General features: G+C 43.1%; 5 protein-coding genes across 6 annotated transcripts; all 5 read left to right on the top strand.

Moving 5' to 3' along the window:
* The first annotated feature begins 8,119 nt into the window (after positions 1–8,119).
* Positions 8,120–24,548, top strand: parp4 (poly (ADP-ribose) polymerase family, member 4). The gene is given in 37 exon segments (XM_030787590.1): positions 8,120–8,183; positions 8,499–8,626; positions 8,852–9,044; positions 9,898–10,027; positions 10,284–10,362; positions 10,490–10,591; positions 10,947–11,102; positions 11,480–11,617; positions 12,079–12,237; positions 12,952–13,103; positions 13,229–13,360; positions 13,460–13,558; positions 13,877–14,060; positions 14,491–14,638; positions 14,920–15,062; positions 15,277–15,408; positions 15,640–15,726; positions 15,993–16,157; positions 16,396–16,439; positions 16,581–16,662; positions 17,170–17,307; positions 17,545–17,752; positions 18,064–18,134; positions 18,304–18,491; positions 18,831–18,930; positions 19,300–19,470; positions 19,587–19,667; positions 19,888–19,968; positions 21,419–21,514; positions 21,740–21,856; positions 21,935–21,997; positions 22,090–22,173; positions 22,263–23,410; positions 23,499–23,583; positions 23,685–23,787; positions 24,097–24,241; positions 24,311–24,548. Coding segments are annotated over 36 exon segments (5,535 nt in total). The 5' UTR covers positions 8,120–8,183; positions 8,499–8,500; the 3' UTR covers positions 24,516–24,548.
* A 2,720-nt stretch (positions 24,549–27,268) lies between these two features.
* vtcn1 (V-set domain containing T cell activation inhibitor 1) lies at positions 27,269–29,374 on the top strand. Its single transcript, XM_030787591.1, has 5 exons — positions 27,269–27,300; positions 27,528–27,592; positions 27,758–28,120; positions 28,663–28,917; positions 29,316–29,374. Exons 1-5 carry the CDS (start codon positions 27,269–27,271, stop codon positions 29,372–29,374), a joined length of 774 nt encoding a protein of 257 aa, XP_030643451.1.
* Positions 29,375–30,252: 878 nt separating this feature from the next.
* On the top strand, positions 30,253–35,334 carry trim45 (tripartite motif containing 45). The gene is made up of 6 exons (XM_030787592.1): positions 30,253–30,752; positions 30,948–31,699; positions 32,909–33,038; positions 33,789–33,903; positions 34,605–34,731; positions 35,183–35,334. Exons 1-6 carry the CDS (start codon positions 30,253–30,255, stop codon positions 35,332–35,334), a joined length of 1,776 nt encoding a protein of 591 aa, XP_030643452.1.
* A 6,210-nt stretch (positions 35,335–41,544) lies between these two features.
* On the top strand, positions 41,545–94,100 carry man1a2 (mannosidase, alpha, class 1A, member 2). Its single transcript, XM_030786237.1, has 14 exons — positions 41,545–42,324; positions 42,980–43,449; positions 53,356–53,614; positions 63,206–63,302; positions 73,338–73,456; positions 77,098–77,178; positions 82,295–82,389; positions 83,652–83,775; positions 83,879–83,972; positions 88,288–88,403; positions 88,530–88,749; positions 90,077–90,249; positions 93,316–93,431; positions 93,968–94,100. Exons 2-14 carry the CDS (start codon positions 43,136–43,138, stop codon positions 94,098–94,100), a joined length of 1,941 nt encoding a protein of 646 aa, XP_030642097.1. The 5' UTR covers positions 41,545–42,324; positions 42,980–43,135.
* A 2,565-nt stretch (positions 94,101–96,665) lies between these two features.
* On the top strand, positions 96,666–106,073 carry tent5c (terminal nucleotidyltransferase 5C). 2 transcript variants are annotated; one of them, XM_030786753.1, is made up of 2 exons: positions 96,666–97,068; positions 104,844–106,073. In XM_030786753.1, the coding sequence occupies exons 1-2, from the start codon at positions 97,013–97,015 to the stop codon at positions 105,961–105,963; spliced, it is 1,176 nt and encodes a 391-aa protein (XP_030642613.1). In that variant the 5' UTR covers positions 96,666–97,012; the 3' UTR covers positions 105,964–106,073. The 2 variants fall into 2 exon arrangements, with proteins under 2 accessions (XP_030642613.1, XP_030642612.1); XM_030786752.1 differs by lacking the exon at positions 96,666–97,068 and adding an exon at positions 103,589–103,670 and having other exon boundaries at positions 104,766–106,073.
* The last annotated feature ends 8,645 nt before the right edge of the window (positions 106,074–114,718 follow it).

Raw genomic sequence — 114,718 nt, forward strand, 5'->3', positions numbered from 1 at the left:
CCACATCATCATGGTGAAGCTCAAAATCATAAACTAGGGCTATTCAATTACAAATTCAGTTTGGCGGGATTTCAAAACTTGGCTTTGTTCATGCGCCAGACATGTTTGGTTTTCCTCATCAAAAAGGACACAAGCTATTGCGTTGCTTATTCTTGGTATCCTACCTCTCAGTCTCTCTCTTCTTCTGTCACATTATACCTTGACTATCCTACCAGCTCAGACTGTTTCATCCAGTTTATTTTCTTTTTAGTTACTCTTGTGGGTAACCTCAAGCAAATGAATGGAAAGTGCAAACTGGAGCCAAAAGAGGATGAATGTGATGTGAAACAGACAGGTGAAGAAAACATATAAAGAGACATATGTTGGAAGTACATGAATAATATGAGAAATGAACAGCTAAGCACAATGTGTAGGGAGAAGTAACTCAATGAACTCTCCTACAAAAGGTATTTGATTACCAAAATACAAAAAAAGAAAACCTCATATCCTTTTTGGAACAAGTATTTATCAGTTCAAACTCACCCTATGGTACAATAATTGAACAGAGTGCATTTATAACTGTCAGGAAATCACCAGGGGAACAGGACACAAGTGCATGGACACCAGATTTATTACCAGACTGTAGGCACGTAAACTGAACAGGAGCAGGTTTGTTACAGGCAGGTTTGTTTACTTGTCGGACAGGATCAGCGTGAAACAGGAACAGGCAGATGCAACACAGGACTGAGGACGGCAAACGAACAGGATACCTGGGACTATCAGAAAGCGAACAGGTTCAATCAGAAGCATCAAACAAACCGCTTAGCGTACACCATGGCAAGTGTAGACTTCGCACTGAGGGAGTGAAACAGAGGTGAATATATAGAGCAGTAAATGAGACAGAGTGAAAACAGGTGAAGAGTGAACAGACCGGTGATTAGTTAGCTGGAGACTCCGACTGCCGAATGGTTGGAGTCAGCATGGGAGGGGATGAGGTTGTTTCAGTAATACAGGAAATTCACAACTCTGTACACATTTTTAATACATAAAATGCATGCTATGTTAGTATTATTTTGTCAGCAATAAGACACACAATTTTTTTTGAAGCATTAATCATTCATTATTGAATGAATGAAGACTGATTTGTTTACTCGCAAGGAGACAGTGATATCTCATTTAAAAGCAAAAAAATGTATTGAACAAACATAGAGCATCAAAGCATAGTCTTTATCAGAGGTGCCCAAATCTAGCCCTCTAGAAAATCTAGAAAAGTGATCTCTGCACACCAGCATATCACAGCATGCAATATAGAGCAGATCACAGCAGCCCATTCAAATAACTAATTAGAAAATCCATGAAACTACATACGAAATGACAAAGGAACAAAAAATAAGCACAAATTTTTACTTTCTCAAAGCGTGACAACTGTGCTGCAGATGACTGTCTTACTGAGCCCTTTGTCACATGATGCTTCAGAACTGGTTCCAGGTATCAACTGGTTCCAGGTCCCAAACTTCACTGTTAGTGAAAAAATGTAGCTATGGTGCCCCTCTGGGTAATTAAGGCTCAGTGAGGATAATGAGGTTGAACACAGAGTCCCTTAGAGAGATTGTGGGAGACAATTCTCAGCCTGGGCCAGATATGGCAGAGAATCCAGCCACACTGTTCACCTTCTTAAAAAAGAGACAATCAAAGTTTTCAGAGTCTGATGCAAGGTAGGTTTATTGTAAGAGCTCAAAGTGGCATACAGCAAACCAAGCCGGTCCCGGGAGTGGCAGAAGCAACATTCACAAAGCACCAATCCTTATAGTAATTTCTTATCAATGTCAGACACTGACTTCAGTTGGGATGCACTTGCTGGTTACGTCTAGCAAATTCCCAGACAATTCTGTTGTGCACCAAGGTTTCTGTTGAATCCATATTTTTAATTGTAACAATCAGAATCTGTCACTAATATAGATTGCCCTCTTCCTTACACAAAGATGGCTCACACCATGGTACCTTGAATGACTGACCATCTGCACTCACTGCACAAAGACGAATTCAGAGTACCTTTTCTATTCCTCCATTCACAGATCACTTTTTTTTTTTTTATAAAAGAAGACCTTCATGCAGTTACTTTAATACAAATGAGGATATGGTTATGAAATCTTAATACAAAATGATTATCAATACAAAATGATTGTTGATTAACACACAAAAAATGGCTACATAACTGTTACAGTGTTTTCATAAACCAAAGAAACATTTTATTTCTCCGACAAAATACTTGGAAAAGGCCATAAGATCTATTAAATCATTTTTATATGTTCTCCAGCACAGGAACTCCTTATACCCCCACTAGAACACTCTGCTCTACGACCTCTGGTCAACTGACAGTCCCCTCACTTCGGGGACCCGGCAGCCGCTCCTCTCGACCACGCCTCTCCTCCGCCATTGCCCCGGTGGTGGAACGACTTCCCTCATACAGTTAGGACTGCGGAATCTCTTGCCATCTTCCACAAGGGACTGAAAACCCACCTCTTCGGAACCCACCTGTCCCCCACTGCCTAACCTCCCTTTCTTTACAAAAAAAAAAAAAAACACCTTGTCTTGTATCTGTGTTTGTCATTCAGTGTCAATGTCTTCCAGGGGCGCAATATGAAGGGTAAATTAATGCTTAGTCTTATTGTGATCTCTGCTTATGAGGTAATAGGATCTTATTGATGCACTTATTGTAAGTCACTTTGGCTAAAAGCGTCTGCCAAATACCAAATTGTAAATTGTAATTGTGAATACCAAACCACACCCAAGAAAGAGAGGCTCTGCAAATCCATGAAAATCTGTGGAATTTAAGCGTCCAATAAAAGAATTACACAAAGTATGACCATTCACTCAAATGTTTATGCTTTAAAAAGTAAAGAAAAGAAGATTTCCAACTAATTCCTGTGGCAATCCATAGATCAGACTGGATGGAGGCTCCTACTTTCATTTTTAGAGTCATTTTGCATCAACTCTCAATGCTATCTGCAGCGACCTCTGTAGGCAAAAAAGCAGAACTGCAAAACAGTGTGTCAAAGTAAAAGTCTCTCCTCCTGAATTTTACCAATATGTCCAAAATCAATTAAAGTAATAGCTTCAGAATGATACATCTGAAACACAAGTGAGCATCAAGAATTTTAATGTGTCTTTAAAATTATGAGTTGTACAGCTGTACAGTTGTACAGTTATACAAGTACATGTCATAATTACGTATTTTGATTTTCATTACTTAAAACTCATCTTTCCACAAAAATCGTTTATATTCCCTTCGTGAATTTGAATAGTTTTTGGTTTTGTGTAAGTATGTCAGCATTTACGGTTAGTCATTTCTTCTCTAGAAATTGCTTGAGCAGAGAGCAAATTGGTCTTTTGAGCCTTATGTCACTTCACATTGAGGTACATTTTCCATTTCATGTTTTCTGTATATCTGTACATACAGAACCAGACCTGCTGTTTTATTTCCACCTGCACACGCAGTGGTGATTTGCAGGCAGCTCCTCAGGTGTTCCTTTACCCATGCACTGAACTGATGTATGATTTATCCTCATATTGTCATAGTAATACATAGGCGCTTTTATCCATTTTATCCATATACTTGTGTGATTACACATTAAACATCCTCTTATAGGAGAAATGAAAAGTCCAACTAATGACATGTAGGTTAACACAAATGGTCTGTTAGTACGTATGCTTTTTAAAGGAGTACCTCCCTTTGTAATTGTGTGGCAGTCCAAACACCTTGCCCTATCAAATTAGCATCATCTGTTAATAGACAGCACCACAAGACTGTTAGAAGGCAGTTGAAATCAGAAGAGAAACATGCAATGCTACCACTTGTTTCTTGCTGTGGTTTAAAGAGTCAGACTGTTCGGGTAGAGGCCTTTTCTGTGAGACCGTTACAGGTATACTGGGCCTCTCAGACTGGGACCGTCAGATGGAACGTCGGGTCCGATATTTTACGCCATACGTCCTCCACGGAAGCTCCCAGCTGTCGGTATATCTGCTGTTGATTGTGTCCCTGTGTGTTGTCTTGCTGCTGATTTTGAAGTTCCTTCAGTGAGTTTTCACTGGCCCTTTGAACTGTTTCTGTCGCTTGTTCTTGCAGTCTTGCCTCCAGAATGGCACAAGTCTCCTCCTCCAAGTACATCTCATAAAGAGACTTGTAGTACAACTTGCAGCGAACAAGCAAAGAACTCATCACGGTTCCCAGAACTGAAATCCCCAAAATCAGCCCCAGGCCAATTAGCTGGTTAAACAGAAAAAGGGGGGCGGGGGTGCAAAAAAAATCCGTTAGCTTTGTGAATATGTTGTTTTTCAAATATGATCAATTTACTGAACAGAACAGCATAGTGAAAGTGTTTTATATTGTAGTATTTGCTATAACATTTATATTAGGTTTACATTTACCTTAGAATCTGCCAGTTCCACTACAATTTTTCTTTTCTCTTAGTATCGGTGTACTTACGCGTGACTCACTTCTGTATTTTCTGATGGTCTCGCTCTCTTGCGGGGAAGGTATATCCTTACAAAGAATTTGTTCATTCAGGTCTGTATTATTGCTTTTAATGGTTTGCATGCATACATACCAGTCTCCATCAATGAATGCAATTATAACCCAAAGTGATCCAACAAAAAAGACTTTAAGTACGTGTTTACATATCATGCCCAGATAGTACCACCCTTCTTCGCCAAAACCAGTTGGGCAGAAGCAGTATCCATGGGCACAACAGCAGCACTCAAAACTGTGACAAAATTCACTGGTGCAGCATCTTCTGTCTGAGCGAATGCAGCACCTGCAGACGAAACACTGGCACACCTTCAGGAGAAGTGGGTCCATTAGAATGAGAAAGAAAAAGAGTGCGCCAACAGGTAAGACCATATAAAGCCAGCAATGCCATTTGGTTTCCTCTGGTGACAAGCAGGGACAGCTGAAAACGAACTCGAAAAAAATAAGCGTAACCACAATCAGCAAAACAGTTTTCACCGTCATCTTCTTCAGCCGTTCAGAGATAAGAGGTTTAGTAGGTGGCATGTTGGGTAATAATGCTGAAAAAATAAAAAGCTTGGAATAGCTCGTTGGTCGTTCCCCACAATATGGAAAGTCCTCTGTTTTTAGCTATCAGAAGACTTCTCTGGAAATATTGAAGGAGGAGGGTTATGGAGGGTGTTACTTTAGGAGGCGTGTCCACGTGATCAAAATCAGTATCCAGCTTCACGGATAATTCAAAAAATCATGTTATCACACTCAACCGCAAATTCCTCTTTTAATGCTTAAGTTGTCTCTGTCTCTGTGGTCTTGGGATGACATCATAGCTCCTCAACTGCTTCTGTGATTTCTCGGTGCATTAAAAAAGATTCATTGTTTCCACTTCCCTAGAGAAAGGATTTTTCTTTTTTTTGGCCATTTTGACATGGTTTCTATGTGGATTACCTGACTAACAAGTCACAAGACTCAAAGGATGTCATAGGTTCCTTGTCTGTGTTCACTTCAGTGAGAGAAATGAAACTTGCGGTTTTGCATGCCCCTGTTCCACTCATTCTTTATGAAACGTTTTGAATCAGTAAAGCCAAAAGACAAAGAAAACAGATACAATGCACATTGAAGAGTGATCAGTATAGAGTGCATGTACATTTGCATTAATTCGTTTAGCTGACACTTTTATCCAAAGCGATTTTCAAAGACAGACAGAAAAGACGCCATGCATGTATCCACTAAGTTCTGCACTAAAGTAGATACAAATGCAATAAAACAGTTTGTTAGGGGTTGGGTTCTGTATTTCAACATTTCAGTGCAATTACCACAAAACCTCAAGCAAAATTATTAGTGGTGTAGAGATGATGTGAAAAGTCCTCTATTTAATACCATAAAGCAACAGAAAGTCCATTAAAGGTGGTTTGTTTCTGGGTCAACAGGATATGCATGAGAGCAGGTTTTAATGGAGTTGGGTGTTAAACCAGTATAACACTAATTATTTACATTTGGTGCAAACTTTCCATTTCATCTTTTTGTGTATATCATACCTCAAACTAAAAAAGGGGGGGGGGGGGACAGGGAAAAAATCAGTGCCTTGGTTTTCTGCAGTGCCTTCGGTTACCTAAGTTCCTGCTTTATATCCTGCAGCTCAACACACAGTCTTTGTTGTGCAGCATCAGTATTTCTCATAGAACCTAAAGCCTCAGGCCCATAGCTTTAAGTAAAAAAACCTTTGACCTTCACTACTCTCCAGAGATAGTTATTATCTGTTTGTGGAGCTGACAGATCTCTGTGAATGAAGCCAAATAATTTTGCAGTCTATCTTTTTCTTTTATTTAAATATGAATATTTGCAGCTGATAAAACATAAAAAAAACATCTCTCTTCAGAAGATCTATGGTAAAGTGGATCCTGGTCTTTTCTCCTCCTCATTTTGGATGATCAGAAATTTGTGAGGTGACATCAGCATAGATTTGTTTGATATTGCTAACCGCATTTACTGAAAATGCATGAAATAATTTCTTGTTTTACACGTTTATTTTTCTTACATTATTATTTATATATTACTACTTTATATTTTAAAAACATGTTTTGATTTCTAATCAAAAAGGCTATAAAAAGTTTTCAGGACAGAAGATCTGTAACACTGTACCACTGAACCCAATCTAAATCCACAAGGTTTCTTTGTCTTTCTCTTACACTGTGCTCCTTTTGTGGCAGAAACAATACCTGATACAAACAACGTATTGGTATCTCAGTTCCACTGTGCACATACTGACACTCAGATTACTTGATGGATTGAATGATTATTTATTAGGATTATGACTGAATGATTATTATAAACGATTATTTGGTTTGAATCATTTACCTCCTTTTTGCTGAAAACTACAGATGGACCTAAAGTGACATTTTGCAAAACTGTTACTTAGTTGTGCATTATGTCAGGATTTCTAAAAGCACGACAAGTCAAACCCTTGTGCGAAACACAAATTTGAGCAAACTGCCCCAGATTGACTGGAGTAGAGAAATAGCAGCCCTCTTTAGACAAACCGTCCTCATCAACCCCGGCATTATTTTTCTTTTCAATCAGCCAATAGGCGTCATTTCAATCAGCCAACGGGCATCATTTCCCTGTAAACCAAATTTACAGGAAAAGAAATGTTTGACTAATCAAGTTTAATAGATTTTACGGTCAGCATGGATAACTGGCGGAGAAAATATCTGTCTTCGCTTGTGAAATATCCTCAACACAGTCTCAGCTCCTTTAAAAATCCTATCTGCTGTTTCAGGTCAGGCTAACGCTAACGTTGATTACTACCCCTTAAAGCCATGTTCATTTGCTGTCTGAACTCAGTGAGCCAACCATTAGGAAAAATTTTATTTGTGTAGAATCACATCTACACAGACAATTGTTTGTAAGTATCACAGAGGTGTGAATTAAAATGACTTGCAACCTGTAGACAAGGGCTGGAGTTTGAGGGTTGTGTTTATACCATTAATGTCTGAAGTTAGCCTTGTGCAAACAGATTCTCTGTGTTATTATTCACAGGCTTTTGTTTTTGTGTGTGAGCATGGGCTTGTGCACGTGTGCGCGTGCGCGTGCGTGTGTGTGTGAAGGAGAGAGAGAGAGAGAGAGAGAGAGAGAGAGAGACTGGTCAGCCTGTTAATGATGACAATGACACACTATGTCATCCTAAAAAAAAATGCTGTGATTTGAAGATAATTACACTGCAGAAGAGTAATAAATAAAATATGACTATAGACAAATGTCGTGGCAGATTGTAAAATTGTATTACTTGACATTTAATAACTTGTGATTATGTTGTTGATGTGATCACAATGTGGCATTTCCTGCTGTTGTTTGGTGAAAACTGATCATGAGATGGTATGGCAAAATTTTGTAAATGCATCAAAATCCACAGAGAGAATATCGTGGTATTAGCTATACGGCCGTCAGAGCCATGCATTTTCAAATTGTGGCCACAAGGTGGAGCACTTCACTTCAAGTCCCAGCCGGTGAAGGGTAGACGTGATGAATCAGTCGAACGAGTGCTGTATCAGGAAGTCACGTGGTACAAGCATATGATTATTTTCATACATGTATAACCAAACGAGGTCACTAGTTGTTTTCTTTTGGGAGACAAGTGCAACTTTTCTGAATGTTGTACGGTGCAGCAAACTATACTGCCGTTTATAATTCTACGTGGTGGGTACGTACACAGACACTCTTGGTAGATTTTAACTCCAAAATTATTAACCACTGAGAGGATTAGTGTAACACTTTAATCATAAATCGTCATTAATGTCTGATACACCAGCAGATGCTGACTTATGGGGGAAAAATTCATGCATGGCCAGTTCTTTTTCACGTATAGATCTGCCTCCTTCACGCTGATTGGTTCTTAGAGACCTTCCTTAGTTATGTCTTGTTATTACCGTAAAGGGGTTTGCGTTTATCACATATCAGTGTCTGTCTTAGTGACTCTCTCTTCTTCTAAGCAAGTTGTCTCTCTCCTGCACTGTAGCAATGGCAGTGTTCGAGAGCTGTGCTGTGGTTTTAGAACTCAAGCATTTGCCTTACAAAGAGAAGAAGAGGTTCACTTTGGCCATAACAGATAATGGAGGAAGTGTGTGCTACGTTGTCAACAAACAGGTAAAGTTGATATTTGTTTCCCTTTTTTAATCTTTATTTCTTTCTACACTCTAAAATTACTTCTAGTCAGTATAGATGTCTAATTATTGTCGTTGTCTTTTGAGCGCCATACCAGGTCCAGCGGTTAGTTAGACGAAGCAGCAGATGCGAATCTAAAATGAACTAATGTGCTGAAAGTGTTTTGAATACGTAATGATTGGTTTTGCGTCTTCTCGTCTCATCTAGTGCACTTTTGTAGTCGCAAGCAGCTGGGACGATTTGAGCAGCAGCCGTCAGCGTAGCGTAAAGAAGCACCAAATCCCGGTCGTAGGGCTGCAGTATGTGTGGGACTGTCTAGAGAAAAGAGTCCGCCTGCCTGTGGAGGGGCACGCTCTGGTTCCCGTAACGCCTCCACCCAGCTCTACTCTTCTGTGGTCAGGTACAGACCACGTATCACTGTTTTGTTTTTTGTTTTGTTTTGTTTTGTTTTGTAGGAAACTCCTATTCATAGGCCCAGTAACCATATCTGTCTGTCTGTGTTTGTGTATGTGTGTCACCCAACTTTACTCAATAATCTGCACAGTTTGCTTCTGAAAATCCTAGAACCTGCCCGCATTTGTGTGTGTGTGTGTGTGTGTGTGCGCTCTCCAATAAAACCCCACCTCAGCCATGTTATCTACACAGTTCATGTCTGTGTACCAGAATAATGATGTCTACATTGTTATCTAGTAAATGACAATAAAATTTGAAACTTGAAAATTGAAACCAGTAACCTTAATGTTTGTGGAAATGTTTGCATATGTTGGTTTGGAGCTATTCATTCAGGGTGTCTTTGTCCAAAACCCTTATGTATTCATACCCACACACTTCACAAATGTTACGTAGCGCAACACATTTTGAATAAACGCATCATTGTTACTCACAAAAAAATTCTTCTTTCTTACCCCAGTTGTAAATGTTTTTATAACTTTTCACACATTCCGTTGTCACTGGAATTTCTGTTTCTTTGTCTCTACATTGTGAGGGCAAGGGAGGGGTACTTGAGATTACGACAGCCTGTGGTCTTGATTAGTCAGTGTGTTCTATGCTGTCAGTGCACTTGTGTATTTGTTGTATCTACCTTAAGATTATTTTCCTACGAGAGTGACTGGAAAGATCTTTGAGAATAGCAGGACCAGACAGACGAACGCAAGGTGACAAGATGTGATAAAGACAGATATAGGTGCTTCATGTCAGATATCGCTCTGTTCACTTAAAAGACCAGCTTTCCTTCTGCTTGGCTGTTTGTACAGATTTCACTGTGCCTAAGCCATCTGAAGAAGCATGGAAGTCCAGAGGTCAGCCTCTACCCCCGAGCTCTGCTGCTCAGAGACGCAAAGCGGAGGATCCAGCCAAGGATGACAACTCCCTGGCTAAAATCAGGTCTGTCCTGGTCACCCGTGCAATCAGAAGTCTTAAACTCTCCTCCATGTCATGTCAGTCTAATTTAGACATCTTTAAACTCCATATATACTGCATCCTTAAATGTCATAATGTCATATTGCATTATTTCTCATTGTTCATTCATAAACATAACTAAGCATTTGTATTTTTGGCTAAGGTGTCTTACTATGATTATTGGTTATTTGTGTTGTGCTGTATATGCTTAGCATTGGTTTTTTATTATTATTATTGATAGAGTCTACACTGAAAATGACCTTTGCGTGCCAGAATTTCCCAGAAATTTTCAAGTGGCCAGGTACTCAGTATTGGAAAAGGTCAGTCTGTAATCCGTTTGAAAACCACAGTGGTTATTTGACAGTTACAGAATGTGGTTCTGACAGTCATGTCCACAAGACCTACTCTGCGTGGCTGCGTGAACATGGACTTGTTTGTGTGCTCTAGGTTAATCCCAGGACAGGGTCAGTTTTGGAACTGCAGAGTGCCAAAGGAGAAACAGGACAGATGTATCGTGTAGTGTGTGTTATTGTGCCTGACTGGAAAGAGGTAAGGGATAGTTCAAAGCCGCAGAGCATCAGGGTTAGGTATTTATCAATCCAAGCCTTAAAAACTATATCTCCTGTCCATATATGAAATTCTTTCTACTCCTTTTGTGTAATAGCTGCTTATTTAGTAAATAGTGGATTCAGCTTAAGACTGCAAGACACAGAATGACTCGAGATGCTCCTTCGTAAAACTGTAGTTACTCAGTAATTACAAATAATCAAACCTGTTACAGAATTCCTTTTTTTTTAAGTTTTCTAAGAACTAAGCTGTGATAGTTTTCAGAGTGATGGTAATAACAGTGAGAGTGATTAAGCTGCTGATGATAAATGGCATGCTGTGTTCTCCCGTGCAGGAGGCCGTGGTGCGGGATAAGTTAGTGCACTGCAGTAAGTCTGAGGAGGCTCTGGACGTGTATCTGATGATACAGAAAGAGCTGCAGAGTAAGAACTTCGTGGAGAGGGACACTCTTCCTCCAGAGGCCAAGAACCTGGGCTCCCAGAGCCTACAACAGGTCTGTCACCATAAGCAGCACTATCACCAGCATACGGGTGCTTCTGAACATACTCAGTGTTGCCTCTGTTTAGACATCCATCCAAGAGGCTTTCCGTCTTCTAATGTGTCATCAGCATACATTACAAATAAATGCGGGCAAAACAAATGAATAAAGCGAAATAATTATTTGTCATGTGCTTAGCTTGATTACAGCTCAGTGTTCTCTCGTTATCTAAAGATGAATAATTTACTGAGTTAATTTAAGTGGATCATTTTTTAAAATGTGACAGATATGCCGCAAGGCATTTGTCATTTTTTGGCCACAGTGAGGTGTAAGATTTCGCTTTGTTTGGCTCTTAGGGATTGTAAATCCTTATTTACTCTTTTTATCAACAGCTTCTGCTGGAGGAGAAGCTCAGCTGTAGCACGCTGTCACAGGAAGTGGGCGCTTTCGTGGAGCTCGTCTGGACAGAGGCCATCGGTTGCCTCGGAAACATTCTCACAGTTCCCTTCAGCAGCATCAGTCTTAATGACGTAATGACTGAATTTTTTTATACGGGACCATATTCTGTAAATGTATTTGTAGTCATTTGTTGTTTGTGTTGAAAACAAGCGTGAAGATGCACTGTTTGTGTGTTTGCATCAGTTTCTGTGCACATCCTCTGCATGTGTGTTTGTGAGCCTGTGTAATGAACTGTGCCCAGGCTTGTGAATGTGCACATGTGTGTGTCCACATATGTGTGTGTGTAGCTGTGTGCATGCATACGTGTGTGTGTGTGTGTGTGTGTGTGTGTATGTGTGTAGGCTGGTTTTTGTGTACAGGTGTCTGTATGTGTGTATGCAGGTGTGCGTATGTTTATGTGTGTGCGTATGTTTATGTGTGTGTGTGTGTGTGTGTGTGTGTGTGTGTGTGTGTGTGTGTCAGCGTGTGCAGTTCTTTGTGTGCACGGGTGTGTGCGTGTTTGACCGTTTTGAACAGCTGTGTGTTAATGCAGGTGAGCAGAGCAGAAGGACTGCTGCTCCAGGCTCAGAGGAGTAAAGACGAAGCGGAGATTCAGACCCTGTTCGAGGAGGTCAACAGTCTGCTGCCTCACAGAATGCCCGAACACCCTGTCAAAGCCAAGCTTGTTTCACAGAAACTAGACCTCTGTCAGGTAACATCACAATGTCAACACAAAACACACACACACACACAAACATGCATTCAACCACCGCCATTCACCAGTCCTATTTTTCACACTCGTCCAGCAGCTGCAAAAATGCCAGCAAAAAGAAACAAGAGAAACACAAGAACTCTCTGTTTGCCCTCATGAGGTGTAACCAGTTTTTTTTTTTGTTCAGTACACTCAAAGGGACAGGTAAAAGACCATTTACGAAGTGAGAATTTATCCGTTCACAGAACCAGTGAACAGACATGTCTGTTTCCCATTTAACCCGTTTAGCTGGTATTTTGACAGAGACAGATTATAACATGAGCTCCTCACACCACAAAGAGTGAAACCACATCCTCCCAAAGAAACAAGTCACGTAACCTTTTATCACATTACGAACCCTTACTATCACATTTACAAACCCTTACCATCACATTTACAAACCCTTACCATCACATTTACAAACCCTTACCATCACATTTACAAACCCTTACCATCACATTTACAAACCCTTACCATCACATTTACAAACCATTACTATCACATTTACAAACCTTACCATCACATTTACAAACCCTTACCATCACATTTACAAACCCTTACCATCACATTTACAAACCATTACTATCACATTTACAAACCCTTACCATCACATTTACAAAGCCTTAGTTTGACTAGGCAGTGAAAAGCTAACCAAGACCTACTGTCTTCTTCTAGTTAATCAGAGATATGTTGAACGTGAGTGAGACGACCATGAGAAGCGTATTTCCTTCTTGTTTGGGAAAATACCGTGCTCTTAGATGCAGCATCGACAGCGTTCCTGCAGGCAGTCCGGAATTTCACTCTGTCCAGCTGTTACTACAGGACAGGTACTGTCAAAGGATGAATGCTGTGTGTTTGAGTGTGGCTGTGTTTGTGCTCTTGTTTCTGCTCAGAAGTTTGTGTTTTTGTTCACTTAAGCTTGTCTATCTAATACACTGCATCACTCCCTCAGGCCCATCCAGATTATGCAGGTTTTTTCTGTGAGAAGAGGGGTGGAGCTACAGATGTTTAGGGAGGAGCTTGGGAATATCAGGCCCCTCCTTCATTCAACCAGTTCTAGCAGCTTTGTGGGAATACTTTCTCGGTGAGAAAATCATGACCGTGCTGTTGTCAGTGAAATACAATGAAAACCAGCCGTCGGATAACTTACTGAGCACCGTTTATAATGTTCTCCTCTCTCCAGGGGACTGTTGCTTCCTAGAGTTGGAGTTGAGCAACATGGGATTGAAAGGACAGACATAGGCTTCCTGGGATCTGGCATCTACTTTAGTGACTCTCTCAGGTCAGTAAACTAAAATGTGTGAGAGTTTTTTGTTTGTTTGTTTCCTCATTTGTGTGTCTGTTTGTTGAGAATGCAAGAGAGTAATATCTGATGGTCCGCCATTCCAGACAAGAGTACTGTGATGCTGTCCTTTCCATAGAGACATTGTGTAGTTACCATAGAGACATTGTGTAGTTACCATAGAGACATTCTGCAGAACCGAGGCAGAAAATGGGTCTTACGGGGCCTTTCACCAGCAGCAGCATGAAATCTTGTGAAGGTCCACTTTGTGTACGCGGCATCACTAGTGCTAACTCTGAGACATATTCTGTATTGTAGCACCAGTGTGAAGTACTCTAAACCCAGTGTCACCGATGGCTCGCGTCTTCTGCTGGTATGCGAGGTGGCTCTGGGTCGCTGCAGGGACCTTCAGAAGAAAGATACCACGCTGACCTCTGCCCCCAAAGGCTACCACAGTGTGCACGGAGTTCGCCGCTCCCCAAAAGTTCACTCTGAATTTGAGGTGCTTTTTTTACCTCCTTTTTTTTTAATGTTTTCTCCTTTTTCTCCCAGTTTGGGATGCTCAGATATCAGCAGTCTTGTAAGTAACCTCCTTCTTCTGTAATCACAGTTGAGGTGAATGAGGTTGCACCTGCCTCTTCCAAGGCGCATTGAGTTGCATAGTACGGCCAGCTGACAAAGAACTAATTGACTATCAGTCACTGTGAATTACCACAGCTACACAGGGCCAGGACTCTGGCCAGTTAATCCGTCCATGGAACACAACTCGACAAGTGTCACCCAGTTAGGATTTGAGCCAGTCCCTCTAGATGTAGGGCAAATCTCTGTTAGACAATGCCTCAGTTGAGTACCACATCACTTAAGAGCCAGGCTCTTTAACACAAACAGTCCTTTACTTTTTTTCCTACTACGGGTGCAATCCCGTGTTTCAGGACGATGAGTACGTGGTGTATAGCCCGGACCAGGTCAAGATTAAGTATGTGGTCCAATACACGCTGGAGGGAGATCAGATGAAGACGTTTCAGCCACACATTGACATGTCTTTGGAGCTGACGGAGCCTGCTGTGACCTCTGATACTTGTGAGTCCTTAACGTTTTGGTGTGCTTCGTTCAGAATGACTGTCGCTATGGATACCATCACAGAACTATAAACGTTACCGACGGACACAGTGCAAAGTCTTTGAGTTTGACTCTCTAATTAAGTGTGTGTCCTGATCATCACTGATAAAGACAACCTGACATACTACCAGGGTTTAATCTCGGTTTCAATCTAGGGCCCATTAATCATAAGAAAATCACTGTTGCATCATGTACAGCACTCCATTTGGTGTTGACTGTTGTGTATATGTTTGTTCTTGTAGTGTCCAGCGAAGACAGTGATGGGTTAGGGCTCACTAAGAACCCACTGGAGACCGTGACTGCTGGTCTACTCAACAGCAGCGGTGAGACCCTCCCCTTGCAGGCTGTCCATGTGAGGAGCAAGCTGATGGACCTGCTCTGTCAGGTACGCCATCATATTGTACTCCTATAAGTCACACTACACGCCACTGTGCAGAACCAAGCAATATTAGTGTTGAGCTTTATTACAGTAAAATGTGTTCACATGTCGTGTCATGTCATTCACTGAACTGTGTCGTGTTAATGGTTCGTCACTTTTGATTCTTGTTCTTAACTAAACCGTCTCCAACATGAACTCGCTCATTCACCTCTGTTTTCAGGTCATCATTTTCCAGACATACACCAATAACAGTGCCTCACCCATTGAGGCCAAATACGTGTTCCCATTGGAGGAGACAGCAGCGGTGTGTGGTTTTGAAGCCTTTATTAATGGAAAGCATGTTGTTGGAAAGGTAAGGGAGCTCAGCAATAACAGCTAATCCCTGTGATAAGACGCCCTCTAATGTCTAATGGGATGACCAAAGTTTTTCTCGGTTACCGATTTACAGATAGCTTTACTTTTGTTGCTGCTGTGAGACTCAGAAGGCTCTCTCTTTCTCTCTCTCTCTCTCTCTCTCTGTCTTTCTTTCTTTCTTTCTGTCTGTCTCTCTGTCTGTTTGTTTCGCTCACTCTCTCTCTCTTAGGTGAAAGAGAAGGAGCAGGCCCGTAAGGAGTATAAACAGGCCATACAACAAGGCCACGGAGCCTATCTGATGGACCAAGATGCCCCTGTATGTCTCATCTCCATCACTTCTCATATACATTTAATATAACAGTCTGCGTAAATCTGAGCAGTTATAGCATGACATTGATGAAAATTCTGCTCTGTCCTGAGTGAGTCACTCTAAGATCTGGAGTAAAAGTTTGATTATTACGTTCTACTTTCTCTTCTTTTTTGTCTAACTGATTGTGAATGTGGCTTATGTCGAAATTGAATGGTTGACACGATGTGCCCTGTTAAATATTTTCAGTAATGTTATTACCATGAAACTTTCAGGATGTCTTCACCATCAGTGTAGGAAACCTGCCTCCTGGTGCCACCGTCTTGATCAAAGTGACCTTTATCACAGAGTTGGTTGTGAAGTCCGGCTCGATTCTCTTCTCCCTGCCTGGCAGTGTGGCACCGTGGGAAAAGAGTTCAGCCCTGAATCAGAGAACTCAGGTCAGAGTCATACCATTCTCCTCACGCTGTCAGCCCCCCCCCCCCAAAAGGGGGGGGGGGGTTGCCACCATTGTCATTCTGCAGTTAACATTTACCAAAAATATCTCAGAGAACACAGTTATTGTTTTAGTTGCTGTTTCCGTGTTAACGTGATGTTGTTAGGAAACGTTGCTTTTCGTAAAGCGCAAATTCGATTTAACGTCTCTGTTCTCCATGCCGACGCATTTGTGTGTATCAGACGACAGTGGAGAAGGTGTGTGTGGATGAGCTGACACCCGAGGGGTAAGAATCTCTGTAGTCTTTTTTTTTTTTTTCTTCAAAGATTCCCTTGATGTGACAACCGCTCTTAAAAGCATTGGGTTGTTGTGTTAATGATCACGGGTGATAGCGTAATCCTGTTTCTGTCTCTCTGAAAAACCTTAGGGAATTCTCTCTGTGCATGTCCGTTGAGATGCCATACGAGATCACCGACCTGACCTGTGTCACACACCGTGTCAAAATAAAGGTCTGTTTGTGTGTGTGTGTGTGTGTGTGTGTATGTGTGTGTGTATATCCACTTTTGTCTAAATAAGGATGTATATTTGAGGTGTTTTGAAGTTTTCACTGTTCATGATGTTAAGGATTTTGATGATAACAATTTATCAATTCAAGACAATGTGTCTTCTTTCAAGTTGGAGCTTGTTTGAGAACAGACTAATTAAACAGACTTCAAATGAGTGTATATGTTGTGAATTATATAAATGATTCCCCTCTTAATGTGAAAATATGTACTCATTCATTCATTCATGCATTTAATTATTCACTTCTTAATGCATTTCCTTATTTATTTATCCATGGATACATGGACACCCTGCAGCAAACAAGTTCTGGCCCAGCGTACATGTTTGTCAAAGGAGAGAATGAAAACATTGCATTTTTATTTGGTGCAAATGAGTGTGTATTTATTTTGTTGGTGTATATAGTGTTGTGTGTCTTCTGGAGTGTGACGGTCATTTGTGTGTGTCATGGTCAGAGGACAGACTGTAAAGCAGTGGTCAGCACTCTGCCAGGGGAGACTCTAGGCTCAGACGGCTTCCAGCTCTCCTTTGGTCTGTCCCAGATCCACATGCCCAGGATGTGGGTTGAGAATCATCCAGAGAAAGATAGTCAGGTGCAGTTGTCTTGACTCACGTGCACACACACACACACACATACACACACACACTCATTACTTAAGTGTTACTCCTCTGCTCTGTAATTGTCTTCAAAATGCAGCTTTTTTTAGGATGATTAAGTGTGACATGATGGGGAGTTCACATGTACACACACACACACACACACACACAAACATGCACTTTTTCACCAAGAGCAAGTAAATTGTATTAACTTACCCATGTTTTCTCTCCAGGCATGCATGTTGGTATTCTACCCAGACTTTGAGACTAGCAGTGTGACTGGCTCTGATTCTCTGTCTGCTGTTAGCAATGTGATCATTCTGCTGGACACCTCTGAGTCAATGCGGGGAGAAGCCATGCTGAATAGCCGAAGAATTGCCCTGCAAGTTCTGAAAAGCCTGGACCGCTCTGTAAAGATCAACGTAGTGTCCTTTGGCACAGGTTAGACCTCTTTAAACGCATCATAGAATACTTAAATGTAACTCTAACGCTGGCTGTTTCTCTTGGCCTGTGTATGATTTCAACCAGTTTTAACTTCAGATTAATTTTAAAAAGTGAATTGAAGGTCGCTGGGGAGCACCACATAGAGACTCTTTCTATAGAGACCTTCATTTGAAAATGTGTCACGCTGATGCATCTTTGGAAGAACATATATCCCCAAGGCTGTCCCTTAAACACTTCCATACCTGTATGGATAAGAGTCTTTGTGAAGGCTTGAGCTTTGTACCATAAACTCTCTTAAACTTGTTTAGATTACAAGGAGGCCTTCCCCTCCCAATGTGTGCTTGAGGATGTCCAGGAACAAGCCAAGAAATTCATCATGGTGAGTACCCACAATGCTCTCAAATCGTCTGCTGTCGGTGTTGATAGTGAGAGCATCTCATAAATGAGTTAGGTCTGACATTTAGACATTTCTCACTAAACGCCCCACAGTCACCCGTGTGGTTAGCCTCTAACCCCTTACCACTATCTGTCATTTCACCTCCGTTTAGACTTCTCCTCCTGTTGGCGGCAGCACTGAGTTATGGAGAACCTTGCGTAGCTTGAGTCTCCTGCCTCCGTCGCGAGGAGTTAGGAACCTGCTGTTGCTTTCTGACGGTCACGTTCAGAACCAGGCTGTGACCCTGCAGCTCGTACGGGACAACGTACCCCACACACGTCTTTTTACCTGCGGACTCAGGTCAGCAGCCAAGTGTCATGAATTTGATCGTGAAGTGGCTCGGTCTGGTCTTCCATAAACAGCTGCCTGTTAATGCCCTTTTGTTTTCAACGGAAGACAATGCACTGAGAAATCACACTGCACACAAATACAAACGGACTGAAAGACAGTATAGGAAAAAAATTGATATGCACTGTTGTCAGTCATAGACTCATAGTAGAAGTAATGCCATGCTAGCTCCAGACACATCTCCTTTATATATGTCTCTATTTTTGTGAGCTTAATTATGATGATGCTGATGATGATGCTAATGTGTGATTTTGTGTGTTTGTGTGTGTGTGCATGGCTATCCATAATCAGTTCAACGGCCAATCGGCATATGCTGCGAACCCTGGCTCAGGTTGGGGGCGGAGCTTACGAATTTTTCGATACGAAGACGAAGCACACTTGGACAGGGAAGGTTAGCTGTTATCTGGTTCATATTCATTAAAGCTATTAAATACGAGTGTTGTAAATTTGGTTCTTGTAGCCATTGTGACTGTTTTAGACTCTTAGCGCTGTAAAGCCAGTATATCCTGACTTGACAGGCTTTTAACAGATTTTGTGACAATAGTATGTAATGTGTTAATCATGATAAACAGATTTGTCACATATGCACAAAAGATGGCTGACCCTTTTACAAAGAGCGTCAAACATATCATAACTCAACAGGCATTCAGAAAGCACACGCTGGGTGTGACAGCATTGTAGCATATCTATGATGGTTGTAAAGAATATTGGTAATGGTGGTAACAGCGGTACGTTAAACAAGTCTTCCTGTCTCTTACAGGTGTCCTCCCAAGTCCAGCGTATGGTATCTCCAGGCTGTAGCTCGGTTTGTGTGAAGTGGCAGCAGTTTAACCCCACAGCTCCGTCTCCTCTCCAGGCTCCTGCTCAGCTCCAGGCCCTCTTCAGTAACTGCCACGCCTTAATTTACGGCTTTGTGCCCCACTGCACGCAGGTACACAGCATCGCTGGGTCGACAGAAATGCTTTATGAAGTCGCCGAGAGTTTGGGGGGGGTGGATAGAGGGCGAAGTTTCAGGGCTTGTCTGATGGTGGTGTTTCTGTCATTCAGGCGACGCTGCTTGGTAATCTCAGTGGACAGGAGATTAAGACTATGGTTTCAACCACGGAGCTGCAGAAGACCAGAGGCACGGTGAGAAATGTCAAACAACAACTTTTCATCTCAAATAGATCATTGTACCTGCATTCTCAGCACTGCTAACCAAATGTCTACTATATGTATCTATCTCTACCTATGTATCTCTAGATAGATAGATAGATATGTTCTACATATCCTGTAGTTCATGTTTCGTGTATGTTTGTGTAGTTTTGTATATATGCATAATTATATGTGTCTAATTTCTTATGTTTAGTTCCTTCACAAGCTCACCGCAAGAGCCATCATCAGAGACTATGAGGATGGCAACCTGGATATCAGTGAGGCAGAGCATGAGGTAGAGTTTGTGTGACCTGACTGTGGTAAATTACTGTGTGTATTCTGTGAGAGAAGAAAAGAAGATTTTTATGTCCTCAATGGTTATGCAGAACACAACAGAAAACTACAAATCAACTTTCAGGCTGGATCATTTAGTTAAGAGCGTCAGTATGTGACAGTTTGGGTAAAAAGAAACCATGGAATGAATTTCATCAGTGGTGAGATGTGTATATACTGTATGTGTATATATATATAGACAAACTATATTTAACAACAGTGTAATAAACAGTGTGGTTAAGCATATGTTTGAATGACAAGGAATTCAAACATATATCACTTTCACACCTCTCTAGTGACAAATAGGTACGATAGTTTTTAAATGTAATAATGGTTTGTGGTGGCTGTGAGACAGACATGAAGCATGCGCTTGTGTGTCCAGGGACTGGTTTGAAACCGCAGCTGGTGATATGGGTACAGAAATACTGGAGTGTACCCAGGAGCTATGGCATTTGTCATTTGTCATGTCATCCTCCCTCAGCACTGGAGATAGATTTCTTCGTTTTTAACGCGTGCCCTGTTACTGATATTTTAATAGCCGGCTGAACTTATTTATCAAATATCAACGTCCACTCTAATGTAACCCAGAGATCACTGGTGTGTTCATCTTAATGCAAATTAATCAGTATGTTTGTTGTAATCACATGTACATCAATTAGGCTACTTCACTTGCAAATGAGTAAATTAGAATATAGTGACTAAAGCTTTGATCACTGATATCTTACTCCAGTCAGGATTTTCTCCCACATCAAAGTACCTGCCGTTCAAGCAGCACACATCCAAAAAATCTAAATGTTATCAGTGAACATATGAACGTGGATTGTATTGAATTAATTTTGTTTGCATGAATTTGAAGTCATTCCTAGCCACTGCTACAACTAACCCCACCTGTGAGGTGTGCTGGAATGTCTGGTCTTCTGCTACTTTTGGTTTAATTGTGAATAAGTGATTCAGTGACTGAATAGTATTGTTGTCAGAGAGTGTTCTTTTACACACTCTAACAACAACTCTATTCAGTTATTGAATCAGTTATTCGCAGTTAAACCAAAAGTAGCAGAAGTAAGGATGTTGGTTTAAGTGAGTGATAAATTTTTCCCTACTTTCACACACATAAACAAATCAAAAGGGATGAAAGGGGGAATGAGTGATAGTGCGTTGAGCATTGAGTATGTCCCGTTTTCCTCCAGTTTGCTCTGCGATCATTTTCACAAGGATCAGATGGGTGGGGCTGCAGCATAGACCACAAAGTCATTTGGTCAGAGCCGGCATACAGCTCACTGTTAACACAAGAGAGGCCCAGTATAAAATGATATGTCCAGCAAAATTTCAGTGAAACTGAAAAAAAAGATGGTGCCTTACTGATGTCCTTCCATACTGTTTTTTTTGTTTGTTTGTTTGTTTTTCTTTGACAGGAGAAGAAAGCAGAGCTGAAGTCTTACATCATTCAACTCAGTAAAGAGTTCTCGGTCCTCTCCCAGTTCACCAGCTTTGTAGCCATCGAAGAGAGGGTATAGTCACTTAATTAAAAAAATAAAAAAAAGAAAATCTCAAACACAGTACAGCTGTGACTCAAAAGACAATGAGTACGTCCACTAATGTAAAGCATGATAAACACTGCCTTGAGTTTATTTACTGTTCTGTTCTATTTAAATGGTATGAAGTGAGTGGTAATAAATAAACCAATGACCAGATGGCAAGAAATATTTATCTTGTCCTGTGTGGCTTTCTCCCAGGACCAAAAGCAACAAGATTCTGGATTCACAGACATTCCGAAACTGATTGCCAAGGAGGATGTTGATTTTCTGCCTTACATGGACTGGCAGGAAGAGAGCTTTGAGGAATTGTTTGAAGTAAGAACATGCCCAAGCATCTCAGATACCACATTAGACTACACTTTACTGATTTTTCTGTTTGTTTGTTTTTTTAAGTTCGGCCTTGGTGATACGATTTCATTGTCCTGGTCTGATCATCTAGCTATTGATGGCTTAGAGGTAGGTGATGAATTTGAAAAAGGGCAAATAGCCAAACAACTCGTGTGACATCATAACTTCCCATTTTCTGTTTTTTTTTTTTTTCTTTGAAGTTGGAAGAAGATGAAGACTTTTCAATGCCTCTTTCCTTTCTTGAAATGCATGAGTCATCTGATGGGGATTTTGGTGAGCCTATGGTGAGTGAGAAACCTTCAGTAGGGAGACGTCAGAACATCTTCAATACCATCAGTCCTTCACATCTTCTTGTTGGGTTCTTTCTCCCCAGGCTGTCCAGGATATTATTCAGGGGGGTCCTCTCAGTGAAGATGAAATTATAGGAGCTTGTGCCTTATCAATGCCCCTTTCCCGTACTGTTCCTGGTCCTCCTCCACGTCCGCCCGCTTCTTCCATGCCCTCTCCTCGTACTGGTAGTGGTTTTGTGCCTCTTCCTCCTCCTCCTCCTCCACCTCCTCTTCATCCTACTTTGATATGTGATTCTCTTTCTTCACCTCCTCCTTTCATGTTTGGTTCTCTTCCTCCTCCTCATCTGACATCTTATGCTTCTTCCCTTGGTTCTCAGTCTTCCTGCTCTTTAGATTATGAGCCTCCTGCTTTTTTGCCCATAAAAGGTCTCCCTCCTGTCAGAGGTTCTGCTTCTCCTCCTCTGCCTTCCAGGCGCTTGTCTGCTCTTTCTTCCGATTTGGGTTACGCTTCTCCTTCTCTGCCTTCCAGGCGCTTGTCTGCTCTTTCTTCTGGTTTTGCTTCTGCTCCTCCTCCTCTGCCTCTCATGGGCTTGTGTGCTCCTCCTCCTACTCCTCCTCCCATGTGCTTGTCTGCTCCTTCTTCCGGTTTTGCTTCTGCTCCTCCTCCTCTGCCTCCCATGCGCTTGTCTGCTCCTCCTCCTCCTCCCGTGCGCTTGTCTGCTCCTTCTTTTGCTTTTGGTTCTGCTCCTCCTCCTCTGCCTCCCATGCACTTGTCTGCTCCTCCTCCTCCTCCTCCTCCTCCCATGCGCTTGTCTGCTCCTTCTTCCGGTTTTGCTTCTGCTCTTCCTCCTCTGCCTCCCATGCATTTGTCTGCTCCTTCTCCTCCTCCTCCTCCCATGCACTTGTCTGCTCCTTCTTACAGTTTTGCTTCTGCTCCCCCTCCTCTGCCTCCCAAACGCTTGTCTGCTCCTTCTTTCAGTTTCGGTTCTGCTCCTCATCATCACCTTTTTGGTTCAATAAAAGGCAAAGTATCAAGAGCTCGTAAACCTCGCTCTGAACGTGAGGACATTCAGACTATTCACAACAAAGCTCAGTGTTTATCAGTAAATTCTGAAGAATTCGACCGTGGTTTAATAAAAAGTGACCGTGACCGTGACCGCCACCGTGCAGACATGGTTGTACCCATGGATCTATCCAGGAGAAAAGCAGGCGTAGTAACCATCGGCGCAAGGTTTGGGAGGTTTTTTTTAAAAATTGCACTTTTTTGGATTACGTGTGTGCTCTCAGGTGTTTAAATAGTTCTCATGCTGCTGTTTCAGTTATCCTCAGATTTCTGAGCAAAAAGGTTTCAGACGTCCCACTCAGCAGATGGAGGTGGGGAAGCTTTTTGACCTCCAACACCAGGTAAATATATGCATTACCTGTATATTGTCCTCAAGTATATCAGTGATACTTTTGTCTTTAATTGGTTGTGAATCATTCTGACAATAAACTCTCTGTTGCAGGATGGATATTGGGAATGTACCGGACAACTGAGAGGATTTCTTGGCCTGGATATTGAACTCTTTGCTAATGTTTTCCTGAAGGAGAGAGGCATCTGTTCATTGGGTATAATCCATTTCAGGAGTAATTCGTAGACTCAGTTCATGAGTGATGGGTCTGACAGAAGACAAGCTTTTCAAAGCTGTGTTCAGTACACATGGCTATCACAGTCATTTATACCACATTTGTATACCACATTATTCCTGCCACTATTTTTTACAGTCTGAGATTAACAGTTCAGGAGTAGACTAGTGCAAGTAGGATATTATATGACAGCGTTTGTTGTAAAGTTTCTCTCAGGTCAGGGTATTGGGTAATTTGGTAGTTGCTTCTCTGAGACTATTTTTTTTTTTTTTTTCTGTTTTGTTTATTCAGGTCTAAAGGCCCATGCTGACATTCTGAGGCTACTGGCCACTTTGCTGGTCCTGCAGCTGCTGAGGGTAATGGAAGTGCCTGAAGGAAAGCTTCTCCAATCCCTCTTCCGCCTGAAGGAACTCCCCCAGGCCAAGTAAGCTTGCCTGTTCAGCTCTGTTCTTGGCAGATCCATCCCCGCACAACCCCCTTGACATGTTTGTGATTTTGCTCTTAGGTCATCAGTGCGTTGGGAGGCTATGAAGAGAGCTGTGAAATGGGCGTGTTGGGCAGACAGACAGTACCCCTGTGTCTGTAGTAGGCTGGAATTTGGCGTGGACTGGGAGTCTTCCACTCGCCAGCTCCTGGGCTTCGATGCACTGCCTTCTGTCTCTCCGCTCATTCCCGTTTTGAAGAGGACCGAAGAATTACTGGTCGCGTAAGACGGGCAACGTGATAGCCGTTTCGCGTCTTGTTTTCTTTGTCCCAACCCATTCACTATAAACCACTGCTTGCACTGCGACGCCTTTCTGCCAACACAGAAAGAACGGGAGCACTCACGTAGTGTCGCTTTTCTCCGCAAACTTCAGTACCACTAGTAATAGCCAGCTTTGTAAAATATACAAAAAGATGAACAAGGCAAAAAAAAAACAGCGGCTAAACAAAATTTTGATTTACATCTATGCTTAGCCATGCTAATCATATAGTTAAAAATAAATAATACACTGATTTTAAATCTCTCCTTTTTTTTGGCATCTTTTTAAATTTTGAGTAGACTTGAGTAGAATCGTTTGCGCCTTGTAGGGTAAAGGAATACATGGCGGTTTCTTTCAGTGGGTTCTTATATACCCTAAATATTTTCTCAGCGGTTTTCTGCTTTTACGTAGTATAAGTAATTTTCTCTAGAATACCTTCTCTAGAAGTAATCAATCATTATGTATTTGAATCGGGGTTTTAAGTAACAAAGGAAAAGGGATGCCACCACCGCGGGTTATTTTTAGTGTCTTTGCGGTAGAACTTAATTGATGCAGATGTACACAAACAGGAGCAAAATCGTGTGTATCCATGTGCCTACAGGCCTAGCCACAGTTCTTACCCTGGAATGTACTCGCTCATCATAGCACTTGGTGGAGAACAGGACAGTGGCGGAAACCTCAAAGTGCCACGGAGGATGGCATTGGAAAGTCAGTTAGCTACCGGTACTACCAACACATCAGTGGCCTTCTTTAGAAGTAATGTTTACCTTTGGTGGCGAGCAAAACGATTGACCTACTTTGTGTTCCACGGGATAGGGAAAGAAGTGCCTTCAAGAAGAGTTGCAATCAAATCTCAGGCAGGTTGTGTTTTGGTCGTGTTTTGTAGTTGTTTTTTTGTTTGTTTGTTTTTTGTTTTGTTTTGTTTTTTGTTTCGTTTGGCACTTTTGAAAAGTTACGTACATTAAAAGCCTGATACTTTTAAGATTTTGACTCAAGTTTTGTGTGTGTGTGTGTGTGTGTGTGTTTTTTCAAGATTTAAAATTATGCAATATTTTCTGTATTTGATTTGTAGCAGTTACTGAGTTGGCCTTAAAGACATTCGTGTTTGTTGAATTTCAGTATTCTGATACAGCTGTCCCAGCAAGCATACTTTATACTGTTTTTATAAAGATTTGATAAGGCCATTTTACATCATACCACAATCACAAGCCTCACTTGTTTAATACCTGAAAGATGACAGTATCTATTGGAACAAAAATCAAGCTTTAGGTCTTACTATTCTTCTTCTTAAAATAATGTGTTTATAGAAAAAAAAAAGTATGATTTCATGATATCAAAAAGATGAAACAACAACATGACTGAAACAGCAGAAACTAAATTCATACAACATAGTAAATGATGTAAAATCATGTGCATCATACAAATGCATACAGATTAAAACAGGAAGATTTTATCAATATAATCCTTGCCCTTAGACTTCATACAAATTTTTGCTCTCAGGGCAGTAGCATACTCCGTCATGTAACATTTTTCACACCTCACCATATGACTCTGATGGTTGTGGTATACCGTCTCCCCACGAGATGCGGTCTTTGGAGTTGCGAGAATTTGACTACACAAGGAATTTCAAGCAATACTCCTACTTTGGCTTACGAGGCTTTTTCAGACCTAAGTGGACCAGTTGCCCTCCAAGAGTTGAATAACACACGCACACACACACATATATATATAACTTCTATATGTCATGACATCTATAACATCTATATATCAACCATTTAATGAGTACACAGCGAAACAAGGCTCAAAAGCACAGTGTGGGGTTCCACAGAACTTCTCGTTGTCTGAGGTTGTGGTTCTGGTTGCTCCAAAATGCCAACAATTAATGGAGGAGGACACGAGATGTAACCAAACCCATGCTTGTGAACACCATCCCTGCAGGAACAGAAGAAATCATTTGAAAGATACACTTGAGAACGTATAGGGTTATACGAGGAGCATCTGTAGTTGTACACACCACAGTTAGCAGTGGATCGATTCAAGCTTCGTGCTTTGGGAGCACAGACGTTCAAGCGGAGAGCTGTGTCTCCCACTCAAGTTTTCTGGGGGCCATTGGGTAAATTGTTTCACTTGTCTTGAGGTCATAATAGCATTGTAGGCCATTTTCGGTGTTTGAAAAACAATTGGGATAACTAATCCGATAGGATCTGTGGGTGTGCGTCTTTGCATGAAACTTTAAGTAGGTGTGACTTTAAACAGGCATCAAAATCCACATACCAAACCATAAAAAACTCTCAGAGTCACACACATGGACTTTAATCATTTAATTATTTTTGTCCAAGGTTTGTTTTGAGGTAGTGGTGCTAATGGTACCTTTGAAAGCCAACGCTTTTGAAAAGGTTGGGATAAAAAGGTTACTAGATAGAGCAAATGTATCATTATTTTATGTATATTTCAGTTGAGCCCATTCGTTTTTAGCACACACCTCCTAAAGACAATATTGACTTAAGGGGCAGTTACAACACTCACTCCTCTAACTTGAGGCCAGAGGCTTAAGCAAGGACATGGCATACAGGCAAGGAAGAGGTGTGGATCGACAGGAGAATGCAGTGTCCCACCATGCAGCCTGTTGAGTCATTGTTCACGGACGCCGATCAGAAGAACAGATCACTCCACGTGAATCGTTGCATCATTATCATCAAGGCTTAGAGAGGATTCTCACTATGGCCTCATTTGGTCAAATCATCTTCTGGGGGTGGAGTATCCTAGACGTTGTTTTCCGTAATAACATCCAATAGAACATTTCAAATGTATATTTGCAGACGGACGTTTTATCCTGCTGCGATACGATGTTGACCGCAACGTGTTGTTGATTTAAGTGTGAAAGGATACAAATTATATTTTTTTATTAGTTACATATTATGTTCTTTGGGCTACTTGTTTTTTTTTTTTCTCATAAATTGTTTTGTCTGTCTGTTGCAGCATGATCGTCCTCATATTTATAATAAGTGGACTCATCATTCTCATTTTGGCTTTGGCATTTTCAGGTAGGTTTGTTCAAAACCGTCAGTGTGTCAGTATGTGTTAAACCATTATGATGTTCAGGTTCCTGTGCTTTCCCATGTTAATATGAGCATCTTCAGTCCTCTTTTTTTGTGTAAAATAGATAAACAGAGCTGTTTGCATGTCCGTCCTGTCCATGTGATTCCCAGTTTCAAACGGTTTTGTGGAAAGCAGTGACCTCTTTCCTGTGGGGAATCTGGGGCAGGATGTAATCCTGCACTGCAGGTTCAATCCCAGCAGTGGGACCGGGGTGAAAATGAATGATGTGTCAATCACCTGGGAGAAAAAGGGACTCAGCGGAGTGGTGTACCAGTACAAGAATGGAGCAGCACAATTAAAAGACCAAAACCCACTATTCACAGAGAGGACTCAGCTTTTTACAGATTTCATCACGCTGGGCAATGCCTCCCTGCTGCTGAGGAGCGTAAGGATGGAGGATGCCGGCGTTTACCAGTGTAGCGTTAGTGCTCCTGCAAGCCGAGGGACTATCAGTGTACATCTCAGAGTGGCTGGTATGACATCCTATCCTCTGGGGGAGGAAGGAAGGGGGGGGGGGTGCAAAATTGTGTATGTTTGTGTACATTGTGTGTGGGTGTGTGAGTGTGAGTATGTGTGTGTGTGTGTGTGTGAGAGAGAGAGAGAGAGAGAGAGAGATGGGGGAAAAAGAGAATTCACATTAATAAAGTGAGATGTCATTAAAAGGTAGAGAAAAAAAAAGACTTAGTCGCGCTCGTAAGTCATAAATCAAAAACACTCCGAACTGTAGCTATTAATAGAACGGTATTTCAACAAGGTTTAAATGCTGAGAGACTTCCTGTAACTAGTTGCTTTTATGTTTAGACCCATTAACAAAGGCCCTTAAGATCATACAAATATTTAAATATTGGGCATTATTCTGCAGGGAAGACCCATTTGTCCATGTGTTTGGTTCTGTCAAAGAAATCCAGGCCATGATTTGAACTGTATCACATATTCTATGATTTTAGGATCTTAGGATTTCTTCCTGATAATCAGAAAGCATAAAATGTATGTCACAAATGTAATGTCTTTCCAGCTTTCTCAGCTCCTACATTCACCATCTCAAACACAAGTCTGACTGCTGAAGCACAGAGATGGCTCCCCAAACCAGATGTGAGCTGGTCGGACTATGCAGGGAATCCCTTAAACGCGAGCACTCATTTTTACAACAATTCTGCTGGGATACTACGAATAGTGAGCACCCTTCAAGACCCAGTGAGAATGGATGACACATATACCTGTGTTATCCAGAACATTCTAGTGAAAGCTGTCTCCCAGGCAACACTGACAGGTAAACAACGCACTTCTCTATGTATAAGAGTACACAAATATGATAAGATGCCTGGGAAAACAGCACGCTCCCACTTCAAAAACATTGCACATACAACGATACCAACTCGTAACAAGGGCAGGCGTGTCAAGAATTTAAAATGATCTCACAGCATAGCAGTTGATGAAGCGGTGTGTTTCAAAGGAGTTATGTTTCAGGAATTATAAGCGTAGTGAAGTTACCATTACCATGAAAAGATAAATCACATAAGAGTTCATTATTTCTCCATGTCTTTTTTTTTTTAATGTCCAGATCAACAGATGCAAGAGAAGACATATTTCACATTTAACATAGCTTCACCAAAACTGATGCCATCATGTTTGACCCTCTTTGCTGCCTTCTGCCTCTTTTCATCCAAGACGACATGATATACAGTGGATGTCCCAGCAGATACATGAACTACAGGCATTGGCCATGACGCTGTTTTATGCAGATTTACTGGTCTACTACCACAAGGTCTTTTTGTCAGCCTGTAAGCAGAGAAATAAAACAGTCTGTCCTGCATGTTGCAATGTAGGATGCATGATCTCAAGGTTGAGCTGTTAAAATGAGATGGAAATGAGATCATAGATATTTATAGTTATTCTAGGAAATCAAAGTACTTGGTCATCATGGAGATGTGTTGTTCAGATAGAGAGAAAACTGTTGTCTTGTTGTGCTTAGGCTACTGTGTATGTGAACATCCAGGTGATTATTTGAATTTACATCGTCTCATTTTTTCTCTCCCATAATCTACCGTTATACCCCTCTCCCTCTCCTCAAATTGTGAACTTGTAGTTTTTCTAAATAAAAACAAAATAAATGCGTTTTAAATAAACACCAAGTGACGTTTTGTACTCTACTTGGGATCATTAGTCTTTCAAACCAGCAGATGGGGACACTAGGATTTGCACCGCGTAGTTAGCTTTGCTAGGGTTCGCTTAAATGCCTTTAAAAACAGGAGTTTTGCACATTAGGCCACGCCTGTGACCAGTGTGATGATTGGTCTGAGTCTTGGGGTTTCGAATATCATGTGCAAGAATACACAAGAGATAACTGTAACACTTTAAAAGCTCTGAAGTGTGGTAAAGTAAAGTAGGCTATAAAAAGCATATGTTGTGCTGCACATATAGAAATAAAGAAGCTAGGCTGTAGAGTGGGCAACTGTTTTGAGCATTCAGTTGAGTTTAAGTCCCACTTTTTTCCCAATTGAGTTTACTTTTCGGTGAACTCAAACTTTAGCATAACTTCATACTGCCAATACGCTGCCTTTGTTACTTCGTTATTTTAACATTTAGGTTGAAATATCCCAGTAGCATGTCACATTGTAACGACAATCCGACACAAGAAGAAGAAAAGGGACCACAGAAACCAAAATCAGATGAAAGGTCCCCCCTGAATGATAACGGGTATGTCACCAACAACTCTAAAGCTATCTGTGGCGTTTGTAAGCGAATGTATAGAGACCCAAAAATTCTTCCTTGTCTTCATACGTTTTGTGCTGACTGCGTCCGACAACTTGAACCGTTCTCAGTTTTGGGAGTTAACGGTAAACCGCTCTCACGAGAAAATCCGGCGCTTTTACGCGACCAAGCAGCAGTAACGGTTTTATGTCCCGAATGTGACTCCGAAGTGGACCTTCCGTCATCGGGGGTGGATGGGTTGACCACAGACCACCTTGCTCTTGACGAGGTCTTTATGGAAACGCTTTTGATCGAAAACAGCGTAGTATGTGACCTGTGCGCCGATAGCGATGCTGAGAAACGTTGTGCGGTGTGTTCCGTGAATCTTTGCGAGTTCTGCAGCAAAGCCCACAGGTTAGTGGCTGTACAGTTTGATTTTTCGTACTCTATTCCAAACTTCTTACTTGGCCTGATTGCATTTTCATAGTAATTGTTAGTTATCACTAGCGTTTTTTACAAATTCAAAATTTTTGTTTGAGGATATTTAATAGTCTGATACTATGAGCTCCAATCTAGGAGTGTCATAATTTGTAATGATTGGTTCTGCAGGAGACAGAAGAAGACAGCTGCTCATTCCATTCAAAACCTGGAAGAGCTGAAGTCTCAGGGTCATCTCTCCAGACCTGTCATGTGCTCTCTGCACCCAGGCCAGGAACTACGTCTTTTCTGTGACCCTTGTGATATCACTGTCTGCATCGAGTGTGCCTCCACTTTTCACAGAGACCATAAGTGCACCCCTACTCAGGACGTCATCAATCGCCATGGAGACAATATCCGAGAGCTTGTCACCGGAAGCCTTCGGCCACGGCTCGAGCGCCTGGAGGAGTCCTTGCGTCGGGTAGAAGTTTCTCAGGAGGCTTTGCACACGAAGGCTGAGACGCTGGCAAAAGAGATAAGAACGTTCGCAAGAAGCTACGCCATTGCGGTAGAAACCCACTGCTGTTCCCTGCTACGCACACTGGAGGACATGAGGCTACAACGAAGGAACCAGCTCCATCTGCAGAAGGCACAGCTGCAACAGGCGTTGTGTGACGCACGGGGCGCGGTGGAGTTTGCTGAACGTTTGCTCACGTGTGGGTCAGATGTGGAGATTCTCAGCACCAAGGGGGTCACCATGAGGAGGCTGGTAAACCTGGTGGAGTCTGGATATGACCCCCACCCAGCAACCGTCGCCCAGGACAGTGGGAGCAGCATTTGCTTCCTGCCTCTGGAGATCGCAGGACAGGTGGACGGATACCCTGTGGTAGGAGTCTTACATGACAAAACTGTGGACCCCGGCAAGTGCACCATCCAGGGAGAAGGTGAGGAGTGGCACTCCATGAAAGGCATATCAATTACACACTTAGTTCTCAGACCGATACTCCACCAGCCGTGGCAGTCCAATAACGTTGTGCTTAAGGTTAATGTCTTCATATACAGACATATCATAGGCAGTCTATACTGTAAACTGTATGAGCCTCCAGTACATGATAATTAGAAACACTGATACTATCACATTTTTTATCACATTTTTATCACTCTGGTATTGTTTTAGTCAGAGCGCTGTGGAAAAAGTACCCGCATAGCTGTCTTGGTCTAGGTCACGTCCTGAAACTTTGCCAAATAACTGTTTTCCTATGTAAACACAAATACACGCACACGTTACATAAACACAAAGCAAACCTCTTTGCATGGATGGATTACAAGTAGGTGACATGAGTAAGGGCTGCATCACAGACCAGGACTCGCGAACCAGGGTTTTTGAGCTGACTCTGTGTGTAAATAAAGCTGGCGTTTTTTGTTTTGTTTTAAACCTGGATATATCCTTTGTTCTTATTACAGAATCTGAATATTACTGCATGTGCATGCTTTTTTTTCTCTTGCCTGGTGATATTATGGTGTCTCAAACAAAGTTCGATGAAAGACGTATGAATCAGTCCGTAAGGTGACGAGAAATATTCTTCCCTCCAAATGTCCTTCCTGCTTGTATCAGCAGTCATGTTTGTTGGTGTATCACTGTGTGTTGTAAGGTTGTCATCATTATTCAGATGTGATGCAAATTGGATGTTTAGTGCCAAAGAGATGGTGAGCATGTGAAAGCCTACATTTGCTGCCTCACCATGTGGAGCAGCTGAAGCTGTAAAAACCCAGTGTTTCTCAACAACAGCTGGTGCAGTCATGGAAGACAGATCCCCAGTTCCTAGTGGCGGGTCAGTCACAGGCTCTGTGATTAGAGGATAGCTCAGCTTCAGTTCAGTACATTCATGGAGATATCAGATGTGGAGAAACTCTTGTCTTGCAAATATAATGTTCTATACACGACTCTCCATTTCGGTTCCTCAACAGCCTAATCAGTGTTTAAAAAAAAAAAAAAAAAAAAGTACACCTTCAGTTTACTTTTTCGCAGAGGGAATTAAGCATGACCGGACATCCACTGGTTACGTGCTTACCGCAGCATTTTTAAAACTGTCCTGTGTCAGCACACAAGTCCTTCCATCTGTTTGATCTCTGATGGTCTAACACCCCGTCAGGTGTTCAGCAGGGTCGTGAGGGCCAGCGGGGGAAGTTCACGCTCGTCTGCAGGGACTCGGCAGGGGAGCAGATGAGCAAAGGAGGAGATGCAGTTTTGGTCAGCATAGTGCACAAGGAGAAGAAAGACTGGTGAGTACATCAGTGTATCGTCTCAGGTTGGATTACGGTCAGTGGATTCCACTTACTAAGAGCGTTTTATAAATATGAATGTATACATCGACTGGTTTTCTGAGAACATGTATAGGGGCATGTACTTAACAGACCATTGTACTGTTTCCTTATATGAGTCACTGGTATGGTATGGCTGAGGGTGATCTATAGTGCCATTTCATTGTACAGCACTGAAATGTTGCAGTTACATACACACACACACACACACACACAGTAAACAAGCCTGGGGTAGTGGAATGCAGGGATAACTAGTAGGTGACATTCCAGGTCTGTGGATCAGCTTTTGAAGTGGTGGCTGTTGCCTTTGTGTGAAAAGAGGAATTTAGTTCTCGACCCAGCCAGCCCTGTCCCAGCATGCCTAGCGGAAGGTCTGACACACGCAGTTCAACCTTTGACTCCTGATGGAAACCTGAAAGAAGAATGTCACACATTAACACGAGGAAATGATCATGGCCTCTGTGATTGAAAGAATCTAAACCACTTCCACACTGATGAATACAGCCTTCAGCCAATAGAGAGCAACCCACAGCATCCAGTTCTCACAATCGTAATTATATATTTTTCTGCATCTGTTACCATGTGTATTACATATTTTTTCAGGACTTTTTGCCCTTAACTTGTGGCTACTTGCTCTCACTCTTGATAAGATCCTGATGGTTTGGGTGAGTCATTCTGATGGTAATGTTTTGTCTTAATTTCTTCTGGTAGCACATTGGAGGCATCTGTGGTGGACAACAACGATGGTTCGTATAGTGTTTCTTACACACCTGTGGAACCGGGCCCTTACTCCGTGTGGGTGTGTGTGAAAGCCCAGCATGTTAAGGTAAATGCACACTTTCAAGGCTGTCAGAATTGTTGTCAGGATTTTCTCTTTTACATATGAACTTACCTTACTTCATTCAGTGGGTCACCTTGCCTTGATTCAGTATCATTAAATACTTTTCTTATGTATAGGTGCAGTGGTGCTGCTTTGTCATTGATATTCTCTTGCCAAGTTTCTGGTGCATGAAAGCATGCTCTTTTTCCATAAGTCTAGTTCAAATGGAACACATTCTCTGCAGTCTGTGACTTCAGAGGGCTTGTACTTATCTGGTCATTTATGTTACGTTTTAAGGAAGCCAGATGAAAGCAAAGTAGATAGGAGTTTGGGAATAAGGTATTAGCAAATTATCGTAACTCAGTAGATGTCAAGAGCCAAACTGAGACTCTTAGATTATTTGCAAAGGTTTATATTAGTATCTGGTGAACGATAATTTTATGATGTCGTGACCGATGCTATTTCAGTTCTGAAGCAATTAGATTACGTTATTGTCAGTGTTACAGTTGGCAGGCCAGCACTGACTATACTGTGGAAATTACTGTAATTATCTATAATGACTGCACTGTTAGTACACTGCTTTTGTTTTGATAACAGAACAGAATAATGTTTGTGTGTTGTGTGCACTGTTGTAATTTTTAGGCATTTGGAAGTGGAAACTTGAGGAGGGTAGACTCGATTATAATTGTTCATTTGCATGCTTGTAGGGTTCACCATTTGTGTTGGCCGTGAAGAGAAAGTTCCGGAGACACCGTGGCACATTCCACTGCTGCTCTTTCTGCTCCAGCGGAGGTGCTAAAGAGGCCCGATGTGCCTGTCCAGGGACAATGCCAGGTAAAAATGTCCACTGCAGTAACTCTGTAAAAGATTCTCTGGAGGTTTACTCACTATAGTGAAGATTTGTGCTTGGTAAAGATGAGCTAGACTAAAAATGTATTATTTAGAGTCAGTCGTGTGGCTCCATAAGTTATTTCCCACAGAGCTTAAATGCTCTGTATCATTTTAAATGGAAAAAAATAATGAGATGCTTGTATTGCTAGTCTGTTAGAAAGTGGGAAAACTACATTTGCATGCAAGAAGAGTCACAGCCTACCTTATTTGTTCATGCTGTGTTACATCATCAGGTGAAAAGGTTTCCCTAATGTAGGAATGTTTGCTGATTATGGAATGTCACCTGGATCCTACGCCAGTGGAAGATTTTTTTTTTTTTTTCATTCTTAAAATGTGCTTTTATGAGAAAAATAATAGGCATATCTGTTTGTGTTTATGTGTTCTGTGTCATTAGGGGGGTTCCAGGGCTGTGGGCATGGCCATAAAGGACACCCTGGGAAGCCACACTGGTCCTGCTGTGGAAGTGTTGTGGAGAAGTCTGAGTGTCTTTCACAGAGGGTGGGGCCAGACTCCCCCCGTGGATGCCTCCGCACTGTGGAACTCTGAGAGCTCCGTGGGATACGTCTACCTGTATCTGGAGTTTTATAAGTTAGAGCACAGAGAATAATGACATTCAGTGGTTTTGAAAACACATCTTTTGAATCATCGCAATAAGCTATGGTAGAATTTCGAGGATTCCATTTTATATTTATGGATTACTGTAGTGCTCTAGTTAGAAGACCTGTCACAGATAATCAATTGAAACCCATCGGTTGTTGCAGTGTTAACTTTCCAACTCTTTTTGCTGTTCATATCAAAGTCTCGGTCCGAGGGTGTTTTCACACGTGGTTCTCTCGAAAGTAATTCGGTCCCCGTTTAAACAACCTACGAGGTGAAAATAGAAGAGAAACACTTAATTTGCTTTGTGCTCACATTGCCATCTCATTTGTGGGTTTCACTTCAGCTGTATCTCAGTTTCAATTCGCATTGCCATATTTATATTCAACTGAAAAGTTTTGATTCGATTAAAAAAATGTTTAAAGTGATTTGGAGCAAATTTAAAATACGCCAAACTCAATTCTCTTTTCTTTTCATGGCAAGATGGTCTGAGTTTGGTTTACTTCAGAAACCTCTGAGTTTATTTAAAGCATTCACATGAGTGAGAGCATTCTGGTGAACTAGTTTTGAGTTTGAAAAAAAAAAAAAAATTTACCTGAAACACAGCAAGTGTAAAAACACTTTATGACACCTACAAGAAGCCCTAAGAGTACTCTTTGTGGAAGTTTGATTTCACTTTTTAATGTACTTCGAGCAAGCAAGCAGTTAGCTAGCTCTTCTGTGTTCAAATACATTTAGTCCAGTAAACTGCTTATGTCTGCACCGTACCAAAGCACACTATTAGGGAATAGGAGAGGTTTATGTAGATTCAGTGTTTGCTGCAGCAGACAGAGAGAGAGAGAGTAGATCTATATTTAGAAGTGTTCATTGACAATCAGAAGTGACTTATTGATATCTTTGTGCTGTACTTTATGAATAATGGGGCTTATTCACTGACATTATTATTATTATTATTCTTATAAAGCCTTAATGATTCTATAGGTCTAACAGATCTAAGTTCTGACAGTGGTGCTATAGAAATGGAAAATGATGTGCCTGTGAAAGAATCTGGGTCTCTGTTACCCTGAGCTAGTCCTTTTTAAAATATGAGGATGTAGTCTAATGTTTTGTGATTGTGTTAAACTCTGTGGATAACTATGTAACACACTACAGCATTTTTTATGACTGGTTATTATAATCACATACTGTCAATTATCTCTGTCTTTTAGCCTTTGGATTGCTGTGTTCTCAAAATGTGTAATCATGACACTTGTGACAATCTTCATTGCACATCATATGAAAGACACTATAGCAATAAATAATGGAGAATTTTAGTGCCATATATAGTAGCTACTTCCTGTGCATGTTCCCCTGTCTTAATACCAAAGAATTTCTTTAACCACAACAATGTCTTTTGTCTTTTGTTTTGCTTGACAGTGACTAGTAGTTTTCTAGAATTACACTGGAAATGTTTGTTTACCTTGTTTGTTCTTTTAGTACAGCTGTTCCACTATATCACCTTGTTCAGTCTTGCATGGGTGTCTTGCGATGTCTGTTGACTGAACAGCCCTGAGGTTATATAACCTGGGCTGAAACCAAATGTGCTGTTTGTTCAGGCTTAGTTAGTGTGTGATGAACTGGGTGTATCATGAAAGAGCTTAGACTCTTAAATACTTTCACACACACACAAAAAAAAACCCCTCACCATAACTGTGATCATCATAGTTCAGTTATAACATAAAAATGTTAATTTACTCAAAAGTATACTGGGCATATTCTTAACACTTGACCCTAAGTTTTTCATTTTAGCTTTACACCCTGATAAATATCATACACTTGGGAAAGATATTGCTGCCTTGGATCTTTGTTCACTGTTTTCAGAAAGAGTTATCTTACTCTCTTGGAAGAAGACCAGTAAAGCAAAGTTCATCAATTGGATTATAGAATTGTCCATAACTTTCCCTCTGAAAAAGATTGCTTACATTATTAAAGGTAAACAGTCACTCTTTGAAAACATGTGGGGTCCTCTTATACAATATATGGAGAATGTGGCGGGCGAGGTAGAAATGTACGTGGTCCTCTGCAGTTGCTTGAACGAACTCGTTTTCATACTTGATTGTTCTGTTCCGTGTGAACTGTGTCTTTGAGCTTGATCATGACGTACGAATAATGAAAGGAAGACATGAATATATAAGTAGGAGAACCCATGTGAAAAGCAGAGAAACTCATTTGATTTTTATTTATTTTAATTATTTTAATTTAGTTTACTAGTATTTTATTAACCTCTTTATTTAGTTATATATGTTTTCATTTTTGTTATGGTTCTTTGCATCCTGTTATTATCCTCCAAATATCTGACATGGAAGGCCTAAGTTTAATGTTGGACAATAATTTATTTACATTGTGATATCTCTCTTGCTGGATGAGAACTCATTTGTTTCTTTGTTGTTGGAAATAAGTATTTAAACGTATTAATAAATGTATTGCTGGAAAAAATGTTCATTTATATGATCAGCTGCTACATAAAACATCGTGGTTCGGGCAAAGTGGCATTACGGATGTGTTTCAGTGAATGTTGTATCCTTGTTACTTTAGCGGTATCTTGTTTTATAGTTATTTTACCCATACAGCTTTGATTTTACTGTAAGATTATTTTAATAATGCAAGAAATGCTTCCACTGTGCCTGAATCTTTGCTCAAATTCGTTCCCTAAGTTTGTGGTGTTCCTCATCTGACACTAGGTGGCAGTAATGAGCTTTGAAAGTGCAAAGTGGCGATTTCAGAAATGGGCTGTATCTGCAAAGAAGAGTAGTGTCCATACATCCTCTTATTGATCTGCACTGAGGACAATGAACAGATTTAGTGTTTTAAAGAGAACGCACTAATCCTTTAGGATTAAGGATACAGCCTCATAATGAAAATCTGTAAGTACAACACGTCACTGGAAAGGATATTGTCCGAATGGCTGTTTGGCTTAGCTAAAAACATTTCTTCAAAAGCCAAAAGCAAAGCAGACATATTAATAACATGCATGTTGTTTGGCATTAGGAGTGATGTGTGACCAAATGACATCATTTCTGGTGAGCACATCTGTTTCTTTCCACGCCAAACAGATCATTATGTCCTTGCATCTGTTTTTCAGAGCTCTTTCATTTCCCTCTCTGTACAGGAGTATAGTGCTTTCCCAGGGTCCATCAGCTCTACCCACACACTTCGAATTCCATAATAAGAACTGATGATATTCCCATCGTCTGTGGTGGTATAATGAAACACACTCTACGAGGGGTCATTGACTCTAAAAACATGTATCGTTGCTGTTGAATGTCCCTTACCCCTCTACCCCGTTGCCCTTCGTCACTGACTGCCATGTCTCTGTTTCATAATATTGCTTTTTTTAATCCCTTGCCTTTATTTTAAACATTTCCCTCTTCACAACCGATCAGCACATTTTTTTAAAATCATTTTCCCATGATAGAACCTTGTTCTTGGTTTAAGCCTTTCTCAGTTAAGCTAATGTGTGTGTCTCTCTCTCTCTCTCGCTCTCTCTCTCTCTCTCTCTCTCTCCCTTTCTCCCTTTCTCATCTCTTTTGATTTATCTCCTAGTATCTATCTTTCTACCCCAACCTATTCTTGTAATGTATCTCCTTGTATCAAACTCCTTGTCTCCTCTCTCGGTGCGTTGAGTTGTGATCGCTGCTGCTTCTGTTATCTCCCATCTGCCTTGTGCAAGGTGAGTGCACTTACTCATGTCAAACAAATCGTCTCACTCCTGCAAACAGCAATGTTGTGACACTGCCTGACAGCCCTTTCTGAGAGGTTCTCTATCTTTTTAGTTCTTATGATGTGTTGCTACTTTCCCAAACATTGCCAGGTTATTTAAAAAAAAAAAAAGAAGCTTCACTCCTATGCTGCATGATGCAAAGAACTGTGAATTAGACACAGGTTTCAATAATTCAGATATGTTAGAATGTTTTAGCTCTTTGTGTATAATTCATTCTTAAAAGGACTATGATTTCCAGGACAACTCACATTGTGTGATATGATCAGTCCTTTTTTTGACCAGTTTAAATTTAATAAGGAGGGATTCAAATGAAAAGTTTATTTCCTTATGCCTTGTAATGTATGAATGTTTAATGCTGGTGTCTCTTTGACCTTGCTAATGCAAAACCATGATAGGTAGTGTAGATCAACAGATGTAAGGTCAGGTACTTTTAATGCTATTTGGCAATTCTGTCTCATAACAAATGTACATCTTAAAGTGATCTGTCTGCAGTGGTTCTGCGTTTCACCTCTTGTCAGTGTATGCGACATAAATGGAGACAGAATGGGTCACTCTGAATGCTGTGTAATGTGATTAGGAACTAAAACCAGGCCATAGACCACCACACTAATACAGTTAAACTCCTCTAAATGGAGTCTGTGTCGCACAACAAACTGATTACCTTTACCTCACCACAACGAACCGTGCCGATTTTAAACACTAATTATGATTCAAGTCGGTGTTCGACCAGTAGCATGGCAGCACAATGCTCATCAGTGATCTCGCTGGCAAGAACAAGATGGCCCAATTAATTGTGAGTTTCACATTTTCAGGTGTAACTCAGTCAGTCAGTTTTGTTGCTGACAGCTCACTGGCTCTTGAGACACAAACTGACTACAAAACACTTGCTGGATCAGTTCCAACAAATAGCTTGAAATGCAGTCATTGTTCTGAATCATTCCCCGCCCGCTACCTCCTCTGGTCTGTCCTATAAGGTCCTTGTCATGCTCCATGCCAGTATGTCATGCTACGTTCCACACTTTCTATTTGTGAACTCTCGCCTTGGCATCATGGGAGAGAGCGCTGCAATGCCTGATTAACTGGAACATTGGATACAGTGCCACCAACAGTTATTGGTGGCGGAACATTCAGTTGACAGACGTCTACCTGACTCTGAGCCAATCAGCTCGCCCTTGACTTTGACTGCCTGCATAACCCGGTGGTAAAATGACATCATGTTCCTGAACTCCAACTCATTCTTAACCACAGACAAATGCTAGCCCATTCAATTCACGGCACCAAGGTCTCCTCTACCCCTGCCTTATTCCATTCTCTTTCATCATGTAATCCTTCTTTCCTTGTTTTTCCCCCTTATGCTCATGAATATGGATTGCGTTCTTAGTCTTGTCCTTTTGACCATATAAAGTAAATGGTCATTCGACTAATCTGTGATCAGTGATCTATCTATCCATTATGCTAAATTTAAGAATAACAAAACTAAGTAAAATTACTAAGTCTTAATGGGGTCTGAAATGTGGGATGTCTTTTCATCTTTCCTTTTTTTTTTCCAGAGGGGAAGTGTGTCAAGTCCCATGGCTGTTCTTTTGCTCAGCATGACTCACACATGATCTGTTTCCAAGAGCAGACCACATAGTGATAATGAAACAGTGGCTGCATGCCACAGCACAGCCACTAATTCATTCTCTGAAGATTTGTCCTGTAAATCAGTGGTGTAGGGTAGAGAAGAACAGACGCCAGTGCCAATGGCAGCTCAAGGACCTTACATTAGACAGTGCTACGTAGCCGATTCCGTGACCTCGCGGCTCAACAGAACGTGACCACGTCCTTTGACGGATCTTTTCAACTCCTACATAAACTGTAGAGAATTATTTGCGTACAGTACCTGGTTGTATGGTTGACAACAATCATACATCTAACCATTACATGTTTGTTTATTTATTTGAATGATTCATTCAATTAATTATATTTGATATGGCATACTATGTCTTATAAGTCTGTGCTACTCGCTTAAGGTCAGTTAAAAATCTTAATGGGTGTCTTATGATATCGGTTGGAATTTTCTGTTCAATTTCACTTCTTAGTCTTATGTACAGTTATATGCACTCGGGTAATATTGTGAGTAGGAGCCTGTCATTAAACTCTCTTTGCCCCTATTAACACCCCTTAATTATTTAATTGGAATTGATATCTGAATGTTCGTTGTAGCGGTGAAATTTGTCATACGTCTCAGTTACGTTCACTGTGACAAATTACAACGGTTCCATTAATGTGCACTGTAATTTACGTTGCAAATTAATGCTCGGAATTGGTGGACAATCCCTAGATTTACCAAGCGGCAGTTGATGGGATGTTGGAGGACCGAGGGGAGGAGTAGTTGTTGCAGTAACATCCTGGAGATAGGCGGTTGGCGGCGCACATACTAAAATAAAGGAGGTGAAAAGCAAAGAAGAATCGGTGTTCATTCACAGACTCAAAGATATGGAAATAATATCGAAAACCTCTTTCTTGAAAAAGTGATTCTGGCTTCCTGTCTCATGCTGCCGATTTATCCCGAGGCACCAGTGAGGTGTTGCAGTAGCAGCGGCGGCGAGGTAGAGGAACGGTTCGCTACAGCTAGCTAGATGCCTATACAGAGGAAGGCGCAGTCTCTTGCAGTACAGGCCAACTACATTTTTATTTGAAGCAACCTTTTCATAAAGGTTACCTTTTTACTGTGCAGTTGTACGACACTACTCGTTCATTCTCTTAAAAAGACTGGATAGTCAGTGTGAAGGGTTATCTTGCTTTTCTTCTGTGGATGCAGCGACGCAGGCCCGTTTCAGAAACGCTGTTAGCAAGCTAATACAATCAGAAAACAGTATTCACACCAATGCAGGTCCGAAAACGAAATGAGACGGAAGCTTTAATATTTCATTAAAAAATATTTGGGCAGTCTCGCCGTGTTGACATGAGAGTCTGACGAATTGGCATATCTGTCTCAAGACTGCAATTTTGTTTACATTTTGTTCGCAATATTATTGTCCTGAGATTTGGACAGATTTTCTCCACAGCTGACAGGAGTACAGTCTTCTTACACAGAAATATTTCTTCAAAGTCCTTACGTGATTAGCTTGCAGACTACAAACGGGATATGTTCACGACTGAAGACCGTGGATCAGAATGACTGAAAGACTATCTAAGTAAGTGGATGCAATCGTTTTCCGTTGATAGTATTTGCCGTTCTGTTTCCTGTTCTATGTAAGGACCTTATGTGTTCGCCGACTGTCAACTTCATAAAAACCTGAGGGATATTGAGGATAATGTAGCAGTTTCAAACCGTATAGCTTTGGTAAATTATTGTAATTCAGAAGCACTGACAGCTGTCAGAAATCGAAAAGATATATGGCGTCAAATTTAAGGACTGCAGAAATTATTTTGCAGAGTGGTTTTGTACTGTTACCACTGAAAGAGATGGCAGTCTCGTGACGGTGACGTGATGAGTCGTGTATTATCGAATGCTTACAAGTGCTCTGGGGGGAATCATTCGTAGTGTCGAAATGTAGACCTATCCCCCACACCTCGAGCGTCAATACAGAAATGGATGTATTCATTTATTTATTTTTTATTTTTTGCGATATTGCATTTTTTGTATAGCTATTGTCCTGGGAAGATGCAGTACACCCAATATAGACAGACTTACTTTCTCCCGTGAGAAAGTACCACTTGGTCGGCTATTTTTCTATAGTAGTGAGGATTGAAATTGCTATGGTAACCGCAGCTCATTGTCAGATTGCTAAATGTCCACTCCTTCAATATTACAGATGACAACATCTAATTGTTTTCATAATTTTTCAGATCAGAGGTGCCCGTGGTCCAGATGCTCCTTCTGCCCATTAAAATCACCATGGTTTGACAGTTAATCATATGGTTGCTGCAATGAGATAATAGAGCTGCCTGTTCAAGACAACCTTGACGCTTGTCCATCCACACACTCTCTTACAATAGACGAACATGACAACGCCGGCTCTTCTGCCCCTCTCGGGGCGTAGGATACCAACTCTCTCGCCAGGCGCCTCATCGTTCCCCCACCACAGAGCCACCTTGCGACTTTCCGAGAAGTTCATCCTCCTCCTCATCCTCAGTGCCTTCATCACCCTATGCTTCGGAGCATTCTTCTTTCTTCCGGACAACTCCAAACACAAGCGTTTTGATCTGGGCTTGGAGGACGTGCTAATACCGCATATTGAGTCTGGGAAAGAGGGGAGGCATAATGGAGGACAGGTTATCATACATGGACAAGGAGGGCATGATGAGCATAGACACAGGTAAGACCAGAGAGGAGGAGAGATCACTGCCAGCTTCGGTCCATTTACAACATTTTCCTAATCCTGACCAAGGTGTTTGTGTTTATGTTTGTGTTTGTGTGTGTGAGAGAGAGAGAGAGAGAGAGAGATTGTAACAGAGTCTTACACAATTTGTATGTCATTTGAAAAGCAAACCATGAGCCTGAAGGCATAGGTTTGTATAGGTATAGGTTTGTGTAGGTTTGTATAGGTTTGAGGTTTCTCCTTTCGGAAGATATTGTTCCCACCCTTATATTGTGATTGTGTGCTTCAGGGGTTTCTCAATACCTGATTATCTGAATCAGGTGTGTTTGTGAAATGCTGTGTGTCTCTGGGAGGTTATGCCCTCTATATTCCTGTGGCCTGTTACTTTTGTGGTGCATGCATTCTCCAGACTGCCTTTGAGAGAACTCAAAAGCTAATGATATTCTAATGAAAAGAATGCACATGCTAGATATGAAAACATTATTCTTTTGAGTTTCAGATAGACGTCAATTCATTCTGCTCTAAGGACCATTTAGAGCAAGCAAAAGCAAAAATGGTTTGATGGCTTTTCTCTCCTGCCCACAATAAGAGCTTTCATGTCTAAGTGTGGTCAAACACAGTGGCTGAATGACAAATCCTAGATATGCAGTAGATAACAATACACATAAACAAAGAATCTCACAGAATCTTTGCAAGCAGAAATCATTGAAACGATATTGACAGGTACTGAATATCAACTGATATATTTAGTAAATTACCAAAGCTTTGCGTTTTGTATCATTTACTCCTTTTCTGTCCCAGAGGCATAATCCTTATTTCCATTATTTACCTCAAAGAGTGGATCACTGGAACCGGGTCTTCTGGGGCATGAAAACACACACGCACACACACACAAAACAACACTCACTCACTGACTCACTCACTCACACAAACACTCAGGAGTTCCCTTTTCTGAAAGTGCTGTAGTTGAGTTCACTCCATTTTCTGCTGATGCCTGCTGGACTTGGTAAGAGCCTTAGAGAGAATGGAGACAGGGAACATTGTCTGCGTCTGAAGCCAGCCCACTCTCCCGGCAGAAATGTGTAACTGATGTTTTAGTCTGCAGTGTTTTCCTCCACTGTTGTCCGTTGCAGTTCAAACACCGTTCTCACGGCTTTGCACAGGTTGTCAACATCCAGTCAGGTTTTCACTGTGTGAGTTTTCGACATCCAGTCAGGCTATCACTGTGTGAGGTACCTGACTGTTATGTCACCATGAACAATAACATGATCCAGAATTCCCTTTAAATTTTGTGAGGAAGAGGATGAGCATGAGTTCTGGTCCGTTTTCTCACTAAAGACATCATGTGAAACGTGCACCATTTTAGGCCAGCGCTGCCGTGGAGCCCGTTTGTTTTTCTGCCACAGGAACCAGATGACGTCTTACTGGGCTCTGACCCGCTGAGAATGATGACTTCAGACTGTTCACTGTGATTTTTGGTGCCAAGAGCAGGTAGGACGGACAAAGAGAGAATTGGTCTTATGCGAGTTATGGTGAAGAGGCTGAGATGCATTTCTTGATGTAAAGGAAATGGTGACCAGAGTGAGTTACGGGTTTTATAAAGTGACAGAAAGAGAAGAAAGCGCGAGACTGGTTTTGGAAACTTGCGCTGTTCTTCTTCTAAGTGTTGTCTGTCAGACAGGAGACAGACAACTGGCATGCTGTGTCAGCTTTTCATTTACATCACAAAGACACAATAGAGCTGTGAGCAGAACTGGAGGGTCTGGGGAGGGGGGTTATCTCCAGGTATTTGAGATAAGGCTTTTGGATAAGTATAAGTTTGCCCTAAAAAGTTATTTGTTTTCCGAACTTGGCTTTTATTTTCTTTTATGGTTTGTGTATCTGTGTGTGTGTATCTGTGTGTGTGTGTGTGTGTGTGTGTGTGGGTCCATGGGTCCATATTCTCGCCGCTTATAGAGACACATCTCATTTTGCAAATGCTGACTCAGTCTTGGCTGTGCATTAGAGTGGTACTGAGGACGGAGCTCAGGTTGGCCTAAAAGCAAAACGTCTCGGATATAGAGATTAGACGCTTGCTAAGCCATCGGATGAACACACAGAGGTGAGATGAGATGATGGAATGCTTGGTCATTGCTTTTTACATTTCCACTGCAGCCTGGTCTCCCAGGGGTCACTCAGAGTCGAATGGTTCTGTGAGTGTGGCATAACTTCTTCAATAACATTAAGAGATATCTTTTGTTTGACTACACACATCTGGTGCTGTCTCCATGTGACCGTGTTTGTTTAACCTGCCCCAGCAGGAGGAGGGCTGGGATATCTCGGCAAAATAGTCAATTGCTCATTAGGTTGCTTATGTTTATCAGTTACACAATACAATGACACAATACTTATCTTTTTAATTTGTTTTTCTGCAAACAAGCATGGGTTCCCGCTTGAAATCTCTATGTAAGCTACGGTTTTCATTTTAAATGTTCTGTCAGTGGCAGTAATGCCTTTGGGATCACTTAAAGGTCAGGGTCAGAGGTCAGTCAACCAGTAAAGCCGGATCCCTCAGATCTGGACCTAGATAACTTTCATATCAACCCAGCTTTATGGCCTCATGTTGACTGAAGAGTGTACGCACCCTTTCCCAGGGAAATATAAGCTTCCGGTTGTGAGGTGAGGAGAAAACCAGTAAGGCTCCAGACATCCAAGGTTGGATTTGAGGATCTCTACCTGACAGAAACTGCCGTTTAGTGTCCACTTTGCACCAATGTCATCTCCACATTCAGCTCAAAGTATCTTATTGCTCCTCTCATCCACAGAAATTTCACCCTGTTACATGTAGTTTCTGTCTCTATCATGGGAAATCTGTATTCTGCTGCTGTGTTAATAGTGTTACTGAGAGTTTGGTACGGCTGTGGTCTGGTTGCATGTTAATCTCTACTTAGACCTGCAGCTTCACAGAATTGGAGCTAACGCCAGCCTCGTCGCTGTGCTTATTTGTTATGTCAAGTGTGATCTGAAACATTGTTCTGGGGCTCCAGACATTGTGTTCTTTAAACAAATAGGCTGTGTTGGTGTGTACTTTGTAGGTGTGAGGCTCAGCTACAGTCTGCAGTCCCCCCCCCCCCCCCCCCCCCCCCCATCCCGAAGTCCCTGTCCTCAACACACACACACACACCCCAGATGTACATATGTCCTGTACATACACGTACAGCAGTAATCGCGCATGGCAGTCTTAAATGAGGTGAGCCCCATTCCTGTGCAGAAATGCTGGGGCAGCAGAATGACTGGTTTGGCTGCTGGAATCACTCGCATTAACTCTGTCATCACCCATTTAGCGGAGGATGAGTCCACTCTGTCGAGCTGGCCTTTTTTTTTTTTTTCCCCTTATCTAACACAGCTCTCCAATCAACAGCCAGAGGAGACTCAAAAACATCTCTTCAACCAATACAGAAGGTCATGACCTGGTGTCCAGATGGGCTTTTTTAGGTTAGAGGTGTCAGTACGGAGTCTTGCCTTGCCTTTTCAGAACAATATGGCATCAGTAGAAGTATAAAAAAACAATCACATTATGTATACACACAGTCGTTTTTTCTTTATTACATCCACTACCTCTTTTACCCTTCCTGTTTTCCTCTTGTTCTCTCAATCTTATCAGTCTGACACGGTGGTGCTCATGGCAGAATGGGTAGGCTCCCATTACGAGGTGTTTTGTCTTAACGGTGTATCCAGTGGCTGCTCTGGTATACGTGTCCACTGGCCTTGTTATCTTATGAATAATGTATCTTATTCAGACTGGCTGCTGGCCATCTGCTTTGTTTTATGACTCATCCTCACCACAAGCGCTGGGACCAGACACAAGAGTTCTGTCTGATCCTCCCTCTAACCGGAGCTCTGCTCTGCTCCGCTCCGCTCTGTGCCAGTCTCTGCCCTGCCGCTCCAGTTTCTGTGCCACCCAGAACCAGTCTATGCCATTCCGTAATAGTTTCGCCCATTGGCAGTGGATTACCAGTTTCAGTTTCTCTTTATGTGTCCCTGCCAGCTTAGCCAGCACTTTGCCAGCTCACAGCGATCTGGCTCTGCCCTACTTCACCACACTGTTATATCTGCCCATGCCGGTTCTGACAGCTCCACATCTCTGACAGGGTTGGGTTTTTTTTTTTTAAGGATTTGTGCTTTGTTTTATACTGAACCAGTTGGGCTGGTTGTGTGGTCAACCAACAAGATTGAGTTAACGTAGACAGCAACAGTTTCTCAGGTATAATTCAGGCTTTTTCTTTTCTTTTCTTTTCTTTTCTTTGTTTAATATTGTACGTGTGTCTATGGTGCTGAATACACCAGAGGAGCTATGGTTCTTGGTGTGTCCACACAGTCCCCTGGAGTGTTCAGTAATTGAGTAAGAGCTCTGACCTGGCAGTCTGAACAAAAATGTAACACCTCACTTAAGCTGAATGTGCATCTGAAATATAATCTTTCACACACCTAATCCTAACTTACTATAACCAAACGTTGGTCCCAAGAATGAAACTCAGCTCTTGCAGGCCACTGAAAGAGTGATTTGGAACATCTCAACTGGAAACAAAAGATATACTGAGGATGTTTCCCACTTAATCTGTTTGGAGCTGGAACCTATGCGCTGAGACTAAACCTTAAACCGTATTGGTCTGGGGGAAAAAAAAAAAAAAAAAGATTCAAACTTTTTCAACTGAAACTGCTGCCAGAGTAACACACCATCTCTCAATGCTAATCAGTCCTAGAGCCTCAGGGCTGAGAGAGAGAAATGAAGGAGCAGGCTTTACGGGGCCTGCTCATTACTTATGGAGAAGCAATTTCAGTGTTCCTCCTCCTCGCCGCCGCGGAGCGCGGCACCACCGCACGAGTTGTGTGACAGAAGTGCTCAGAGCCCGTTGAAGTGTGTCTCACTCTGTCTGTGTTTGTCAGTTCGCTCAACCTACTCTGCCTAATGGAGACAAGGCTCTTTAACCGTCTGCCTGACTAAACAGCTTTTCAGAAGAGATATGCCAGCGCTCTCTAAATGTCCCTCATCTCACCCCTCGAGAAACGGGCGCGTCGGAGTGGATGAAGGTGCCTGTAAATGGGTGGGTGGGGGGAGGGAGGAGTTGACAAAATGGCTCCGCAGTTGTTCGGGTTATCCGAAACCGAGACGCGGCATCTCGAGTGCCTGTGTCTAACAATAACAGAATAGCGAGGTGGAGTCACACACCCCTCACACACACACACACACACGGAAAGAGGAGATGGCTCTGTTGTTTCACTGCCGTCTTGTATTGCGCCAAGTGGGTCAGAGAAGAAGAAGAAGAAGAAACAGGGACAGCCTTGTCAGGAAGTGGAATTGTAATGGGGGGCGGTGGAACGAGGAAGAGGAGAGGTCAACGTTCTTACAAACACTCAGAGCCATTAAAGGGAGTAGATTCTGCTGAAAGGCTAAAGTAAGACATGGCGTACATCGTTGGACACCGTGAGGCTATTGTTTCCCCGTGTGCCCCCAGGCTTACAATGATTCAAACAGGAACACACAGCTGCACTGCCTACCCTGTCTAGCAGACAGAGATAGCTTGGCTTGAATGAAAGAGAGCGAGCATTACGGTGGAAGCGGCGAGCCAAGACTCTTTTCTTTGTCATGGATAAGAAATACAGGCATTTGACCTCCGCTGCTGTTGCATCTCAGCAAAATACATGGACATGGACAAATCTGACTGAATTGCATGTCCGTTTTCTATAGACTGAAGTTGTATGTAGAGAAAAGTCCCATTTTAGCCATGTAATGTACAGCATTAAGCCAAGCCAATATTACATGGTAACACACTGCATAACGACCATAAACCTGGTGGAACAAATTCAAGTGGACTCCATTTTTTGTTTTTGCTCAGACTCCAGTATGTTCTTCTCTGAACCATCTGAACCATATTCCTCTTCTTCCAGTATAACGTATTATTCCTCCACGTAATATTCCGTGCATTATAGAATCCATTGTTGACATGACTACATAAGTAGGTATGTATGTGTGTGTATATACACACACAAAAAACAATAGAAGAATAAAGTGTATGTATATATATATATATATATATATATATATAGTGTTTGAATATATATATTCAAAGTACACACTATGGTCCATCAGCCTCCGTCTGTTCCTCTGCTTCCCACACTGTTTGTCTTTCATAAGATGAGGAGAGATGACAACATGGATCTCCATTTCCAGAGCAAATCACTGATTCTGAGAGCAAACAGGGATAGCGTTGAGTGGCAGTTGCATCTTAAAGGACTCTGCTAATGATAGGGAAGGGGAGTGCGCGTCATTGCGAGTCTGCCATCAGACGCCGGACAAACCACCTGCCGTAATGAATTCTGTGTAGCTGGAGATTTGCAGTGGCCGAAGGAGATAAGCGGCAGCAGTCTTTTTCTGCGGGCGAGACACACCTGTGTGCTGAGGCAACCACTGCTCTGTTCTACTGCTCTACATTATTCGTGACATCCCGAAATACTTAATGCATTTCAGATGACCTCGCTTTCTCTCTCGTTTTATTTATCTATTGCTCCCTCGTATTTTTGTCTCTCTGCCCTTCCTCTCCTTTCTTTGTCCCTCTGTGTGCGTCTCTCTCTCTCTCTGCCCGTTTTCATCTGGTTCTGTCTTTCGGCCTGTCATCATTTTTCTCTCTTGCGTCTTTCTGCATTCCTCCTCTTGGAAAGGTGACTTTCTGCATCTCTGACACCACGTTGGCTTATGAATGACTGTTATGAGAATGTTAAGAAAAGTAACGTAAGGCTTATATCATGGCCAGTAATCCTTTTGTAACGAACATATGCCTCATCCACAACCACGGACGTCGGAGCTTAAACCAGCTGGACCGGTGATGTCACTGGCGGACGCTGATGTAACGTGTAAGTGAGCCAGCTCCGTAGAACTGGGTCAACAGCAGAGTGACTTTAACAAGAAGGGAGAGAACAGAGAACGTGGATTGTGTTCGGAATGAGCTTACTCTTTAAGATCTGTATGGACGTCTCTGTGGAGATATTTTTACTGCTCCTTGTCTTATCTTGTGATATATATATATATATATATATATATATATATATATATATATATATATATATATATATATATATATTTTTTTTTTTTTTTTTTTTTTTCAGTGCAGAATTCAGTACAAAACAGTTCATCCACACTGCACAAGAGTTCAAGTGTATCACATTTCTGTGGAGTATTATTTGGGAATAAGGAAAAGCCTGTGCTTTTTTGGCCCGAGTTCCTACGATAAGATTATGTGGTATCTCATCTTCTATTTGTGTATATTAGCGGTCGAAACCTCAGGCTTTTCCCGGATGATGAAAACAAATTTTCTCTCTCTCTCGATCTCCTTTTTCTTTTTTTCCTCGGCGAAACCCAGAAAATGAATCCTGATCAAAGCTTAATGATGAGTAATGCCATTCAGAAGCGGACTGCCTCTCCTCAGGGGTCTTTCTCAAAAAGAAAAGTCTGTTCTGCTCTACAGTGCCGGTGAAGGAAAAAAAAACTCTGAGCCTAATGCCTCTACGATTCCTTTTGACCTCTGTAACTGCCATAACTCTCTAGATTACACAGGTCTTCCAGCTTTCCTGTGGTAAAAGGTGATCTTAAGAGCGTGTCTATAGGAGACTGGTGCATAGCAACCGTCCTCCTCTGTTTCCTTGTGTTTCTGGACTGGGATGAGGAGAAATTGCGTTGAGCTGTGCTAGCAGATTAAGATCATGATGTACTGCTCTCTCTGCCTGAAGGGAAGAAAATGACTCACTTCTTTGCCCTAAGCTCTATGTGATGATTACTTAATTAGCTCTAGACAATACCGAGTCCTCTCATGATTTTACTACCGTTCTGGTGTTGCTATGGCAGATATCTCCCATGGTTCCACCATTCTCCCTTAAGGCAGTGTAATCTGTCGGAAAGCTAATGTGGTGGTTAGTTTAACTGGGGACAATATCTTCCCTAACGTGAAGGACACGCTGCGATGCAGTGTCTGGCAAAGGGAAAAACGGTGACAGCAATTAACAAAATGAAATGTTATTTACTGCATGTACGCCAAACTGTATGTCTTTAAGGCTCGTCCCTTGAGTTGATCAGCGTGGACAGAACGAAGCAGTCGTGCTGCGGCTGAAGTGACATTGCTCAGGTCTCACCATGTCTCAGTCGAACTAATCGAGGTGGGCAGATGTTGGCGTGCTCCTAATTGCCTGTTTGACATAATGAGCGTTGCATGAAATCACAGAAACGCCACGCCGGCTCTGAAAATAGCTTTTAAGAGGAGAGACACACAGCAAGAGAAACTGTTTGGGTGGGAGATGGAAAATTGGGGGAGGTGGGGAGGGAGGTAAGGAGGGAGGAGGGAGGGCGACAGTGCAGTGGTGCTCGCTGAAGCAGATTTGTAGATAAATGCATTATCATAGAGTGTTAGCTTGCACATTAGGCTGAGGCTTTTTGTAATGTTCGGCATTATTGGTGTTTACTGTCATCAGCAGGGACCTTTGGCTCTCTGGGGGCCCCAGCAGCAGCAGCAGCTATTAGTCCTCGCATTCATCTCACACACAGACACTGCGTTGCTAAGAGGTGTTTATGGACCAGGCATTTAACCTCAAGTCTTGCCACTCGCCAAGGCACACATTAGCAACCTGCGCAAGGTGCCTGCCCTCAGATTAGCTCTTAAAAACAGGCTCAACAAGGTAACAGCTTTAGCACTTGTGTATTTACTGTTAGCAGTAACTTTTATGGTGAAAACTCAGGGTACCATAAATGTATTATCTGCCAGTGCACTCACTTTTGGGTGAATAAACATGGAGTTTTTTTTTTTCCCCCAGAAAAATGATCTTCTGTTGTAGATTGTATCTATAGTAAGCGTCCTTTTAGTACCTCATGAATCATCAAATGCATATGTAAAATGTATATGATTACAACACACGCTAACGTCTTTAAACAGTTAAAGGTTAATTCTGGGTAAGAGCAGGCCTGACTGTATGTGTTGTGGTCTATGGCTGTTAAAATGGGTTTGGTTTGAGAGCACTCCCCTGTTTAGGTCATTTCTATTCTGTTCCAAACCTTTTGTCCTGAAGCGAGACTCCACTGGCAGCCTGGGGCTTTGGGTGAATTGGACCGAGATAACCAAGATTCCCTAACCATATCTGTGTCTCGTGTCACTGTATCCACTTGACCTCTTTTCCATCACAATCTCTCCCCTCTCTCTTATCTCTTCTGTATCTAGTATCTCATTCTTTCACAAGGCCTCTCATCCCCCTCTCAAGAAAAGCGTGTAGCTTCAAATTGCATTTCCCATACGTTTGCTCCCTTTCACAGAAGCTGTTTGAACAGCTGTTCTTCGCTCATTCTGTCCATGAAGCAAAAATCACCCAACTGACAGAGGGCCAATAAGTTTTTCCGAAATGAAATGAAATGAAATGAAATGTGAAATGAATTGGCATACAGGTTATCCAAAAAAAAAAAGGTGAACGACTATTTTATTTTATATTTATATTTTATTCTGAGATAGTTTTAACTGTTTCTTTGTGTGTGTCTGTGTCTTGTGTGTGTGTGTGTTTTTAAATTCACATGTCTGATCCTCCTTTTTCTGCGCTCCTGCAGCCTGCTCTTCTTATGTGCTTATCATGAGTTTACCTCCTTAGAATGAGGAGATTAGCACAGGAAGGGGTTCACTAGGATCTTGTAGGCAGCCTCCGCAGAAACCACTTTGTGTGTAAGGATGTCTTGGTTAGAGGATCCTTAGTATCCATATATCCAAACGACCAAACTGTGAAGTGATTTTTGTTGTTGTTGTTGTTGTTGTTGTTGTTTTTATTTTTTGGAAAGCAGAGAGTCTGTACTACCATTTCCACATCATTGACACTCTCCTCCGTTTGTGTCTCCTTTAGGGAGGAGGAGGAGAGCCTGCGAGATAAGATCCGGGCGGACCACGAGCGTGCTCTTCAGGAGGCCAAGGAAAAGCTCCGTAAATCCAAAGAGGAGCTGAGGGCCGAGATTCAGACCGAGAAGGTCAAGGTGGCCGAGGACCTGAAGAAGAAGGAGGGGCCCAAACCCTTGCCCCCGGTGCCTATGCCCAAACTGGTGGGGGTCAACGACGGCGACCCTGGAGACCCAGACGTGAAGGAGAAGCGAGACAAGATCAGGGAGGTAGGCAGACGCGTCGGCGTGTTTGTATTTTGGTTCGGTGCCGTGTTAGTTCGTTTGCGCGCTCTGTTTGTTTCCACCTCCAGGTTATATTTCTCCAGTAAGTTAAGAACAGAGCTGAAATTGTTTTTGTACCCTTTCTCTCAGTTAATTACTTGACATCATTTCTCTTTAAATGGTACTTGGAATTGAACAGTCACAGTCCATTTAATCTGAGACTGGCATGGGCTCAAACTCCGACTCTGTGCTGATGCAGTTATGAGTCTTTGAAAATGGGATCCTGCCTCAAGTGAGAGCGACGCTGTCTAAAAGGCGGCTAGCAACGGATTTACGTCCGATTGTGAAGGTGATGACTTAGATGCTGCGGCTGTCACACATTTCACACAGACCTTTTCAAGTTTCTTACAACTTTAAAATGATGCAGTGGTATATTCGTTGTCCTCTTTTCACTCACCCTTTACCCCTTTTCAGTGCAGTGCGTAGTTTTGCAGCACCGTTTTCTTTTGCTCTTGGCATTGATCATTAAGAATTGTGTCGTTACAGTGGATAATTCAACAGAGTCGACTGAAGCCAGGGATAGAGAAAATAAAAGTCCAGGAATTTATAGCGCTTGTAAAAAAAAAAGAAAAAAAAAAAGCTTTATTTCTCAAATGTTGAGAAAAAAAGCGCTTTGTTTTTAAGGATTACAAGCTAATTAACCAGAGGAGGGTTATTATTACACAGGCTGTTAATGTGAATTGAAGTTGCAACTGCGTCGTTTCTTTAATTTATTTGATTGACAGTAAATTTGTTACCTCTTGAAGATCGAGCAGCCTGCAAGCCTTAGCCTGTGCGGGATTTTGACTGCGAGTTAAATTTAACCAGATGTGTCACAGTTCTCTGTTCCCCAAAAATCTGTCACAGCAAGGTGTTTGTTTGTATGTACACAACTGAATATAATAAACAGTCTAATCTCCTGTCTTCTCATTTCATCAACCGATATTCATGCCAAGACGGTATGAAAGAAAACATCGGTGATTTAAAACGACGCCTCGATTTTAAGACCGCGATACCTCGAAACTCTCTGTCGTCCTTCTGGCCCTAGTGGGCAGTGAGACAGAGATGATGAGTCAGCATCTGCACTGAACATAAAAATCCCTCCCCATTATTTCCAAGTAATCAGGAATTCCTAATGGGTTGTAATTAGCTCTTATGTTCGGCTGGTATATTTTTTGACTTCTCTGGGGAATTGGTGTGTTTTTCCACACTTGGGTGGGCTGAGCGGCACTGTAGACTAACGGACCAGTTAAATCGATGTCTGTAGCTGGGCCTTCATCGCTGGGTCAGAGATCTATGCAGTTATAAATAAGTACTTAGGAAGACCGTTATGGAGACGAGAAAATGGAAGGCTGTATGCAGGCACGAGGCCTAATCTGTCTTCTCATCACAGACAATATAAAACATTGTCTTTTTATGTTTGTGGGATTTTTTTTCCAGTCAATACAAGAAAGAAAAGAATGTTTGTGTGTGCTGTTCTGTTGTTAAGGTCAAAGACAGGACATCTGCCATTCACTAGGGGACCTTAACCACCTAGAGATATACAAACACATCTCTGTGCGGTGTGTGTGTGTGTTTGTGTGTGTCTGTCTCCTGCAGGGCAGGGTTTTAAGGTCCAGCCCGCTCACAGTCGAAACCCCTCAGCAGGACCATCTGGTGTTCGTCAGGGGACCTTAACCCTGAAGCGTACTCACACTCAAACCAAAATTTGTGTCTATGTGCGTGTCTGTGTGGTGTGTGTGTGAGTGTGTGTGTCTGTGTGTTTCTGCATCTGTGAAGCTGATGATTCGATGTTCAACCATGACTACTTTAATTTTCATAATGGACTCACAGCTGACCTCCTCAAACATTCTGTCCTCAACTCACATCATTTCTCTCTCTTTGTCTCTTCCTCTTCCCCTCCTCTCTCTCTATGTCTTTATGTCTCATTTCACCGTTCCTCATGTAACCCTGGACAGTTGTTATACTAACGGTACGCTTCCACTGCAGTGAATTTCGCATTGCTCTCATTCAGGTTATGTGGATGCGAAATTTGCACAGATTGTGCGAAATCGGTGCGGATTTGCAGAAACAAGCAAAATTTGAGATGGCGAACTTTCAGCTTTATGCAAATGAGAACCATGCTAGAACCAATCAGTTCAGCGTGTGATATGCTTGGTACGTGACGTTCTCTAGAGAGGCGGGAGAGACAAAAAAGGTTTGACCAAGATGGCGGAGAGACGTGTCTATGATTAAGAGATGTATGGGCAACCATTTGTGTCTACATCAACACGCGTTGTTGTTTACATGTTACATGAACTTAGTCGGGGCCAGAGCGGTACAAAAATCTCTCAAGATAAACCACTGCAGACCTTCTTTTAAGCACTCGGAACTTTTGAGCTAGGTGACTTGCTTGCTGTTTTTGTGACCACGCCCCCAGAGCGAAATATCGTAGTGCGAAATTCGCAAGGTGTTTCGCTGTGTGGAAGTCTAGCGTAAGAGCTTTTCTCACTCCTGGCAGAGGTTCTTATAGCCTAACCTTTTAAAGAACATATGGCAGACGCTACCTGCAGAAAACGTGTGCTCCCGTTTGATGTGTCCCATGCCATGTGTGAGAAAGTTACTCACTTATGCTCTGTATGTAAAGAGTCGTGTGGCATATGATCCACATGACATTTAATCATTTATGAGAGTTCTTGTACCAATGCATTATGGATATACCACAGATCCATATTTTATTAGCTAGAATGTTCTGTCTTGTCTCGTAGTTGAGCTGCATGTGGACCTGAATGTGTAAGAGTGTCTGTGTGTTTATCATTACCCGCTAAAGCACCGACCGTATGATTTTGCTGGGCTCTGATGCCTTTTCACAGGTGGGACTGTCTGTTCACATGAACGAATGAACCAAGAAATGAGAACGTAAAGTATTCAGATGTGCATCATTTTATACGAATGATGAGTAACTCGGTTGAAAGCTGATGGAGTAGTTTGCCGTGACGTTCGTACCGTAGTTGTCTCCCGTTTATCTTAATGAGTCATGTTTTGGTATGGAAGACGGAGAAGCTCCGCTCAGGAGCACAGTACTACGCTCTGCCTTCATTAGCACCGTGCTAACTCTGATTAGCGTCTGCTTGATGAAATGTGTATGTCAGAGGAACTGACAGAGAACATGACGTTCCCACAATGCCTCTCTCTTCGGGCCGTTGCCACGGCAGCACACCTCAGCTGTTTGCGTGAGACGCCTTGTTCGAACAGATTAAAGTAAAGCAGCGAATTCATTTTTCTTGCGCGGATTAGCATGCCGCGAGAGCCCTGACTGGAAAGGCAAGAGCCTGGAGGAAAAAAACATCTATCAAAGCTGTTTCGTTTTGTTTTCGTATGTGCGCATAGTGTTTTTGGAGTGTGTTAAAATAACGTTCTGTAAGGGTATGCCTATATGTGTTTGTGTATTGAACAGAGAATATAAAAGTGCACAGAAAAGAGAAGTTGACTGTGTATTGTGCTTGTATAAAGCACTGTTTTCTTTTAACACAAATTCATGCTTATCAGTTGGAGGGCTTTCTCTAGTGCAGTGTTTTCCCTCATATCTTATGAGCTAACACGTTGTAGTACTAATTATGTAATACTTTCTGTACATAAAAGGACTGATAAGAGTCAGTGATCCCTTTGCAAATGATGACGTTTCCAGTATAGCCTGTTTCATTTCTCTTTCCTGTGATCCAGCATCATCACAGAGCCTTCTGGAGAGTGTGAAAAAGTTTTGAATTGTCTCTGTTTGATCCCTGTGTCCTCTTGCCCTCTATCAGGGCTCACAGTGGGGACCTGGCAGACGGCGTTGAATGTCTTTATTCAGTGTACCAGCGTCGATGATAGTCTGCAGGACCCGCAGTGTGGAAGGCAGTTATTTCTTTGTTTCTTAAAGTACTGACAGGGTCTTAGAGACTGAAGTGAGAGCACTGATGTGGTACATTTAACTTGGTCTGGAGTAATGGTCATGCATGCACAACTCACAGGCCTTTGGAATGTGTGGGCTTTGGGTGGGGGGGCTGGTGTGTTTGATTTGCAGTGGTATGTTGTTGGATGGTTTTCCAGACAAAGCCTAGTCCTGGAAAGAATGTTACTGTTCAAGGGGAGTCCACGTTATAAATCCTTTTTTTAGTCTCGAGGGAATTTGACCGTGTCAGAAAAACAGGCCTGTGAGTCTGGATCTTAGGTGACTGCTCGTGTTTGGTTGATTGGGTACAGCGGATGGATGCGTCAAGGAGCTAATGTTTGGTTAATTCAGAATAGTACGTGAATGCGGGGAGGAACTGGCATGAGTCTGTTTGGATGTGGCCTGTGTGTGAGGTGTGGGACTGGTGTGTGAGGTTGGCAGGATGAACATAACTCCTGGGGTGTGTTAGGAGATGACATGCATGAGCAATGAGCATATGTCCAAAGCAGGGAGCTAGAAGGGGAGGGAGACATAAAAGTCTACGTAACATTCAAGGACTCAAGGTCAAAGAGGAGTGGGGGGAGAAGGAGTGAGATGGAGAGGGAAGGTAAGGATGGTTAGAAGGAGGCTGAGGGAGAATTCTTTCTCTTCTCTTCTCTTCTCTTCTCTTCTCTTCTCTTCTCTTCTCTCCTCTCCTCTCCTCTCTTGTTACTGTAGACTATGTGTTATGATCACTCAAGTATTCTCCCATCAGTCTTAGGTATGAATCTCTCTCCCATACTCACACACACACACACTCTGTCACTCTCTCACTCTCCCTGACGTTCTCCTTCTCTCACACACATAAAACTGAGGTCACTGCACAGATTTAAGTGGTCAAAATCAAGGTCTAGAACGTGTGAAAGTTTGTCCTATTTCACAATAACTTGTAAAGCGTCCAGCCGCAAGATTGCAGACAGCCTGGCTGTTTTTGGCTGAGCCTCAGAAAGTTCTTGGTCAGTAATGTTTTACATCTGTCTGGGGGGAATGAAAAGCACTAATGAGAGTGAGCTGGTTATATTATAACCTTCTCTCTAATAAAGGCCTTAAACCTACAGGCTGACTGACAATGCCGTCTGTCCTCATTGGTTGATTCCCAGGGCTCTTAAGCAGCCTTTCTCTCAAGTACAGCATCTCAACCCCCTCGCTGTGGCGCTGTTGCTTTCTCACTGGTTTACAGATGCAAAAAAATTCACCAAAGAACAACGCTCGGTGTTTGCTTTGCTGTGCACATATATTTTATTTCGTTCTGTGAATGCCCATCAGTGGCGTGTAGGGAACGGGATGCCATTCTACAGATGGCCAGTGTTTACACTGCGCACCTATGCGTGTATGTTTAATGGTTGTCCTTTGAACTGCAATTATCTACGTTGTGTTGTGCAAAGGCTGGTCAAATAGGCCTATCTGAGTTCTTTTAGTGCCCACCTTTAAAGGGAATTTATCACCTCCTCCCTGTCCGCATGCCTCCGCCGCGCTTACCCGGAGATGCAAATCTGATGTCGCATCCTGACTAGCCTTGCGTATCTTCCGCAGTGCCACGTTTCAGACGCGGCCCAATCCGTCAGAGGGGAAAGGGAGGATGGTTTTAAATCAATCAAAGCGACTCCAGCGGTCGTCGGGGGCGACAGATAATCCCGGTTACAGCGCCACAAACTTTTAAAGCACTGCGGCATAGCTCAGATGACCAGTGGCGGCGTGAGCACCGAAAAGATAAAGCCCCTCTCTCTCTCTCTCTCTCTCTCTCTCTCTCTCTCTCTCTCTCTCCCTTAAGTCCAGTGGTGCAGTAAAGATGAGCTGTGCTGAGAGATTTATGAATGCATCCCTGCACCCTGGGGCCTGTTAAGCACAGCAGGGGGTTAATACTAATTAATGCTGCTGCCCCTGGAGGTGACCGTTAGGAAGACACATTTTCACAGGCTTACTCTGTGCGTGTGCGTGTGTGTGTATGCGTGTGCGTGTGTGTGTGTTAGAGAGAGAGAAAGAGGGGGAGATGGACATGAGTTTTGGCGGCTGTTATGAAGGTCAGTGCTCTGTCACACGCAGTAAATGTTGCGTTGGTCGTTAGCCGTTGCGCTTTAGCTGGCAGGACAGTGTATCTGAGGACAGGGCAGAGGTCTGACCCTGTGGCATATGTGCTCTCGTTTCTTCTTCACTCACACTCTTCCCTGAGTACGTGGAAGCGTCAGATAAAGAAAGTAAACCCGTAAAATGTACACTTCCTGCAAATGAGTTGGAATCTCTCGCTTCTTTTTTTTTTTTCCATCCGGAAAAGATCTCGTCTTGTGAATTATTCCGTACGTTATCGCCCTCCTGGTTTTCTCTGCTACTCCTTTTCATTCATGACCTTCACCTGTCTGTCTCTCACTCCCGTTGTTGCTGCATGGAGTCTGTCATCTTTCCTAAGATTTATACTTCCCTCTGTCTCTCTCTCTCTCTCTTTCTCTCGGCCCCGCCCGCACGGTGCTGGCTTTGTCTCAGCTCTAGGAAGCGCTCCAGACAGAGTGATTTACTCTAAAAGGATCTCCTTCTCACGCTTCTCTCCCAGTACACTGTGGAAAAACCGTCAGGGCACCAAATAATGTCTTCATGTAACGCGCCCAAGAGCCACGTTTCCCCTTCTGCCAGCGTCACGCTCCTAAAAAAAATACCCAATGATAATGAGAACAAAAATCATATTAAAGCGTCTGAAAGCTCCAATTAGCCACAGGAAAAGTGACAGTGCCCCGAGGGCAGGGAGAGAGAGAGAGAGTGAGAGAGAGTGTGAATGAAAATATATTTCTGCTCTCTCCCATCCACACATCAGTGTGGATGTTGGATGAGGTGAATTTTAGAGAACAGAGAGTTGAATCTCCTTGCTGGACTTTGACCTTGATAAGGACTCAGGGTGCTGTCCGTATATTTACGGAAACAGAGGCTGTCAAACTCGTCTGTTTACGGGAAACATGTGTGGGCTGATTCTCACGTACAAACACGGGCTCACTTAATTAAACAGAGAGAGTATGACATTTGTTTGTTTGTTTGTTTGTTTTTTTCCTGAGAAGGCCTGCTTTTTTTCCCATGGATAGGAATGCATTACCTTGTTTTTAGTTTTATTTTTGTATTATTATTATTTTTTTTTACATGATCTCTGATCCACTAACACAGACCAAATACTGCCAAATCGCATTAACTCAAAGCCTGTGGCACATACCTGCGGGATATAACATGAATGCCAGAATAATGTAATGAACCACCTGATGCTCACAGATATAAGAGCCTAATTTATTCTGTATGAACATTAATCATGCTGCAGTTCCTGACTGCAGGACGAAGTGACAGTTTGCATGGCAGTGGCATTGGACTGTACAGCCCAGCAGTTATTCTGTGCCAAGAGCTTTTGCTTTGATCTTGTGGGGGTTTTTTTTTTTTTTTTGCCCGGAAAAGTTAAGAATATGAACATAATGTAAATGACACTTTGGGACCTCACAGCACAGACATTGCTGTATTCCATGAGGACTTAATTTGTCAGAATTCCTGCTAACTTGCAGGCAAAATGCTGCAGACCAAAGCTCTACATTATGCATGAAAGAGAAAGAGAGAGAGAGAAGAGGACGGGTGAGATAGTGGATGGATAGATAGAAAGAACCAAAAAGAAATGGAATGCATCAAAGTTTTGGACAAACAGGGAAAAGTTTTAGTGAGAGAACAGAGAATTTTCTTTAACACACGTATGTTTTTTTTTTGTTGTTGTTGTTGTTTGTTTTTTTTTCAAATAGGCTATCGTCGAGTTTGAAAGGTTCAGAATCGTTATCGTCAAGTTTGAAAGATTCAGAAGTTATTTCTGGCTCTTGAGATTTTTGTGTGTTCTCACCGACTCTTTCCCATGAAAGGCTTCAGCTAAGCCACTGAGCAATGTCTCAGTGAAAGAGCTTAAAACTAGCCTGTGGCCCAGCCAGTGGAGTCCCCCCCCCCCCCCACTGACTGGAAAAAAAAAAAAGGGTTTCTTTTACCGAGCGGCACATATAAATACCTAACGTTCCAAAGAGCTGAGACGTGCGAACATCAGCCTCCTCGCAGTGCAACCTGAAACCAGAGATGCAACGTTCAAGATGTTACTGGCGAAATATGCCAAGGGCTCAACTCTCTAGAGAGTGTTTGGAGCTCCGATACCTGGAAACGATGCAGGGATTACGCTTCCTCTTCTGAGGTTTTGGAAGAACATTGTCTTCCAATGTCACATGCAGCAGTTTGTGGCTGATGGGCTGTTGCACTAAATTTATTTAAGTAAATCCTACTGAGCGGTAATTATTGTCTGATTAACCATGTAATCTGAAGTGACTAAATGTTTTAAGTGTTAAAGGCACAATCCCAGAGAAGAACAGCGTTTTGACACTGGATTCAGTCAGCCTGGGGTTAATTGTGAACATGTGGCTGACTGATTCATAATGTCATAACACGATCATTTATAATCTCTCGTCTGCACAGCTTACGTCATGGAAAAAGATCATAGCCAGGAAAACAACCAAAGTATTGGCTTTTTTTTTTTTTTTTTATTGGTCTGGTTCCTTCGTAGGTAACAGAAGAGGCAGTTAAGAGGCTATGAACAGAAAAGGAAAAAGCCTGGCTTTAACACACAGGTCGGCTACCCGCGGTAATGCAGCATAGACAGCCTGCAGCTTCTGCGTTGTCTTCTTCTGAGACACCACTCAGACAGTGCCTTTTACTGCCCAATAAATGGCCTGTGTGCTCTGCTAGACAGAGAGAGGTGGCACATTCTCTCTCTCTCTCTCACTTTCTCTCTCTCTCTCTCTCTCTCTCACCCTCTCACACTCTCTCTCTCTCTCTCTCACTCTCGCTCTCACAGAATTCTTCTCTCAGTCATTGCTATGCATCACGTCAATACGGACTTGTCAAATCGAGGGTTTTTTTTTCCTTCTTTCTCTCTTTCTCTCTTTGTTTTGGTATTCACTCTGTTTGTACACAGACACACTGGGATGCTTTCACATCAGAACAGATGTATGAATTTCAAGCGGGAAGAAATAAAGATGTAGCTAGCATCTTAATCGAGAGCTTAGTGCGTAAGCTTAGACGGAGGTTGCCTGGAGCTAGATGCAGTGGAGAGAAACATACAAACACACGCAAAGGCGGCCTTTCATCCGTCCTCGGTGGAAAAGCGTGCGCTCAGTGGGAGCGGGGGTTTATATTAAGAGCCGCGCTGGACTGTGACCTGGAAGTAGAGTGTTGGTGTAATTAGGCAAGTTTGTGGGCGCACCAGTGGCTTGTGGGTAAAAAAACATTAGTTACCGTGGCCTTATCTCACAAATCTCGTGTATGATTTTACCCCCTCAACAGTGCTGCATCATTCAATTAAACAAACAAACAAAAACAATCAAGACATTGTCTTTACTGCTCATATACTAAAAGACTATGAACTGAGTAACCCCACCCACCCCGTAGAATACACATGCTATGTAGGCTCAGGCTCCAATATAGAAAGGCGGAGATCGAACAGTAGGGAGCTATATTCTCCTGTGTGTTTGTACTTGAGCTTGATCAGAACGTTTCATTTATATTCATGAGTAAACAATTGAAGCTAACTTGTCATGGTACTTGTCTTTCCCCCTCAGATGATGAAACACGCGTGGGACAGCTACAGACAGTATGGCTGGGGGCACAATGAGCTCAAACCCATCGCCAAGAAAGGACATTCCACCAATATCTTCGGTGAGTTAGTCACACATTTTCCTCTCATGCATGTCGTCCTGTAAGGATGTGCTGTTATTTACATATAAATGCGTGCTTTGCATGTGAGCATCTTCAGATATGCACGGATGGACTTTTTCATTTCAAAGCACCTAGCCGCTGAAGGACACACGCACACACACACACACACACACACACAAAGGCACACAGCCCAGTTGTCCCTAATCATTTCACTGTTGTTTGTTTGGTGTTTAGGGGTGCAGCTGTTCTCAGTGATAAAGACCATTAGACAACAGGGACTGCATCTGAATATGTTTGTTGTGTATATGTGCATCTTTGAGTGTGTATGTGTGTGTGTATGTGTGTTTGTTTTCAGTGTTGGAACTGAAAGTATTCAGACTGGCAAATTGATCATAAACTGTGTGTGTGTGTTTTCATCGTGATTTCAGCAGCAGTTGAGCCGCCAGGCTCGGCTGTTTTTTTCGCTCTGCCCGTTTAGATGTGATTTCTTCTTAGCTCTTTTGTTCTGATGTACGCGGACGCATAAGAAAGAGATGCAGAACAAAAAGAAAGAATAAAGAGTGTGTGCGTGTGTGTGTGTGTGAGGGTCACAGTCTTTCCTAGCTATGTTGAGTTCCATCTTGTCTTGCACACTTTTCGTTCATAATTCATAAGCCTTTTCTCTGTCTGTCTTACACCACTGTAAGCGTCTGCGTCTCTCTGGATGCGCGAGAGGAGCCGTCTGTCCTGGCAGCTTATTGATCGCGCGTGTGTGTGTGTGTGTGTGTGTGCGTGTGTGTATAAGAGAATAAAAAAAGGAGAGAGAGTACACTTTGTTGGATAAATCTCAGACGTCCTCCAGTGTCTTCCCGTGGGGCTTCCCTTCACACATGCTTCTGCTGATGTTGTACAGCGCACTTGTGGTTTTGAGCTTTTTCTTCTGTTTCTTTAGTCGAGAAATGCTGGAACCCAGAATTGTTCCCCTGGATCATTCCTCTTGTCAACATTATATTCATCGTATGTGAAGTACATTCTAAAGCTAGATTGACCAGAAACGTCCCTGAATGCTTTACAAGTGAACTCCGTGCCAGTCAAGCCTAGCATTGAACCTGTGAACTGATATCCATACTCACAGACACTGTCCATATGACATGTTCTTTGACATTAAAAAATTTGACTGCGGTGCTTTGGGTGAGTAGAGGAGCAAAGTTTGTTTTGCTCAAGCCATACTGCTGAGTCCGTAGCACGTGGAGTGCTCCTGACCTTTAGGACGGTGTGGTTGACGCTGCATTCAAACCCTATCAGTTTAGCCGCGGTTGACTCATCAGGGAGATCGAATGACCTGGGCCACACACGGTCAGGCCGTCTGATCAACACGTTTGCCTGCCAGAAGGGAATAGATCGTATCGACCCCCTTACGGACCGTCATCGATTTTTGTTTGAAAACATTTGACCCATAAAAGCCCCAGGGTCCTGTTTTGTCTTTTGTTTTTTGAGACAGATAGCCGTCTAGCATGCTGCTCGATCGGTAAACGCAACCCCTGGTTCTCTAGGGTCAGGTACTATAAATCACTTCTCTATTACAACGCTTACCACGCTACGCTCAAAAACACCATGCCGAACGCGCCAGCGTTGCTAAAAACACATGTCGACAACGTGCTAATTCATTCAGCGTAGTCAGAGTGTTGTCGCTGAGAAGAATCGCGCTTAAACATTGGCTTTTTAAATGGGTTCTAGTGAGATCTCATCTACATTTTGAGTGAATCTTTGATTTCCCGTTCACCCCTTCTGGACGTGTAGTTAAGAGTTGGAATAGCACTGAGGTATGTGGTCACTGTTGTATCCCAAGTCCCATAAGTTTTCGCATCAGCATTTCCAAAGGAAGACACCAACCTCCTCAGAGATTGTGCACAGACATTGTTTTCCTTCCTGTCTTGTGCTCTGCAGCGTAAACACTGATAACGTTTGAATCAAGCTAGCTTCAGAAGGCAGCATTTACATTTGCTGCTGATCCAGGGCCAGCATTTTTGTCTTTTCAGTGCCACTCAGTACTAACTTGAGTGCAGAGAGGTGAGTTCCAACCCTCACTGTTAACCAGCAGGGGCCAGGCTGTAGCAGTGTATCCCCTAATCTTGCTTGTCGCCAAACCGTCAGACATTGGAGTGTGTGCCATATTAATGAAGAAGCCAGCTTGGGCATTGTTTGGATTTTTTTTTTTCCTCTTCTCATCACCAGGAGCTAAATTCCAAATAACAGAGGTCCCTCGCTAATCAATAACTACAAACCTGCAGCTACATTCAGTCTCCTGCTGTTATTAGAGTTGCCATTGGACTCAGACCTGTTACTCTAATGGAGATCACAGTTAAATTAGCTCCATTTCGAGACGGTTCCCGTTCGGCGTCTCAGTGATTTGATGTGTTATCATTTGCCGGAGCGTAATGATGGGGATGTAGGATAAGAGCGGCTCTAAAACCATCAGCAAGATGAGGCTTCATCAGGCCAGACCTGCTGGAAGGGCCTGAACCGTGAAAATGACAAGTTTCCCATTGTTGTTGCAAATGAGCCGCAATTGTCCACCATTCTGAAAGACCACTGCTTGTCCTCTGTTCTGAAAGAATGGAGAGAGAGAGAGAGAGAGAGAGAGAGAGATGAAATGTGTCATTAACACAGAGAGATTTGGAAGGTTGTAGGAGTAGAGGAGAAAGGCGAAAGAAAAGTGTGGAGAAACTGAAAGTGAAGGATGGGAGCAAAATGAAGGGAAGAGAGAGAGGGAGTACTGACTGGGCTCCGTTCTTCCCCCTAGGCTTAGTTTTTTTTGGGGTTTTTTTTTCGTTCATTTTCAATATTCATGAACTCATTTGTGTAACTCACATCACCCCCCCCCCCCCCCCCCCCCCCCCCCCAGGAGCCTCGATGAAATCTCCAATTATATACGCATTTTTTTTTGATGCTCGTGAAATTTTCTTCTCTGGGTGGTTAATACTTTCTTAATGATCCGTGTGATTTTCTCTGTTCGTTCAGTTTGACTTCAAAATACTTAGGGGAAATAGGCTCCGGTGAACAAGAGTGTGTGAATCTTTTGTGTTTCCTATTTATGGATTTTTTGCTCTTTGTCTGTATGTCTGTGTGTGTGTGTGTGTGTGTGTGTGTGTGCGCGCGCATGTGCATGCACGTCTGCCTGCCTGCGTGCGCACTCCTAATCTGTGGGTGCATGTGTTTCTCCCACTGTGCGGTTAATGTTGTAATGAGTAATGTGGGTCTGGGCTGCTTTGCTTTGTCTCCTGTGCCGTCTCCAGCTTTTTGCACAATGTCACTGCAGTCTTAAAACCTCTGCAGCACGGTTAGCTATGTCTTTAAATATTTTGTAATGGAGCCCTCAATACACCGGTACACTGCTATCCTTTAGGATTTTTCTAAGACATACAGTGGACATACGTTTCATTTTAATACAGCTCTTTTTGTTGTTGTTGTTTTTCCATTCTCTAATTTGACCTACTAAAATGTATACAACACAGGTTAGAGAGATGTCCAGACATCAGGCAGGCTGATGAAACATGCTGTGGAAAAGAAGTCTTAAGACTTCATTGTTTTCTACAGACTCTTGGACTTAGCTGGGATAATATGCTGCACTACTCAAAGGCTTTTGGTGAATTTGGGTTGTTGAGAATGTAGGGTGTGTGCGTGTGTGTGTGCACTTTTGTGTTTGCATTTGCGTTTTTAGGACATCTCTGTGTCCAAACGCTTGGGAGCGATTTGAATAGGGAAAATGTTATGTGCCGTTTGGGGATTGGCCGTTCCCTTCCTGATGAATGAGAAGTTTCGGGGGTTTGGCGTGTGCTCAGAGCGAGAGAGAGAGAGAGAGAGTTTGTGTGGCAGATAACAGTGCTGCTTATGAAGAGAAAACCAGACTGCAGCACTCTGAGTCGCTGTGTCAAACCACCACCCACGGAGAATAGCCTGCGTCCTTCTCCAGTACACAGCTCTCCAAAATGAACAGACACGCACAGTGAGATTGACTCTCCTGTGCTACAGGAAGAGATGATCTGTACGTGTGTGTGTGCGTGTAAGTGGGAGAGAGGGAGATTGAGAGTGTGTGTAAGACAAAGAGAAAGAGTGAGATGCGATTCACTGTAAGGCATTTATGTGTAAGTGGTGCACCAGTCTTTGCGTTCTGGTGTAAATCACTTCCCCTCTCTTTATAAATCACTGTTCCATAAATGTGTGAAAGTAAATAAGTGTCATACGTGTAGATGTCAGATATGTTAGATGAACTTGTCTGTCACACCAGGCACAGCCTGTCTGACTGAAGCCAGATGGATTGAATCTGGAGATGGTGCACTATCTTGAGCGAAGCTCCGTAAGACCTGAACTGCACTCAGGAGAAGAAAGAATCCACCGCTGTGATTAGAGACAACTGTTTGTTTCTTCTTTTCTTTTAAGTGCTCTGAAGCCGTACTCTGGGGCGACATGTTGGCAATTAAGAGGGCCAACTAGAAGAGAGAGCAAAGAAGAAAGAGAACAGAAGTCTGATAGAGAATTTCACACTGTATCACGTCTGCCTAGCTCTCTCCGCATCCTGCTCCCAGAGGTCTCCTCTGATTAAACTGTAAACAGGAGCGGGATCTTGCCAAAGCGGGCCACGGGAAATCGGCTCCGATTTGGACCCGTTCGTTCTTTTGGGAACGCGGATGAGTCGTGCAGGAGAAAAAGACAGTTCTGGAGAGTTCTGGAGAACGAAGAAGAAAGAAACAAGTGAGAGATTATGTGAGAGAGAGAGAGAGAGAGAGAGAGAGAGAGAGAGGCGGGTGTGAAGAGCTACTAAAAAAGAGGGATGGAAATGGTAAGAAAGTTTGAAAGGGAAGCGGTGAAGCAGAAGTATTAGCTGTCATAGAGGTACCAGCTGCTATTCATTTGCGCAGTGACCAGAGAGGAACAGTCCCAGTGGGCGTTGCTTTGGTAAAACAAACAGGACACGGTGTCTTTGTGAACACGCGCGGCGCTGCTGATTGGGCCGTCGCCCTCTCTCTCTCCCTCTCTCTCGGCTGGTTCGTGAGGATGGGTCCCCTGTCTCTGACGAGATCCACTCCGAGCAATTCATCAAAATGATCTGGCCCGGTTAATATTCATGATCCACTTAAACGGACCGGCAGCAAGCGCGCTGGAACGCCAAACATGAGGGAAATCATCCCCTGACGGAGGGGAGATGAGAGAGGGACACGGGTAGAGAGGTTCAGAGGAGAGAGGAAGGACAGAGAGAATAAGAGGAGAGTTGAGAAGAATTTATAGAGAGAGAGAGAGAGAGAGAGAGAGAGTAGGGGAAGATGATTGACAAGCAGAAAGGGGAATTAATATTGTGTATGTGGGGCGCTGAGGTGACGCAGCTGTAAATTGCTCTGAGTCCTAAAGCTGAGGTCACAAGTTTGAGTCTCAGCCTTACTACTGGCTCGGTTGGACGTTGTAGAGAATACAAATGGCCATTTGCAGGGGGTGGGGGGGTCAGACAGACCAGGATTAGCTCCCCCACATCATACTTCAGCAACTCCAAGCACATAGCAGTGATGCCGACAGACCCGGGGAAATGCCGTATCCCTGCACATGTGATGCATTCCCATGGAGACGTTTCTAAAAACGGGTGGAAAAGCAGTGATTCACCGTGCGTGTATCGGAGAACATACATGCACGCCCTCAACCTACCAGATTGACGTGGGGGGGGGGGGGGGGGGGGTCCTCCAGTGGTGGGAACTCGGCACAGGGGAACCGGCCAGGCCAAACGGGAGGAAAAGGCAGTCGACAAAGAGCCATTAAAATAAAAGCACTGTGTTTGGGATGGTGTGTAGGTGGTAATGCACGTTGAAACACAGAGGGATGAAGCTATAGACACTTTATGAATTCAGCAGAGCAAAGAGAGAGAGTAGTGACAGAGAGCAGACAAGGTGTGCTGAGAGAATGGAGTGTGTTTAAGATGAGTGCCGTTTTTTTTCCCCTCTCTCTTTGTGTAGAAAAGGAGTCAGTCTCTTTCAGCTACAGTTATCACTTGATCCTAGGATGGGATCCATGATAATGGTTGTTAGGTCAGGTGTGAAAAGTAAGCCTCACACGCTACCCACACTCCACCAGGGTAGTCTGTTTTCCGTGTGTCTGTGCCTGACTTTGGCTCACGTACCATACAATCACACACTCTCTCTCTCTCTCACTCTCACTCACTCTACCTCTCTCACGCTAGCTCTCTCTCTCTTCCTCTCTTCCTCTCCCCCTCTCTCTTTCTCTCTCTCTCTCTCTTTCTTGCTCTCTCGCGCAGTCTCTAGCCAAGCACACATACACTCACAATTCAGACTGCACACTCCAATGAATTCACAATTTTCTCCCGAACACATAAGTAATAGGTTTGGCAGTAAAAAATGAGGAGAGATCCAGGAAACTGTAGCTGAAATCGTATTGAAGTCATGCTGTGTAAGTGGCCTGGAGCCAGTCCCTGTGAGGAGGACGTTTGGGGATGGTAACTGCAACTGTGCCGTTATATCAGTGGGGTGGGGGGGGGGGGGGGGGGTTGTCCCTTGATTTTAATCAATTATGGCATTTCAGATATTCATCTTAGTAGGATATACGCTCTTTGTGTAGTTTTAAATACCTTCTCCAAATGCATTTAAAATTTCTCATTGAATTTTGATTAGTAAGTGACCTTAAAGTATTATCACCTAATATCCCAAGGATCCATGGCAGTGGAGCTTGAAATGAATGTTGGATTTTCATTCTAAAGGCATCAGAAAAGTGGACTGGTTGAGAGAGGAGTTGAGTTTTCTGTCTGTGAGAAGTCCGGGACCCTTATAAACGTCCACGAGGCAATCAGACCAAACTCGGCGAATCCGTGCATGTGTTTAAAATAACCCTCATTTAGTTGTATGGGGTAATTTATTCACATCTGTGCATTCTCAGGAGACGCTGACCTCACAAGATCAGTGTTAAAAAGGAAAAAATTTCTGAAGTGACACCTTCTCCTTCCTCATTTGATTATTAAGCTTCACCGTTTTGCCCTTGACTAAAGAACTTTTTTTTTTTTTTTTCTCCTTTTTTCTTTTTTCTTTTTTCTTTTTTTTTTGCTGAAGGAGATAGTGAGAGATTTGTTAGCATAGAGAGGGCCCGGCATGTTTTGTGGAACTCACATTGGACTTTTTTTTTTTTTTTTTTCCTCCTCATACAAAACCAAGGTAACATTTTCTGGAACATTTCGATCTTAAAATTTAGTGATTCAGAAACCTCAAAATCAGATATTCTGCAAAGACAAGTAACTGTGTTGTCAAATTTTACAGCCAATTCAGTGATGTTTGGCCCCATTTGGGTTTGAAAAAAAGGAAAATCCTCTGGCACTTTCTCCTGCTCTCTCTCTCTCGCTCTCTCTCTCTCTCTTACAGACACACATACAACCCTGAGTTATACTCAGATAAAAGCACTTGTGTTGGTTGGTGTATAAGCCCAGCAGATGAGAGTGGCTTTGTCCAGGACAGTTTAATGTGTGCTGATCAGTTTGGCCAAAAAGAGGTGGGCACAATTAGTAGCTAAGAGTGCTTGGCTGCCTCCCCACCCTCCCCCTTATTAATCTGCCCAAATGGTGTTTCAGAGAGAGGGTAGGAGACACTGCAACATTGGCAGGTGCATGGAGAGCTTTGGACAGGAGCACACATGTCCTGTTTTTCATGTTTTTCTTGTTCTTACAACACAAACACATATGTTCCGTCTTTCTCTCTCTCTCTCTCTCTCTCTCTCTCATTCTCTTTCTTTTTCTCACTGTCTCTCTCTCTCTCCCTCTCTCTCTCTCTCTCTCTCTCTCTCTCACTCTCACACACACACACACACCCACGCACACACACGCTTCATCCACTCCATTAGATTTTTCTCAACCTGCCAGTGCATGAGGTGGTGGAGAACATGAAGTCAGATTAATGAATTCATCACTTTGGCTGTTGTGAGAGCAGTTACATAATAACAGGCCTAAACGGGCCTGAAACGGTCACCTGTGAAACGTGTCCATATGACAGATGAGAGGGCGGAGCATGAGGTGGTGGGGGAGGGGCTTGTTGCATTCAATTAGTTTAATGCGGGCATTGTTTTGCATTCGTCATGTTACCCTTTGTAAATTCTAATCACGGGTAATTTGATACAGTGCTTGTGTAAGAAAGCTTGTGTGTGTTTGCACACGTGTGTGTGTGTGTGTGTGAAAGAGAGAGAGGGAAAGAGCGGGTGAAAGTTAGGGAGGGAAGGATGAAGAATGACCAGAGACCAAGGATGGAAGGAGACGAGATTAACAAGGGACAGGGGGGAAAGGTGAAATGAATTTGTGTGGGCGTGTGTTCTATTGCCAGAAATGCCAGAAAATGATTTTTGGGCTTAGTGGATTGTAGCCGTCAGTTAGAGGGCTTAGATAATGAATTAGAGATGAAGAGATGTTTAGGGAGAGAAAGTAGAGTTTACATCAGAGAGAGTCAGAGGGAGGCGCGAAAACTGTGGTTGAGAGTTGATGCCACCAGAAATTTAAACAAAGGAAATCGATTTCCGGAGCCTTGAGGTGTGAGAGGAGAGAGATTTTTTTTTCTTTCTTTTTTTTTTTTGGAGAAAACGGAGAGAATGAAAGAACATGTTATAGCATTGAAACATGTCAGAGCTTTTTTTTTTTTTTCTAATGCAGAACTACTAAACAAAAGTATAGAATAAAGCAGAAGATCCTGCCGTATTCGTATGAATGGAGGGGCGGCTGGATAGTGACGCGGAGTGAGCTGTGACACGCGGTGTTTTGGGGGCTGATGCTGGGTTGAGGGTACAGGCGGCCCAGATTAGGCTGAGCACTGCTGTGTATATCAAGCCTGATTTACAGCCTCCGTCCAGAATGATGAAAAGACTGCAGCTCCTGCAGAAGGAAAACACTGCCACACAACTGTTCCCATTAGCACACACGCGCAGACATGCGCACGCGTGCACACACACGCACACACTGCTTCGCAGAGCAAGGCAGGCACTTTGAAAAATGTGCTGTAAAAACACACTCATATGTATTAATCTAGACATGGACGTCCTTTGTTGTAGTTTTAGACCTAGGACACTGTCGCTTCAGTAATGAAATGGCTTCAGCACTGATACGACACACATTATATCAATATTATTATTATGAGATATTGCCCGAGCACAGCGGGCTGCTCACATACAGAGCTCCACTGGGGCCAGTACGGCACATGATGGCGGGGGGGGGGGGGGGGGGTTGGGTAGACACAGAGCAGTGAGAGCAGTTCTGGAGTTGAAGTGCAGCATGCTGGAGCATAACCACGCTACATTCTCTCAGGATATTTCTTCAGTCTGACTCTGAATCCAGTTTGATTTTCCATCTGCCTGTGCAGAAAATGAGCCCTGTCTGCTTGCTTTCCCAGTTTCCTATGCTGTTACTACATGCGGACATCCACACACACACACACACACACACACACACACACACACGTTACTATACAGGGTGTGATGACCCTCTTTTTGAGACCTTGTTGCGCTCTGAGCGAGATGGACAGAGTGGCTGAGATGAGGGGGGAGAGAGAGGGAGATGAGGAGGGGGCGAGTGAGTGATAGAGCTGTCAGAGTTGTAATGAATGTCTATGCCCCGGTAATGGTCTCTTTCCCTTACCGAAGGTGAGTGAGTGGTAATCAGGGAGTTTGTGTGTGGCCAGCGAGTCACTCACTGTTGCCATAGTTACAAATTGCCTTTACACAGAAGGTGTATCTCATGGAGTAGTGGATGCTGGGACTCTGTGAAGTAATCGGACACTACGCCGCCCACCCGCCCGCTGTAGGGTTACAGCACCTCCCACAGGCTGGGGACAGTACTACATGAAGTATCTCAATATTAAACTGGAAAACCAGTGAATGACTGTGTGTGTGTGTATGTGTGAGCGTATCCTTGCATCTTGTGTATACGTGCACCAGTTTACTGTCTGACTGAAGAGAAAAGAAAAGATTGAATTGCCGAGCTAAAGGAGGTTTCGGATGGCAATGCGAGTAACACTGTCTCTCCTCTGCGTGCAGGTAATTCCCAGATGGGGGCCACTATAGTTGATGCCCTGGACACACTCTACATCATGGGCCTTCATGATGAGTTTAAGGATGGTCAGGAGTGGATCGAACAGAACCTGGACTTCAGTGTGGTGAGTGGTTATGCTCTTCTATGGAAACACGAACACACACAGAGAAAGCCAGAATTAGACCAGGCCTTTTTTTCTGTCATTTTTAGGTCGGGAAATGATGTGCAAGTTTTGTCAGTGTAGTAGTTCACCGAGCTTTGGGTTCCTCTTTGGACTTTGGTGACCTGAACTTGTGGGAGGTGATTCCTGGAGACAGAACAGTGAATATATTATGGATATTTAGCATTCTGGGTTTAGCCTAGTTTAGAGGTCAGTGCTTTATTTGTCTTGTGAATGGTGGACATCCGTGGTTTAGCTGTAAGAGAATGTTTAATGTACCATTTTTTGTTTAGTGGTTTCACACAGAGAGATGTAGTTTTTCCTTGGACCGATCTTTAATACTTAATCAGCAGGGAAATGAGGTGACAGACACTCACAGCAGGGCCTGAACTAACAAATATAAAAAAAAATGTTTTGTGTTTTTGTAATCTGTACTGTGAATAAGCTTCTCTTGTATGGACTCAGAATGTGGTTAGAGTGAATATGACACATCCTGGTAACCAGGAGACAGAACAGGCACCATGGAAACAATGTGGGCTGGAAGAGCATTACCTACTGTGCCAGGGAAAAAAAAAAAAAAAGTCCAAATGAGCAGGCAGTGTGATGATGGGGAGAAGATGGTAAATAAATCAGAAATTCTAGAATGAAGCAATGCCAGGGTAAAGCTCTCCCTCCCTCTCTCTCTCTGTGTCTCTCTCTTTCTCTCCCTCCCCCCCCCCCCCCTCTCTCTCTCTCTGTCTCTCTGTTTCTCTCCCTCTCTCTCTCTTTCTCTCTCTTTCTCTCCCTCTTCCCCTCTTTCTCTCTCTGTCTCTCTCTTTCTCTTCCTCTCCCTCCCTCTCTTTCTCTGTGTCTCTCTCTCGCTCTCTCTCCCTCTCCCTCTCCCTCTCCCTCTCTTTCTCTGTGTGTGTGTCTCTCTCTCTCTCTCTCTCTCTCTCTCCCTCTCCCTCTCTCTCTGTCTCTCTGTCTCTCTTTTTCTCTCTCTCTTTCTCTCTCTCTCCCTCCCTCTCTCTCTCTCTCTCTCCCCCCCTTCCCTCTTTCTGCCGTTTAATGGGATTACTCTGTGTCTTGTTGGTTTATCCACGTCTGTGTTTCAGTGTGTGTTTTCAAATCTTCTGCTACATACTGCAGAAAATGTCTGTCTTTTTTTTTTTCTTTTTTAACAAGCTTACTGTTTTTATACATGCCTTTCACACTCCTTTTGGATTGTACATCTTTTTTTTATATCTTCTTTTGGAGAGTTTTTTTTAATGAGAAGTACACATCGGTGTAGCTTTCTTTCTTTCTTCCACCCACATTTCTTAACTTCTCTCTCATATTGTTCCTTCTGCATCCCTCTCTTTTCCCTGACTGCGGTTTCTCTTTTCCGTACTGGCTTCCCAGGTCAGGGGTTAGTAGGCTCCTGTAGAGGTAATCACAGTTCTGGCAGTGGAAGCCTGTGTTTTACTGAAACACGAGCGCAGAGAGCTTATTAACCTTTGGATGGTTTAGGTCAGCGGCAAACGGAACAAGATTGAGAGAATGAGGCAGGAAACAGGTAGAATAGTGGCAAACTGTGAAAGGAACAGTAAGAGCACTGGAAAAAATCAACAGAAATCAGTAAGGAGGGAGAGAGAGTGGTAGAGATAGATCTGGACAGAGAGTAATCAAAGGATTGCATCCAAACGTTTTTTTTTTTGTTGTTGTTGTTTTTTTTCCTCCCCACCCATGACTGTTCAGCTGAACAGCCTGGTCTGTCCAGCTGGCGCCAGGCTGCAGAGGTCTGCTCAAATTATTGTCCTCTGTTTCTCTGTGTGGAGATAGAGAGACACAGAGAGAGAGAGAGAGAGGGGTTGACCTCAGGTTTCCCCCTCATTCGTATTGGAAGAGCTTTGTATTCAGTAAGTGGTAAAGCCAGTGCTCTGCTCTTAACGATCTCTTTTCTGTAATCTTCTCTCTTTTGTGTCTGATCTTCTCTCTTTTGTGTTTGATAAAACCGGTTATGGAAATACATTACACATCACACACAGCATAGACATCACACAGTGTGCTATGTTAAGAGTGGTGGTTACTTAACTGTTTCTTCTGCAGGTCCCCAACATAAATGCAGGAGGTATAGCCTATGTGTGTGCTTTTTTTCTTTCTTTCTTTTCTCTCTCTCTCTCTCTCTCTTTCTTTCTTTCTTTGTCCTCCTTCACCCATAATTGCCATCCGTAATTGTCACTTACCCACTAATGCTGAAAAAAACACACTATCGATCCCTTTGTCGGAGACGGCGTTAAAGACATTGCTCTTGGGTGGGAGCAGTTTAGGACAAGTGTTGTGTTGTTTTTGTACATGCCTGGATCTGGAGGAATGATGAAATATCTGTCAGGTTGGGCGTTGTACTGTACTGAGTCATTGTTAGCGTGTTCTCTTTTTCTCCTGGGAACTAGAGGGGTTTTTTGGGTTCTTTGACACGGGATATTTTCCACACCGATGATGGATGAGACTGCATGCCATCAGAATTCATTGCACTGGTTAAACCAGCGCTGAATTGAGAGACCTTGGTTGAAGTGCGGTCGTATCTGAATTAATCTGGTGAGAGTGTGTCGCAGCCTAAATGAGCAGACGCTGAAAAATTAAGGCCAACTCCAACGGCCTGGTTAAAGCGTGGCCTCGTCTCGACTTATTAAAGCCGCATCACATCTGCTCGGGGAAAACTTTCCAAAGAACGTCCAGTAGAAGATAGCGGATGTTTCAGACTTTTTGAAGATGTTCTGTATTTTCGTGGCGGCGAGGCAAACAGGACATTGATTTCAAGACTTCACGAGTGTGTCTTCAGGGCTCTTACAGTCTTTAGTTTAAATAACTTCAGTACGTAGTCACGGTTATTCCAACTTGCTGCATCGGCCAGCCTGACAGGCGCTTGACTTGAGTCTGTAGAACAGCATAGTTCTAAAGTATGTGGCTGTCATTAGAGGTATCTTGTGTTCTTTTTAGTTTGCCCACATCATACTTTTAGCTTATGTCATCCTTTGTCAACATTTTGTCAAATTAAAGGTGTGTTAGTCACTTCTTTAGGTCATTCATACAACGTAACTAACTGGCCAGTCTAAATGTGTTAGCTCGACATCTGGATTTCCCCCCCCCCTCTCTCTCTCTCTCTGTCTCTGTAAACGACGCTGTAAAGGCAGAGTGAAGCTGACAGGGAGATGGATGCTGACGAGGTTGTGCCTTGGGTTTTATGAGCTTGCATTGTCATCAATCACAATGTAGAGCAGTGCAGAGGCTTGACTGTGTAGTACCAAACACACACACCAGTCTCTCTCTCTCTCTCTCTCTCTCTCTCTCTCAAACTCTCTCTCTCTTTCCAGCACTCTCTCTCTAACAGTCTGTGTCACCCTGTCACGCACGCACACACACGGACACACACACAGAGACCAACTTCAGCTACTGGTCCCATTTGGTTACATCTCCCATTGAGGTTATTATGGAGCCAGTGCTGATGTGTATACATGGCTGCTCTGAGAGGGCTATACGGCTGTTGTGTATTGAAGAGCTTTGGATGTTATTGCTGTTATTTCTTTTCACCTTTTGCCCTCAGTACTTTAACTTGACTTTTCTCCACTCTCTTCTTCCGCCCACAGAACGCAGAGGTCTCTGTCTTTGAGGTCAATATCCGTTTCATTGGTGGACTGCTGGCTGCCTACTACCTATCTGGACAGGAGGTATGAGCACAGTGTTTTTGTGTGTGTGTGTGTGTGTGTTTGTGTGTGTATCTGTTTGTACAGGAGTATATATGTGAAACCATGAAACTACTTTCCTCCTTGGGAATTGAGCAACTTTCCAGCTGTTTCTTTGTTTCCTGACCTGTGAAGACGCATGCCTCTAGTTACTTTTCTATATATTGTCCGTGTGATTGATTTCCGTTGGAAGAAAACGCAACTGCTGAATCCCAATGAGTAAAAAGAGAAACAGGCTGTTGAGGAGGGAAATGTAAGATTGAAGTTTTTTTTTGTTTTGTTTTGTTTTCCTTTCGCCCCTTCGGTAGCACCGGGGGGGAGGGGATGGGGAGAGTGGGGAGTAGAGTCGGCCCAAGGAGTCACCAGGGAAATAAAGTTCCCTCTCGACTGCCCATGTTAATTAAACCTCTCCCTTAGTGCTCCTCTTATCTGCCCTCTGGCTCTAATGAAGGAGGCCTCAAATCCTCCCTCACTACTCACACCCCCCCACCCCTCCTTAGACGTGCGTATCGCCGCCCGGGCCGTATCTCTGGCGTCCTCCTGCTCACGGTGTGAAGGTGAAAATGCAGGGGAATTAAGTCCCAGCCGGACTGCACGCAACCCCTGTGCTTCAGACACTTCATTAGATGGGCATAGATACTGGACGGAGCACATATATCGCGTTAACAAGCTCTCTCTCTCTCTCACAACACACACTCGCACACACACACCCAGAAGCTGTCATGCGCTGTCATCTTATCTCAGCCCTACTCTTTAACCCCTTCCTGTCCTCAGGGGTTCCTCCTCTCATTTTCTTTGTTTCGCGCCACTCAAAGCGAACTCCTACTGTCAGTTTCCTCAACGTTCTCTCTCAACAACCGCCCCCCCCCCCCCCCCCCCCCCGTCAGCTCCTCTCATATTATTCCCCTCTTACATTCTGAGCGTGCTCAGTTCTCTCAGCCTGTCAGCGGGAAATCTCTGACTCTTGGCAGAGATGGCGCGGGGAGGCGGTCAGTGGGGGTGTGTTGTAGCTTAAAGGAGTGGTACACGATGAGGTATCGGAGTTATCGGGCCTCTGTTTGAGGATTAAGTCGAACGGTTTGGGATAGATAGAACGCTGAAAGATGGAGAAGATAGAGCGGAGACTCGGGGAACCGCTGAGGCGAGGAGAGGAGAGAGTTTGGGGGGAAAAAAAATAGTCGAGGCCTGGGGAAAAAGATGAGGAGAGACGGAGAAAACATGGATCAGAGGATCAAAGGAGCGAAGTCAAAGGAGGTGTGAATAGAATGGTGAAGGGCGCGTTAAGATAGAGGGAAGATGGAGAAAACAGGGGAATGGATGTGGGGGCAGAGATAAGATATGAGAGGTGCAGAGAAGAGCGAAAAGATAGCGAAAATCACCCCGAGAACAGTGCGAAGGTAGAAAAAAGAGTGAACAGGTGAAGAGACTGGTAGAAGGACGAGGCAAAGAGCGGAATGATGGAGAGAATAATGAAGGACTGAAGCAGAGGACAGAGGAAAGCTAAGGGTCGTTATCAGACCTGCTAGGTTATCTTTACTCTCCCTGAAAGAATAACACACACACACACACACACACTGCGGCCTGTCAGCCTGCTCCAAGCCCAGCCGGCAAATACGTGTGATCGATGATGTTTACCTTGCTGTCTTTCTGCCCTCCTCTTCTCTCCTCTCCTCTCCTCTCCTCGCTTATCCCTCACGCTTCACTCTGCCTTATCTATTCTTTCTCGTTCCTCTCCCCCCCCTCTCTCTCTCTCCCTCTCTCTCTCGCCCATCGTCCTCCGTCCACATCATCTTCTCCTCCTCTCCTCAAGCTGTCAGCTCCTCTCCTCAGCTGATGGTCAAGAGGAGTGACACTTGGGTGTTAAGCTCTAGCCATTAGTCGACTGATTAGGTCATCAATAAGCCGTGGACTCCTCTTCATGATTGAGGGCATTTTAATGAGAAACCACACACAGCGAGCCTCAGGGGTTTGTGCGTCTCTCTCACAGTCGAGAGCATAAGGTCAAAACCTTCGTTTGAAGTAAAAGAAAAGACAGGTTCTTGTGCAGGAGGGTATTTTATTGGAGCAGAGCAAACAGCGCCTGAGTTCATATGAGGAGAAGTCAAAGGGGAGCTTTTGCTCGTTTGAAAAGGAGTCTATGGCGGATGGCCCGCTGGTCGGGTTTTCTCTGAACCTGTGGATTCAGAGATGAATAGAGCTTCGTAAGCTGTGCTCTCAGAAGAGAGATAATGAATGGGGGAAGGATTTAAACACTGGGAAGGAGAGAGAGTTCTGTAATGCTAGATAATGAGGTAAGCCACCGAAGACTTTCATAACCTGAGGGGAAAGAGAGATGGAAAGAAAGAGAACACATCACTGATACTGAAGGATGTTTAGGAGCTGTCTTTTTTTTTTTTTTTTTTTTTAGTCTCGCCAAAGTTGTCCTCTTTCTCTCTCTCTCTCTCCCTCTTTCTCTCTCATATATATATATATCCATGTTCATTGTGGTTGAGCAGCATGTCTGTGTCCATGCCTTGCAGTGTTGAGAATATCCAGCGTCTGTCATGCAGGAGCCTGTGTGCTTAGTCTTGACTTGTCAAACACAGATCCCATCAAAGCCAGCACAGAGCAGGAAGCCCCAGGGCTAACAGGGAGACCGCCGGCTCTGCTCCGAGGCTAATCTGTAAAGAGAGGTATCGCAAGGAGAGATGAAATAATGATGGTTACCTTGTTCAGCCTCCTGGTCGATCAAGTGATGCGAGGACGTCGAACTACTGTTTGTCAACGCGTCTCGTTTTCGCCCGCCGGGCCCTGGGATTGTCCGAACAGCGCTTTAGTTGGACTGCTCTTTTAACGCCGCAGTGTCATTGGCAGTGGTCATATCAAAACCAGCGTTTGATTGGCAGATCTCAGTATTGTGCCCTAAAGTGCCTTGCCAACAGAGAGAATAATTACTGAGATTTAAAACACCCCCAAACACACCAACACACTCTAAACAGCTTTCAGAGATGACCAGAGAGAGAGAGCGAGAGCGAGAAAGAGAGAGAGCGAGAGAGAGAGAGAGCAAGAGAGAGAGAGAGAGAGAGTGAGAGAGAGTGAGAGTGAGAGTGAGAGTGAGAGTGAGAGTGAGAGAGAGAGAGAGAGAGAGAGAGAGAGAGAGAGAGCCAACGTGGTAAATCCAGTTTTAACCCTGTTCCCTCTGGTATATGAGTGCTCAAACACACTGGCTGGCCACAGTTCATGCTTATGTTCTTTAATCTCTTTATGTAGCTCCATTACATGTTTAGAAGAGCAGTCTGGTTCCTGGGGAAAAGGCATATTTAAGTACGGAGGCCCAGGGGCCAGCTCCAGGGAATGGCCATCGTTTCTGTCCTCCGCTGTGTAATAACAGGGTCGTCTCTTCCGCTTCTGATCCACATGAGCTGCAGATTAGGCCTCTGCGTCCAAATCTGCAATCTGGGAATTACGCACACACACATCACTAATCCTGATGAAGGAAGCGCCCCTTTAGCCCAAAACTAGGTCCCCTCTCCCTCTCTCTCTCCTCTCTCTCTTTCTCTCTCTCTCTCCTCTCTCTCTCTAAAACACTCTTTCACTCTCTGCCCCTACCACGCCCACCCCCTCTCTCTCTCTCAGAGATTGTGTTTGTGTTTGTTTATTGTTTACTCTTTCCAGCAGCCTTGTTTATACACAAAATGCACAAACACTCACCTTGTTGCTCTCGTTGGCTTACTCTGAGATGGATGTTTTGAGATAACTGGTAAACACTCCCATAGTACACGAGTTTGAGATGTTAAGGAGGCAACTGAAACAGTACACACATCTGGATTTGGGAACTGTGATGCATTTTAATCAGGTCTTCATCGAGGGGTTGGAAACGGAACGGACGGACGTAACACCGAAAGGCACGAATACAACGTTCCTAACATGCGTTCTTCTTCCGTTTACCAAGTTAGGTCGTCTAAAAATCCCTCGGAGAGGAGCTACCACCGCAAACCCTGTGCCACTCACACTGCTGTACTGTTGTACCCATGTACCCATGACTGAATTACACTCACACCAGTAGTGGATTTCCAAGCCAAGTTTCTCACATAGTTCTGTGTTTTTGTCAGCGGAAATTTCAGTCTGTACTTCCTCCAGTTCTGTCAAGCGCCATAACAGACTTCTTCCGGGTAAACATACTGAAGTAGAAATTGGCCAGTCGCTTTTTTTTTTTTTTCCCAGGTAAAAGTTTTGTTTTCTCCAGACCTTTTTCCACAAATACTGAATGGTTTTTGCTCCTTCTAAGAGCTGAGTAAGCTTTCATCAGGATTGGGTTGCAGCAAGTCCAAAATATTCAAGTTTTGAAGCACAGAAAGGAACCTTGTTATTAAGTCCAGCCATGTCCCATCCTGTTTCCCACATGAGGGTATTAGTGAGATGAATGGTCTGGATCCCTCCAAATCCAGCTCCCGAGCCCTCCGGTACTCAGTTAAGAGCTTTATTGGGCCTGGCAGATTGGTCAAAAATCAATTAGAATTTTATGATGAGAGCACACACACACACACACACACACACACACTGATGCACATTCACACGTACACACGCACACACATAAGCACATTCACACGCACACACACAAGCACACCTGAGAACTCTAATGTCAACAGTGTTGATATTCTGTCTCATTTTCATAGTTGTATGAACTCACAGCCGTCTACAGTAACTGACAGCCCCTAAACAAATACACACACACGTTTACACTTCCCAGTCAATATTTAAAGATCGTTTACTTACACACACGCACATGCACATACACACTCACACTCACACGCATATTTTTATAAGCAGGGATACACACACTGAGCTCATGGAATAGTTTTGTCTGTGCTCATCACTCATCTTCAGGGTTTTTTTGGATGGAATTTTTTATCTCCTATGCAGGTTGTCCCATTGGTCACGAGAGGGGATTGAATCGTTACGGACGCCTTTTTAGTCAGCTTTCCACGTTCATTTCTTTCTCTCTTTTACCTCTGCCTCTTTCAACCCACTCCGTGTTTTATTCTAAATGCTTTCGTTCTCTCTCTCTCTCTCTCTCTCTCTCTCTCTCTCTCTCTCTCTCTCTTTCTCTCTCTCTCTGCAGGTCTTTAAGGTGAAGGCGGTCCAGCTGGCGGAGAAGTTGCTTCCTGCCTTTAACACTCCCACAGGAATCCCCTGGGCCATGGTCAACCTGAAGAGGTGAGTGGTCATGGTCAACCTGAAGAGGTGAGTGGTCATGGTCAACCTGAAGAGGTGAGTGGTCACCGAGGACGTGACGTCGCCGTGAGGTCGTCTCCGCTCGGCCTGAGAACCAGCGGACCGCCCGCCTCCCTCCCGTGGTCTCGTTGTCTTTTTCCCTCTCATAAGGCCTCTGTCGAACACTGGCTACCTTTACCTCCTCTCATCCACCTCCACTTTCTTAATGTTTTTTTTTTTTTATTGCTCAGCACATAATGTGGAGCAGTCAGACTGTGTTGGAATGCCCACTGGGGCCTTTTTGTTTAACGTGCTGCCCATGTAATTTCGTTTGACTGAAACAAAATGAAAATTGCACAATTAATCCTGGGAGCGCATTGTGAGCGTGCATGAAGCTTTGGGGTGGAAGCAGACTGAATCAAACGGAGCCTGACACAGCTTTTGTGAATTAACTGGGTGTTTAGCGCAAATGGATTGGTGGGGGGGGGAAAATGGGGGGAGGCCATCCTGGTTTTTCTTTTTTTTTTTTTTTTTTTTTTTCAAGGTGCCGGTAATCCCGCTCAAAAGAGGGTGTTTGTGTTCCATTAATCCCCATTCATCAAGAAGAGGCTCACTCTGACACACACACACACACACACGCACACACATGCACTCACACACACACTCACTCACACAAATAGGATCGGAAGAACACTGTTGGATGCTCTTTGTATGGGAGCAGAAGTAGAGCGGACTAGAAGGATGCACGCAAAATGATCGTTCGTCCCGACTGCTTATTAAATTGCCGCACGCAATGTTTGGGGACTAGGAGAATAAGAATGACAGGGGAAATTTGTGTTCAGCTTCAGGAATCACAGCGCGCGTTAAGTGCCCAGACAGTTAGACACACTTAAATGGCACGGGAGTGAGTACAGGCCGTCCTCCTGGTACCTTATGGAAGATGCAAAGAGCAGACATATCTGGAGGCTATTCCAGAACATTTTGTTCATCCACCACCTCGCCGTATGTTCGTCGAAAACATAACAGGCCGCTCTCGTTATAAATTCATAAGCCGAGGCTTTGTCACAGACGCCTCTTATTCAATCGTTTCATGTGGTTTCTATGGTGACGTAACCAGATCTATAGTTAAATGTTTCCTAGTCGTGTGGACAGTGGTGAAAATGTTCGTATTTCTGCTCCGCAGACAATGTTTCCCAAAGTTTTTTTTTTTTTTTTTTTTGGGGGGGGTTTTTTTTTAATGTCCACCCTCCTCTTGTCTCCCTCAGTGGCGTGGGGCGGAACTGGGGCTGGGCGTCGGCCGGCAGCAGCATCCTGGCAGAGTTCGGCACCCTTCACATGGAGTTTGTGCACCTCACATATCTGACAGGCAACCCCGCCTACTACCAGAAGGTAAGAGCGCCCGGGCGTCTGTACGAACTCCACCGTTTCACGCCCTTCAGTAACGTCAGCGCTACAGTAACCACAGTAACGTGTTTTTTTCTGTGCCAATCAGGTCATGCACATACGGAAGCTCCTGGCCAAAATGGATCGCCCGAACGGCCTCTACCCCAACTACCTGAACCCTCGCACGGGACGCTGGGGCCAACGTCAGTACCTCCGACCCTTTTTTTTTCTCACCCCACGCAAACGCACGACCCCTCACACTCGCCGAGAGCCGTTCTGGGCTCCTCTGTGTTAGCACTCAGTGTCCTCTGGCCTAAAGCCCCGTCAGAAGGGACCAGAAAAGTGTTTCTGCTGACGTCTGATGCGTCTGTTGTTTCTTGGTTGCTTTTCTTTAAGGAGTGCCGCCTCTGTCTGTCTCCACGCAGTGTTTATGTGACATGGTTAATGTCTTCATGCCGAGAATTATTCTCTACTGCAGTAACAGTGAAAGAAATGAAAAGAGTGTGATATCATTATGCTAATCAGAACGCTTTAACAGTGGGAGGATATGTTAGTTAGGTTTTGTTTTTTTTCTTCTTCTTCTTTCTCTCTTTAATAAATATCAGTAATTATGTGTAGCAGAAACACGCAAGTTCCTTTTAACCAACTCTTAATTACAGAGAGCTGAGGTTTTAATTACTGTCTGTCTCTAAAGGCTAAACCAAATCTGAGACCACCCGGTTGGGGCTCTCTCTCACACACACACGTGCTCTGAACTATTTGTATGCACGTGTGACAGCACATATCACACTCATAAGACTGAACGCTGGTACTCAGGTGGTGCTCAGGTCATGGAGGGAACGCAGGGGTGTACGGGGAATCTGTTATTCCAAATTCACGGAAAAAAGACTAAAAAAAGAACAACAACAAAGAAGAGTGCAACTGTTCAACAACACTAATCAGCAGTGATGTACAGTATCCGTAGAGACTACGTGGCAAGAGGGAGTGTGTGTGTGTGTGTGTGTGTGTGTGTGTGTGCGTGCGTGCGTGCGTGCGTGCGTGCGTGCGTGCGTGCGTGCGTGCGTGCGTGCGTGCGTGTGTGTGCGTGTGTGTGTGCGCGTGTGGGTGAGAGTTCCGGAGGAGATCCTTTTAATTGGGCAAAGGTAGAGCTCTAATCTCATTAAGCAAGCCTGGTGTGAGTGACGTTTCATTAAAGTACAACCCCCCCACCACACACACACACACACACTGCTCTGACCTGTAGACCTCCACCTCGTCCAGCCCTGGCCTCTCCCTTTCATTCTCTCTCACTCTCTCTCTTTCACCGTCTACCTTGTGCTGTTACTGAGTGTCTCCTCAGCACCATAGAGAGCGGACAAACAGATAAGAAATGCAGAAAAAAAAAAACCAACTGTCTTGTGGATGCGGTCTCTCTGAAAATGCCTTCAACTGAAGTAGCTGTCTACTTGTTGTGTGATTCCAAACGTCTCGCTGATGTAAACAAATAAAAAAAAAATAAAAAAGGAAAAAGGAGCATTGCCCTTGTGATTTCCAGTGGAGGGCATATTGTTTTCTAACGGAGAGTACGCTGGCTACCCCCTTAGCTTTCTGATGGAAAGAAGTACAAATCTGTAGTCGTCTGACAACTGGAGGGAGAAGAGAATTAAAGTGAAGAACGGGACATTCTCAGTCCCACTTTGACTTCAAGTCTCCTTCTTTCCCTCTCTTGCTCTCTCTCTTTGTGCAGAAAGGACAGCTCAAGACCGTTAACCCTCTTCTCCGTCATTATATTTCCGTCCCACTGTGCTGTTCTGTTCCTTGTGTTGTCGTTTACTCTCACTCCTAATGATTTCCTCCCAGCGTGTTCTCTTAGCTTGTTTATCTCTCCTTTCTCCTTTTTTTTTTTCTTTGGGGAGGGTTCCACGAAGCAGGATTTAATCGCGTAGCCCGGTAAACCTGAGCCAAGGTCAAGACGCTGCGTTTGGAACGCTCCTTAGCCCCTCTCCTTCCTCGTCCTTTTGACTTTCGGCTCCTTTTTTTTCTGGCTTACTGAGAAATTCTGCCTCATAAAATACCTCTCTCTCTCTCACTCTCTCTTTCTCTCTCTCTCTCTCTCTCTCTCTGTCTCTCCCTCTCTCTCTCTCCCTCACACTCACACGTGCACGCACAGGTGCACTCACACACTTCCCACATTTCAACATAACTTACAACTCCACCATCACCTGTCATGCGCGCGTGGTCTTTATTTTTAGTCTTGCCCACCTTATGTTGTTTTGTTGGACTCTCACTTCTCAAACTTTTCTGTCTGTTTTGTTCCTCTGCTGTCATACACTCTTTCTCATGTATCACTCTTAAACTTACTCTCAAACACTTTCCCTCTTTCTCCTGTTCTCTCTGGTACACACTCTCTTTTTGAATAATTCATAAGAAAACTGCTCTGTGTTTTGCCAGAGGCATTTCTGTCCTACACAACCATTTGCATAGAATAACTTACATCTTCTCTGTGTCCCCGCCAAAGCGCTCCTCTCGCTCTCGCTCTCTCCCTCTCTCGCTCTCGCTCTCTCTCACTCTCTCTCTCTCTCTCGCTCACCTGCCCCTCCCTGAGGTGTTTATTCAGAGATCTCGCCGCACATTTTGACCGCCACTATCACAGAATGAATTCAATGAGAGTTGACGTGTCCCACGTGTCCCCTTTTATGGGCAAACATCTTTATTTCTGCATACATTTTTATATTCTGATGGGAGAGAGAGAGAGAGCCAGAGCTAATGGTGAGATAGCCTCATCTCCCAGGTGACAGCGGCCATAAATCGGGCTGTTGGCGTCACCTGTGTACACCCAAATCTCCCTTGTGTGACATAACCATCTCTGAAACATCTGCTTTACCTCTCCTGTCCTCCCAACAACAAACTCCAAACAGGACATTTTCCACACCTAATATAATCAGCATCAATCTCGTGCCAGCGATCCAAAGACGTGAACTTACCTTCAGCCTCATCCTTTTCTCTGAGCCACCGTTAATGAGCTCTTCGCAGATGAGGACTGTTTAGAGTTTATGCATGTTCAGCGTTCTCCGTGTCATCTTCACCCTTCAAACCAGTGTTTCACGCTGTTCCCTTGAATCTGTCCCTGGTTTTTTTTTTTCTCTCTTGCTTGGGTGGTTCACACGTGCTCGTTTAGCTAGAAATCGAAGTCCTTCACCTGTGAAAGTCAGTCTGCATTATATTAGTGCAGTGTTTCACCCAGAGCTGCAGAGCGGGCTGTTTTTCTCATTCTGCATTAATGAAATACAAATGGTGTATAAATGAAATCTGTGAAACTCTATTAAATGCGTGTAGTATGTAGAGGTTTTGATGTTACCTTCATCCTTCTGTGTCTGTTTGAACGTGGCCGCGTGATGCTAGGAGTTTAAGAAGGTCTTCTGAGAAATGGTAAAAACATGTTTAGCATTAAACATTTACTGCACTACTTTAATATCCCTCACCACTGTCGCTTTTAAACTTTCGCCCTCATCCTGTTTTTCCCTCCTACAGCAAAGGAAAAAAAAAAAAAAAAGAAATAATAATAAACATTAGAGAGACTCTCTCCCTCTAGGGAACAGAACACACTGCCCTTTCTAATAAAGCAGGTTATTGATCATGCTGAAGTACCCTCTTACCAGCCCTGCTGTCGGACATAATTAGGGTGTGTGGTCCACACTCACCATCTCCGAGTTAACTAACCAGGCAGCTCTTCTGAGGCCTCTCATACATTTATTTTTTACGGTAGCCCTGTGGTAGAAAGCTATCGAAAGCGAACTAAATAATTAATCGTTTGTTGACGTCTCTCGTCTGTGCGCCTATTGCGTGCTCTGCGGTTCTGGTCCTTCTCAACACTCCGCGAGTCATTACCACCAATAGTTTCACTGAAACTTCAAACACATGTACTAACACGGTCAGACTGCCAAGTCAGCATGCTGTTGCCGTTGGATACGCGCGCTGTGGCAGTATTTATGAGTTATTAGATGGTCGGTGATGTGTGTCCGTTCTTAGGAGACGGCGATGTTAACACGCGCTGGCTACGGTACGATTGTTATTGTAATGAGGGTGACCGTCAAGCAAGCTTTATAGCAGCAGTTATGGCTGGTACAGAGTAAATAAAACTAAATTAAGAGAATGACGGCCATGATATTTGCCAATACTTAATGCTTGATGAGGTTATGAATTATTTAATGTCATTGGTTTTTGGGTAGATTGACCGAAGAAAGCACTAATTACGTTTTAATTGCCGATGTTTTTAATCTGCCTTTCTTAATCTGTTGGAAAGGGCTTTAAGGCGCGTTTTTTTGACACACAAAGATTAGGCCGGGTCTGTCTAAAAGGTTCACAGGTTGTGTTTTTCTGCACAGAAACATTTTGATTCTGTTTTTTTTTTGTTTTGTTTTTTTTAAATATGTCACTACCATGAAGAAAGTCAAGTGTCTTCCGTGTTTTTCAGGAAAGAAAACTCAAAGTCTCTGTCTCACCTTCCCATCTTCTCTCTCTCTGTCGCTTTCCGCACAGATCACACCTCCGTGGGCGGACTAGGGGACAGCTTCTATGAATACCTGTTGAAAGCTTGGCTCATGTCAGACAAAACAGACACAGAGGCGCGCAAAACGTATGACGACGCTATCGAGGTAGGCTGCGGCTATCTCCATAGAGACACTGATTATTAATATTGCTCCAAGGATTCATTAGACCATGTCATCCTGTCTCTCTCTCTCCCCCCCCCCTTCCTCCCTCTCTTTTGTACCTCCTGCCAGGCTATTGAACGTCACCTCATTCGCAAGTCCAGCGGTGGCCTGACTTTCATCGGAGAGTGGAAAAACGGTCACCTGGAGAGGAAAATGGGTCACCTCACATGTTTTGCTGGAGGCATGTTTGCCCTAGGGGCTGACGGGTCACCGGACGACAAAGCCGGTCACTACCTTCAGCTGGGCGCTGAGATCGCCCACACCTGTCACGAGAGCTACGACCGCACAGGTGAGGCGTCACCAGAGACTCGGGTGAAAAGACTCTTAACCCCTTAAGCCGTATTTTACTACGTAACGCAAACGGAGTTGGGATTTTTGTTTAACTGCCTCAGTGGGATTTCCTCCATGTTACAGTAGGGCGTGTTGTCATGGTAACACGGCAGGCTATATTTAGAACGCGTCGTGAATGTCTCTTGCCTCCCCTAACACGATCTGACTGAGACTGAGTTCTTTCCCAAACTTCACTGCACCGCGAGCAGTTTGTCACGCGGTACGTCATGCGGTTCGGCTGGGTCGTGGCGTGGGTTGCCGTGGTGCGACTTAGCCAAACCGTCATCTCTGTGTTTTTCTACTCCATCTCAGAGCGGTCGGGGTGTGAGCCCAGTGCTGGATTATTGTCTAAACTCTTGGGTTTTCACAGGCCTCTCTGCCAGTATTTATCTCATGACTGAAAATGACAGCTCTGTCATTTTGAGCTGTTAGATTTTCGTTTGTTTTTTTTTTCCCTTAACTCATCTGAGACACAGAGTCTCTTTGTAAACACAAGTGTTGCAGACTGTACAAGTATGACTGAGCCAAACCACATGAGAATGACAGCCAGGATAATGTGCAGAGAAATATTTATCACAAGTGTTCACGCAAACAGAATGACCAGAAACTGGAACAGCAGAGAATCTCCTAATTTAGTTTGTCACCAAAGATTGTATTCAACAGACCCATTATGAAGAGGGGACCTCGCGTTTTGATTTGTAGTCTGAACATTGCCTCACACACACACGCAGTTAGCCTACACTCTGCAGCCAGTTTAGTGGGCATATCACTGCCGCTGTAGGGATGAATCCGTGAATCACTCTTACGCACAGTGAGTCCCACAGCTGTGGTCTGGGATGTGAAGCAGGCAGAGAGGCAATGAGGTCTGTCTTTATGGTTCGACTCAACGTTAAATGGGCAAAACAAGAGACCAAAGCGGGTCTTAACATGACATGCTCATCAGAGCCAAACATGCTATTTTTTTTTTCTTTTTTTTTTTTTCAGTGTAACAGATTGGTGAGATGTCAAACAAGCATGGCCCAAGTTGCTTAAGTTAAGAGGGATACAAATAGCAATGCGGTATAACGGTGCTGTTAAATATGTAACACTGTGTTTGTGTGTGTGTGTGTGTGCGTGTGTGTGTGTGCGTGTGTGTGTGTGTGTGTGTGTGTGTGTGTGTGTGTGTGTGTGTGTACATGTGCGTGTGTATGCGTGTGTGTGTGTGTGTCTGTGTGTGTGTGTGTGTGTGTGTGTGTGTGTGTGTGTGCGTGCGTGTGTGTGTGTGTGTTTACACGTGTTCCCCGCAGTGCTGAAACTGGGTCCAGAGGCTTTTAAGTTTGACAGTGGACTTGAGGCTGTGGCTGTGCGGCAGAATGAGAAATACTACATCCTCAGGCCAGAGGTGATCGAGACCTACTGGTACATGTGGAGGTTCACACACGACCCCAAATACAGGCAGTGGGGTTGGGAGGCTGCACAGGTTAGTCCGCACATCAGTCAACACAGTCAGTGCACTAGAAATGGACCGACCAGAAACATCTTCTGAACACTTTAATTTTCTGAGGGTTTTTTTTTTTTTCACTTCCATGCATCATTCATTTTAGTGTCATTTCTCTCGCTCTTTTTCTTTCTTTCATTCGTTCTCTTTCATTTCGTTTCGTTTCTCGTCATTTCTTTCTCTTTTTCTCTTACCTTCACAATTGCTTCTTCACTCTTTTCCTCCGTTTCCTTCTTTCATCATCTTAGCTGGGTTTTTTTTTTTTTGTTGTTGTTTTTTTTTTTTAAATAGTGTCTCTGCTGCTCTTTGCTGAGGGTTCATGGTAATGTGCATGTTTGTGTGCTTATGCGTGTGTTGGGATTTTAAAGTGCTCTTGAGAATGGAGAGTTGTTTTTCTCTGATTGGTTGCCTTTGTTCCGCTGGTGCATTACTGCTCTTCTGCTGAACCGCTGGGCTGTCTTTGATGAATACCGGGCAATCTCTTTCTCTCTCTCTCTCTCTCCCTCTCTCCCTCTCTCCCCCGACTTGCCCCTTCTCTCATTTTCTGTCTCCTTCAACAGACAAAGCTCATGTCGCTTTATACCTCCTCCTCCTCCTCCTCCTCCCAATTATTTATTTATTTTCTTTCTTTTCGGCCTCACACACTTTCTTTGACTCTCAGCGTTGTGCTTGTTTTTGTCCCCTGTTGTTTTGGTTATTTTTCTCTTCTCTTCTCCTCTCTCTCTCGCCCTCTGGTTCTCCATCCATCTGTGTCTGTTCAGTGCTGTGGGAAGGAGTGTGGTGGAGCACTGATGGCCCTGGCCCAGAGACACATGTCTCTGCTCCTCATCTGATGACTCACATTGGCCTAGCTGTAAAACCGAGGAGCATGAGCCTGTCCCCTTCCCTGTGTGTACTGTTACTGAATATTCACAGTGAACAGTTAAGGAGGCCATGGCCTTAGTACTTCATGTTACTGGACAGTTGGACTGAATTAGCTTGTTTTGGTTAAATATTGCTGCTCTTTGAGAGACACTCCTGGAAGGCTTCCCAACACACCTGAATCTAAGACAGTCAAGACAGCGCAGGACTTGTGCAAATGTCTGTGTGGTAATAGGTTAGTGGAAGGCAAGTGATGTCTCTGTAGCTGTTGTATGTCTTTGTCATAGTAGGTTAGCGATAGGTGAGTGATGTCTCTCTAGCTCTTCATGTCTGTGTCACAATAGGTTAGTTGGAGATGAGTGATGTCTCTCTAGCTGTTCTAGCTGTTTTATGTCTGTGTCTTAATAGGTTAGTGGGAGGTGAGTGATGTCTGTCTAGCTGCTGTATGTCTATGTGATAATAGGTTAGTTGGAGGTGAATGATGTCTGTCTAGCTGCTGTATGTCTATGTGATAATAGGTTAGTTGGAGGTGAGTGATGTCTGTCTAGCTGCTGTATGTCTATGTGATAATAGGTTAGTTGGAGGTGAATGATGTCTGTCTAGCTGCTGTATGTCTATGTGATGATAGGTTAGTTGGAGGTGAGTGATGTCTGTCTAGCTGCTGTATGTCTATGTGATAATAGGTTAGCTGGAGGTGAGTGATGTCTGTCTAGCTGCTGTATGTCTATGTGATAATAGGTTAGTTGGAGGTGAGTGATGTCTGTCTAGCTGCTGTATGTCTATGTGATGATAGGTTAGTTGGAGGTGAGTGTTGTATGTCTATGTGATAATAGGTTAGTTGGAGGTGAGTGATGTCTGTCTAGCTGCTGTATGTCTATGTGATAATAGGTTAGTTGGAGGTGAGTGATGTCTGCCTAGCTGCTGTATGTCTATGTGATAATAGGTTAGCTGGAGGTGAGTGATGTCTGTCTAGCTGCTGTATGTCTATGTGATAATAGGTTAGTTGGAGGTGAGTGATGTCTGTCTAGCTGCTGCATGTCTATGTGGTAATAGGTTAGTTGGAGGTGAGTGATGTCTGTCTAGCTGATGCATGTCTATGTGATAATAGGTTAATTGGAGGTGAGTGATGTCTGTCTAGCTGCTGTATGTCTATGTGATAATAGGTTAGTTGGAGGTGAGTGATGTCTGTCTAGCTGCTGTATGTCTGTGTGATGATAGGTTAGTTGGAGGTGAGTGATGTCTGTCTAGCTGCTGTATGTCTGTGTGATGATAGGTTAGTTGGAGGTGAGTGTTGTCTGTCTAGCTGCTGTATGTCTGTGTGATGATAGGTTAGTTGGAGGTGAGTGATGTCTGTCTAGCTGCTGTATGTCTATGTGATGATAGGTTAGTTGGAGGTGAGCTGGACACAGCTGCTGTTGTGCACAGCCCTGTGAAATGAGTCCGTGAGGAAGCAGCTGTGTGTGGCAGATCTGCTCCAGGTAGAGGTGCTTTGTACGCTGGTTTTTATTGGCACAGATGGCCTGCATCACTCGCCTGTTTAGCTATGTACACGGAAGGTGGGCTCAGCGCGTCAATGGCGTTACGCTTCAGAGAGGAGGGGGGGAGGGCTTTTTATTATTTTTAACCTTTATTTTTAGATGTGTTTGGGAAAGTGTTTTTGAAGTTGCACCTTTTGAAGTTTACCAAAGTCATGGCCGCAGCTGCCTTTAAATATTGGTTTCACTAGATGTGTTTATGCATCACCATCGTGTTAGAGGTTTCAGAGTTTCAGAGTCAGAACTCGTATTCTGAGTGACTTGAGTGAGTGAGTTAATCCTGTGCGTCAGAAATCACAACTCTGAACACACTCTGGGCGAAAGTGCCTCTCTGGCCACTTCTCTTACCACTACACTCTTAAAATGCTTCAGATCACTCTTGCCAACTCGTGATTTTTTTTTTTTTTTTTTTATAACTTGTAGAAAATTGCTGTTATTTTTTTTGAAGACTGAAATGGTCTCTTTTTTTTTTGTAAATAATTGTAGCCTTTTTTTCTTTTTTTTCCCCCGAGCATATAATTTATGACTGTAAAATTAGACCAGAGTGTGTGTGTTTTTTTCCCCCCTCCTACATAGCGGTTTTTACAGTGACTTTCACCCACTCTGATAAGGCGCTCTCTGATCTCTCTCTCTCTCTCTCTCTCTCGTCTAGGCCATAGATAAACACTGCCGTGTGAGCGGGGGCTTCTCCGGAGTTAAAGACGTCTATTCGTCCAATCCCACCTACGACGACGTCCAGCAGAGCTTCTTCCTGGCAGAGACCCTCAAGTAAGACTTTCCTCTGCTGTCACCGCGAATCTGGAATGACAGGACCATTTTTTTACGCTCTCATTGATTCCTGTTCTGTGTTTTAATCAGCATGCAAACCTTGTGAAAACCAGTGGGGTTGTTGTTGTTGTTGTTGTTGTGGTTGTTGTTGTTGCTTTTGCTGTTGTACTTAAACAGCATGAAATATGGTGTCGAATTTTTTTTTTTTTTCTGTGATTAGATTGATTTGAAAGTGTTATTGGTAATTTCATTTGCCAGCCTAATGTAGCGTCAAATTTGACTTTGTCTACATCGTCGACATACACGGTGCAAAAACCAAACCAACAGTACGTTACTGCAGAGCAGGATGTGTTACCCTCTGTCGCCACCTGCTGACGGCAGATGAATTGCACCACAAGCACGTTCATTAAGCTGTTTATTCAAGTACGGTACAACATCCAGATGCTTTCAGTTCTTTGGCCTTGTCTGTATTTACTCTGTGTGTGTTTATAGTGAAAGAGTTGTCACTGAATGCTGTATCGTTCCCGTGCCTGTAGGTATCTGTATCTGCTGTTCTCCAGTGACGAGCTCTTGCCTCTGGAGAGCTGGGTGTTTAACACGGAGGCGCACCCTCTGCCCGTACTGCACCTGGGCAACATCACCCTGCCTGGCAGCGAGACTCAGCGGTAAAGAAGCACCAGCAAAGGGGGGGGGGGGGGGGGGGTTGTTCTCCCCCCTCACAGCCCCCTGTCTCTCTTGCTCTCTCCATCTCCCTCTATCGAAGAAGACTGCAGCTGCTGCCGAAAAGGGGGGGGGTGTCAATTATGAGAACATTGTCTCCCTGTGGACTGTAGGTTTTACTGCAGAGAGGACGGGACCAAAACATTACAAACTCTCTCTCTCTATTCACCTATCACTTACTCTCACTGGCTCTGGAGAGCCGCCCATTTGTAAGACAGACAGCTCGTGCAGCTCAGTGATTGGTTGTGTGGCTCTTCCTTGACAGGATACAGGTGGGGTCTAGATAAGGTGATATCCCACCTAGTTTTGTACGCATGGACATATCCCCCCTGTGGACGGACTCCCAGAGCAGAGAGGACACGAGATTTCTCCTCACGGGACAGGAAAGACTGCAAGGGTGCTACTCTAACAGGATGTGTATTTTCTTTGTCTAATGAAGGATTTCTACAGGCTTGTTCTTAAGGCTTTTAGTTGTTGTCTCGGAGCAAAGGTTCCTCTTTTGATCCGCTCATCACTGCGCCGGTGCCAGAGCGCGGATAAAAGGACCCACTAATTTAACGCGATTTGGTTCTGACTCCTCGGTATTCAGAAACTTTTACCTGGAACCTGAATCAACATCAGTTTTTTGAGAGAGAGAGCGACAGCAGTTCTGCGTAGTCTCCTCTGGAACCGTTCTCTGGCGGACAGAGAACGCAGGGCTGAGGGTTCTGTGCGTGTGTCCTGTCCTCTTTTTTTCTCCTCTTTGAATTTGTGCGTAGTCACTCTGGTACATCTTGGTATCTGTGACAGATTCTTCTCTGATCATTTTGTCATGGTTAGCAGGTGAAACAGCCAGCTGGTTATTTGCATATGTTGGCTGCTATCGAACAGATGCTGCTAGCGAAGCTGTCATCTTTCTTTTCTCATCACTTCATTCCACAACCCTTCATTCCATATTCCTCCTCCTCCTCCTCCTCAGAACAGACCATGCTTCATTTTTTTTTTTTTTCCATTTCTTCATCATGTTGTCTGTTTACCTGGTATTTATCATCTCTAGAGTATGTAAACATGGTGAGCGGTATCTTCCCAGTTCAGATTAAAGAGGGGTTTTTGTTTGTTTGTTTGGTTGGTTGGTTTTTTTTTTTGTATGTTTGTTTGTTTGTTTGACATTTACGCTGTCCTGTCTGTAGAGTTAGGAAACTAGGCTGTTTTTTGGGTTTTTTGGTTTTTTTGGGGGGTGGGTCACCTCATTGTATATCAGCACTTTTTGGGGTTTGATCATTCTGGGACAAAGAGTTTGAGCTATGACACACTTCTGTTGTTGCTTTCACACTTTGAAGTGTTCAGTTGGGTTTTACCATGATCTCAGACCGTGGACTTCCTTCATGTAAATGCATCTTATCAGTAAGTTTCTCCTCTGAGTGAAGGGCCAAAAGCCACTGGGCAGACATTGTTGGGTAACGTTTAATGTGAAATCAGAATCATTTGATTATTTATTCTTCTTATCCATCAAATGGAGATTTTCTTTTTTTCTTTTTTCTTTTTTTTTCATTTTCTCGTTTTATTTTTGAGTTCAGAAATGAGGTTAAAGACAGTGACCGTGGGCATGCACGGCAATGCAGTAGCTTTCACAGCAGAGACATAGCCACCTCCTCCTGCTCTCTGTTTAAAAGCCGGGGTCCCCACCAGTCCAGATAAGACATCTGAATCACTCTTAAAGAATACTACGCTGACTCAGATTCAGAGCTAGACTCACTGAAAAGATGAGTCTAGCCTGATAACAGTGGCAAGACAGGGTGTCTTCTCCTAGACTGATCTTATCTCTGATCCAAATCTATCTGAGTACAGGCCTTTGCTTTGACACCTCAGGCTGGAACCGCTCTGCAGTTCATATGGTAGATAGAGGAGCTTTTGTGTGTTTACTGAAGACCAGGATTCATAGAAACAAACAAAAAAAAAAAAAATACATTTGGTTGTCTTGTTTTTGAATTGCCTTATTAGGGTTTAGAGCACTAAGGCCATTGGCTAATGAAATCTGAACCCTGTCATGTGACTGCTTCACATTTATTGATGCACATCATGTAGCTACATACAGCAAGAAGTTGTCATGCAATGGAAATCATCTTCAAAAAGCACACCTCGATGCCTGTATTCTCCAAACAACCGTGTGTTTTGATGGTAGTGATGACAGTGAAAGAATGGTTTGGTTACCTAGTGAGAAGAAATGTTCCTGTCTTAATCAGTGTACCATTACTCACACTTTTCTTTTCTTTTCTTTTTTTTTAAGATGTAATTCTCTCTATGCCTTTTAATGATGTAACACCCCTGCTACACTCTAAGGAGCCCAAAAATGAAAGGGTGTCACTTTTCCTCGTTCTCATTCTCTCCTTTCCATCAGTCCACACACGGCACAGTGAAACAATCTGTCAACCTCAAACACTCCTCATTTCACTGTTACCTTTCAACAAGTCTGAGATTGATTCAGAGTGGAGTCGGCAGGAGGGATAAGCTTCTCTAAAAGAAAAAAAAATGGGTCTCCAACGGTGTAGGAAGGAGACGGTGGACATAAAGCATATGTTTAAAAAAAAAAAAAGAAAGAAAAAATGAAAGACAGAGCGTTGAAATTGACATTCACCAGATTGTTCACCTTCTCTCTCTCTTTCCTCGCCTCCCTCCGTTTCTCCTCGGCAGTCCTCGCCGTAAAACCATTCTCTTCTCAGTCACTCCCATCAGCTGTCTGCCAGTAGTGTGGACGTGTCAGGTCTGCTCCTCTAGGTGGTGATAAGTGCTACCTGCTGGTGGCATGTGAACATCGTCCGCTTCGTGCGAATTGCCGAGCGGAATGAGGCCTCTGTTGTCCTGGGGTGGATTTTGAAAAAGCTATGTCCTGTACTCGTATTTTTACTGAACAAAAACGAAAAAAAAGAAAAAAAGAACTGTAAATATATTACAAATGAGACAAATTCAATAAAGATGTTACGAAAGGTGAACAAAATACCACCTATAAAGTGTCCGTGATTTATTTTGGGAATCCTTTCATTTATTTTGGGTATCAGGATGATTTATGACTTTTCGGGGTATCACTAGAGACTGAGGACAGAGCGTGTTTGGACCGTGAATGTTTTTTTTCTGTTTGAGAAGTTTACATGTATTGAGTTTGCTTAGGTTCTCTGAGGTGGAGCTGTTATTACTTGCACACTATGTTATTGTCTCAGTGACAGCAGTAGTTCCGTCCATTGGCATAGGATGTACACAACCACAAATGATTCAGATAAAGAGTCAGACATAGTCAGACACTATCGTGTGTTCAGTATTGCGGTTCTTTTAACATGGTTATTTTTTCCTTTCTCTCTCTCTCTCTCTCTCTCTCTCTCTCTCTCTTCAAACCTCAGAGTGGATAATATGACATAAGCACCTGAAGGCTGTTTGTGGAAGAGCCAGTTTTAAGGCCTATATACAGCCCTGCATGTTCTCACTGCTCCAACATCTGGGTCATGGTGCGCTGATCTTGGCACTGTGGTCTAACCCGCATAGCAAGTGGCAGAGACATCGTCATATATTCTGCATTTAGGACACTGAGGTTTTGAGAGCTTGTGGGGGGTTTTCTCTAGTTTTTTTTTTCCCCACCTCCCTCGCTTTTTCTGTTCTTCCTCTTAAGAAGGTGATGCCAGCCTTTCGACTCCCCCTCATCTAGCCACACCAAAGGAGCTAGCAATGAAACGCCGGAAATCGGCGCAGAAAGATGAAAGCTGTGGGAAGCGCAGAGAGAGTAGTGGGTAGGATGACCTTTGACATCTCTCTGCCCCCCCCTCCCCCCGCACCTCGACCCCTGTGACCTCATTTGACCTTTGGATGTCATTCAGGCACCAGATAACCTTTTTGGAACACAGTGATGAGTCTGCACTCGTCAGTCACACAAAGAGCGTGGAGCTGAATGCTTTCAGCGTTCTGTCTGTTTCATCCCGTCTTTTATTAAACACAGCGAATCGTGAAAACAATGAGGTAGAAAGACAGTAAACCCACACACACTCGCTGCACTTGCATTTAAACACATATTAAATCTTGTGACATCTAGGAATATTATACTTATTTGTAGGTTTGATCTCGTAGTATCGTTTTCTATCCATTAAGTTTGCCTTGTGCCAGGATGAAAAAAAAAAAAACCCCACACACATGAAAATGAGTGTGCTTGGGTGTACCACTTAGGAACTCCACTACAGCAGATTAAATATTTGAGTCTAGATCTTTTTCTGTAAGTATGTATCCAGTTTCATTTTCAATGTTTACTGTGTGGCACCCAGATTATTTGCATATTTGTAGCCTTTTCTTAAATACGTATCTTGCTTGTGTGTGTTGAAGTCAAGAGAAGGAGATTTATCTCCCCGTTTCCCTTTACACGTCTTTAAAACCTTTGGGGTACGAACATTTCAACAAGTAGTTAAAAAAGACCACTAGTGGCCTTTTTTCTGTGTAAAGATTTTCCAAGGTCTAGGAATCAGTACAGCTCGTAGTGCCAATGCTTTTATCATCTTGATGAATGGAAAGAGAAGGGGAGATAAGATGCTTCTGAAACAGGATAAATGTGCACAGCAGGCTGTATCAACAAGGTCATGGTGAACCAGGTGGGTCAAGGAGCCAGCGCAAAACGACTGCTCAGCAGTCTCTCATGCACCCAGACACACACACACACACACACACACAAACACACCCGATTCTCCCACACATTTACACAAGACTTTTTATGCAACTCACTCATCTTCTCTCTCACCACTCAAACTCTACTTAAGTCCTGAGCTGTCAGTGAGATGTTCAATTTTGACTCAAATCCCATTTCATATTGAAAGGTTTTTGTTTTTTTTAAATGCACTTATCTGTGTGAGATCACACATTATCATCATAAAAAAGTTTTCTTATTTTTGAAATATTCTACTTGTCCTAATGTCCTGACCTACGGAATGATATTAAAATAGTTTTTTTTCGTATATACCTTCTACTGTCTGTTTTGAATTTGTAACATGTTTCTACAACTGCATCAAGAACATCAGGTTCACACATACTGGTCTTGGATGGACTTAAGTCAAGTGCATGTAGATCTTTATTGATACTTACACACATTGTGCACATTGTCTTTTTTTTATTTACTGTGTGACACCCAGGTTATTCACATATTTGTCTCTGGTTTTGTAAATATGAATCTTGCTCATGTGGTTTCAAGATGAGATGAGAACTGTGGAGTACGAAAAGATTAGGGAATTTCATGTACAAGTTATTTATTTGGAAACTGATGTGAAAGCGCGTTTTAATTTCTCCTTCCGTTCTCAGCATATGTTTTCATGATTGATGAAGCTATGAAATGATGACATAAATGAGTACAAGAGCTGTTCCCCTGTGTCTTGGCTTGTTTATAATAGAATGTTTATTTTATTACTCATTCTGATTGGAGGCATCATGTTTAGAGACTCAGGAATCCAACCAGTCAGAGGAGGACAATGAGCACACAGGAACCCTTACCGCAGAGGAAAAACTGACTTTCTCTCAGCCCATACCGGACAAGATAGGCCCTCGGAAAATCTGACAGAGGAATTGTCTGTCCTTACGCTCACCGCTCCAAGGAAATGCTGTCTTAAATTGATTGAGTTTGGATCATTTTTTAGTTTCTAGTTTCTCAAATTGGCACTCCACATGTCAGATGCAGCACAAAACTACCCTCCGTTCCAGCCACGACATTAAAGGGTCTCGTATTTTCATAGATGGTAATTGTGATTTTACTGTTGCCAAAGGGAAGGCGGTGTAAGTCGACGAAAGGAATGGGCCAGCGTCCTCTTTTCGTGCGCGCCCTATATTAAAGTCTCCCGGGAGAATGCGCGCGTGTGTTCTTCACAGGCTGGAACCCGTGTGCTCGGAACACGGAGGAGCCGTGGCCGTGGTGCTCCGTCACGTTTTTACAGATCAGAGAGGATGGACTCTGAGGCCTGACACAGTCAATCAATAGAGCCAAAGGGCTAGTGCTGATGTCAGAGGAAGGACAGGGTTATAAATATGTCACAGTGAGTCATCATGTAGATAGAGTGTGGGCTTGGAAAGAAAAAAAGAAAAAAAACATTTACGTGGACGTGAGCAAACGTAGTGGAGTGTTTAATGTGTTAATGGCCTGTGTGTGTGTGTGTGTGTCCGTGTGTGTGCGCAAATGTGTGTCTTTTCCAGTGTGTGTTTAATGTGTTAATGGTCGCTGTTTAACCATCCGTGGCAGGGACAGTGAGTCATTTCCACTTGGCGCAAGGCCCAATGGCAGCAGCTGGTATAGGTACACCTGAGGATTCATGACACTGTGCACCTTTTGAACAAACACCGACCTGAACCCCCCCAAACTTCATACATATTGTGGCCCGTCTTCCTGTCAGATATATTGTAGCACACTATGGATATGAATGATATTTATGTGTCATTTTAATAAGGACATGACGTGTTTGGTCTCAGATCAATAAAATTTTCCACAGTTTACATGTGAGAACACTTGTTAAGTTGCTGAAAACTTGCGTTTCATGAGGCCTCAAACACGCAAGCCGCTGCAACACCAGAATGATAAATTAGAGTGACCTTTATGAGACAGCATCTCTTGTTTCCCATACGAATAACTGAGACCTCTTCTCTTTATGTCAGAATCAGCCAAATATTTGAAAGACGAATAAAAGTGTTTTTGTTTTGGTCGGCTGCTCTTCGCAGTATTAAAAAAGAGAAAATGTTCACTAAAAATGGCACAGCCAACGGACAGCCGAGCAGGTTCTTTTTTTTTTCTTCCAATCCTATCTGTCAATCACACACTTTCTTTGAAAGAGGAAGGAGAGCGTCCCAACAGCTCAGCTCCTTTGCTCTGAGTTTCTGTACTTTTTGAGCTTCGTATCACCCTTTTTTTTTTTTCTTAATTCACCATAAAAAGTTTCCCCAATGGTGAAAACCAATATAATTATGAATATGAAAAAAAAAAATCCCCTTTAATCTGTTATCTGGATTTAATCCATAATAGCTTTGGCGATTTTCATGAGCATACAGAAGTTTTCATGATTCGCTGGTTGCGTTTACCTCTGACAGAGGTTCCTGTGTGGTGAGTCACTTAGCGATTTCTTTTCCAGCCCCTCTCATGTTATGAATCAGCAGGGGTTGTAACGACATCCTCAGTGTTTGCCTATGTAACAGATTCTAATTTGGAAAAAGAACCTGTACTGTGTGAAACAGATGTTCTTATTGGTTTGTTCCTGGATATTATGATAACACATACTACCGTGTCAATAAATCTGTTTTCTTCTTGTTCCTCTTCCCCACCCCCTCCTCCCTCTCTCTCTCTCTCTCTCTCTCACTCTCTCTCTCGCCCTCTCTCGCTCTTTGTATCCAATTCTTTTTTCATCATATTTGGATCTAAGGCACATGTATTAGTGTGTTGATGTATATTCTTCAGTCAGAGGTGAAATAACTGATTAGAATTTGCTTGTTCAGTGTTCTCTGGAAGAAGTGGGGAAGGAAAGATGACTGTAGTGCATTTCTGAAGTTTCCTCTCTCTGACAAATTTTCTCTACATCATCTCTGAACCTCTGAATTTCTCACTGACATTGACTGTAGATTACTCCTGAACATGATTCATTCTTAAAGTAAGAAAGTAATTTCCAGATACACGTTTCCATTATAGTGATGATGTTAGAGGACTGCCCCACGTGTGGTTTGGAGGACAGTCTTGAAGACAGGAGGTGAAATAAGTTCAAGGTCACCGCACCACAAGTTTGTTAGGTCATTGATTTCACAAACTGTAATGCATTCAATACCAATTCACGCAGTCACACATATATGAGTTTCAATTCTCATCAGTGCATGGACATACAAATAAAATTCATACTATGATGATATGAAATGATTTACTATAGATGTTACTCGAGTTATATAAACCGGTTTCATTTGACTAACGAGGGGTTGTGTTAAATGGGATGAACAAGTTAAGAAACCATGTTTAATAGGTCACGTCTGTGCTGAAAAAGTTGTGGCAGACTATTTTTAGAGACCCTTGTGTTTAGTTTTCCTTTCTCCTGTTACAGGCCAGAACATTTGTTTGTTTCACATCTCGTTATCAGACATTACTGTGGTGTTGTGAGTCTTTCTCACTCCCTGCTGGTATTCGTTTAAATCAAATTTGACAGTTACGTCTTTTCTGGCTTTCTTGGAATCAGACAGAGACAGACAGAAAAGAGATAGAGGTGGGAAAATCCCCTCTTTCACACCGAATCATACACTGACGCAGGCCATGGGTCACTCTAAACTGCAACGGTTCCACTTGTGTTTCCTGCCCCAAAAGGGTAACCCCCAGAGCCTCCCACACACACACACACACACACACGCACACACACATCCTCACGGGCGACATCTCACCTCCGCTGTACCTCACCTTCTCTCCTCTTTCAGTTTCCTTTGTAATTTTAATCTTTTCCCTCTCAACAATTATTTATGTCCTGCATTGTATATTAGTTAATGAAAGGTGTTAAAAGAGTTAGTTGCACGTAAATAAAGACCCTATTTCTCTATTACTAACGTTCTTGTAGTTGAATCTATAAAGGAAGTACCCCTATCCCAACACACGTGCGCGAACCTATTCCGATGAATATGCACGATGGAAACCTCTCGTTTTGTGAGCTAGTCTTCCCGAGACAACATAAATCCAACCTTAGAAATTTTACGTTTAAAATTATGTCCGTAGTCCAAATATAGATGTTTTAAAAGGAGTCTTGTCCACTTTGCATGTTTACGCTTTTAAAAATAAATCATTGTCCGGAGCAGATTTCCACAGCAACGAGTTTTGTGACCTTTCAAAATGTCAATAGTAATAACTGTATCTTGATCATATAACCTATTTGGAAAGGAATTGGAAGCTAAGGGGAGAATTTGACTATTTGACAATAAAACTGGATAAAATTGCCATGGTAAGTGACACCGTCAGAGTACCTCAAAAATGACCAACGTGGAAAAGAGAAAGAGAGAGAGAGAGGATAAGCGAAAATATTGTAGAGCGAAAGCCTCTAGCTCTGAAACTGACGGACGCTTCTGGTTTCTTGGCAACACCCAAACACAGTCTGCCAATCAGAGGTTTCACTGAGCGCATTGATACCAGCAAATAGAACGCTCTATGTTGTTTTTAAAGTACAAACTTGTCCATGTTGAAAGGGTTGACATCGAACTCCAGGTAAATATTTTTTGAGCATTTAATAAATACTTGAATTACAGGTTCTCTTCTATAAACAGGTTTTACTCTTACACGACAAGTTGAAGACACTGCTTATTAAATGTAGTGCGGTTTTGAGCAAGCCAGTGGATCCTTCTATTTCCACCCAGATGCTCTTCGGCATATAAGTACACGTTCCACCCCCCTTCGATTTCAGCAGCGGTGAAAATTTGCCAGAGCGTTTGAGAGAGTACACACATGGATGGCAGTGTTGATGAAAAATCTTGGTTAACGTCTACATCGCTATCATTTGAGCTCTGCGAGTGGATTCAGTCTGAGCAGTAGGTTACAGTTTTGCACTTAACAATTACTTTGCCAGATCAGCACTGAAGATCGATGCTGTTCGGATAATTTTAGAGATCTAAACAAATAGCTGAGTGAGTGACAAGCTATTCGACAAAGTGGCTGACTCGAATTGAAAAATGTTTTTCTTGTTAATTTTCGTTGTTTCTGTTGTTCGTTTTAAAGCTTGTGACTTCCCGAGCCACATGAACTTCTATTGCTGTGACTGAACGCCAGCTTGCTTTTTTGAAACGTATCACGTGTTATATTTTAAAAAACGAGAATTAACGTGTTGCATTGATAGAATCACACGAGTGTTGCTTGATGTTGTTTTACATTATCTGTATCCCGCTTTTGATTACAAACCAGATGGACTTTAGCAGTTAGTTTGGTGGAAAGACTGTCGCGTATTTGAACGGGTTATAATCCCTCACAGATTTTCACTGCATAGATAAACTAACCTAAAATGTTTGTCAGACTGTGTCATTTTGTCTTGATGTTTTATGTCTCACACTTTGTTCTATTATTGTTGTTTTATGTTGTTGGGTTTTTTTTTCCCCAAATTTAATTTTATGCGAGAATGGTCATCCGTGTTTCATACACTGCGGTTTGCCTTCGTGGGAGCAGTTCTGAGTGGAGCGCCTCTGCATATGAATGGTTTAAGCTCTGTTCAGTTCACAGTTGACGTGAAAGCATGTTAGTCGTTCTGGAAACTGTGAGAGTCAGAGAGCACTATTTTGTTTTTTTGAATGACGGGTGGTTAGGCTTATCTGAGGTTCATTTTGGCATGACTTCGCTGTCTATTTGCCACAGGTTATTGTTTGTGTTGTGGGGAGTGCCCAGCCGTTGCTATGCTTTGATAAATCTTTGCTCAAAACAAGCAATTATTGCAATTTTGCTTTAATTACATACATTTAATTTGTGACGAAATTCTGTGTCACGCAATTTAACATTTGTTTTTTCTTTTTTTCCCCCTCAAATAATCTCGCCAGTTAGTTCACTTTTGTTATATAAGAAACTGATTATACCTGCCTTTTAATTTTGAACCAGCAGAGTTTTTTTTTTATTATTATCATTGTTTTTTCATTGTCCAGTTGCAGTTCTTTTGGAGAAACTTCAAAGATGGCAAACATGGCTGAAGCCACGTCCAGCGGTGAGGATGAATCACAAAGCGTGCTCACGTGGGACCAGGTGAGCCGCCTCAACGAGGTTCTGACCGAGGCCGTGCCTGTCCATGGACGAGGCAACTTCCCTACCTTGGAGGTGCGACTGAAAGACATCGTCCAGATGGTGCGGGTCCGTCTGGAGCAAAGGGGAATAACGGTGAAAGATGTTCGTCTCAACGGGTCTACGGCCAGTCACGTGCTGGTGCAGGACATTGGCTGGAGCTACAAAGATCTGGATGTCATATTCAGGGTCGACCTCCCGCGAGAAGAAGAGTTCCAGCTCATCAAAGACGTGGTGTTGGGCACATTGCTCGACTTCCTTCCTGAAGGGGTGAACAAGGAGAAAATCACTCCCATGACCCTGAAGGAGGCCTATGTGCAGAAGCTGGTCAAAGTGTACACCGAACAGGACCGCTGGTCCCTCATATCTTTGTCCAACAATAACGGGCGCAATGTGGAGCTCAAGTTTGTTGACTCAATCCGCAGGCAGTTTGAGTTCAGTGTGGACTCGTTCCAGATCGTTCTAGATTCTGTGCTCTCGTACTACGATTTCTCAGAAGACCCCATGACCCAGGATTTCCACCCCACCGTGGTTGGGGAGAGCATGTACGGAAACTTTGCCGTCGCTCTGGACCACCTCAGGAATAAGCTGATCGCCACCAAAAGACCAGAGGAGATCCGCGGTGGTGGTCTACTGAAATATTGCAATCTCTTGGTGAGAGACTTCAAGCCAACGGATGAGGAGGAGTTTAAGGCCCTGGAAAGGTATATGTGCTCCCGCTTCTTCATTGACTTTCCCGACATCGGCGACCAGCAGCGGAAGCTGGAGGCCTATCTGCAAAGTCACTTTGTGGGCGAGGAGAAGAGCAAGTACGACTACCTCATGATCCTGCGGCGGGTTGTGAATGAGAGTACGGTGTGCCTCATGGGCCACGAGAGGCGACAGACGCTCAACCTGATCTCGCTGACAGCGTTTCGAGTGCTGGCAGAGCAGAATGCCATACCAGATGCTTCCAGTGTTACTTGTTACTATCAGCCGGCACCTTATGTCAGAGACTTGAACTTCAGCAACTACTACGTGGCCTCGTGTAACCAGTCCATTCCAACATGGCTGCCATGCAACTAAGAGACACATGAGATGCTTCTAAAAACGGAGAAAAAAAAAAGAAAAAAGAGAAAGAAAATATATAAAAAAAGGCCAAAAAAGTAGGCTGTAACCTGGTGTTTCCCTCTATAGGTATAAAGGATATATTTAAAAGGACACGTGTTCACTTTTGTTCTTTTTGGACTCCCCTTCTCCTTTCTTAGTCTTTCATCTATGGAGGTGTCGAGACGTTTGGATCCAGAGTAATGATATATATTTTTAGTGCTTGGATTACACATTTTTTGCCTTTTTCTCAGAAAAAAAAAAAAAAAGTCTCTTAGTTTTGTTTCCTTCCTTTATCTGTCCCTGGTTTACATGTTGGAAATACTCAGACTCAAGGGGATATTTCCAAGGTGCCTTAATAAGGATTTTGAATATACTTCCTCCTTAAAAGATAGAAGAAAGGATGTTCTGAGGGACAAATTTGATATTACTCCTGTTCATATAGGTAAAAAGATCAAAAGTTATAAATAAGAAAAAAAGAAAAGAAGGAAAAAAAAAAAAGACAAAGTTTGAAATGGTTTAATGGGGGGGAAAAGTAAAAAAAAAAAAAAAAATGAGTTTAGGGGGGAAATATTAGCACAAGTATAAGCAGTTTAATTACTCTATGGGGGGGGGGGGGGGGGGTATTTTTTTTGTGTGTTTGTTTTTCTCTTTTGTGTTTGTGTGTGCACTCATTCTTATGAGTTAGCCTCTCAATTTTGTTTTAAAACTAGAGGTCGTATTTCTCCCACCTTGAAACTCTCCCAGAGCATTGTGGGGGAAAAAATCTAGAAAGAGTGACTATACTTTCTTATGTCATCAGAGGCGGTGGGTTCCAGCTGACAGAGCACACTTGGTGTGTGAACTTGGGAGCAGAAGTTGTAGTTGTTTTAAGTATTGGAGAGGTACCCTGACACATTTGTATTAATTTCTGTTTGGTATGCTGAAGTACCGCATGACGGTTTGCCTATTTGACCAGCATTCCAGGGCTGCTGATCAAGTATATAATTTTTTTTTCTTTTCCTTTTTTTTTAATCAAACACATGTAAGTAAACAGATATTATGTATTTGGAGTGAGTGCTGTTACATCCGGATGTGGCCTGTTTAAAGAGGACTGGTCTAGTGTTCTGTTGCTCTGTGCTTGTAAGTGTGTATGAAAGTGAGTGAGTGAATGAGAGAGACAGACAGAGAGGGAGAGAGAATGTGTTACAGTGAAAGAGACTGTCCTTTCCCTTAAAAGGACCAAACCTGGGTTGCCTCCTGTTGCAGGCTTGTAATGAGACCCCGGTCTCACGCATGCTAACCAGTTTGAGGCGCAGGGCTCTAAAATTATCCTGAGATCAAGTGGGGTGGGATGTGACTGTCGAACAGAGCATGACAGGGCTGTCAGAGCGATGGCCATCGTATGTGTGTGACTGACTCACTGCCTTCATGTGCAGGATTCATAGGCGTGTCAGGAACCCTTTTCTGGCTGTTGGGGGATGGCGGGGGGGGAGGGGGGGTGTTAGGCCTAATAGAAATAGCAAGGGCAGACACCAGTGCATTTGCAGAAATTCGAAAGGGTCCCTAAATGGCTTGCACTCCAATAATAGCTTTACCACACTATCTGCTCACTGCCGCAGGGATATCCCAGCTTTCGGTCCACGTTTGGCAATGATGTTTCAATATCGCCGACTTCATTCTTGTCAGTTGTCTTGCGTCTTGCCAAGACCCTGTCTTGTTTAAAATAATGAGTAGATGATATACCATTTGACGTTTTAACTCAGATGGTTGTCTAGATTGTTTCTGCACTTTGAAGTCACGTTTTTTTTTTTCCTCCTATATTGGGTCATTCAGAAATCTACAGGAGTTTGCTCTTACACTCCTTATGCAATAGCCAACATTTGACCCTTTTCCCTTGTTGGGTCTCTTCCCTTACTCAGCTTGTTCTCCTCAGCCGCTACCAGTTCAGCTTGTTCAAGGGCGCACACACACACACACACACACACAAACACGCACACACACATGCACTAAATCACCTCACTAACCACATTCCCTCTTATCTTACTCACACACTGACATGGGCGGAAAGCAGAAGAGGGGGGTCACGCCCCTGGGTCAGGGTGTATTGAGCTCAAATTTTGTGGATCGTGTTTTAACTTTTTATTTTCCCCTTTTCAGAGTTGCTGTGGACCAGTGTCTGAACCAGCGATAAATGCACTTCAGTGCCTTACATTTATGACAGATATCGCTCATAGTTAAGATAGGGAGAGGTGTAGTGTGGGAGGTATAGCTTCGTTAATATTAGGACAAAAAGTTTGGCTCTTTTTTTTCTTTCTTTCTTTCTTTTTTAATGTATCACTCCCTGAAAAAAAATCAGCAATTAGAGAACACTTGTTTCATTTATTTTATTTATTGCTTTATTTAATAAATTGACACAATATAGATCTAGACGTTCTGGCATCATGTTAACAATGTGCAGTCATTGGCTGTTGACCTTTTATGATCCATTTGTCGCACTTGCCTAGTTGTATAACGTTTGCCATTCCTGTAATTGTGCTGTGTGATATCAATTACCTTAAATTACCCTCCCTCATGTGCCCCACCTCTGCTGAACTAAAAGCAAAATCCTGAACGCACTGACCACCTGTTTGTTGTCCCTTAGTCCAAATGACTTAAAATCTTAAATTCGCTGAGGAACTTGAGAAGTCTTAACTTGCTCCAGAAATCCAGATGACGGCGTGAGAGGATGAGAGCTGTATCGTGAAATGCGGGCGTGGTTTTGACGAAGGTTCGTTCTCGGGGAGATGTGGCAAAAGGCTTTGTAGATCTTAACAGGTGTGTATGAGCAGACCCAGGTTCAGTTTATTCGGCCTGTGTTACATTTTGGATTTTTTTTTTTTTTTTTTTTTTACTCTTCTTCCTAAATGATCACCAGTGTGATCCCCACACCAAAAGATGTCTGTGGCCTCTTACCAGAAACAGGACAGAGTACTTTTTTTTTTTTTTTTTTTTTTCAGCTTTTCAAAACCTGTTTGGCTAATATTGCATTGATTTGATAAAAAAACGACTCAAGTCTTAAAATTTAAAAAAAAAAAAAGGGTCACGTCGGCTTGTTCTAATCACATTTACTGGTCTGAGCTGAAAGCTTCTATCAAACCCATATGCAAGTCTTTAGGGGCTGAAGTCTGCTGATAAGTGATTTGTCAATGCTGGGCTACGGTAGCTCACCTCGTGTCTCGTCCCCCCCCCTAGAACATGCTTAAAACTCTCTCCCAATGCAAAACACATGCCTTTGTTTGCATTTTCAAGTATGACTATCTTATCTTGTCCAGATATACTTCACACAGACAGAACGAGGCTCGTTTGACATGTCCCATATAAGGTCAGTGTGCAGGCTGCTTCTCTGAAAGGGGAGCAAGGTGGGGGCCTGAAAGGGGGTGTGTGTGTGTGGGGGGGGTTACATTATTGTTTTTGCATAAGGATGGTACCCCCCCGTTGCAGTTCCCTATGAAGTTAGCAAGCATGACTCGCTCTCTTCCCCGATGGTCAACAGCATTTGAGCTTTGCCTTGTATGTCACATTGCTTGTTTGCATTAACAGATTATGTTTTTGTTTTTCCTGTGGCCGGGGGAGGGGGGAGGGCAGGGTTTCGTTGGAAGCGAACGCTCTCGTCTACGGACAGGAAGTCTTACCTGTGATGGGAGGTGTTTTTTTTGTTGTTGTTGTTTTTGTTGTTTTTTGATGCTCTATTGCTTTGTTGCATTAAGAGTTTAGGACTGTGCAGCGGATTGTCTTTACTTTTGTTGTGTGAATTTTTTTTTTTTTTCTCTGTAAAGATGCCAGTGAATGTGAGATTCAGAAGCTGAAGGAGATGAAAAAAAAAAAAAAAAAATTGGTCTCACTATTTATAGATATATATATTTTTTTGAAATGATGCAAAATAAGACCATCTGTGTCCGATTGGTGATTTAAGAAAACTATGATAGTGTTGTTCATTATACCATTTTGTTTTTCCTGCACTTTTACCTCACTTTAATTTTCCTTTGGACAGAATTGTACATCAGGAAAATGTGTATAAGGAAGGGGAAAAAATAATAAAGTACTGAACCCCATTTTTCCTTTCTGTGCTGGGATTTTCTTTTTTTGCGGAGTTATGATACCTCTTGCATAATATAGTGATGTTTATTTTTCCAAATGAAAATTCTAAAAGTTTTGATGTATTGTGGGGGGTTTTTTTTGTTGTTTTTTTCAGATCAACATGATATATTTATAACATTCTAACACTGAGACTGCCCAGAAAGAGATTGGTGTTCAATTTTAGCTAAAATTGGTGACGTGGGCAGTTGAATTCCATGGTTAGATTGCCAGGTCCCTTTAATGGCTATTAATGATGACTTGGAGGTTGTTTTCTTTAGCGTGCTGCATTAGTGCTCTTCAGAGGTCCATGTTCCATAGTCACTCAGTCATCAGCGTCTTGCCCCGCTGCCCCACTCATGCAGTGGAGTACAGAGGAATGAGTCAGCACTCTGACTGATAGGACCTTTAACAGAAATCACAGGCTCTACAGACATATCAGACCTACAAAAACGAAACACCTAGTTCTGCAATCTGTACATACGTTTTACCTTTTTTTTTTTTTCTTTTTTTTTCCCTGTTCCTGGGTTTAATTTAAAAAAAAAAAAAAAAACAGCTTTTGAACTGTGTTTTCTATCTGAATTGATCTTTTATCTGATTCTCTCTTCAGACTGTCTATCTGAATTGAACTGTAGTTGTGGGAGTAGCGTTTTGACTCTGTATAAGGTCTGTCATGCTGAAGAAGGATGGTAGCATGTCAGTGTCACCGCTCTCGTTTAAGCTGATACAAGAAGAGTTACCATCTGCTTCCCCCATCCCGTTCATGACTCCGCTGTGGTTGACTGGGCCAGTTTCGGATGAGCACAGCAAAAATAACCACATGGATACTGGCCTAGGCAGATGGGGCAAGTCCGTGTTCTAAGTACTGACTGCTTTTCTTTCTTTCTTTCTTTCTTTCTTTCTTTCTTTCTTTCTTTCTTTCTTTCTCCCTCCTTCCCCAAGACAGTGAGGGAAGCTAAGAACTCAGTTACACATCTAAGAGAACTGAACTGAACTTGACCAGCACAAAAAGTAACTTTTAATTGCTAATAAAATAAAAAAAATATATATCATCTTCTCGAGTTTCAATTCGTTTATTTAAAAAACCACACATGCCTGATACTTCACACATTAAAAAAAAAAAAAAAACCCTTCATGTGAAGGGTTCAGGGTTTGAAAGTTCCTTTTATTCATATTCATATTCAAAAAACTGTAATGAGTGGAGGACGCTTCTGGTAAGTGAGAAAAGCGTTTTTTACATCTGACAAGCATAATTGGTGTTTGAGGCACTTGTAGTGTGAAAAAAAACAACAACAAAAAAAAGTACATTCCAGTATTTTCTGTAGGGAGCGTGTTGTGACTTTGTGTGTCTGATATGTAGAACAGTGTGGTTTTAAGAGCCAGAACATATTTTCCTCTTTATACCACTGCAGTGAATTCTGGCCAAGGTAATGTTGTAAACTAGCATTAGATCTGCAGTTTTGTGTGTGTGTGTGTGTGTGTGTCAGAGTGTGTGTGCGTGCGTGTGACTAAACTCTCTTGGTGCCATCACTCATTCAGTAAGATCACTGCTCATTTCCATTGCGTTCCCTTCCCTATAAAACCTGGTAATTTACTGCCATCTCTGAAGTTACCTTATCTGACGGGAAGTGGATTTTATGTGCGCTCTGACTAAAGTTTGCCTTCACTTAGTCTGGTACAGAATCTCTTAACCACTTTTCTATACCTCTCTGCTGAGTCTCTGTTTAGCCTCTGTCTCATCTTTCTTAGTCTCTTAGTAAGATCAGGAAATACTTTACAGTCAGAATCTGAATGCCTTGGCCCAAAGGGCAGAGTGGACTGAAAATACAACCCATGCTGAACAGAAACTTTTTAATGCTCTTTTATACTGTTAGTTTAAAGAAAAAGAATTAATGCATTCCTTTCAAGCTTCCAATAGATTTAAATTCTAGTTCTTAATGGCGTGGTTTAATTGCTCTACCACTGGAATGTTCTTGAACTTTCCCTCGCTGCTGCCATAAATGTCCTGTTTCCCACGTACATTAATGAATTGCAGAGTGGTGTGTGTGTGTGTGTGTGTGTGCGCGCGTGCGGGTGTGTGTGTGTGTGTATAATGACAGTGGGCACAGACAATCTGCAGCCTGTATCATTCACATTCGCAGTCCACACCAGGTCATTGTGCCAATGGAAAGACAACAATCAGGCAAAATGGCCACCAATAGCCAGCCAACAATGCCTGATTTCTGGAATACTGCTGATAGAAATATGCAGGGCGAGACAAAGAAAACACAACACACAGCAGAATGTTCACAGAGATCCAGGTGGGAGGAGGGAGGGAGACCATACCCAGACTATCCTATCTCTCCATCTGTGATCCTATACTTTCATTCATATCCTACACATTAAAGAGGTTTGTTGCTAATGTGTCGTGGAAAATAGTAGCCTTCAGGTTCTTGATGACTTCTTGATTAAGGTCCACCTGCATAAGAAGCGAACGTTGAAATTTTATAATGTATTTCAGTTTTTAATTTTTTTACGACGTTTGATATACATTATAGTATTCGAAAACTGGCTCTGACGTATCTGTTTCTTTCTCTTAGAGCGGTTTGACAGAATAGGAAGAATACGTTTCTCTGTTGATGATTTTACAACAAAGGCAAGTTTGTTTGTTTCGGGGGGTTTTTTGACCACTTTTTAGATGAAGGTGTGGCAAGTTGGGTGTAACGTCCTAGTTGTGGTCAAACGGTAAGTGTGTAAACAGTGAAGTTTTAGTTGACCAGTGCTTGTATTACATGTTTATGTGATTTGTCACGCAATCTGATAATATCCTTATTTTAGATGATTTGCTGACTGAATCATATTTTGCCAATGGTGTTATAGGATGAACCCTGGGTTAATAGGATGTAAATAAGGTATTAGATCGCAGTGCTTGTTTTAGTGGCAGTAGCATAGGGAGTTGTCTATAATGGTGGCTTTGTAGCACCGGTTCAAACAAACAGACACTATGCAAATACACTGCTTTTCTCTCTGCTCTTTTAATCCCACATGGTCAGGAATTAGCTCTGATTAACTCTGTAGTTCAATCAGCTTGACTGTTTATTAAATTTGGAATTTCAGCTGCGACCACATTTTTCTTTCCTTCTGAGAGATATCTGAAAACCGATGTTCTATGTCTGCTAAACACAGCAAAATGTTGCTCCTCAGAAATGAGGAAAAAAAAGCCATGGACTAGGCCAGCAAGGGAGGACCTAGTGTGAACAAAAACCTTATGTCTCAGTCTACTGTAAAACACCTCATGGTCCACAGGAGAAGAGGTTGAAATATAATGTAACATCCATTGGCATTCCCGTGGACTGCGATGAGATTTGCTGTGTAATGTTCTGACAGGTAGTGCAATGCAGGGGTGCACTGGCCCCCGCTGAGAAGCAAAGCAGCTTGAGCAAACTGTCCTTCCCATCCAGGAAATGGACAAGCTGCACAAACAGCATCTGCCCCCCCCCCCCCCTCCTCCTCCTCGCAACAATCGCTCTGAAGGAGTGCCATTTATAGGACCTCAAGGTCCTGAGAAACAGGTGATAGGCGGACGGGGGGGCAACAGATGTGCCTGTGGCTGAAACAGAGAAAGAGAGAGAGAGAGAGAGAGAGAGAGAAAGAGAGAGAGAGAGAGGTTGATTGGGAGGAGGAATGAACTGTAACGGTGCTGCATGTTTCCTGGCATTGTTCACACAAAAACATGCGCACACACAGACACACACAGACACACGCAAACACACGCATGCATTCTTCAACCTGACTTCTTATGAAACTAGCACTTGTCACCCGGTGATAAGACACGTTGTCTCATTAGTTCTATTTACTCAACCCTCTTCACTTGTCTACCCCCTGAGTCATGTGTGTGTGAGGATGTGGAGCAGGCAGATTGCATTAGTGCAACATGTCTCTACCTTCAGAGAGACTTTGTGGACACTTAGTGCTTCACCATTGCCTCACACTATATATATGTGTCTGTTTGTGTGTGTGTGTGTGTGTGTACAGTGTATGTCTCCTCTATAAGTCTTTGATTGTTCATGCTATGGTCTTCCTCATCTGGAGGTCCTGGGTGTTAACAGGGTCCAAACACTACATAGTTCCAGTTTGAGAAATATAAATTAAAAGTAGGTAAATTAAACAAGGTGTTCTCTCTAATTCAAATGTGTCTGTGCTCTGTGAATTCAAATGGGAGTGTATGCATAAAAATGAAAGGATGCCTTTTGGTTTCCTCACGCTTTGCAGTCTCTCTTTCCGTATACCCAGAAGATTTGGGACGTGTGGGGCTGTACACGTTGCATGTAACAATATTCTAATATCATACTGTGCCTATGCTTTGTAGCTTTGTCATTCTGTCCTCCTCCAAATGGCAACAAAACATCAGGAATTATACCATTGCGTGGAGGCCACTTTGTCTGAAAAATGAGGTCATTTCGACCACAGGGAAAATGGAGATTGATCGGTGTAAGAAGGGACTTTATTAGACAATCTATTGCATCCGATTCTCATACACAGCATACGCAGGACCAAAGTTCTTGTTTTGTGTGTCTTTTTGCTGAATGAGGAAAAGGAACACCGGGCATGGGGATCTCTGCAGCAGGTCTCTCAAAAGTGCACATGTGAGTGATTACTA

The sequence above is a fragment of the Chanos chanos genome, chromosome 10, assembly GCF_902362185.1.
Source record: "Chanos chanos chromosome 10, fChaCha1.1, whole genome shotgun sequence".
NCBI classification, from domain to species: Eukaryota; Metazoa; Chordata; class Actinopteri; order Gonorynchiformes; family Chanidae; genus Chanos; species Chanos chanos.

What these genes read in the sequence shown, in the direction of transcription:
- vtcn1 (XM_030787591.1), top strand. Translation starts at nt 27,269, where the DNA reads ATGGCCTCATTTGGTCAAATCATCTTCTGGGG. An exon ending in GGTCAAATCATCTTCTGGGG is followed by an intron (nt 27,301 to 27,527) that starts GTGGAGTATCCT and finishes TGTCTGTTGCAG; the next exon opens with CATGATCGTCCTCATATTTA. An exon ending in TTTGGCTTTGGCATTTTCAG is followed by an intron (nt 27,593 to 27,757) that starts GTAGGTTTGTTC and finishes TGTGATTCCCAG; the next exon opens with TTTCAAACGGTTTTGTGGAA.
- trim45 (XM_030787592.1), top strand. Translation starts at nt 30,253, where the DNA reads ATGTCACATTGTAACGACAATCCGACACAAGAAGAAGAAAAGGGACCA. An exon ending in GTGCACCATCCAGGGAGAAG is followed by an intron (nt 31,700 to 32,908) that starts GTGAGGAGTGGC and finishes ACACCCCGTCAG; the next exon opens with GTGTTCAGCAGGGTCGTGAG. An exon ending in CACAAGGAGAAGAAAGACTG is followed by an intron (nt 33,039 to 33,788) that starts GTGAGTACATCA and finishes TTCTTCTGGTAG; the next exon opens with CACATTGGAGGCATCTGTGG.
- man1a2 (XM_030786237.1), top strand. Translation starts at nt 43,136, where the DNA reads ATGACAACGCCGGCTCTTCTGCCCCTCTCGGGGCGTAGGATACCAACT. An exon ending in ACATTCCACCAATATCTTCG is followed by an intron (nt 63,303 to 73,337) that starts GTGAGTTAGTCA and finishes CTCTGCGTGCAG; the next exon opens with GTAATTCCCAGATGGGGGCC. An exon ending in GCCATGGTCAACCTGAAGAG is followed by an intron (nt 82,390 to 83,651) that starts GTGAGTGGTCAT and finishes TGTCTCCCTCAG; the next exon opens with TGGCGTGGGGCGGAACTGGG.
- tent5c (XM_030786753.1), top strand. Translation starts at nt 97,013, where the DNA reads ATGTCCTGTACTCGTATTTTTACTGAACAAAAACGAAAAAAAAGAAAA. An exon ending in AAAAAAAGAAAAAAAGAACT is followed by an intron (nt 97,069 to 104,843) that starts GTAAATATATTA and finishes TGAATCACAAAG; the next exon opens with CGTGCTCACGTGGGACCAGG.